A 121,896-nucleotide genomic window follows, 5' to 3' on the forward strand; every position below is an offset into this window, starting at 1 on the left:
TATGCCTATTTATTTAATATAATAAAGAAGTGTTTGCCCTAACAACTGCTGTTCTTGGAGTTCCCATTACACAAACTATGTCTAGCTTGGTCATGATAATAAAATAATGGAACTTACTTTATAATTTGAGCCCTTGCCTTGTAGTGAGTGGGGGCACTGGAATTGTTAGGTGAATATTTAAAAATCATTATTTATGAGCCTGGTTATTCCTACTGCCTATCTTATGTTTTGTGCTTCCTGCCTCATGTAGAGTAGCCTTGCGGCAGATGGAGGGGGGAAAGGTTTCATTTACATATGCTAATTTGCTTAAATGAATGCATATTTTCCAAAAGATAAAATGAAACCAAGCTTTAAAAAAAAAAAAAAAGTCTGAAAGAATGAAAATGCACCAGCAAGAAAATGGTCTGGAAAAATGAAAACTAGCAACAGACCACTCTGAAACCAGCATGTGGCACTCTTACATATAAATAGCTGCCTGTTTGCTTATGCTTGATTTGATCAGTGCACTGATTTAAACCTTGCTGTGCCACTGTGAGCATTCTCCCCATGTGCTCCTCTTGCTGAGTGAGGAGGAAATACACAGCATGGCTATCTCTTTTACCAAGTCCTGACTGTCTGTTTGTCCATCTGTTGCTCTGGATGCCTTGCAAGGTTTAGAGTAAACTTTGCCAGGAAGAAAACAAATACTTTCAGACAGGGCTTAATTTGAGCCCAGGATCATCAAGGCTAAGCCCCAGAACTGAGTTTAAGACTCAATCTCAGCCCCACTGGCATCTCACATTTTGCAAATATAATGCTTAGCACAAGGAATGAGTGGCAGTTTGGAAGGGGAAGTGCTTATTTCTTTATGTAAAGCCGCAAATACATGGCATTTCAAGGTTCCAGAGATGGCCCTTATTTGGAACTTCCATTATCTGAAAAGGATTTTCTCTTAGGAAGGAGAGCTGGTCTTTTGGTAGCATGCATGAATTGTCCACTTTGCTAAGCAGTGTCTGCCCTGGTTTGCATTTGAATGGAAAACTACATGTATGAGCACTGTAAGATATTCCCCTTAGCAGATGGGGCTGCTCTGGGAAGAGTGCCTGCGTGCTTGCAAGCAGAAGGTTCCAAGTCCCCGCACCCCACACAACTGGCAACTGCAAGACAGGGCAGAGAGAGAAACTCCTGCCTGCAACCTTGGAGAAGCCACTGCCAGACAGTACTGGGCTAGATGGACCAATGGTCTGACTTGGTATATGGCAGCTTCCTATGTGCCTCATTCCAGAACTTGTATAGCTTAATCAAATGTCTATTCTTGGGTGCCAAGAAATCCTGCTGTTTGCTGCTGGATCAGAAGTTTAACAGTACAGTCCTACACATGCCCACCTGGAAATCAGTCTGACTGACTTTAATGAGACTTAGTCCCAGGATTGCAGACTTAGGGCGTCTTTAGAAAATCAATCTCCAGCAACAACTAGTAACAAAAATGCCCTATTACAATGAAACCTATGAATAATCAGAGTTGCATCAGATCCTGTTGAAATCTGGGGGAAATATCTATATATTTAATTCTCCTGGGTGTGCCTTGGAATGTGAGTCCCAGTGCTCAGCTGTGCAGCGGAGGGGGCAGCGGAGGTGCCTGGGCAGCGGAGGTGCCTGATAGGCTGAGGCGCGCCCAGTAGGATTGGTTGGTGGTGGGCCCAGCCACTGAGGCAAGGCAGTGGCGGTGGGCCCGACCGCGGAGATGAGGCAGCAGCGGGCACGGCCGCGGAGGCAAGGTGGTGGCAGCGGGCACGGCCATGGAGGCGTGGCGGTGGCAGCGGCCACGGAGGTGAGGCGGCGGTGGCAGCAGTCCCGGCCGCGGAGGCGAGGCGGTGCTGGGCCCAGCCATGGAGGTGAGGCGGTGGCAGGCCCAGCAGCGGCACCAGGCCCGGCAGCGGAGGCGAGGCGGCGGGCCCAGCCACGGTGGCGAGGCAGCAGCACTCGGCCTGGCAGCCTGGGTCCGGCACAGGCCGGCCGGAGACCGGGGCAGAAGGTGGGGGGGAAGAGGTAACCACCGGCTCCAAAGAGCGCACAGATGCTGTGTGCGGGGTCAGCTAGTAGTTACTGAATATATAACTTTCATTTCACTGCCTTCCTTCCTTCTTCATTTTCAGGCAGTAAGAAAAAGGTGCGTATTGGTTAAACTTCAAAGTTTTGTCCAGAGCTTTACTGGTTATGCAGACAAGGAACAGATCAAAATACAAAAGAAAAGACTCTCCACTTACCCCATGAGAATTCACACACTGTTTGATTTCAAAAATTGTAAGGATTTTTACAGAAGGGAGATGTTTTCCTCTAGTTTCATTCAACAAATGGCTCCTGTTATACTTCCAATCTCTGCTTTCCAGCAGTGAGTAATAAAAATATAATTGTGAAAAGAATTATGTTGAAAATGTTTTGATTAATTGATTAAATGCCATCAAGTCATTGTTGACTCTTAGCGACCACATAGATAGATTCTCTCCAGGATGATCTGTCTTCAACTTGGCCTTTAAGGTCTCTCAGTGTGCATTCATTGCTGTCGTAACCGAGTCCATCCACCTTGCTGCTGGTCATCCTCTTCTTCTCTTTTCTTCAACATTTCCCAGCATTATGGACTTCTCAAGGGAGCTGGATCTTCACATAATGTGTCCAAAGTATGATAGTTTGAGCCTGGTCATTTGTGCCTCAAGTGAAAATTCTGGATTGATTTGTTCTATGATCCATTTGTTTGTTTTCCTGGCTATCCCTGGTATCCTCAAAAGTCTTCTCCGGCACCAGAGTTCAAAAGTGTCAATGCTTTTTCTATCTTGCTTCTTCAAAGTCCAGCTCTCACATTCATAGAGTGTCACGAGGGAAACCATTGCCCAAACAATTCTAATCTTGACACGTCACAGCATCTGAATATCCTTTCCAAGGCCTTCATTGCAACTCTACCAAGTGCTTGTCTGTGGCGTATTTCTTGACTGCTGGATCCTTTACCGTTGATGGTCTATCCTAAAGGCAGAAACTATCTATCACTTCAATGTCTTCATGGTCAGTTCTGAGGCTGGTTGCTGTACCCGTTGTCATTAGTTTATGTCATTCTCAGCTATCGGAGTGGTGTCATCAGCATAGTGCAGGTTATTGATGTTTCTTCCTCCAACTTTAAAACCACTCTCATCTTCTTCCAATCCAGCTTCTCTCAGTATATGTTCAGCATATAAATTGAATAAAGAAGGAGAAAGTATACAGCCTTGACTTATTCCTTTGCCAATCTGGAACCAGTCTGTTTCACCATGTTCTATCTGGCTGTGGCTTCCTGTACTATGTCCTATGTGTTTCTCATAATAAAAATGGGATGTTCTGGGATGCCCATTTTCCTAAGGATGTTCCACAACTTGACATGGTCGATACAATCGAAGGCTTTTCTGTAGTCAATAAAGTACATATTGACTTCTTTCTGGTATTCTTTGCCTTTCTCAATTATCCAGCATGCATCAGCAGTGATGTCTCTTGTTCCTCTGCCTTTTCTGAAACAAGCTTGAACATCCGGCATTTCCCTTTCCATGTAGGGCTCTAATCTGTGTTGGATGATCCTGAGCATTATTTTGCTAGCATGTGAAATTAAGGACATTGTATGTGTGATAGTTTGCACAATCTGTTCAGTCTCTTTTCTTTGATATGGGTATGTAGACTGACCTCTTCCAATCTGTTGGCCACTGTGTCGTTCTCCAAATTTGCTGGCATAGTTTGGTTAGAGCCTTGACTGATATCTTCTTCTGTTGCTTGCCATATTTCTGTAGCTATTCCATCAATTCCTGTAGCCTTTCGACTAGGTAATGATCGGATTGCTGATCTAACTTCATCTTCCTGTACTAGAGGTTCTTGCAAGTAGGGAATATCTTCTAGAGTATCTTGGATGTTGACATCCCTGCTGTACAGATTTTCGGTATACTCCTTCCATCTCTGTTTGATCTTCTCAGAATCATTTACTATCTGTTCTTTGGCATCCCTTAATATACCAATTCGAGGTTGGAACCTCCTTCTGAGTTCAGAGATCTTTTGGAAAACTTGCCTAGTTTTTCCATGTCTATTTCCATCCTCAAGGTCTTTACAGATGTCATTGTAATACTTCTCCTTGTCTCTTCTAACCCAAAATGTTTTAGTGGCTGTTAACTCCAGATTTCTTTCATTTTTTTCTTTTTTTAATCTGCAGATTTCTCCCTTTAGACTTTCATCCTGCTTTATCCTGAAGGCTCAGAGCACATTATGACTATATTGAATAACATAATATCAGGCTCAGAGCCAATGCAAGCACAAAAGGTTAGAGAGAACATACAAGGAAAACCCAAATACCCGCATTCTTCAAGCCCATCTACTCTGAGGTTCCATGCCTCATCTCACCCAGAGGAGAACCTATCCCTTTCCCAAGGAAGCAACATATTCACCCAGTTCAGAAAGCAACTTGTTTTTCAACCTACCTCAGCTCTCTTTAGGCATTCTTCTAATTGTGGATCCTGGAACTGAGTACAGCATGCACAAGAGTATGCCTGTAAGCCTCACTGTCTGTTCTTTAATGCTGCCCCTCACTCTTCATGGTTTTAGTATTTGTCTGAAGAGACAAACATTGCACTCCCTGACCAATGGAGCAATTCTTCTCATGATTAGAATACAGAGCTCAGTGTTCTAATCACAGGAAGAATCTTTCCATAAGTATAGTGTTTGTCTCCTCAGACAAATGCTGTAATTGTGAAGAGGGTAAGGATTAATGCATCTCACAGTGAGAAAAGGGCTTGCCAGTAGACTTTATTCATAAAATCCCTTATCTTCACCCTGATCCAAAATTTGGAAAACATATGAGAAAATGAAAACACATTGACAAAAAGCACTAGACCCCATCCGACTCTTGAAACCCCCCTAAACAGGTAATGTCCCCATGGCAACAGCATATCTTCAAGGCAGCCCGGGGATGGGCAGGATCTTGCCTAAATTAGGAGCAGGCCAGACACTGGCAGTACATGATGTAGGCTTTGTCCAGGTTGTTTCTCATTCCCTCAGCAAGGCAGAAGCAATAAGTCCTGGAGGATGGGCAGATTGTAACTGAATCACAGAAAATGTCAACCATATAGTCCTTGGTTTGTCCCCAACAGGAAGTATATGCATGGCATAGAGCCTGTTCCCATAAGCCCTGTTTCATCATTATGTTGTATGTGCGTAGAGTTGTGAATAGTTATACATGCATTTACTTAAAAAGCGAACTTGGGTACAGGTGCCCTCAAATGCAGGGTACAGATAGGGAGTATACTACTGCTTGTTCATTGAACATAAAATGCAAATGACTGAATGTGTGTGTACAGATCTGTATTTGCATACACTGTATACCAATTGTAAATGAGGTGACTATAATCTGGAATAGGGCTTCAGTGTGTTTCTACATGGCGGCCAGGGGTGTAGCAAGGTTGTAGTGGGCCCAGAGACAAAATTTTAAAGTGGGCCCCCCCTCACTGAAGCTCAGCTCATGAAGTAAAGAAATCTTAAATGAGGCTGAATAGTGGTAACAAAAAGCATAGTAAAATTTATTTATTTAGATAGATATAGATGCATAGATATATAACCTATGTGCCACAACAGAACATCCTAAATTATTTTTAAATTTTAAATTTTAAATTGTAGATGATGCAAGTCATTTAATGGTACTAGAGAAAGACATGCTGTTCTGGTAGCTCCAGGTCTTAACACTCACATCAATTTCGGAGGATGAATACAACTGAAGGAAGCCCGGGAGGGTGCTGGGGGAGTCAGTTGTGTGACTTGCTTCTGGGGGGGCCCCCAAGGCAGTGGACCCCCAGACAACTGTCTCCCCTTGCCCTATTATAGTTACGCCCCTGATGGCGGCGGCTTTGTTGTTGCATGTCAGGTACAATTCAATTCAGGGAGAAGACAGACTTGCTTTCTAAACTTTGTTGGAAGTGGTTTGAATATGCATTTGGTATATTCTGGCATATTTGTTTTCGTGACAGAAAAATGTGTATTCAAGCCACTTTCCCCACCACATTTAAAGACAGCAATACGTATAATCTCAAAAGCCACATTTGGATGGTGACAATCTCCATATGTATTCTTGCTGGAAACTGGGGAGTAGCAGGACAGGTGAAGGTGACCCCATCCAAAACAAGAATGGTATCACCAAAGTCAGTGACTCTCTTTTATGATACCTTTTCCATTGTCAGCTGAGCACTGCAAGTGTTATTAGCATAGTGAAGGATACCAATGTATAAGTAATACTGTGTGTATAAGTAATGCCAGAATCAATTGAGTCATTTAACACTTTAAAAACGAAAAGATCTATTGTGACAAGTGGGCTGCAGCCCACAAACATATGCCACAATAAATCTCTTTGTTTTTAAGGTGCAACACAACTGTGTGTTATATTTTCTGCAACAGACTAACTCACTGAAAGTAAATAACAGGGCAACAACTGATCACCACCAATGTATACTATGATTGTAGTTAAGAGTCTTGGTCTTCTTTGAATAGTAAATGCTGCTCTTTCATGTTGGTCATACAACTTTAATCACCAGACTGAGCTTCCAAGCTGTGACTGGCTGCTTATTTCTCTACAACAGCAGTCTTCAACCTGGCAAGGATCCAAATGGGTGCTTAGAAGATAATGCCAGCTGCTAATTGCTGTTCATTTGCAAGGAAAATGTAAGACTCATCACCGGACTGCAGAGAATCACATCGGATAGGATGGCTGCCAGGCTGGCTATGAGCAGGGAGTGGGGGTGTTAAGAGATCAATACAATGCTGCTTCAACGCAAACAGAAATAAGAGGGCCTGCAGAACCTCAATGTGAGACACACATTTTTGGCCAGGATCTGCAAGTTTGTCAAACTCCCCAACTAATTCCCCTCATTGATTTTCAAGCAGAATGACAGCAGTCTTAAGAAGCCTTCCCTGAACCCCCTAGTGATGGATAATGACAGGCCAATCTCCAATCTCCCTTGGTTGGGCAAGGTGATTGAGAGGGTGGTGGCCAACCAGCTCCAGGCAGTTTTGGAGGAAACTGATTATCTAGATCCATTTCAAACTGGCTTTAGGGCTGGATATGGGGTTGAGACAGCCTTGGTCAGCCTGATGGATGACCTCTACTGGGGAATCAACAGAGGGGGTGTGACTCTGCTGGTTCTTCTGGATCTTTTGGCGGCATTCGATACCATCAACCATGGTACCCTTCTGGGTTGTCTGGGGGAGTTGGGGATAGGGGGCACTGCTTTGCAGTGGTTCCGCTCCCATCTCTCGTGTAGATTCCAGATGGTGGAGCTTGGTGACAGTTGCTCCTCAAAACGGGAGCTGTTATATGGAGTCCCTCAGGGCTCCATTCTGTCACCAATACTTTTTAATATCTACATGAAACCGCTGGGTGAGGTCATCAGGAGATTTGGTGCTGGGTGTTATCAGTATGCTGATGAAACCCAAATCTACTTCTCCTTTTCACCTTCATCATCAGGAAATGGCACTCATTCTCTAAATGCCTGCCTACAGACAGTAACGGGCTGGATGAGAGATAACAGATTGAAACTGAATCCAAGCAAGATGGAAATGCTCATTGTAGGGGATCAGAATTTGAAGGATGAGTTAGATCTTCCTGTCCTAGGTGGGATTACACTCCCTCCCCTGGAAGGAGCAGCTGCACAGCTTGGGAGTACTCCTGGACCCAGACCTCACCCAGACCTCATCCTGGCTATGGCCAGGAGTGCTTTCTATCAGCTTTGGCTGATTCAACAGCTGAGTCCATACCTTGAATAGGACGACCTCAAAACAGTGGTGCATCAGCTGGTAGCCTCCAGGCTTGACTATTGCAAGGCACTCTACATGGGGCTGCCTTTGGACATAGTTCAGAAACTTCAATTAGTTCAAAATGCGACAGCCAGATTGGCCTCTGGGGCAACCCGGAGAGACCATATTATGCCTGTTTTGAAACAGTTGCACTGGATGCCCATATGTTTCTAGGCAAAATACAAAGTGCTGGTTATTACCTTTAAAGCCCTGAAATACATAGGTCCGAGTTATCTTAGAGAGCGCCTTCTTCTGCATGATCCCCACAGCATGTTAAGGTCATCTGAGGAGGTCCGTCTCCAGTTACCACCAGCAAGTCTGGTGGCAACTCAGAGGCGGACCTTCTGTGTAGCTGCTCCTTGGCTGTGGAATGCACTCCGGGCAGAAATCTGTAATTTGAATTCATTATTGGTTTTCAGGAGAGCCCTTAAAAACCTTTCTGTTTGGCCTGGCCTTCCAGGGTTTTTAAACTGTTGTAAAAGTTCGGCCTGGTCCTCCTGGGTTTTAAAACTGTATTGTTAATTGGTATTATGTTGTTTTTATAGTGTTTTTTTAACTGTCAATTGATTTTAATTGTTTTTATTTTAATGTAAAACGCCCTGAGCCATTTTTGGAAGAGAGAGATATAAATCAAATAAATAAATAAATAAATCCTGTTACGTTGCCATGCATACACCACGTGTGGCAGTCACACTAGGACATAACTGAAGGAGTCAGCCATTTTTCAGTTTACACCTGTATTTGTCCTGAGCAACACCACTAGAATGATTCAGAACCTGACCCAAAAACATGCTGAGCAAAAATCTTCCTCTTCTCTCTTTTGCAGAAACTCTGATTGAAGTGTACAAAAGGCCTATTTGGGAGTATCCCGCCACAAGCGGTCAGAGCACCATTGTGCCTTCTGTGGCATGCCCTCTAACATTTCACCAGTGAAAATACGGATGTGCCTATGAATCTGTAGGGGCTATGGCAAGCAACCTGGGAGGCATGGCAAACAATTCTGACTACAAGCATGCCAAAATTGCAAAGCAGGTCATAAAGTGCGAGCAGAGCACTTTATTCCAGATTGCCAAAGCAGATGAGCCTGCCAACCCATGTCCTCCAACATTTCACAGATGAAAATAGGGATACACTTGTAGCAGTCCTCATACCAAGGACTACTGCGCAAGCTATCCACCCACTTCTATACACTGCTGAAAACTAGATACCACCCACTATGTGCTGTGCACTGCAGAGTGTCTTAGTTTTGTGCATCCATTTGCATGCAGGTACAGCCACCTAGTGACACAGCAGGAAATGACTTGACTAGCAAGCCAGAGGTTGCCGGTTCGAATCCCCGCTGGTATGTTTCTCAGACTATGGGAAACACCTATATCAGGCAGCAGCGATATAGGAAGATTCTGAAAGGCAACATCTCATACTGTGCGGGAGGAGGCAATGGTAAACCCTTCCTGTATTCTACCAAAGACAACCACAGGGTTCTATGGTCGCCAGAAGTTGACACCGACCCAACGGCACACTTTACTTTACTCACATTAGAGATACAATGCATCCACCCACCCACCTGGAGATATAATATCTAAAGATTGTGAGGCGGGAGCTGAATCCTGACGAACAACAACTCTAGCAACCTGCATGAAAAAACTGAACAAGGCATCTCTAAGAGGCAAAAACAGGAACACTGATTTACAGGGACAGATTCCAGAAATTAGGTACTGTCCCTGTTAAAAAAGAACAGTTGGAGCCTCTGCTGTGGGCCTTGTTACCAAGTATCTGATTAAGAAGGAAATGATAAATGATTTGCCTTCAGTGTGACGCTGCTGCTGGCCCAGTGGGCCTCCAGAGCTCCTGCTCAATTATTCAGCAGCTGAACTGTAAGGCTGAGCAAGCCGGGTGGCGCCTAATGGCTCTCTTTCTGTGTATCTCCTGCCATTGAGCTAGTGAGGAAGCACTCCCATGCTTGGTGCAATTCCCAGACCTGCTATCTCCAGGCGATAAGGCAGCACCTTCCACTGCTGCTTTCCGCTTCCATTATCAACCCTCCACCCCCATACCAGGCCATTAACGAGCCACTTCTCTATGTGCACCGATTTACACACGCATGCAGTCTTGCACACTGCAGCCAGCATTTGGGCTTACAGATTCCCACCCCCCCCAACCCCACCCCCTCGGCTGCCTAGCTGCTGAGTCAGTGGAGCATGGGGAAATCTCTCTTTCCCTGCCACCTCTAGCCCTATATGTACACATTTTTCAAGTGGATGCAGCGTACCCAGCTGCAAGGAGAACAGGAGCCTGCCAGCTAGCCATTCCCTTGTTGCCATCACATACTGTAGCCATGGCCCCCGCTCTCCCTAATTCAGCATTTGTCTGCAGAGGCAAGTGCTGACCCAAGGGAGACTTTCACCCTGTCATTGGGAATGTCTGCCCAGGATCAGCACTTGCCTCTGCAGACAGGCACTCGACGACGTGGGGAGAACCAGGAATGTGGTTACAGAGTATGTCAGAACTGGGGGTCATGGCTAACTGGCAACTGAGCAAAGAGGCACCTTTTAAAAGTGGTGGTTCTCTTTATTTAGCAGGGGGAGAACAACAGGCCCTATCCATCCCCAGCACAGCCTCCCTCCCGTGGCTGTTGCTGGTGTCTGTCTTATGTTTCTTTTTTTTTAGATTGTGAGCCCTTTGGGGACAGGGAGCCAAATTATTTATTTATATTAATGTAAACCATTTTGAGAACTTCTGTTGAAAAGCGGTATATAAATATTCTTGGTATTCATATCCATGGTACATTCCCATTCTCTCCATGCCTGGATACAAAGTACCAACTTGAATAGCATCTGCTTAATAACATTGTCACACACACACCTCTCTCTCTCAAAAACACACCATCTCGCTCCTCTTCCTTGAGAAATGTATTATCACAAGTACAATACATTTTATTTATTTATTTAAATGGTAGTCTGCCTTTCTTTTGGAGAATTCAAGGCAGCTTACATAACAAAACTTGAAACAATATACAGAATATAATAAAAGAAATTCGACTGGGAAATAAAACAACAGAGAAAAGACAAAAGCAAGCATTAAGCAAACTGAGGAAATGTCAACTAGAAAAGTTGGGGGGTTTTCCAGCTGCCAAAACACCCCGAATAAGGGATTTCTCAGGGAAGGGAGTTTCACAGGGGTGGGATGGCCACCAGGAAGGCCCTCGCTCATATGGCTACCAACCACACCTCCAAAAGAAGTGTGTGAAAAAGGGCCTCTTTGTTCTCACAGGATGGGCAGATTCCTGTGGGAAGAGGTGGTCCTAGAAGTACCATAGTCCCAAGCTTGAAAGCTAACACCAGCACCTTGACTTGCTCCTGGAAATAAACTGGAACCAATTAATAGTCAATGATAGTGAAAGCTGCTGAAATGTCTAGCAGAACCAACAGAGTTGCACTCCCTCATCCAGTTCCTGGTGTGCAAGTCATTCACTAGAGCAACCAAGGTGGTTTCAGTTCCAAAACTAGGACTGAAGCTGCATTGAAAGGGATTGAAACAGTCATTTCCATCCAGGTACTCCTCCTCCTGGATCTGCCCTGCCCCCATCACTGGTGCTGCCCTAGGGCGGGAGCCAGAGGCAGCGTTGCCCAACCCCTCTCTGGCTCAGCCCCATCATCCATACCTCCTACATCCAGACACCACCCTCTTTTGTCTGGGCTTGTTGTCACAGCCACCACCAGCTGTTTGTCTAGCCTGCCCTGCCCAGTGGCTGGGCTTTCTAGCACTGACTGCTGCCTGCGCCTTTAAAAGCCAGGAGCTGCAGCAGCTCTCTCCGTCTCTGGCTTCCACTGGCTGCCTTTCCTCTCCTGATGCTTGGAGGGAAGGGGGCCAGCAGAAGTGGGAGCTGGAAAGATCTGGCCTTGCTGCTGGCTTAAAGTCACAGGCAGCAAGGGTGCCAGAGAATAGGCTGTGCAAACTGTTGGAAGTGAAGGACTATGCGCTGCCTCTTGTCTCAATGACATGGGAGGACAGACTAGTGAGTCAGAGGGCTAGAGGGTCAAGACATTGGTCATCCCTTCTCTACTGCTCTGACACTATCCCTTTGGAATGTAGATTGCTAATCTCAAAGACTGACTTCCTTCCTTCCTGCTTTGCACTTCCTCTTCCCTCCCCTTCGCTCTTCCTTCCTTCTGCCTTGCAACATGCAAGCTCTTCTCCCTGCACCATGTGTGCAGAGATGCAGAATCCATCTGCATCCAGCTAGATAGATAGATTAGAGATCCTAACTCCTCAGTTTCCTATCTAGAATGGAGTTCTCTAATAAATACCATTTATATTGATTTGAAAGTATGAACTGGCTCCAAGTTATTTTGCTCTCAGCATACACGCATGCCTAACTAAATTCTGCTGTGCTGTGCCTCTGTGCACTCTTCTATAATGAAAAAGGGTTTCTCCTACCAGAGAGAATTCCCAACACAAACAGCTCGTGATGGCTGCAGCGGGCCTAGTATGGAAGAGGGCAGCACCTGGCATGGGGCAAGGCCAGTGAGAGTTGGGCAGTATGGATTCTGCCCAGGGCTGGCACCAGAAGCCAGGCTGAAGACACACTGTGGTGGGCAGGGCAATGGGGTCACATTGTGCCATCCCCCCCAAAAGGCCCTGCCTGAGGCTATTGTCTCAGTTTGCCTCATGGGCGCTTTCCAGATTACGTGCTTTACACCGGTAAAAAGTGGTGTAAGCTGCGATGCTCGTCAAACCACAGTCAAAATTATTTTTGATGACATGGTAGGGCAGGGTGGGCCGTCATACATCGTCCTCCGTTGTGACTTTTTTCCCAAGAAGGTCTGTTCACATATCCCTGTCAAATCCTGTACTCCGCTCCCTCCTCCCGCCCTGTTTTGGCCAATGTCTTCCCAAACACAGTCAAATTTTAAGGCAGTCTAATTGAGAAGAGGTTCCACATCCCACACCCACAGAGAAAGACATTTGCCTTCAGCAGAAACTGTTTGCCATTCATTGCAATAATCACTTTTTGAATAACTAAAGCTAGCATGATTTTAAAGTCATAATTTTTTTAGGAACTGGAAGCTCTTTCAATGGGTATACCCCTTTCCAAATCACCAGCAATGCACGCTCACTCAGCAATAGGAATACAAATGCACCTTGGCTGAAATATTTTCTTCTTAAACATTAGTTTTTGACTAGCTAGCAATAATTCAGCACACAAATAGACCACTAACTTTGTTTGTTCTTTAGATATTGAAGAGATTTCTCCCCGAGAAGCTTGAGTCCACCCCCAAACTGTTGATGGCGTACTAGGAAAGAGGGCATTCTTAGCACTCTTTCGAAAGCAGATCTCTTGACAGAGAGAGGGGGGACCTATCCTTTAATCCTGCGGGGACCTATCCTGTCCTAAATGGAGGAACATTCCAGAACATTTTTATGCCCCAAGGGACCGAGCATAAGATGAATTCTCAGCTCGGAACTCTTCATAATCCCTCAATTTAAAAGGCGACTCCCCATGCAAAGCCGCAAACACGGCGATTGTTCCTGCTGTCGGAAGGGAAGGGAATGTATATTTCACTGAAATATAGTCTGTGAGATTAATATACAATCGGCAGAATGCAAAACCCAAACCACAAAGCAAATAAAAAGATTCTATGCGGATGGTTTTTAAAAAATTTTTCTAAAAGGAATGGGGAATCAGAAATCAATGAAGGATGATCCCTCCAAGAGCTAAAGAGGAAGCAATAAAAGAGGAGGAAGCAAAAACATTTGATAATGACAACATTCTTCCCAGAGCAGCTCCATCCCCTAAGGGGAATATCTTACAGTGCTCACACTTCTAGTCTCCCATTCATATGCAACCAGGGCAGACCCAGTTTAGCTAAGGGAACAGTCATGCTTGCTACCACAAGACTAGCTCTCCTCTCTTGCCTCTCTTCTCTCTCTCCTCTCTCTCTTTAGCACAGCAGTAAGAGGTGCTGGTTTTTTCTGTATGTGAATAGTGCTACATAGACCTGCTGTACCTGTTGTAGGGGGTTAGACACCTCTGTTTGGTATTGATATAGCTCCCTGGGTTCTGTCACCTCCAGTGGATAGACACTACCCAACTTTATGCCATTTGGATATACCTATGGGCCATGCCATTCTTGAGCAGCTGTGTTCTGGACAGAAGGGGTGTGTCAACAGAGTGAGTCATTTCCACAACCCTGTTATGGCAGATGGCTGATAACCCAATCATCCTAAGTGGGAGAGGCAGTTTCCAGAAAGTTAATGTGCTTGGCAAGTAAATACTTAGCTGTATTTCATCTGTTAAGTTCCTTGCTGTGAATGGGCCTAAGAAGACTCAGGCTATTTCCTGGGGTGAATGATCAGCTATCAGGGCTCAGGCTCTTATGTGACCTATCATACAAGCTTGTCATAGTAACATGTGTCTGGTCCACACCCATACACAAATGTGTACATGTTCACAACCATGTGCTTTGGTTCACGTGTTTTCTGACATGATGTAAGTGTAGAATTAGGTACCAAAAAGGCTAAAAGTGAGACCTAAATGGGTGAATATATATGCTCAGTCCTCCAAATCCTCTTCAACAGGAATACTTTCAAGCTTTTTGCTAGGGAGACAGCAATAAACTTCCATATTGACAAAACCAGGTGTACATATGAGACACCTAAGCCCTCTTCAGATGTTAAGAGCACCCCAGGTGCTCACAGTGACAGTGGGCAAAAGCAGGGAGGAAGTCCCGCCACCCCACTGTCGGTCTCCCTCTCATGCCAATAATCACAGTTATGGCACCATTGGTCTGAATGGGACGGCACCATACGCACAGCTCACATAATCACCATGATCACACTTACAGTGCCGCCCCCTATAGATGAATGGCACCGTAACCGTGATCATCAGCACGAGGGTTAATTGAGAGGGGGAAGCAGGAGGAGGCAATGGTAAACCCCTCCTGTAGTCTACCAAAAGAAAACCACAGGGCTCTGTGGACGCCAGGAGTCGAAATTGACTTGACGGCACACTTTACCTTAACCATGAGCACCCGAGGTGCTTCTAACATCTGAAGAGGGCTCTAGTCTTCTGCCATTGCTTAACAACAGAGGAGACATTTCTATGTGCTGCTATCTTGGCTCCAGCTCTCTCACGCCCCAGGATCAATCATAGTGGACTGTGGACCTCAGCAGGATACAATTTATCCCAGACATGGACAGCCATGTCCTGATCTTCACATTCTTAAATCTTCCTCCATTAAACCAACACTGCACATTATTATTATTTTTAAAAAACTTTCTTGATTCAGTTGCAATACAGTCCAGGTCTTGGAGACCATTGGCAATAGATTTATTTGCTCATGTAGTATTACAGACACAGTGTGAACATCTGCAGCAGGAAGCTGATCACTCACATTTGCTATTGGACCAGCTACCCAATGATTCAAACAGCTCAATGATTTAAAATGGTTGTCCAAGCTGTGTGCAGCTACATGTATGCTTGTTGTGTACATAGGTAAAGAAGCTATTTTCCTCCAGTAGAAAATGATTTTCCTAAATAAGCGAGGCCTGTGTTTGATCTATACTAATTTGCAAGTCAGAATGTGCAGCTCTGCAGCCTTTTTACTGTGGTCATATTACAATCTGTTGGCTCTATAGCTGTCAGGAGTCACTAGACTCCTCACAACAATACACAGTCACCCCCTTGTGGCAACAAAGACCAATAGCACTCATGTATTGCAAAGGGTAGATTGAGTCAGGCTGGGCAGCAATAGGGATAAGATCCAAGCATAAAGCAGATAGCAGAATGCACCCACCATGGGACTAAAGACCATGGTCTTGAGAAAGCTATGCCCAGAGCACCACAGCACCTGTAGCGTCAGACTATCAGATTAGAGACTTTGAACAGCACTCTGGAGACAAAACAGATAACGGTAATATGCCGGTGACTGACAGTCTATTGCAGGCTTCTCCAACCTGCGGCCCTCCAGATGTTGCTGAACTATAAGTCCCAGCATACCCAGCCACAATTTATGCTGGGAGTTGTAGTTCAGCAACATCTGGAGGGCCTCAGGTTGGGGAAGCCTGGTCTATTGTGTCCCATGGTGATTGGATGTATTCATCTGGGTGCAATTCTGTAATTGCCCAGGGTGATTTAACACTGGTGTCATGCCAATATGCATTCAACTCATGAGATTTACAGAGCAAGGTCATCCTGTGCAGCAGTGTTCCATGTTACAGAGATCAGTTTACTTTTCAGCCTTCCTTCCATCTTTGTCTCATGTTGGGCCTCTGGTAGCAGATGGCAAGAAGAACACAGTTTATGTTAGCAACATAAGCCCAGATGAGACCACCAGGCAGCCATTCATTGCTTTGAGGCAGAGTCTTATAGAGAATACAGCCTATACATAAAGAATCCTATACATAACAACACAGTATCTCTCTCCCGAGCAAACCAAACACACTCCCTTCCACAATGTGCCACAAGCCGCAGTCAGGAGTACACCAAGTGTGCCATGCCACAGCACTTGGACAGAGAGCAAAATAGCTCTTGGGAAAGGGCCATAAACCCAGGACTGTTCTGGTGTTTCACAAGCTGGATTCCAGAGCACTGGCCACCCTGTGGCTTTATTAGACAATCAACTTTTTAAAGGGGTACAGGAGTGCCCCTTGTCAAGGGGAGTAGCAAAAAGGCTCCACCATTATAAGCCTCAAAATGGTTTTGCTTATAAATATGACATCTGTTGAGCTAATGGCTTGAAACTTGGCGTGTATGATCTACCAGATATGGTCTACAAATTTACATAATTTCAAAGTACTCTGTTAAGAATTGCCACAGCTACAAGAAGTTTAAAAGTGCTGAAAATTGACATATTGACCTTTTTTGTCCAATTTAGAAAGGCATATCATATATTTTTTCAAATTTTGATAAAAAATGACTTATGTGATCTGTTCAGACTTGTCTAGGAAGGCAATCCTTTATTGGTTTGGTGAAGCTCTGTGCAGTGGTTCAAAGGTTATTAGGGTTTTCCTGCCTCATGAAAGCCTATGGCTATGAAATACTGGCAAAGTTATACAGAGCATGGCCAGTTTGACAATGAAGCCAGAATGCTAACACATTTGTCAGTACTCTGACCATTAAACAAGAGGAGACAAATGTCCCTGGGCTGCTGGGTCACCACGGTGTACCTCCCCCTTCCCCCCCAGATCACCCACTTTTCCTCCTCTCACACCCAGCCGGTGAATGGAGAGCTTGTCAGCGGGGAGCACAAGGCATGGCCCCTCTCCTACTCTTTCCCAACTTGGAAGTAACTCCAAGTGACGGAGAAAAAGAAAGAAAACACCCAGCTAGGGTTGCCAACTAGGGACTTTTGTAGCTGATATGTGGCTACTTTGGGGACCAAATGACTTTTTTGCATTAGGAAGAGTAGAAACTATTTTGGGGACCAATTGACCTTTTTTGCATGTGTCCAAAAGTTCTGGGGAGAAGCTGGAACAGTGGGGTTTTTTTGTTTTTTGTTTTGCTCAGAACACTTTGCTCTCATGAGCAGCTTCTCTTCCTCTAGCCAGATTTGGACATAAAACCAAACCATAGGTAAACATTCCAGAGGTTTGAGTTTGTGATCATCTGAGACCATGAAGTCGCAGTTTCATCACCCAACCATGGCTTCGTTTTCACTCCCAAACCTTAATTTGAAGCCTCGGTTTGAAGTGAGTTTCACTGCTGAAACTTGAGGTTAGAAGACACCATTGTGCTGTCCAATTCTGCCATCCACCATAACCTGGGTTTTGTGCATAAGCTCCTCCCACCACCATAGAGAGGCCAGCTCAGGGCAGCCCATAAATGTGTCAGTTCTAGGGCGGCTGCGTTTCTTACTGGTCACCTCTCAGAGCTGATGCCCCGCCCTCTGCCATCTCCTTGCTCCTCCTGTCCTGCTTGGCAACAGGGATGCCACATTTCTGCAGTTCCTGCATTCAAAGGGACCAAACAGCAATGGGGGAAAGCACGCTTTAAATAAAAGGAGAATAGACACACGTGCAAGGAGCCCTTTCATTGACCTAACACCCAATCTAGCACAATTCCTGCTACTCTCAGGTGCTATCAATGGAGTTTAGTTTCTTTAGCCTTAATGTACACAAAGGTGTGTGTGTGTAGTGGTGGTGGGGGACCAGACCAAGGAACATGCACTAGAATCCCGGGGGAAGACATTGGTTGCCAGGAGGCAACCAGGGCTGGGGGTTGCTTGTTCCGTACTCCAGGAACATATCTTATTGACTTCCTAGGAGGAGATATGTATATTAAGTCAAGCAAAGAATCCTGGGGATTGGTTCACTGTAACCAATGGTGCCACCAGGCAAAACAGTGAGATAGACCCAAAACACTCTCGTCCTCGTGCCTGCTTTCTGGCCAGGGGGTTAGGCTTCTCATGAGAAGACCAGTCCACTGGAGAAAACAGAAACACTCATATGTTTTAGCAATCCATTTGACTGCATTCCCATGAGGTAAACCTTTCCACTATAGGGGGCCCCCACTGTTGCGAGGCTCCAAGCACCACTGGTTAACAATAGAACTCTTACTCCATATCTTGCCCCTTCCACCCAACCCTCCCGGACTTAAAAGTGGTCTGGGCCTCTACGGGTGCTTGAGTAGTTCTGGGTTGGGTGGGCAGTCAAGGCAAGACTGGGGATGAATTCTACATCTCAGGCTAATCAGTGCTGGCTGGGCCCAGTGCTGCAGTGAATACAAACCAGCCACCGTGTGGCATTCTCAGACAGGACACCTCCATGGATTAGGACAGTCCCTGGCCAGCCAGGTGACCACGAGCAGCGAAACCAAGCATGGAAATGTGTTGCAGGGAGACCAGGCTCTTTTAAGGGGGACTTATATTCTCGATTCCGGGAAGTTGCCAGGACGAGGAGGGATGTTGCAAGGGACCCTTCCTGGGGCTTTGGTGGAACTCTCAGCTGGGCCAGGTGGTAAAAATCCTCCAGCCCACATACGTGTCTCTATGGCCGGGCACTCTCATGAGAGAGTAGCCGAATCAGAAGCAGGGATTCATCTTCATCGCACAAGAGTAATCTCTTATGTGATTTAATCCTGCTCTAGATGGACAGTTATTCTCATGAGGTTTGGTCAAGATCAAACATGCTTGCACCCATGGCACCTTCCCCTACCAATACACAAAAAATAGAGCAATCCTACCAAAACCCGAAGGGGCAAATCCTAAGTAATCTCACCCTCTTTCCTAGCAGTCTCATCCTATCCATCCTCTATAATAAAGAGCCAGGGTGTAATCCTGTGTCTCTCGGCCCGTGTCTTTCTTGGCCATTCTGGGCATGCGCGGAGCTTCGTCTTCCCAAGGTTTCACACTACATCAGCATGGGGCCTCTGTCTCCTTCCCCTTCCCCTTCCTGTGGACCATCCATCCAATTGGGAAACCAGAGTGGAGGTTCCGCTTCAGTGGCAGGCTGCAGAGCCACGTGATGAAGGAGCATGGAGAGGTGGGCTCACAGCTTGCTTACTTCATGTGGTGGTGGTACTTGTGGCAGTGAGATGTTAGCAGCTAGCTTACTAGCTTTACTCAGCAAACTAACTTCACTCAATTAGCAGTAATCCCTGCTAACTGAGTAAAAAGGCACCTTTTACAGTGGTGAGTCTTTTCTGTTCATCATGGGGAGAGCAACTGATGCTACCCAACTCCAGCACAACATTCCTTCAGTGGTTGATGCTGGTATTACTTTGCATTCATTCATTCATTCATTCATTCATTTATTTATTTATTTTAAAAAGGATTGTGAGCCCTTTGGGGAGAGGGGAGCATCTTATTATTTATTTTTCATTGAAACCACTGTGAAACCTTCTGTTTAAAAGTTGTATATAAATGTTTGTAGTCATAGAGAACAGCAAGCGAGTGGGAGACCGTGCATGCACCACTGTGCCAGTATGACAACAGCCTAGTTCAGCAGCTAGCTGGCTCTCCTGCCTCAAGCCAAGAGGTGAAGTTGGCTAGGGAGAGCAGGCTGGTGACCTTTGGGGGAGAAGGACAGAGGACTGTGTGGGTGGTAAACTTAACCAGGAGATGAATTTACAGTTCAGCAGCAAAATTAACTGTGTAGATTCTCTGGTAGCAAATGAGAGTGGATTCATAGTTTGTATTGAAAATCTCATTTGCTACCAGAGAATCTACACTCAGAACACCTCAGAAACAACAGAACCAGGGGCGGAGCCACCACTGGGCAAAAGGGTTCAAAGAACCCAAGCAGCCAATGGCGAAAAGCCACCAAGAGAGCCCCGCCCTGTGTGGCTCGGGCTCCATAGGAGCCCAGAGCGAACTCCCCCCTCCCACGGCCGGGCCGCCAAGAGCCCGGGCAAACTCTCTGCTAAGGATTTCAGGCAGCTCCAACTGCCCAATAGAACATTTTCCCCTTCCTCTTCCTCTCCCTCTCTGGAGGGAGAGAAAAGAAAAAACGTCCTATTAGGCAGCCGACCCTGCCTGAAATGACGTGCCAAGAACTCGTACGGGCTCTCAGCAGCCCAGGCCACGCCCCCTTGCACATGACGAAGTCACATGACAAGGGGGCGTGGCCTGAGCTGCCGAGAGCCCGAACGAGCTCTTGACATGTCATTTCAAGCAGGGCCACCTGCCTAATAGGACGTTTTCCCCTTTCTCTCTCTCCAGAGAGGGAGAGGAAGGGAAAAACGTTCTATTAGGCAGTCGGAGCTGCCTGAAATCATTAGCAGAGACTTTGCCCGGGCTCGGCGGCCCGGGCGTGGGAGGGGTGAGTTCGCTCTGGGCTCCTATGGAGCCCGAGCCACGCCCCGTGCACGTGACGTCACACACATAGGCATATCGGAAGGGGCCGCCGAGCGGGGCTGGACACAGGCTGCCGCTCGGCTGGCTCCGCGCCTGAACAGAACCCAGCACCCCATGGGTTAGAAACCCATGGGGGTGGTTGGCACCTATGTGCACTACACCACCACTAACTCTGGGCCACCCCAGCACCCCCCAAATGCAGTTATGGGGCTGCTGAAACCTCCATGATTCCCTATGGAGAAAAACCTTAAAGAGATGCGTAAACTTCAACAAATCACCAAAAATCAGTCCTCTGCCCAAATCCTTTGAAAAAATTCTGGTAGCTTCCTTGCCCGCCTTGGGCACTACCACCAACCCCACACCACTCTAGGCCACCTCTTTCCTCCTGCCGTGAAACAATACACCTCCATTATACCTTATGGGGGGAAACCTTAACGTCATGTAAACTTCAACAATTCACCCAAAATCATCCCTTTGCCCAGTCCCTCTGCAATTTGGGTGGTAGCCTCCACCCATTAGCCACTACCACCCCACCCCACTCTTTTGGCTTTTCTTTATCTGAATCGATTTGGATTCAGAGTCAGATTAATTCAGATCCTAATAGAATCTGGGGTGATTTGGATGAGTCAGATTCAGACCCAAAAACAAATTAGCGGTGTTTCAATTCAGATCCAAATTGAAACGCCAGAAATCTGAATTGCACAGCCCTATTTATTCTTACGTTATCCACTTTATTCTTACGTTATTCTATTTATTCTTACGTTATCCACTTTTTATCAAAACATGTATATATAATACCAATAAGCATGTGCAAATTTTATGCAATGTGGAGACTATTTTGCTGAAAAGTGTCCTCTATTTCCACTTTTTTCATGATGGATAGCAGCTTTTTTCACCATCTGGACCTGGCAACTCTACACCCAGCTGGTGCTTCATTTGTTGGCTGGAAAGGCATGGGAGAAGGACTTTGTGGCCCCTCTTCTGGGTGCTGGTCATGCCCCTATGTCGGCATGCTGATGTCAATGCAGGAGACATGTCTAATACCTGGAAGGGGGGCAGCGTGGCCCATCTCCTGCTCCTTCCCAGATGGCATTTCATTTGCTGGCTGGGTGCTTTCTTTCTTTCTCTCCTGTACTCCAAATGAAGTGCCAGCTGGGAAGAAGAGGATAAGGGGCCACATGATCCATCTAGGTGGTGGCCACGCTCCCTATGTCTGATGTCACCATTGGCAGGAGGAGCCAGCTACAGCTAGTGGGTTTTATGGTAAGTGCAATGCCAATTCCATTAGTTATGGGATGTGAACTCTTAGGGAACTGGTGGGGTGGGGGAAGGGAGGTGGGACATGGAGTGGGCATGGCCTGGAAGTGGAAGTCAAGATAAACAATCTTCAGTTGTATTCCGACAACGATATTCAACTGGAAATTAAAGTCCATAAGTCTAGTGATCCATTTGCCTATTCTTAGGGCCGCTTGACTTGATCCCTGAGTAGTAAATAAAGCAGACAGAAGTTTATGGTCTGACTGTAAAGTGAATTTTCTGCCCCACAAGTAAGTCCTGAAGGGTCTCGCCACTCAGAAACATGCTAGAGCTTCTTTTTCAATGACAGAAGACATCTTTTTCTGATGCAGTGGTGGAGGGAGGCTGGCAGCGGCCTGTGTTCAGCTGCCAGCACGCTCCTCGGCCACGCTCCTCGCATTTGACATCTGACGCAGAGGGCCGGCTAGCCATGTGGCCCTACTGGGGAGGGAGATTGGCCTGCGCTGCGTTAGGCCATGCAAGCCGGAGCGACTCTCCCTGCCTTTAAAACCAAATCATATTCAAAAGCATCAGCGGTCACAATAGTGTGCCTATGAGTGTCAAAACAAGTAAAAGAAGGGCTTTCAGCAACGGCCGATTTGATAATCTGAGCTTCCCCATTAGGACAAACTTCTAATTAACAAAACATAAAAGTTTGCTAGATAAAATACAAGTCCGTGAAGTGTTTTTTAATTGTCTGGATAGGTCCTTCCATCTCCATAATGTTCTGCCCTATCCATAAAACAGCTGTTCAAGACACCTGCTCAAACCAAGGGTTTAACCAAGGATTAAACTAGAAATACCAGGCAAGATGCTTTGAAAGCATGGCCTAATGAACTTCTCAGAAAGTAAGGGGAAGACATATGAGCAGTCTCTCTGGAACAAAATATGCCTTCAACTTTTATCTAGAAGAGAAAGGAAATTGGCTGCACTCAGGCCCAAGGCTGGTTTTACGCAGAGCAATTTACACACAAAAATTGTCCACAAGTTGTACTTCCTCAACAGCATCAGGGGTTTAGTATATATGCAAAGGAGTAAGCCATATAATTACAGTATTATGGTTGTTATGTAGCTCTGGGATAATTATGTAGTCTATGTGCTATAGAATTAATCAGAAGCATGTGATCATGTAAGCACATAATTTCTAGTAGAGTCTAGTAAGCAATCAGTGTATAGGGGATTGCTTAGAAGGTCTGTCTAAATCAGCCGGCTAGCCTATCCTATGCCGGCACTTCCTTTGTCTTTTGTATTCCCCTTCTCTCTATCCTGTACTGGGTTCAACTGTGAACCCAGCTGAACTCATAACTGTTTTACCCAGCAGCTTTAGGCCCAAATGTTCAACATTCTGAAAGAACTCGTCACTAATTTTGCAAGCCTTTTTACAAACTCAAGGAAATAGTGCCTTGGATGAGTAAGTCATTTGCATGTTTGAAGATAATAAAAATCAATGTAAAACTTTGTTGGATGTTTTAACTGAGTTAACACAGTCTGAAATTATTTGATGTTCAGAAACACAGGCTTTGCTATACACCACTGCTTGCTACAGCTGCCTAGCTATGTTATTCGTTTCATCACTGAAATTAAGAATGAACCATCCCTGGATCCTCTTCTTGAGTTGTAAGGTCATTTATGAGGACCACCTGCTCTCTTGAAAAGGCCACCAGGAAATCTCTAGGTGACCAGACAAACTCACTGGCCAGGTCTGCACTCACCACAGGTCAACAGCCCAGTTTTGCCTTCTGGGAATGCTGGTGGCTCTCCCACCAACAGGCAGAGAAAGGTAAAAGGGATCTTCCACCTATTCTTCATCTGTGCTACTCTCTCTCTCTCCTTAGAAAGTATCTGCACCTGTCTTTTCCCCACATTGGAGCTAATGGGCAAGCAGCAGAGGATGGGAATGTACATGATGGGCAGGGCACAGGTTAAACACCCTTTCCTGCAATGCTACTTCCCTGATCTTCAAAGCATCGATCTTGGGCTGCCAAGAAAGAAACCAACCAACCAATCACATCACAGCTAGGCCAACAGTGCTAAATATTCAGATCCATCAACTTACTTATTGGAACATAGCATATATTAGAAGTATGAAGACAATTTGTTCACAGCAAAATAATGAAATGGAAATTTGGGACATTTTAAGGGTCCTGAAATCTCCAGCACACCACTAGGCGAAGCCCAGGGCTGAGTAAGACACAAGGATTCTCTAAACTGATTCACATAATTGTGCTTTTCAATAACAAAAAAGCTCCCAATATGCTTTTGCAAAGCAAATAAAATGAAACAAGAAGAAAATATGGTTTCCTGGTCCCAAAGGGAGGAGGGGACTCTAAGCAATCTAAGGGAAAGGGAAAGTGCTGTCAAGTCGATTTCAACTCCTGGCAACCACAGAGCCCTGTGGTTTTCTTTTGGTAGAATACAGAAGGGGGTTACCATTGCCCCCTCCCACGCAGTATGAGATGATGCCTTTCAGCATCTTCCTATATTACTGCTATATTATAGTAGCAGTGGGGATTCAAACCGGCTACCTACTGCTTGTTAGTCAAGCATTTCCCCACTGTGCCACTTAATGTGGCTATAAGCAATCTAAAAGGAGACAGCCAAAAGCAGCCACTGGGAGGAATGTTGTGCTCAATTGAATAGGGACTATTGCTCTCCCACAGCAAAATATAAGAGAACCTTTGAAAAGTGCCTCGTTCCCCAGTGAGTAGAGAAATAGCAGATGCATACATATAACCTACTCTTTCATCACTTTCATTTGATTGTGTGAAAAGCTTCCATCAAAAAAATGTTTTTAAAAGTTGTCATGAAAACTTTGTCTGTGGTGTTTGATCTGTGGTCATTGTTGCACGCACAGAAGTCATTACTTGATGTTGCAGTGACTTTATGATGGACATGCATGTATGAACTCACCCTCAGTCCATTTTTGCTTCGTCCCACCACTGGATGTTGAGACTCTCGATCAGTATTGAGCAGTTCTCTAGGGAATTATATGCTGCATGCTCTCCTGCCTACATAAAGATGGTGCTTGTTGTCTGTGAATTGTAACAACATTATGTACATTATTAGCAGGGTTACCTGCCCAGATGGAAGCAAGGGAATATCTTAAAAAGATTAGTCTGGGATGGGAGGGGGGAGGAGAGGGAGATTATCTTGCAAAACCATCCATGGAATCTAACAGAAACCATCTGCATAGGACTATGGTAGCAATATATATTTTATTAGGCTTAAAAACAAGCTGTAACAACAGTATCAAAAGTAGGAAATAACAGGACAGATTGTACAAAAATAAAATAAAACCAAGTGTAAAATATACCTCTAGAGCTGATATTTTTACTCAGGAATTACAGTATTATATGATCCACCAGAACATCTAATAGAGATCAATAACAATATAGGAGGAACAGATTACCAGTAGCTGTTCCTAATGGCTGGAACAGGAGAACTAAACTGCATCCCGGCCAGAGTTATATCTCACCTTGGTGCTTTCCAGACTAGCTGCTGGAACAACAGCAAAATGCCTCCGTTCAGGCAAGTCACACTGAAAATGTAAACAGCAGGGGGAGCAGTCTTATAGCAACTAACAATCCAGAAAAAACAGCAACTTCTTTATGCGGGATATAGATGTCCTAGCTCTATATCACAGCGATTACATTCGAGACAAGGCATTGGAAATACGAATGGCACCCTGCTGTCCGCGTAGGGACTGCGGTGTCACAACACAGGAAGTGTGGAAGCACACTTCCGAGATACGTCCTGACCCTGTTGTAGGGTCTAGTCTGGAAAGCGCCCTGGGGATGGAGCCATAGCTAAGTGGTAGAACCTCTGCTTTGCATGCAGAAAGTGCCATGTTCAATCCCTGGTATCTCCAGGTAGGACTGGGAAAGACTCTTGCCTGAAACCTGAGAGAGCTTCTGCCAGTCAGTGTAAAGTCAGACAGTACTGAGCTAAATGGACCAATATTCAGACTCAGCATAAGGAAACTTCCTATGTGCCTATGTACCTGGACTACCCTGTTCAGTAAGCGCAGGAATCTGTCCCTACCCTGTAACAATGCAGCTATCTCTGATGTGGAGGATGAAAAGCCTTCTGTGCAGACCAACGGAATAGAAGAGCGGGACTTTGCCTGGATCGAAAGGGAACATCAGATTCCCTTGATGACAGAACTACCCAGGGTACCTTTAGCTTGTCTGAAAAAGTGATGGCTTATGTAATTACTGTGATACTGAAGTGTCCAGCTACATGTCCCTGTCCTCTTTACCAAGTCTGGCTGGGCTTACTGGGGCTGGCCTCAGAGCAGGGACATGACGGGGGTTGAGTGTCACCCTGTGCCTCCTCCATCCCAGGCTGCTTCCTCCTTGTGTCTGCCCCTCTCCAGGGGCCCCTGACACTCACCACCAGACAGCCTCTCATCCCTGGCTGACTCCTTATATGCCTCCTCACAGGCTATGCATCGCCTGCCCCCAATTATGGGGCCAACGCCCCTCTTTATTCCCTGTAATTGTCTCCCCTTTACAGCTGCTGACAATGCACCTCCCCCTCCTCCCTCTTCCTGCTCAGACCCCCTCCATTCGGGAGGCGTGCTGCTGATGTTATCCTCGCACCTTCCCATTCAGCTCTTTCAGGGCTCTGCCCCTCCTCCGCTGGAATGGAGTCCCTGCCCATTGGGGCTGTCTTTCCTCTGCTTCTCCCTGGCTGCTACTCCTCCCTGTCTCCTCAGGCCCCCTCACCACTCATCCTCGGTGGGGGTGGGGGGGAATGGCAGCTGGCCATGATGGACATGAAGTAAGAGGTGGGATTACACTCAGCAAACAGGAAGCATTTCTTTACATATTCTCACCTCCTCCCCAAAAGTTCATGTTGCCTCCAGAGGTGGCTAGAATATTGAGTTCAATATGGGAACACAGATTCAAGTTCATGATCAGCTGTGAAACTCATTGGCCAGCCTTATGAAATATTGCTGTGCAGTCTCTCAGCCTGCCCTACGTATAACTTCAGAGGAGTGTTGTGAAGCCATAATACTGCTCCTTGGGGGAAAGCTAGAATATGCATGCAAATAAATAAAAATATAAGTGATCATAAAAAGTTTAGACCCTTTCTGTAGGTGACCTCTCTTGCTTCTCCGAGCCATGCCTGAGGTGCTATCAACCCTGTAAAAGTAAGACTGACACAGATACAATTTTTTGCAATTCTCAGTTTCCTCCAAGGATCTCCCATCTGTCTGGACCGTGCAAATCTTTAGGTTTCCATATTGTGGAAGTGGCAAAGGACTGATCCTTGTTCATAAGGCAGCTTTATGTGGGAGATGAGAAGATCCTGCACATTAAGTCCATAGGCAAATCCATCCACCATGTTCATTCATTCCTTTTCACAACAGCCAGGGGACCACAGCCCCCAACAGAGCAACAGTGGAGACAAGTAAAATGGCCAGCATAATGGGCGACTGGAAGCAGCCCATTCCTAAAGAGCTCTGGGATCTTGTTGCTCCTAGAGCTTCCATGTTGCCTTCTTGAGCCACAATAACATAGTTCTCTCCCATCAAAGGCATGCCACACTGACTGATAATGAAGATCTGGGATCCCTGCTCAAAGCCACCAGGCTGCACCATCGGGTTCATTCGAGGGCAGCCGCACACACTCTGGGGGCTGTCATAGCCATGCAACGGGATCAGGACATGGCCAGGCACCACCAACGTGTTTGCTGGCTCCAGGGACATTCCACAGGGCAGTGAGGCGGGTGAAAGTGGTAACTCCTGAGCCTGAGGGGTTGGGGCTGGCTTGGAAGGCCAGCAGGCCCTCTTCCTGCAGAGCAAAGTCACAAAGCGACAGATGGGGCATATGAGGCTGTTCGGGAGCCGGCCATTTTCCTGTGATGCCATCAGACACTTGACCAGACAGTCATGGCAAAAGGTGTGCCCACAGCTCAGCATCCGGCGCGATACTTTTGGAGACCGAAATGTCTCATAGCATACAGGACACTCAGCTGAGGTGGCAGGAGGAGTTTCCTTGCTGATTTTGCTCTCAGACATCCCTGTCTTCTGGATCACACGCTGTACCCAACTGGCTGAAAAGTAAAGCACATGAGTGTTGATAACAAATCACTTCATAGTGAAGTGAGTGCAGATGGATAAAGAATAATGGCTGTGGACGCAGCTTGTGAACTTTGAAGAGAGAAAGTGGAGCTCCTTTTAATTTAGACTACATTTTAAAAGCTTGGAAAACTATGAACACAATTTTAGATTAGACCAGGGCTGCACAACCTCTGGACCTCCAGATGTTGTTATTTATTTTATTTTTTTATTATTAAAAAATTTTATATAACCCTTCCAAAAGGCTCAGGAGTTGGAGTACAAATCCTATCATCCCCGACTATTGACCACTGTGGAAGCAGATGATAGGAGTTGTAGTCTAACAACAGCTGGAGGGCCGAAGTTGTGCAGCCTTAGATTAGACTAATGGAGGCAGGACTAATAAACTGTGTTATAACACTATGGATCAAGCCCTAAATCAGGAGTAAGAAACATGTGTCTCCCCCGAACTACTACTCCCATCTGATCCGGGTGTATTAAATGGTGACTAGGAGTAATGGGAATTGTAGTTCAGTAACTTCTGAAGAGCCACATATTGCCTACCCTTGCCCTAAATCAGGGCTGATCAACTTCAGCCCTCTTGCAGATGTTGGCCTACAACTCCCATAATCCCTGGCTATTGGTCACAGTGGCTGGGGATTATGGGAGTTGTCCAAAAACACCTGGTGGGGGGGCCTAAGTTGAGCTGGCCTGCTCTAAATGATGTAAACATAATGGCTGACATTCAGTGTAGCATTATTAATGTTCATAACACTGTGCTGCAGGGATGCTGTTCCCTTCAAAGGCAATGTAGGGGTTTTGCAAAATGGGCAGTTGTGTAAGCAGTGCTACTGCAGATTTCTCCATTCAGGACAATGGGGAAATTGAAGTGCTGCTTGAGCAACTCCTGCTTTATGCAACCATGATGCAGCCTTTGAAGAGAGCAGCAGCCCGACAGCGCAGTGTTATGGACATGGTACACTGCACTGCATGCCAGCCACTAATAAGAGAAGTTTATAATTTTCCCTTTTGAACGTCAAGCCTTTAAAACAGTTACATTTTCAAGTACTTCCCCACAAGCAAGAGGACCAGAAAAATGAGCTTTAAAGAGAGAAAGTGGAGCTTCTTGTAATTTAGGCTACATAAACAAACTTGAAAAATTATGAACACAATTTCAAAGTATTTATTTATTTTAAAATTATAGCCCATCTTATTGTTGAGGGGTGTGAAGAGATACATTTAAAATCCTCACACAGCAGAGTATGCTCTGGTGGTAAAGAGGTTTAGACCAAGAGATTATCTGGAGAGACTAGGTTGAGTTAAAAAATAAAAACAAATAAAGATGTATTAAGAAACAGATCACATACTAAGAGGGAGAGAAAGAGCAACAATCACAAACAGGCACTAGCCTTCAACAACAACTGAACAATTCTAACTGACTCTAAGACCACCTTGGTACACAACGGCAAAACGTGTGTCCACCAGACCAGCAGTTTGCCTCCATTCCCCCGGCATGCTCCCAGACAATTGTGATCTGTGGTCTGGGAGACTACAAAGGGGGAGGAACTGGCTGCACTAGCTTCCTCCTTCACATGAAAGAAAGCCACAGCAGCCAATTCAGTAAGAGAGAGGGAGGAGCTTGCACAAACTGGAGGACATGGCAGCAGCATCTGGATGACACAATGTTGCCTTCAAACCTGAGGTTTTGGCAGCGAAACTCGAAACAAACCAAAAGTTCAGATTCAGGTCTGGGGTCAAAAACTGACCCGTGGGTCAGTGACAAAACCACAGGTTCAGGCATTCAGACAACCACAATCTTGAACCTCTGGCACATTTGCCTCCACTTTGCTGTTATGTCCGAAGGTGGCCAAAGACAGACCTAAACATCTTATCATGCCTTTAGTGGACAAAAGAGGTTATGAGCAATGCTTTAGAATTCTCAGTTCAACACTTATCCACATTCAAGGTGGCTGAAAATCCATAAACAGAACACTACAATTAGACATTAAACACAATAGCAAAGCCATTTACAGAGCAAAATCATGTATAGTCCTCAAACAACATGAGGAGCTGATTGCATTTAATCCATCAAGGCATTATATTACATCAATAGATGATGTGTTACACAGAGATGTATTGATCAACAGATTTGAAGATATGTCTCAGCCATGGAGATCATCTGAAACACACATTATTTTCTATGGGCTGGTCTAGGACCCGAACAAAGCAAAGGAAATAATATGATTTTCTCAGGTTCCAGAGTTTCCCCCCACCAAATGCCCTTCCACCGTCCTGCCACCTCCATCTTGCGTTCTCACTAAATAGCCCTCTTCTGCCACCTTACTCCTAAATGCCATACCTTCCCAAAGCCTGTGACCAGCCACCTCTCCATGCAGTCAGCGTTCCTGTGTCTGACCTTCCCCGGCACACAATGAATAAGTCCTACCTATATAACCAGGGGCGTCTGCTGGGTGGATCATACTATATCCATGCCTTTGCCTTGCGTCAGTCTTTAAGAAGAGCAGGCAAGCAGGTGGGTGGTTCCCAAGGAGTGAATGTGGAAGAACTTGTTTATGAGTTAAAGATTTCTCCTTCCAGATTTAGAACTTGGGGAGGAGTCACCAGAATCGTGTTTGAATCATCCAGTGCTTTGAAACCACATGAATCTCTTTCTGTGTCATGCTGTGCATAGAAATTGTGTGGTCTCCCTATCAGATGAGATACTGAAACTCAGGTGTAGGCCTACTTTGCCAAAATTTCACCATCTCACCCTTCCTGTGATTTGCTTGAGAGCTGGTCAGAAGAAGCTGCTACTCTGACAAGTAAAAGGAGAGCTGGCATACTGCTTCTAACCCCAAGGACATCTACAATAACATTCTCAACCGAGCCCCCACCAGCGGCCAGGTGAGTGGCAGAGGAGATTCCCCGCCGCAGGGGCTGCTGGGCGGCACGGAGCACCAGCTCCATTTACACTTAAAGAAGCCTCCCGCCACCCCGCTGGAGATGCGTTCACGGCCTGTGCCTGTCCTCAACAACAGAATAATATGGTCTACCTGACCATGAAAACAGTTTGGAAACTTCTCTTGGTCCAGAACGGAGCTGCTCAACTTTGGCCCTCCTGCAGATGTTGGCCTGATTGATTGATTGATTGATTGATTGATTAAGTGCCGTAAAGTAGGTGTCGACTCTTAGCGACCACATAGATGGATTCTCTCCAGGATGATCTGTCTTCAACTTGGCCTTTAAGGTCTCACAGTGGTGCGTTCATTGCTGTCGTAATCGAGTCCATCCACCTTGCTGCTGGTCGTCCTCTTCTTTTCTTTTCTTCAACTTTCCCCAGCACTATGGACGTCTCAAGTAGCTGGGTCTTTGCATAATCTGTCCAAAGTTTGATAGTTTGAGCCTGGTCATTTGTGCCTCGAGGGAAAATTCTGGATTGATTTGTGCTATGATCCATTTGTTTGTTTTCTTGGCTGTCCATGGTATCCTCAAAAGTCTTCTCTGGCACCAAAGTTCAAAAGCATCAATAGTTTTTCTGTCTTGGTTCTTCAAAGTCTACCTTTCACATCCATAGAGTGTCACTGGAAAAACCATTGTCCAGACTATGCAAATCTTTGGCCTACAATTCCCATAATCCCTATCCATTGGCCACTATAGCTGGGGATTATGGGAGTTGTAGTTCAAAAACAGCTGGGGGGCCTAAGCTGAGCAGGCCTGGTCTAGAATGTGCTTGCTCAACTGTTGCCTGGAATTAAACATCAAAGGCATGTAATATCACTATTGAAGGAGCACCACTGTGCTTACCAATGCATTTCAGTTCAAAGTGCTCGATTTTACATGGATAGCACAATCCTGTGCATGTTTACTCCAAAGTAATGCTCACTGCGTTAAATAGGATGCAACCTAAGGATTGCAGCCTTAAACCCCTAAATGGTCTAGGCCTGGGCTATCTCCAGCAGTTCTTCCTCCTATGTGAACCCCTCAACATGAGGCCTTGTACTGGATATCCCTTCCACCTGAGATTAGGGTGGTATCTACTAAGGACATGACCAACTCCATCTTTCTCTTGTTCAAGAAAAATGGAGGGGATACCATTTGGTCAGAACAGTGCTAAATGCACCTGTGCTAAGGACTGAACTTGCAAGTAGTGGGAATGGAGTGAAGGAAAAAATACACAACTCAATCCAAAAAATGAAATAGATGAAATCAAAGAAGGAGAAAACAGCAGCAACAGTACAGCAATAGTGGCTTCAACACTGCAGAGCTCCCTGCTCTTTCTTCATCAGAGCATGCATGCTTGTTCCATGAATGTGAAGAGTCCATCAATATTCTTTGCAAATATATAGAGCTTCCGAGGCTCTTAAGAACCACATTCACATTGTAAAACGCTTCCCCCATCATTCCCAGTGTGGGGAGCATCCTACAGCAATAGCATAATTCTTGAGCCATGGAGATTCAGCATGTTTGCAAAAAGCATCAACAGGCTCTCCACACTCACAAACCCAGCACATGCACCCCACTGATGGAAGAGAGGGGGCTGCACAGTATCTAAGCCACTAATAATACTAAACAACCTTGTTTTGCAATATTTATATCCTGCCACTATATAATTTATTTTCAAAGGGGCTTAACAAGGTGGTTAAAAAATACCCAGCGTAAAACATCAACATCAATAAAATATCACAATTAAAACAATCACAAAAATGTATATAAGAAGAGACTTGGGAACAACATAAATAAATCATTTAAAAGTACAAATGCAGCAACAAGCAATAATCAAAATCCTGCTGAACAAATGGGTCTTAAATGCCTGCCTATACACAAGTAGGGAAAGAGCCTGGTGGATTTCCTGAGGAAGGGTGTTCCACGATGTAGGTACCACCAGTGAAAAACCCCTGTCCCTTGCCACTGTGTTTCTGGCAGTGATGGGACACAGACCAGGGTTTCTGAAGACAGGCTTAAGGACTGGGTAGGTTCATATAAGAGAAAGTCTTTTCTATAGCATTGTAGAGTGTTCAGAGTCATTGGTCCAGTTCAGGCCATCTAACAAAATGAATTTTTGGATCAAGAATGAGGCTGTTCACATGAGCAGCCCAACCCGGATTTGCATAGCCCTACCACCTAATGGCACAGCAGGGAAGCAACCTGCCTAGATAGCAGGAGGCTGTTGGTTCAAATTCCCGCTGGTGTGTTTTCCAAAATATGGAAGACTCCTATATTGGGCAGCAGCGATATAGGAAGATGCTGAAAGGCATCATCTCATACTGCTCAGGAGATGGCAATGGTAAACCCCTCCTGTATTCTACCAAGAAAACCTCATGGCTCCGTGGATGCCAGGAATTGACACTCAATGGCACAACCAACCAACCCACCCCAAGTAGGGCTGCTTGTGCTGAGTGATAGGATTGGGACTGATCCTGGTGCTACCCTACTAGATAGCCTGAAGCTTTTCCTCAGGTTATTACCGAGGTAGAAGGGTCAAGCACACCCTTTCTGCCCTGGTACCTGGTCATGTGCCTACTTGGGCTGCAGCCCAAGCAGACACAGAGTTGGTCACCTAGAGCACCCGGCTTGCAGAGAAATCTCCCAGCGCACCATGCTCCTCGCACAGTGCATTGTGGGATTTATGGAGGCCAGGCTGCGTTTCCCTGGCCTCCAGATCGCCACATATCTCCCAGAAGTGCCACTCGTGTGTGCGGAGCTGCCAATAAGCCTACATACACCACCTAAAGATGTATATATCAGGTGGTATATAAATATGACAAATAAACAAACAAACAAACACACACACACACACACGGGTCATGGGGGGGCAGGGTGGAGGTGAGATCCTGCCTTCCTTAATGAGTGAGAAAAGAACTATAAGTCTGTGTGCCTGGCTAAATGGAATGGCTCTGGGCATGATAAATCAGTTTCCTGTGATATCCAAATTGGGAAACTATGGTTTAATCTGTCAAAGCCTAGCTGTGTTTGTTCCAGATTCAAGACTAGGTGTTCAAACCTTGAATATACATGACTCTTAGAAGAACATGCTAGCTGTTATGGTTTACCTATTTTATTGTGACAAGAAATATATACAAAGTGTTCCCAAATGTGCCTGTTACATTTATTCAGTACAGGTGAAACTTGGAAAATTAGAATATCGTGCAAAAGTCCATTAATTCAGTAATGCAAATTAAAAGGTGAAACTGATATATGAGACAGACGCATTACATGCAAAGCGAGATAAGTCAAGCCTTAATTTGTTATAATTGTGATGATCATGGCGTACAGCTCATGAAAACCCCAAATCCACAATCTCAGAAAATTAGAATATTACATGGAACCAAGAAGACAAGGATTGAAGAATAGAACAATATCGGACCTCTGGAAAGTATAAGCATGCATATGTATTCAGTACTTGGTTTGGGCCCCTTTTGCAGCAATTACTGCCTCAATGCGGCATGGCATGGATGCTATCAGCCTGTGGCACTGATGAGGTATTATGGAAGACCAGGATGCTTCATTAGCGGCCTTCAGCAATTCTGCATTGTTTGGTCTCGTGTCTCTCATCCTTCTCTTGGCAATGCCCCATAGATTCTCTATGGGGTCAGGTCAGGCAAGTTTGCTGGCCAATCAAGCACAGTACACTGTATACTTTTCAGAGGTCCGATATTGTTCTATTCTTCAATCCTTGACTTATTGGTTCCATGTAATATTCTAATTTTCTGAGATTGTGGATTTGGGGTTTTCATGAGCTGTACGCCATGATCATCACAATTATAACAAATTAAGGCTTGACTTATCTCGCTTTGCATGTAATGCGTCTGTCTCATATATCAGTTTCACCTTTTAATTTGCATTACTGAAATTAATGGACTTTTGCACGATATTCTAATTTTCCGAGTTTCACCTGTATATATTTATCTTTTATCTCATGAACATAGCTTCTAACAGATTCCTAACCAAAAGATGTAATAATCCATCCTCCATCCTCATCCCAAGTCTCAATCACCAAAATAACTCACCCCAAAATAACTCACCCCAAATCCCAATAGTGTTCCCCCCTCCAAAAAAAAATTCCACTCTCCAAGCATTCTCCTCCCCCCTCCCTCTTACTTCAACATTCCAAGGCTCTCCACATGAGTAGCGTAGAGAGCCTAAGAGGGCTCCGCAGAGAGAGCGGGCTTGACCTGCTCTCCTTTGGAGACAAGCAGGCAGCTCACCCTGGGCAGCAAGGGCGTAGCAAGGTTGGAGTGGGCCCAGAGACAATATTTTAAAATGCCCCCCCCCCACTGAAGCTCAGCTCATGAAGTAAAGAAATCTTAAATGAGGCAGAATAGTGGTAACAAAAAGCATATGCCACAATAGAACATCATCCTAAATTATTATTTTTCAAGGTTTTGTAAATTGTGGACAATGCAAGTCATTTAATGGTACTAAAGAAAGACATGCTGTTCTGGTAGCTCCAGGTCTTAACACTCACATCAGTTTTGGAGGGTGAATACAACTGAAGGAAGCCCAGGCGTGTACACGGCTGGGGGAGTCAGTCATGTGACTTGCCTCGGGGGGGCCCAAGGCAGTGGGCCCCCAGACAACTGTCTCCCCTTGCCCTATTATAGTTACACCCCTGCTGGGCAGCTAGATCAGCCACCCACACAGAGCCCGTTGGGGCAGTGGGGATCAGGGACCTCTTGGCCCCCAAGAGTCCCAGAATGCCCCGCACAAGAGTGCAGAGCATTCTGGGGAGGCCCCCCCCATGCAAGGAGGCTTGTTGTAGCCTCCCAGTCACGGGTATCCTCGTGAATTGCCACAGCACGGAGCCACACTACCGTGGCACACAATCGGGGTTAGCCCGCTCCGCTAACTTGGTTGTGGGGGAGGAATTAATCAGGCTTGCCACCAGGAGCGACATGGCTCCCGGCGGTTCACATGCGTACTGGAAACAGGGCTGGGCTCCTTTAGCCCAGTTTCTAGTGCGCGTAAGAATAGCCTCTCCCAGGGTTGGAGCCACCTTTGGGCCAACAGGTTCAAAGAACCCAGGCCGAGCCCAATCAGAGGCCGTGCCTCGCGGCCCCAACACACACACCCTGCCTGCGTCTGACCTCAGACGTGGGGGTGCTGGTTTAGCTCCCGAGCAAGGGCCGCACAGCCCCTTCAGGAGCTAAACTAAGGCTGGCTCTGCATTCACAGCACCAGCCAGGAGCGGCTCTTCCCTGCCAGGGAAGAGCCACTCTTGGCTATGCTGTGAACGCAGCACCAGCCTAAGTAGCTCCTGAAGGGGCCGCACAGCCCCTCCAGGAGTTAAAAAGTAGCCAGGCAGGGAAGAGCCACTCCTGGCTGCACTGCGAAAAGTTTAGCTCCCGAAGGGGCCACACAGCCCATTCTGGAGTTGAACTCCGACTCCCAAACGGAGCCTCAAGGGTATGTTCAGGATCCAGACCACCACCACCTTCGCGTCTGACGTCAGGCGTGGGGGGCGGGGTCAGCGGGGCCGCCGCCGCACATGGGCCACCGGCGGTCAGGCTCCGCGCCTAGCCTCTCCCTGTTCCAAACAATCCTCACCCACTCCCATCCAGACACGCTTCAGACCCAAGTTCACTACAGATCCTTCCCTTCCAACCAAGCGATCAAGCCACAGATTACTTCCGGCTTGTTATCCTGATTTGTACAGAGCACTTAATCCATAGTTTCCCAGTTTAGACATTATGAGGTATGTGCAAGAAGAGGGGGTGCATGGGCTCATCGCTTCTTCCTTACTCGTTCTCCATAGTATTGTGGAGTCTCTGAACTGGGCCATTCTCTTCTAGTAAACCTTACAAAACCCCATGAAGTAGGTCGGCATTATTATTCCCATATTGCATCCGGAAAGGTGAAAGGTTGCCGCACTCCCCGAGTCACTTAACTGAATTAATGGCAGCGAGAAGATTTGAATGGGAGGCTTCCTGGTTCATAGTGCAGGCTCTTAGCTATTCTGCTGCAGTGGCTGTATAGCTGGGCCATGCCACCTCTCCTAGATACACAGTAAGAACAAGCAACAGGGAAGCTGAGGCCTTGAATAAGGAAAAGGAATTGTTAAAAGGTGGGAGGAATCTACCCTCAAGCCCAGCCTTTTCTACATCCTGTACACAGCAGTGACCTTCTTGCCACTACTGCAACCGCTGAAAGGGCTTCCAGCTAAATGACTCAGAAATGAATGATGATTCCTTCATGTGCTTTCTAGAGACAGTTCCTGTTTCCTGGAATTTTCCCCCCGGTAAATGGAAGCACTGCCTCTATTTGGTCCCTGTTTTTGCCTTTTCAGGATCCCTTTCCCAAGAACACTGTAATGCACACATGCACTAAAGCTGCAGTTCCTGAGGTTTCAGACCCCTCTTCCAAGTCTCTAGAACCTAAATCTCTGAATAGACAAGATATGGTAGTTCCTTTTCATTTTTCCAGTTATAAGCAGCATGGGATGGGGACAAAGTGGGTCAGAAGGAAGGGTGTTAAAGGAGGAAGGGGTTAAAATCTTCTGAGTCATTTCCCCAAAATCTCACCCCCTTCCCCACAAGCAGCTTTTTTTCTGCAGGGGAAAATACAGGTAAACCGCCTCTCCCCCAGTGCTATAGTCCAACCCAATCTTCCACTTACAGCTCCTGTTAACTTCTAAAAATGCCAGGGGAGATCTGATCATGGACCTCTCTTTCTCTGTCTCATCTAGTTTGGCCCTGAGTGAAGTACTATGGCATCATTTCCCTCAGGACCAAACTACTACAACTACTATTTAATTAACACTTTTCAACAACAAAAAATTATCAAAGCAGTTTACACAGAAAGAGAATAGTAATAAAAGTAGTAGTAAGATGGTAGTTCTCTATCCCCAAAGGGCACAGAATCTGCCCCCTATGCGCGCGCGCACACACACACCTCTATATGTATACACTTGAGCGATAGGGAGGAACTGGCTCAGGGAGAAAGGGTTTTTAAAAAATCTCTCCCTGAGTCATGGTTCCAGTTCCGATTGGGAGGTCCACAGCTACTTATAGTATTGCAAGAATCTGAAAGGAATTGAGATGCATTCTTATTGTTCTTTTATTACATCTTGTTGGTTCTAAGTTCTCAATGAGGCTGTAAACCTGGGGCTGGCCTGTATTGAACTGGGGGTTCACTGGATGGAATGCTCCCAAAAGGCAGGGTGGTGGGCATTTCTACACTTAGGGCCAAACAACATGGAGCACAGGAGAATTGTGACTGGATTTCCCAATTTGTGTGTGTGTGTGTGTGTGTGTGTTAGTTACAGGAAAGAGCTCCAATTTTTTATTGGCTGGGGAAAGGGGAATTACCCTTTCCCCCTTGCACCATTTTATCTATCTTAGTTGCCCCCACAGCTGCTATTTGCCTTATTGGGGGAAAAACATATAGGTACCTTTACCTACTGCTGTTTTTTAAAATAGTAATATCAGGAGATCCAATTTTGCTCCTCCATGCAAAATAGGTCCAGTACACGCAGAGACAAGTTGTTTTAGTAAGAACTAATCTGCCTATTTTCCTTTCTCTATCACTACAACTAGACTAAATTTGGTCCAAATCGATTAGGCAGTTCACAAGTTACTTGTGCCTCAAGCATTCAGGTGCCCGCCATCTTGAATTGGTGCAGATGACATCATCACAAACTATAAGTCTGAGGTGTCCCTATGTGTCCATACAACTGTACCAATTTAGTCCAAATCAGTTCCCACTTGTACCTTAAACATTCATATGTCTGCCATCTTGAATCAGGGTGGATGACATCATTACAAACTATGCCCTTGAGGTGTCCCCATGTGTCCCTACACCTGTCACAAATCTGGTTCAAATAGGTTAGGCAATTCACAAGTTAGCCCAACTGCAGCTCAAACGTCCACGTGTCCACCATCTTGAACTGGGATGGATGACAGGATCACAAACCATGCCATTGAGGTGTCCCTGTGTGTCACTCGCTACAACCAAACCAAAATTGGTTCGAATCATTTAGGTGGTCCAAAAGTTAGCCCTCTTGTGCCTCAAACATTCACACATCCATCATCTTGAATTGGGGTGGATGACATCATCACAAACTATGCCACTGAGGCATCCCTATGTGTCTCTACAGCTCTCACAAATTTGGTTCAAATTGGTTACATGGTTCACAAGTTAGCCCACTTGCACCTCAAAAGTTTATGTGTCCACTCGTCTTGCATTAGGGTGGATGACATCATCACAGACTATGCCATTGAGGTGTCCCTATGTCGTGGACAAGTTGCTTGGAAAGCTGCAGCCTACCACCTGCCCTCTGGATCCTTGCCCAATATGAATTATACTATCTGGCAGGAAGGCTGTTGTAGAGGGCCTGGCAGAGATTATAAATGCTTCTCTGAGGGGGGGGCAGGATGCCTCCTTGTCTTAAGGAGGCAATCATTAGACCACTTCTGAAGAAGCCTGCCTTGGATACCTCAGAGTTAAGCTCCTACAGGCCTGACTTGAAACTTCCATGGCTGGGCAAGGGGATTGAGAAGGTGGTGGCCTCCCAACTCGAGGCAGTCTTGGAGGAAACTGATTATCTAGACCCATTTCAAACTGGCTTTGGGGTGGGCTATGGGGTGGACACTGCCTTGGTCAACATGATGGATGATCTCCAATTGGGAATTGACAGAAGGAATGTGACTCTGTTGGTCCTTTTGGATCTCTTAGCGGCTTTCAATACTATTGACCATAGTATTCTTCTGGAATGTCTAAGGGGATTGGGAGTGGGAAGCACTGCTTTGCTTAATCCCACTCCTTTGCTTGGTCCCACTCCTGCCTCACGGGCAGATTCCAGATGGTGTCTCTTGGAGACCGTTGTTCTTCAAAATCTGAACTTTTGTATGGTGTCCCTCAGGGCTCCATATTGTTTCCAATGTTGTTTAACATCTATATGAAACCACTGGGAGAGATCATCAGGGGATTGGGTTCAGGGTGTTATCAATATGCTGATGACACCCAAATCTATTTCTCCATGTCAACATCATCGGGAGAAGGCATAACCTTCCTAAATGCCTTCCTGGAGGTGGTGATGGGCTGAATGAGAGATAAGAAACTGAGGCTGAATCCAGATAAGACAGAGGTACTTATTGTGCAGAGTTGGAATTCAGGAGATGATTGTGTTCTTCTGGTTCTGGATGGGATCACGCTCCCCTGGAAGGAACAGGTACGCAGTCTGGGAGTGCTTTCTCCCTGGTGTCCCAGGCTGAGGCGGTGGCCAGAGGTGTTTTTTATCAGCTTCGGCTGATACGCCAGCTGCATCCATTTCTTGAGATGAAGAACTTCAGAACAGTGGTACAATATGCTGGTAACCTCCAGGCTGGACTACTGCAAAGCGCTCTATGTGGGGCCACCTTTGTACATAGTCCAGAAACTGCAGTTGGTTCAGAACATGGTACCAGGTTGGTCTCTTTGTCATCTAGGAGAGATCATATTACTCCTGTGTTGAAAGAGCTACACTGACTGTCAATAAGTTTCAGGGCTGGTTATTACCTATAAAGTTCTAAACAGCTTAGGTCCTGGCTATTTAATAGAACATCTTCTTCACTATGAGCCCCATCTCCCATTAAGATCATCTGGAGAAGTTTGTTTGCAGTTGCCACCAGCTCGTCTGGCGGCCACTCGGGGATGGGCCTTCTCTGCTGCTGCCGCTGGGCTTTGGAATGCGTTCCCTATTGAAATAAGAGCCTCCCCATCTGTGGCAACTTTTTAAAAGGCACTGAAGACATATTTATTAACCCAGGCTTTTAATTAGATTTGTAGCTTTAATACTTTTAATGTTGGATATTAACTGATTGTAATGTTAATGATTTTAATGTTTAAATGATTTCAGTTGTTTAATTGGCTTTAATGTTTAAATGATGTTAATTGTAAACTGTCCAGAGAGGTACATTTTGAGTGGTACAGAAATATGTTATATAATTAATTAATTGATTAATTCTGTATGGAGGCGCATTCAGTCATGTGAACTCTCACCTGAAGGCTGAAGTGGCATGGTCCAGATACAGTTTTACAGTCTTAGTGAGAACTAAGCCAAAATGAAACTATGAGCTCACACTCCTATTTATAAATAGACACTGGCTCAACCTGCTTTTCAAGCAACAATGGAAACAGTGATGCTTTGGCAGGTCAAATGTGCACCTCCTTGCTTTGGCTGGTTAGTGTGGGTGGTGTCCTCATTCTCCAGGAGCACAAATACATGCTATTTCTCTTCTAGCCAACCAATTTGGGAATCTGAGATACAACTATCAGACAAACAGGTTCAGATATTGACAAAACAGAAGGGTTCTATGAAATTGACACCAGACTTACACTAGCCTGAATAATAGAGAAAGCCTCCAAATTCAGTAGTGATTTATGTATTGGTTAGGTTTACATTACTACACATTGGCTAATGTCATTGCACCAAGAGGAAACTGTTGTATGGAAAATTCACCAATTATTGCATGCTCACATGAAAGGTCTGGAATGCTTCTTGTCAAAGTCTTAGTTGGCAGTGGGACAGTGGGGAAGTATAACATATGAAGATGTCTTCTGCTGAATCAGACCATTGGTCCATTAAGGTCAGTCTACACCAGGCCTGCTCAGCTTAGGCCCCCCAGCTGTTTTTGGACTACAACTCCCATAAACCCCAGCCATAGTGGCCAATAGCCAGGGATCATAGGAGCTGTAGGCCAACATCTGTAGGAGGGCAGAAGTTGAGCAGGCATGGTCTACACTGATTGGCAGTGGCTGTTCAGGATTTCAGATAGCGGCCTTGCTGAGTCCAAGTTGGAGATGCCAGGGACCTTCTACATACATGGGACCTTCTACATATAAAGAATGCACTCTACCACTGAGGTACAGTCTCTCCCGCTACTGAACATGGGTTGAGCTATTTGATATCACCTCTCCATTGGACATGAGCTTTTCTCATATATGTACATCACATACATTGTAACTAGCAAATTAGATTATATTGTTGCATAATTAATTCATAGCAATAGAATAAGAATAGCTCACCTTCCCCAGTGTCCTATCTCTGACAGTGGCTAAGTAACTTCTGAAGAATGCTTGGGAGGCTTCACAGGTCACTCAGAATTTGTTCCTACAGCAGTCCCTGGACTTTTGGGATGCCTTGAGACCTAGTCTTTGATCCAGTTAGGAGCCACCTGCTTCAAATGCTTAGTCTAAAGAGCAGTCACATATCTTGCATATCTTGGGCTGGCCCATATCTGTTCCATGCAGATATATGGGCTCAAGTTTCAATCTTCTCCACAGGTGAGGCAGGAGAATCTTAAATGCCAGATCCTTGAAACCCAGCTGTTCTGTCCAGGTGACTTTCTGCGTCTTATGAAATCTTTGCTTATCCTGCACCATCCCTCCCATATTGCCCTCAAAATCTTAGTAGTGTCAGGTAATTTTGGTACAGAAGGTAAGGTCTAACTAGGTTTGTTACAGAACTATACATTACATAACAGAGGCAGCATCGCTTTAAAGTATTCTATGCCTAGGCAGTTGTCCTTTTTTCTAGATTCTGCCCTATCAGACTGCATCTCCATATTAGTAGTGTTTCAAGTCCAAGTGATTACAGGCCATGCTGCATTTAAGGACATTGCAATCCCCTCCTCTCTCCCTCAGATCTCAGGACCGTGAGTGCTTCTTCAGATGCACCTGGCTTTTCTTTCTCACCATGACAAGTGAAACTGACTTCTGGAAGCAGGCTGAGCCAGTCCAGTCTGAGTCAGGCACTCCCAATCCTGGCTCCAAAGCAAAGTTGGCTTTCTCAGAGTTACCCATCCTCTCCCAAAATGGCATCGTTCTTCTTCGCCAATACCACACCCTCTTCAGAGTCTGAGCCACCAACCCTCAAATTGTCTTGGCACAGAATACTATCGTTGCACCCAACAGCAGGAATGAATGGCAACTTTCACAAGATAACCCTTCAAGAGTATTCTTTCTTTATTAAGGAGCAACTATACTCTCCAACCAACCATGGGAGATTTTGTCCAAAGCTACCAGAACAGAAAAAACGATGAACTGGAGGCAAAATTCACATGGTCTTCAGTAGACTCAGTGATGTATTAAGCCATACAGATATGAATATGACACATATTTATATACCACTTTTCAACAAAGCGGTTTAGATAGATAGATAGATAGATAGATAGATAGATAGATAGATAGATAGATAGATAGAAAATGGCTCCCTATCCCCAAAGGGATCACAATCTAAAAAAGAAACATAAGATAGACACCAGCAACAGCCACTGGAGGGATGCTGTGCTGGGGATGGATAGCCATGCCATAGTTACAGCAGAAGTCTTTGGGGCCTAGTCCCTTGAGAACTGTCTAACTTTGGGGGCCTGGTCCCTTGTAAACTGTCTAACTTGTGGACTGTCTTACCAATTTGTAAGCTCTGTAGTAGCTAAACACAAATTAATAAACCTGCAAATGCTGAGCTGAAATTGTGAATCAACAAAAATGACTTTTGTGAAGCAATGTTAGCAAGTCTGATTTCACAGTTTCAAACCTATAAACATTTCATATTCATTGAATGTATTCAATTTTTTGTACTCATTGCAATTTGATTGTTGGTAGGGAAGTGCAGAACCAGTTCATGATCGAACTGGACCATCGCGACCCAGGCAAGTTTTAGTGGTTTGGTCGTGAACCACTTCAAACCGGTTTTGGCTGGTTCATTGAACTGACTGGCGCAACCAATTGGTTTGACCGAACCGGTCTGCATACCCACGATTCGGTGTGAACTCGATTCAGATTCAGACTGCAGTGCGTCAACTGGTTCATGCACACTCCTAATTGCTGGTTCTACTCCTAGAATGTTAGAGGCTTGTTCTGTGGTTTGAACTTGATCTCTTGCATAGATTGGAGTCTCCCTCTAGCTCTGTCACCTCTATCCCACATAAACTTGCACCTTGTAACCTATCTCTCTGGGTGGTTTGGTAAGCAGCACCACAATGGCTTTAGGAACAGGGCCAGCTGAAAATGAATCTTCCTCCTTGGATTTCAGTCCATAAATCTGCATCCAGCCTGTATTATTGTTCACATACTCAGTGTTACTTTCACCATGAGTTTACTTAGGATGTTGTAGCAGGAACTTTTCCAGTGCCTGTACATGTCACTAACATTTCATTTTAAACATCTCCCAGGAAAGATACACCCACCTCTAAATCTTGCAGTTGGAACTTGGCCTGCACAATCCAAGTTCCAACACTGAGATTTATAAGCCTGTCGAGTTGAGATGTGCCCTGTTCTCTCCTCTACCAACGCTAGCTAGGACTGGCAATCAGAAGGAGGAGGCGAGTAGAAAAAAAATCCTAGAATACAGTTATTGAACGTGGGGGGGGGGGTACATATTTGTGACCAACTATAGGAGTACAAGATACCACTTGCAGAAATTGATTCATCTATTATCTTGTATAAGTCTTGAAATAGAAAAATAGATGGGTTTGGGGAGATAGACCTTACCTAGGCTATTACCAACTTTGGCTATTATGCCAACTGTGCCCATTCCTAGAGAGGTTGCCCTTGGCTTCAGTCATTCATCCCCAGGTTACATCCATATTAGAATACTATAATGTGCTATTTGTGGGGATATCTTTGAAGACAACTCAGAAATTCCAGATGGTTCAAAGTGCAGATCTCAGGTGGAGCAGAGGCTAGCCTGATTTTTGTTGACCGTAAGAACCGCTTAGCCCGCTCTTCTCGCTCACTGCCCCAAACCGGGTCTCACTGATCGTGAGACCCGATCCTGTGTTTAATTATAATAAACACCAAACTCTTGTTTCTCAGTTAAAGTAAGCTTCCCATGTAATCAGTTATACAAGAGAAGTAATTACTCTGCAACAGGCAGGTGAGTATCAGGGGCAGGACCTTTTCAGTTGTGGCACTAAATAATGGGGTACAGGTAAATTAATTGAGAGGAAACCTATTTACAGGGGATCCAAGTAGGATATTAACTAACTTGCCTTCTGTGAAATGGATGTTATATTGCAACAGCAAATAGGGGATCAAAAGAGTGGCTTGATGTTTTGAGGCTCAGACCTCACCTCTGTCTTTTTTTCTCAGTTTGCACTCTTGGGCGAGTTATGTGGCCCCATCTTGTCAGCATTGTGTTTGTAACAGCAGCCAGCAAAATGCCCCTAGGAAACCTGAAGTCTGTTGGTTTCCAGAATCTGATAGCCAGAGAGAGGGAGAGGGAAAGATGATGTATGGCTATCTTTGAGCATGAGAGAATGAAAGAGGGGGAGAGAGAAAGCTGTGTGTATTGCCATCTCTCAGACCTTGGTAACATGTTCCCCATCTCTAAAAATGGATACATGTTATCCTGATCTTCAGCTAGTGGGCTGGAGCCCACAAGAAGGCTGAGCAGATGGGTCACAACAGTGGGTCACAACAGTGGCATTAAGGTGGATATATAAGGTGGGTCACGATAGTGGCATCACTACCATTTTCTATAAGGTGGGTCACAACAGTGGCATCACTACCATTTTCTGTTTTGTTGTTGCGGCTGCTTCTCCCTCTCTCTTTTAAGAGAAAGGCAGTGAGAAAATGACCCAATGCAAAAGAAGACAGGCTTCCTGTCTCTTTAATACTCTTCAGCTTCCCAAGATCCTTTTCACTTCTTTAACTGATGGGACCTAGGGTCTCTTCTGCACTCAAAACATGTGCTTTGCCACTGTGCTAGAGGCACCTCCCTAGTTGGAAATGTAAGCTTTTACATAAATAGATGCAAGAAATCCATACATTACTTCAGCAGACAGAGGGGTGGACGAGGAGACTACTTCTGTGATGGCATTACGCAACCTAAGGTAAAGTGTGCCATCAAATCGATTTCAACTCCTGGCACTCACAGAGCCTTGTGGTTTTGTTTTTTTATATAGAATACAGAAAGGATTTACTGTTGCCTCCTCCCATGCAGTATGAGATGATGCCTTTCAGCATCTTCCTATATCGCTGTTGCCCAATATAGTACCAGCGGGGATTCGAACCGGCAACCTTCTGCTTGTTAGTCAAGCATTTCCCCACTAGCTGCTTCCAAATCCTTCTCCCCATGCCCCAGAATGTTACCACCTAGTGTAATCTAAGTGAGGTGCTAGCTACAGTTCCAGGGCAATAAAGCAGTTATTCTAGTTGGAACAACTGATGGATCTGTTTCAGTGGTAGTTACATATTCAGTTCACACCAACAAGTGTACATAATTAAAAGTGATACGTAGGTAGAATATCAGTTAAATATAGTTAGAGGACATGAGCAGAGGACATGGGCACCTCAATACAGTCTCTCCACCCTTTGTTCATTTCCCCTTACTCCCATTTCCGTGCTTCCTTCCCAATGGCAGAAATATCCTTCTTGCCTCTAACTCCACTTCCACCTTCACTCAAAACCCACTTCTTCAAGGTGTGTCCATAAGGAGGTGCTGCATTCCGACCCCCACCCTCCACCCAGTCTCCTTCTCTCTCTGCACAAAGCTGCCTAGGCAACTAGAGCAGTGAAAGAACCAATGAACAACCAACAGAGAACAGAGGATCAAGGGGTGCCGAGGGTGGGGACCTGTGATTGGGCCTTTCAGCTGCAGTGCCCAGGCTTTGGGATTTGTATTGCCCAGGGAGCCCCTTCTTTGAGGGCACTTTGCCAGCAAGTGCAACCTGGGTACTGCCTGAGCATTCTCTTTATGGGGTTGCTCACCGATGAGGCTGCAGCCTGCTGGTCAAGTTGCTCTGTGGTATTCCTGCTTGAGTTGCTTATTTGGTTGTTTCCTCGTTGTTGTTTTGTGTATGTTAGAGATTGGATCGTTGAGCCTCTCTTTGGGGCAGAAGATGTGAAGCAGAACAAGTGAATTTGTCAATCAACGAATCAGTTCCCAGAAAGGGTTTCTGGGTCACAGAGTTCAGGAGAACTACCTGCCTACCTGCAACACCACTAGGGCACAAATCTGCTCTTTGCCTTCTGCACTCCACCCACCCCAAATCTGCTGTTTGCAGCAAATGGCTGCTTTGTGTGAGAAAAATATTCCATGGGAAAGTGACACAGTGCAAGAGCATTAACTCTCCTCTCCCCACCCCCCGCCATTCCCCACAATCCCAATCTGCATGGGAGGGGAGGTGAAAATGTTTTTTTAGTTGGGGGGGGGCAGGGGAGAGAAATTTCTGGTTTTAAGCCTGTCTCTTAATGGTGGGCTTAACATAGTGGTTCATTTGGCTCTGAGTTGATAAACCTGTGTCTGGGGGGCTTACGGATGAGAACTGCAAAGGGGAGCTAATAGGACTGAATGCCCCTCCCATACACAAAAGCATCCTGCACATAGAAAATGAGTTGCAGGGATGTCTGGGGGAAGAATTCTAGTTCAGCCTCCCCCTTGGCATGCTAGGGTTCTGTGTGAAGATGATTTTTAAATGGAGGAGCATTCAGTCTTCCTCCCCTTATGGTCTGAAATGGTATAGCCCCCTGATACAGACTTGCTGCTTCAGTGAGAACTAGGTCTACTCTATTCTATTCTAAACATTCTTTCCCCACCAACAAGGCTCATAGCAGGCTTACACAAAATAAAGAAAAACAGTAGCACATAATTAAGATCACATATGAAAATGATATTAGCAAATATTAGCATATTAAAATGAGATTAACAAATCATTAAAATAGCATATAACAACATATTATAGAAGCCCAGCAGAGGAGAGGAAGAGCCCATCTGCTTCCCATTCAGTGCTGCCCGGGGTGAGAGACCGTGTGTGTGTGTTGTTGACTCCTTCTGCTGTCACCTGCCTGCTCCTTGCTTCCCCTGTTGGACTGCAGCCTGTGGAACATCTGTGGAGAGAGTGTGCAGAACTGGGGATGGGGTGAGTGACTCAGCAGTTCCTGGTACCATCTGCCCAGCTCTGGGCCTTTTATAGGAATGCTGCTATGCCTCAGTTTGCTAGAAGCCCAGCAAAGGAGAGGAAGAGCCCATCTGCTTCCCATTCAGTGCTGCCCGGGGTAAGAGACTCTGTGTGTGTGTGCTGTTGACTCCTTCTGCTGTCACCTGCCTGCTCCTTGCTTCCCCTGTTGGACTGCAGTCTGCTGCCTCTGTAGAACATCTGTGGGGAGTGTGTGCAGGACTGGGGCTGGGGTGAGTGTCTTAGCAGTTCCTGGTACCATCTGCCCAGCTCTGGGCCTTTTATAGGAATGCTGCTGTGCCTCAGTTTGCTAGAAGCACAGCAGAGGAGAGGAAGAGCCCATCTGCTTCCCATTCAGTGCTGCCCAGGGTGAGAGACCATGTGTGTGTGTGCTATTGACTCCTTCTGCTGTCACCTGCCTGCTCCTTGCTTCCCCTGTTGGACTGCAGTCTGTTGCCTCTGTAGAACATCTGTGGGGAGTGTGTGCAGGACTGGGGCTGGGGTGAGTGACTCAGCAGTTCCTGGTACCATCTGCCCAGCTCTGGGCCTTTTATAGGAACACTGCCTGTGGCAGCAGGCGGGATCAACACCAAAGAGGTTTCCCTTTAGGAGAGCCACTTAGGGAGATAACGAGAGCAAGGGCCAGGCCATCTGGCTCAGGATTCTTCATGATGGGTGGGTATTTTAATTTGTCTTCTGTTTTAAATCCTGTGTGAGTTTAGTTTTAATATGCCTGGGTCTGTCTGGAGATGGGGAGACAGGGGGTATCCACTGATTATGGGGCAGCTATTCCAATGGTGGTGGGGAATAGAAGAAGTAACACTGACAGGTCAGCAGGCCATTGCAGGGGAAGAGAAATCAGAAACTTAATTGCTGCTTCCCCTTCTGGCTGTCCTGCCAGTTCTTTGACCTTAGAAAGCAGTGCCAACCACCTACAGAGCCTCACCTTGCTCCTTTGTAATGCCAGGTTGGTCCAGAATAAACCTGAAATCATCCATGATCTGATTCTGGATGAAGGGGCTGACCTGGTATGTATCACAGAAACTTGGTTGGGGGAGGCTGGTGGCCAAGTCTGGTCCCAGCTTCTCCCTCCAGGGTACTCTGTTGAGGAGCACGTGAGGGGACGTGTTCTATAAGAATAACATCTCCCTTGCCAGGATCCCTGTCAAAGTGTCTGACCTTATTGAATATGCGTACTTAAGTTTGGGGACCAGGAATAGACTGGGACTTCTGTTGGTGTACCGATCACCTTGCTGCCCAGCTGAGTCCCTAACTAAGCTGATGGACTTGGTCTCAGCTTTGGCACTGGAGTTTCCCAGGCTTGTGGTGCTGGGGGACTTCAGTGTCCACTTTGGGACCAATCTGTCTGCAGTGGCTCAGGAGTTCATAGCAGCCATGACAACTATGGGCCTGTCATGGCTTAGACTCAGAAGAGTCAAAGGAGGAACGGAAAGGATTCGCCTGCTAGTGAGGGCTCAGAGGCACAGCAACAGGATTTGGCAGGGAAAACAGACTCTGGAGCTGAGGAATCGGAACAGAACAGCTGCCAGACATGAATCCTGATCAGGAGCAGGCTGATCAGAAGGAGGCAGGGATTTCACCTGTCTTGAGAAGACGTCTCAAGAGGAAAGCTCAGTGGGAGACATGCAGGCACAGGAGATCACAAGAGAGGAAGCAGAAGTGCTGACTCAGGGAAGCCTGATTGGCTGCTGGTTCTCTTGAGCCATATATCAAGCAGTCTGTGATTTCCACCGATTTTGTTAGCAACTTTCGCTGACCGCGGACCGTGTTCTATTTTGAATTCTCAACTTTTCCGAGTTCCAGTTTGCCCTTGTTCTGTTCCTACTCTGTGTTCTTGTTCCATTAATTCCTTGCTCTGGTATCCTTTGTTCTCTTTCATTCTTTGCTCTGTTGTTTTCTTTTCAGTTATTACTCAGTTATTGTTAGAGGGGGGTACCTAGTTCAGTTCAGGGGACTTGATTCATTTACTATTTTCTTTGTGAGCCTTTTGTTTTCCTTTGTGCAGCTTCACTGCTACTTTCTGTTAACTTACAGGGGGAGTGCTGAAAGGGGTTGTAAATCCTGTTGAGTTAGCTGAGCTAACAGATTTACGAAAGGGCCTATCCCAAGTGGTCTCGGGACCGACACATATTGCTGGTCACACACTTGATCTGGTCTTTCACTCTGAACAGGGTGGTGTTCCGTGGGTGGGGACTAATGTGATTTCCCCATTGTCATGGACAGACCACCATGTGGTTAAGGTTGGACTCACAGCCATGTTCCACCTCCGCAGGGGCAAGGGGCCCATTTCAGTGGTCTGACCGAGAGGTTTGTTGGATCCAATAGGCTTCCAATAAGCCTTGGGGGGATTTAGTGTTGGCTCTGCTGTTGACCCTGTCCACTCTGGTGGAGAATTGGAACAACCAAAGGACCAGGGCAGTGAACATGATTGCTCCTAAGCATCCTCTCTAACCTGCTTCAAAACTGCCCTGTTGGTATATGGAAGAACTACGGGGGCTGAAGTGGCAAGGTAGATGACTAGAGTGCAAGTGGAGAAAGACTCAACTCAAATCCAGCAGATTATTACATAGAGTGTATTTGAATATCTATGCTTAGGCGATACGTGCGGCAAAAAAGCAATTCTTTTCTGCCCATATCACATCCGCAAGTTCACGTCCAGCAGAGTTGTTCAGCGTTGTGAAGGAGCTACTGTGTGCCCCTTCCTCCTTGAATCAGTACTTGGAACCAACAATTACTCACTGTGATGTTTTTGATGAGTTTGTTGTGGACAAAATCTCTTGTATTCAGGCTGACTTAAATTCAAATAGTTACAGTGTATGATGCCGTGGTATCCAGCAGCTCTTCTTTTGTGATGACCCTGGATCAGTTTCAGTTCATGACTCCTGAGGATGTGGACAAGTTGCCTGGAATGGTGTGGCCTACCACCTGCCTTCTGGATCCTTGCCATGGCTTATACTATCTGGCAGGGAGGCAGCTGTAGAGGGCCTGACAGAGATTATAAATGCTTCTCTGAGGGAGGGCAGGATGCCTCCTTGTCTTAAGGAGGCAATCATTAGACCGCTTCTGAAGAAGCCTGCCTTGGATCCCCAGGAGTTAAGTAACTACAGGCCTGTCTGCAACTTTCCATGGCCGGGCAAGGGGATTGAGAAGCTCCAGGAGGTCTTGGAGGAAACTGATTATCTAGACCAGTGGTTCCCAAACTGGGAACCTCCAGATGTTGCTGAACTTCAACTCCTATTAGCCCCAGCTAAAAATTTATTGTGGCGAAAGGTGATGGGAGCTGTAGTTCATCAACATCTGGAGACTTCCAGTTTGGGAGCCACTGATGTAGACCCATTTCAAACTGGCCTTGGGGTGGGCTATGGAGAGGACACTGCCTTGGTCAGCCTGAAGGATGATCTCCAATTGGGAATTGACAGAAGGAGTGTGTTGGTCCTTTTGGATCTCTCGGAGGCTTTCAGTTCTATTGACCATAGTATCCTTCTGTAACATCTGAGGGGATTGGGGGTGGGAGGCACTGCTTTGCTGTGGTACCACTCCTATCTCACGGGCAGATTCCAGATGGTGTCTCTTGGAGACTGTTGTTTCTCCAAATCTGAAATTTCCTATGGTGTCCCTGAGGGCTCCATATTGTCTCTGATGTCATCTACATGAAACCGCTGGGAGAGATCATCAGGAGATTTGGTGCAGGGTGTTATCAATATGCTGATGACACCCAAATCTATTTCTCCATGTCAGCATCATCAGGAGAAGGCATAACCTCCCTAAATGCCTGCTTGGAGGCAGTAACAGGCTGGATCAGGGATAGCAAACTGGGGCTGAATCCAGATAAGGTGAAGGTACTGGTTGTGCGGGGTCAGAACTTGGGAGACAATTTTGATCTGCCAGTTCTGGATGGGGCCACACTCCCCCGGAAGGAACAGGTACACAGACTGGGTGTGCTTCTGGATCCAAACCTCTCCCTGGTGTCTCAGATTGAGGTGGTGACCAGAGGTGCTTTCTATCAGCTTTGGCTGATATGCCAGTTACATCCATTTCTTGAGATGAACTACTTCAGAATGGTCATACATATGCTGGTAATCTCCAGGCTGGACTACTGCAATGCACTCTATGTGGGGCTGCCTTTGTACGTAGTCCAGAAACTGCAGTTGGTATAGAATGTGGTGACCAGGTTGGACTCTTTGTCATCTAGGAGAGATCATATTACTCCTGTGTTGAAAGAGCTACACTGGCTGCCAATAGGTTTTCTGGCAAAATACAAGGTGCTGGTTATTACCTATAAAGTCCTAAACAGCGTAGGCCTGGGGTATTTAAGAGAACATCTTCACCATGAGCCCCATTGCCTATTAAGACCATCTGGAGAGGTTCATCTGCAGTTGCCACCAGCTCGTCTGGCAGCTACTCGAGGATTGGCCTTCTCCATTGCTGCCTTTGGGCTTTGGAATGCGCTACCTGTTGAAATAAAAGCCTCTCCATCTCTGGCAACTTTTAAAAAGGGATTGAAGACATATTTATTCACCCAGGCTTTTAATTAGATTTGTAGTTTTAAAACTTTTAATGTTGGATTTTAAATGATTTTAATGTTAATTGATTTTAATGTTTAAATGATTTTAATTGTAAACATAATAAATAAATAATAAATATTAGAGCTTTAAATGGCCTGTGTTAAGAGTTGGCAATGATGACATTTCACTTGGATGGTTTCAGTTTTATAGCCCCTGCTAGGGATGTGCACAGAACTGGTTCAAGGAACCGGCGATTCCGTCAGTTCGACGGCAGGGAGTGTTTAGCTTTGAGAGCTGGGGAATTTGCACTTACCCCTCCCGCCACTTTCCCTCCGCCAGCATCAGTTTTTTTTAAAAAGCCCATCGGGGTAGGAGTGCTGCCCCATTGTCCCCTGCCGCCCCGTTGTCCCCGTCTTCCAGATATGCACACCTGCATGCACTCAGCGGGGCTTTTTTAAAAACTGACGCCGGCGGAGTGAAAGCGGCGTGAGGGGTAAGTGAACCCTCCCCCCACTCTCAAAGCAGCACCCCTCGCTACCTTCAAGCCTCCCCGCCATGGTTCCGTGCACATCCCTAGCCCCTGATCCAGGGCTTTCTAAGTAGCCTGACACACAGAAATTGAGCAGGTAACGTTTTTTCTGGAATGGAGATAAGCAGTAGGAAAAGCTTTGTCTGTTACATTTTGGTATATCAGGTAGCTTTTGAAGTCATAATGTTGGGGGTCCCAGCTCCAGACATCACCCCTGCCTGTGCCACCAGATAAAGAAAGATACTGGAGATGGCCCGGAACACCTCCTCTGAACCCCCTGACATGACCCACAGGGCCAGCCCAGATGCACCTAAATGATGTTGGCAGGGTTGCTGAGACAACACCAGCATGGCTGCCAGATGAGCCTTTGGCCAAAGTCCCATGAAAGCTGGATCCTTGCTTTCAGAAGCTCTCTACTGAGCTCTTGCAATGCTGCGGGGAATGCAGGCAGGTGTTCCATAAAAGGGAAGAGATGGCCAAGGAGGAGACAGCAGCTGGAGAGCAGAGCCAAGACCCCAGGGCAGAGGCTAGCCCAGAGAAGCAGACCAGCTGTGGGGAGGAGGTTTGGTCATCTGGTGGTGACTGAGGCCTGCCACACTGAGGCCATGGGAGAGAAGCAGGACAGGCTCACATTCTAGTGTGGCCCACACAGCTGGGATTTCTCGCACACAGAAGCAGGGCCCCTTTCAATCAGTAGGAGCGAGGGCACAAATGAGCATCCCACAAATGGTCAGACTTCATTAATGTGTACTTTTGCACATTACTGAAACTGGCATTTGTGCAAATTTTGAATTCAGCACATTCTTCTGATGCGGATGAAAAATGCCTGTCCTTTGTCACTCTGCCTGCTTACTGCTTTGGGGTCAGGGCCAGCTCGGCCATGAAGCATGGCAAAATGGGCCACTTCAAGCAGCAGATTTGGGGCTATTTCCCAGGGATGACACAGCAGCCCACCCACACTCACCCTGCCCCCCAAGGATGGCTTACAGGGGAAGGGCGGTGAAATGGCACCATACTGCCTTTTCTCTTCTCATCCTAGCATAAAAGGAAAGGGAAAGGAGATATCTGAAAGAATGAAGGAACTGAGGCTTGATTTTAATAGGGGAAAAACAGAAATGAAAAGAAGGGAGGGGGCACCATGGTGCTCTCTGCTCCAGTCAGCAAAATGTCCCTGGCCTGTACTCTATTAGTTTGGAATCAGAAAATGTTTCCAGTCTTTTGGTGCTGTGAGCCCACAAGGTGGCGCTGTGGAATATAGTTTTTGGACTATTTGACTTATGCTGTTGTGTTCTGGCAGTCAGGACAATATCTGTGACCTAATAAGCATAGCATTACTTTTTCCTCACACCATGATGACATGGATTTCTTATGCTAGAAGGCTGCTAGTGGAACCTTGGATGTGCTGCAACAATAAAGCCCTGAACAGCTTGTGTCAGGTCATGGAGAATGCCTGTGGTGCCCACAACAATGGCCACTCAAATGTATGGTAGAAATAGGAAGTGTACTGCTATACTTGTGTTCAGCATAACATGTGAATAACTGTACCTGTGTACAGCTCTGTACCTGGGTACACTGTACACTCATCGTATGAGTGTTCAATATAACATGTGAATAGGCCCCCTAAACAGAGTGGAAAATGTCTGTCTGTCCGTGTCTTAGTGTTAGGTCAGTATCAGCTGAGATGACTAAGACATTTTCTTAGCCTAGATTGCCTGGCATTTATCATTGCAGATGGTTGTATTCTATTCAGTATCTTTTATGTTTTGTTGTTTAGAAGTTTGTCCTAGTGGGGATCCTGTGGGAGAGGGGGTGGAGTCGGAAAGAAAAAGGGAGGGAAAGGAGAAGGTGAAAATTGAGTTGTCTGTGAATAAACTCTTAGGTAAATCTATATAAGATTACTTTGTATTTGTGAGAGAAGTTCCTATAGAACATAGATTTAGTCTGTTCCAGTGGCAGCTCAAGATTTCTGGGCACCAAATGCCACACACCCCTTACACACCCTTCTCCCCTGCCCTCTCTCTCTCTCTCTCTCTCTCTCTCTCTCGTTAGGGTGGGGGCAGGGAGGTCATCTTGCTGCCTCACTGGTATCCCAATAGTCTGCTGCCTGATGCGACCTCCTCAGCTTACCTCATTAAAGCCACCTCCCCACCTCCCACATCTTTTCTAGGATTTGTAACTCCAGGGGTGTAGCTACAATTGAGCGGATGGGTTCAAAGAACCTGCCCCCCCCCAGATCCTGAGGGCCCCCCAGCTCCACCCCTCCCTAGTTCCTTCATTATCTCCCTCACTCCAAGGGGCCACCAGGGAGAGGGGTGAACACAGCCCCCTCTCCCCTAGCTACGCTCCTGTGTAACAGTAATAGAGTAAGGAAGGGTGAGTGAGTGAGCGAGCAAGGAAGTCTTTGCTATTCTTTGTCTTGACGCTAGAGGGCTTGGCTAGATGGCTTTCCTAGTTTTTTCTTGATGCCCGGATGTGGTGGAACGAGGGAGGTGCAGCACTTCAAAGGACATGGGAGCAGATAAAAAGAAAGGAGCAGGTAAAGGGGACCACTTCCATTCCATTATCCCAGATACCAGGACTATGGCGAACCAGGTGTTGCAAAGCCCCGTTCCCTCTATCTGGCTCAAGACGTCAAACTTTGTTGCTTGCTTGAGGCTAGAAGCAAGGCGCAGCTGCTGCACTGATGTGAGCAGGGAGTCAAAGCATTTCAGTGCTAGTTCAGACTCATTAGGGTTTGGTTTTGTTCTGTTCTAAGTCTTTCTGGCTTGGTTCCTGTTCACATACCAGCTGAACAAGAAATTGTTTGATAACCAGTTCAGTAGCCAGCTTTCAACTGGTTTTGGATAGTTTTGGGGACTGGAGCTCATGATTGCAAATTATATTTTTAAACATGTTCGTGCACATTTAAATGCCACTTCCTTCAAAACTCTTGTCATATTTGATAACTGGGTGGACAGACCAAACTTCAGTTCCCAAATGTACCTTTCAGGCATTTCTACTTGTTTGTCTCTCCAAGCCAAGAAGATCTGCAAGTATAAAGACCATTATATGTTTGTGGTGTGGACTCACATGTAGAATATCGTGCACAGTTCTGGAGATTGTTCCATCTCAGAGAGGATATTCTAGAGCCCAGAAAGGTACAGTGAGGCAGCTGGATCAAGTCAGTCTCCCCCCACCCTTTGTTCGATGGGAATTCAGTGTTCAAATTATGAGGGAAGAAGTAGAGCAGGGCTGTACAAGTTCAACTCTTCTGCTGGTTTTGGACTACAACTCCCATAATCCCCAGCCACAGTGGCCAATAACCAGGGATGATGGGAGTTGTAGGCCAACATCTGCAGGAGGGCTGAAGTTGTGCAGCCCTGAACTAGGGGGATGATGAAATCCCCGAGTCCCATCATACTCTGGCTAAATCATTAAGGCTCCCCTGTAGCTAAGAGGGCTATGACAAAAGGTATAGGAACTGTCCCGCTTCTATAATTTGTGCACACAGATATTACTTGTAAGGTAGCATGCAAAACGATAACTGCAACCTAAAAGGCTTGGCATCTCTTCCTACCATGAAGGTCTAAAGAGCCTGAGGCTTTTTTACTTTAGAAGAAAAGATAACTAAGTGGAAAGCATGATAGCAAGCAGTGCTCCCTCTAAGGCATGCACGTGTGCGCATGCTCACACATTTTTGATGTCTGCGCAGTTAATTTTTGTTCCCACTCAGGTTGAATCAGAAAGGCCTCACTCTGAATGCATGTGCACACACACTACCTTGATACTGCCACAAAGAACAAAACTCATTCTGCACACAGATGAAAAAAAATTAGAGAGAACACTGATAGCAAGGTATAAAATTATGTGTCTCTCTTTTTTTAAAGGTCCCAAAGCAGTTTACATAGCCAAAGGAATGAGAAGATGGTTCCCTATCCCAAAGGGGTTCAATCTTTTTATAGAAGGCACAAGAAGGACACCAGTAACACTGGGAGAGAACTTTATGCTGGAGTGAATAGGGACCGCTGTGAATAGCTCTTCTTCTGCTACACAGAAGAGAACCACCACTTGAAAAGGTACCTATCTAAAATTGTGCCTCTCCAGTTATTCATGTCCATGTAACATCCGGACTTGTCTATAGCTATTCTTTGCATGTCAGAATGCCTTTGAATATGGTAGCTAATTCACTAGTAGTGGCTGCCCAGAACACATTTTGCTAGTATTGAAAAATCACTGGTTTCCAGCTCATTTCTGGAGACAACTCAAGATTCTGTTTTTGACATCTAAAGCCCTATATGGCTTGAGACCAGGGTCCAGAGGCATATCTAGGGAAAATAGCGCCTAGGGCAAGCACTGAAATTGCGCCCCCTGTCCAAACATCTGACACCCATCTTTCAGATAACTTTACCATATCAGCTGAAAAATACAAGTCAAGCTCGTTAATCTTTTAATATTTCAAAAAATATTTAGCAGTGGACATAGCCAGACCTAAAAATGCTGGGAAACTACAAATTTCAGTATGCTGCGGCTCATGAAATACCCAAATACTATGTGGAGGTGTACTTGGAAAACTAAACAGAAGTGCCTGTCTGATTCTCTACTATGCATTGTAGCATCATGATTACATAAGTTTTAAAAATAAATGGAGAATTTGACTTTTCCCAGATACTCTGAAAATAATTAAAGATATCCAGAGTAAACAGTATTACTGCTTGGAATATATTCTAGTATTACAGAAAGACAGTTAAAATGAGAGAAAGAGAGCAAGAAACTCCCAGTGGGCCTTAATTCTAAGGATTTCACACTGATTCAAAGACAAACTCACTGTTAATAGCCATGTTATTAAGACATCACATTTAACTCACTTATCACAAGAAGCAAAGTAAGAGCAAATGAATACAATCCTAGCTCATTAGCTTCAGCTCAGTATTCACAAGCCCTGATTCTCTGTACATAGTGCCAAACTGAATATGTGTACAGTGACATATTTTTTAAAAAATATTTTTTCCTGTAGCCCCTTCAGGGGGCTTCCTAAAGGCTGTGGGGGGTATGCAAAGGTTCCCCCTCCCCCTGCTAGCCTCTAGGGTCTCGCAGGGACCATTTGAGCATGTGCGGTGGCCATTTTTAAAAATATTTTTTTAAAGAAATGGCTGCTGAAAACAAAATGGCCACCACGCATGCTCAAAAGGCTTCTGCGAGGCCTGGACTAGGGCCTCACAGAGGCCATTTGAGCATGCACAGTGGTCATTTTGTTTTTGGCGGCCTTTTAAAAAATTAATTTTAAAAAATGGCGCCCCCCTTCAAGTGGCGCCCGGGAAAGATGCCCTGCCTGCCCCACCCTAGATACTCCCCTGCCTGAAGGGCCAACAGTTCCCATAGGAACCTGCCCAATGCTATCAGTAGCCAATATTCTGCCTAAAGCTGCATGCCTGCAGCAAAAGGATGCCTGGTAGCATCCCCACTTCTGAAGTGTGGGTGCTCACATGCAGAGGAGATTTTTGCTGATCTTCCCTTCCCCTGGGAGCACTCTGAGCAACACACAATTATGTGGGTCATGCAGTCCTCTCTGTCTGAGACTCTGTCACCAAATGATGTTCTTGCTTTCAAAGAAATCTCTGCTTGGAGCTAGGAGCTGCTTGTTAATCAGGGCTCTGAAAATAGTGGGTTCTTAACAGATCCACATGGTTATAAAGAAAGATGGTTGCAATGTTGACTTTAGCAAGAGCAATGCTTTTAGATTCTATGCTGATTTGGCCTACTTGCACACATTCTGAGACCAGTTCTTGTGATATCTTCTTCTGACTGTAATTGCAAATTACTATAAAAGTTCAAGGCAGTAAGACTATAGCCATAAATCTGGAAGACACTAGTGAAGGTGACATTTGTTTTCACAGGAGCTGAGAAGTTCTGGAGCATCCAAGAGTTAAACTTGGCATTGTGTTTGCCTCCTCATGAGAGAAATATGTTCTGAAAAAGTGTGTAGGCAAGAATTTCCAAAGCAAGCTGAACACTGGCAATTCTTCTGTAAAACCAACATCAACTATCCCCAATCCTCACACCAAGTGTAGATGGATTTCAAGACATCTTAAAAACAAAAGATGTGAGACACCTGGTGAGCCTATCTCACTAAGGATCTCCCTTCTTCCCATCCACAGGGCTCTGCTGATGCCAGCTGGCATTTGGTGCTGGCAAGAAAAGGGAACCCCAGGCTATCTCCATGCTGGGGCAGTTCACAAAAGGCAATTCCTCCCTTACCCATGGGTTCTTTTTTTTTTTTTTTTTGCTGTGTTTCCTGTCCCTCATTTAGGAAAGAACAGCTGCAAGGCAAAGGGCATGCCAATGCACAGCCTGGATCCCTGCAATAACCAGTGTGGAGCTGGCATGGGCAGGTTCTTGATGAGCTCATACAAGTTATTCATTGCATTATATGTCCGCAGGGTACCTCACAGCAAGGATTACCAAGAAGGAGCTAATATCTTGTAGATGCCATTAGCTCCAAGCTGGCTTCATTGTATATAGGCCAAGCCTGCAGGGTTAGCAGCTCAGCTATCCACTTTCCAAAGGCTCAGGACAACTGCATGGGAATCCTTAGGAGGAGATGTGGTCATGACTGTACTTTCTGTTCTAGTCCTTCCAGTTGTTTCAACACTCTCCCTCCTCACCACAGCATGAGCAGTTTGGGTCCAGGGAAAATATTCCCAACTCATCCATTACAGTATCTATCTATATCTATCTATCTATCTAATTCTCCTAAATGTACCCGTTGCTAATCCCATATGTGGCAGCTCTCGCGAGAGTTGGCAAGCAGCTGCCTGGGAGATAGCGATGGGGATGGGGAGACAATGGCAGTGGCAGCTGGTTGGCAGGAGGAGGTGGCAGCGGGCCAGCCTGGCTGGTGGGAGGAGGCAGCTGCTACTGGGAGTGGGCAAGAGGAGGTGGCAGGCCAGCTTTCCGGCCAGCCCACCAGCCAGAAACCGTGGAGGGGGGTGAGAAGCAGGCGGTGGGGGGAGTGGCTGGTCGGCCAGAAAGCCAGGCATGCTGGGTGGGGGGGAAGAAATGGTAGTGGGTGGGTCGGCCAGAGGTGCAGATGTTCTGCACCCAGCCCAGCTAGTATTTTTTAAATATTTGTTTGTTTGCTTGCTTGCTTGCTTGCTTGTCCCTGGGTTTCAAGAGAAGATAAGAGTTCATCTACTGGCTCCAAAATGTGTGGAAAAGGTCTTCAGGACTTTTTCTGATTCAGCCAGAAGAATGGCCAGCTCTGTTGCTCTAAGAAGGAGGAATAGTGAAGTCTGTGTGTGAAAACTGAAGATGGGACAACAGGAGGTCTTTATATAGAGGTGTATGTGTGTGAGTGTGTATGTGATTATGGTCTGAAGGAAGGATGAACAAGACTAAGGAAGGATGAAGGCCTGGGAAAACAATTCCTTTTTGGGTGTGTACACTATATTCCACTGGCATTTTGAACATTCAAAAAGAGCATCCATTTATGCAGTGATTCATATTAAGGAGTAATTGTCTCTCTGTTGTGACTGCAGTTAATCTCTACTTCAATGAGGCATGAGTAATTTTCCCTGAACAAGATCTCAGCGCACTGGGGGTGTTCATTCAACTGTCTCTGGGTCGGAAGCTGGCAACCTGAATGCCCAGTAAAAACTGAAGTATGCTGCAAAACACAGAAGAGGCAATATGGGTGATTGGGGTGCCTGTGTGGAGGCTCTAACAGCTCTAACCATTCAGGCCTCAGGAGATTTGGTTTGGCCTCGGTGGGCTCCTGTCCACAGCAATGACCTTCCCCAGCAATGGTGCAAGCTCTAGTGGAGCTTCCTAATTCTATGTATGCATGACAGGTGTGTGTGAGAGAGAGAGCTCTCAGGACATTGCATATCTCAGGCAGCACTTTACTACAGAGAACAACAAGCAGAGGTGGGGCCACCTCACAGAAGACATGTCCCCTTGTTCATGTCCCCAGGGCTTTCTCCTTGCATTGTGACATACTCTACTCAGCTTTCCCATTGTGTATTATGAGAGAGTCTACTACTACTTCTGGAAGAAAGGACTAGATTGCTTGGAAGAAACATGTCCACCAATGGGCACATCCAGGGGGTGGGGTGAGGGTGGGGGTGAGAGTTTAGAATCCAAGCCTTAGAAAAGTGTGCAAAATCTGGAGCACTTTGTACTGCTTATGGCCTGCACTGAGTTGGAACACCTGTGCTGAGCAAAGCAAAGCTGATGATAAATCTACACTTAAACTTAATCTGGTCTAATGGTTAAATTCTCCCCCCCCACAGGAGTCTAGGAATCATTGCTGATGCCAAGGAGCCCCCCACCAAGTGTCTTGGTGAGCCCCCAAGCAGTGGCAGCACCAAAATAAAAAATAAAAATTGAGAGAGGGCACAGAAGGGGCAAAGTGCACTTATGGGTGCTCAAGGTGTGTCCTACATATTAAATTTTGAAACAGAAATGGGGGGTAGGTAGGGGGCAAGCTTCTTGTCTGAGTGCTTGCCTCCCACCTCTGGAGTCACCCTTGCCACCAAGACCTAGCAGGAGTTTACTTTAGTAGTAAACTAAAGGGTAGGCATCAACTTGATTTATTGGTTGATGCCAGTCCCTCTAGGGTCAAATGGGATGATTGGGTGAGTGAGACAGTTGCCAAATGGTACAATTCTGATTATGGAATTTTAAAAAATATATACAGCTATTTTAGAGAGATGTATAGATCCAACTTCTCTAGTCAAAAGTGTAATGGAATTATATGAAGTGCTCATTTGGAAGCTCCAGCTATTTGTTATAAAGACTAACATAAATCTGGTAAGGCATAGCCTTCCTTCTAAGAAATGGGTTGATCAAGATTGTGTGGCTGCTAAAAAGTGTTAATTGATTCCTACGTTTGCTATAAAATGGAACCTACATCCAGCTCTAGTCAAGCTATGATGGAAATGAAAAGGAAAATACAAAACTCTCTTGAAAAAGAAAATAAGGACCACTCGGTTTAGCTTGGCAGCATCTGAATGAATTGGTTAAAACCAATGACTTTTCCTTCTTTTGGCAAATTACTGCGGGGCGCCCTGATTCTGGGTTGTCCCGGTTGGCTTGCTGCCCCGGTAGGAGCATGGGAGTCTTATTTTCATTCATTTTATGGAGAATTTTGTACTAAGAGCTCTTCACTAGGAGGCTATTCCCACGATCAGGTGAAAATGGGTTAAGGGAGCCTAGCCTGATTTCGCCTGACCGTGAGAACCACCGGGCTGCCAGGTGAGCCCGGTGGCCTCCAAGCAGTTAACCCGCTTAAGTAACCCTCCCCTAAGCCCAGGTTAGCAGAGCGAGTGCTCCGCTAACCCGGGCTCTACGATCGTAAGCTGCTGCGGTGTGGCTCCACGCTGCGGAAACTCATGAGTAGACACACACCCCCAACCGGGAGGCTTAAAAGCAGCCTCCTGACTCAGGGGTCTCTCCAGCATGCCCTGCAAGCTTACGCAGAGTATGCTGGAGCTTCCGGGGGCCGTGCAGCCCCTGATCCCCCCAGCCCTGCTGGCTCTGTAACTGAGCTGGTAGTCATGTGGGCGGCTGGTTCAGCTGTCCAGAGCAGACCGACTGCTCGTCTGTGGAAAGAGCGGGCTTAGCCCGCTCTCCTTGCAAACCCCATCCAGGCTCTTCTCACTGATTGTGAGAAGAACCTCTAGATCTGTCTGTTGATCATATACAACACTGGCTGACAGTATCAGTTACTGAGACCAAGCAGTTAATAAAGCTAAAGTTGTGCTGTTGAGTCAGTATCAACTCCTGGCAGCTTCAGAGCCCTGTGGTTTTCTCTGGTAGAGTACAGGAGGAGTTTACCATTGCCATCTCCTGTGCAGTATGAGATGGTGCCTTTCAGAATCTTCCTGTATCACTGCTGCCCTATGTAGGTGTTTCCCATAGTCTGGGAAGCATAGTTTCCCATAGTCTAGGAAACATACCAGTGGGGATTCAAACCAGCAACCTCTTGCTCCCTAGGCAAGTTACTTCCCTGCTGTGCCATTAGCAGCTAAAACATGGCAAAGCCCCAGTAATGATTTTATATCCGTAGAGTTAATAAAGGCTAATTTAGAGTGGTGGGTTCCCATCCTAACATCATTGTTTACCTATACAGACAATTTTGTCCTTTAAAAAAAAAAAAAGGCTATTGAAATGATCCTGCCAATTACAGGCCTATAAGTCTTTTAAAGACTTATGTCAAATAATTAGCAAATTATATGCCAGATATTTGTGCTGGAAGCTTTGTGATTGGTTTGATCAGAAGAACATATTCAAGGATGAAGAGGTAGGTTTTAAAGATCTACTATAGATCATATAGGCTGGAAGATCTACTATAGATCATTGTTTGATTTTACAGCATTTAGCAGAAAAATATACGCATAGCTCAGATTCTTTACTGTTTGCTGCATTTGTGGATTTTAGGGTGGCTTTTGATTCAATCTCAAGACTTCTTTTATGGGATAAACTCAGTAGTCCAACAGTTGATAAATGGTTGCTGCAGATGATATATAAACCTTATGACAATTCTAGACTTAGAGTAAGGTGTAAACATGCTGGCCAGCTTTCTTACCCAATTACGACATTTAAGGGGGTCAAACAGGGTTGTATACTGGCCCCTTTTCTGTTTAATATTTACATAAATTTTCTAATTAAACATCTGCAGGGGTTAGATCTACATGCTCCAAAACTGGCAGATAAATGGTTGCCTATTCTGCTTTATGCAGATGATGCTGTTATTCTGTCACAGAGCCAGATTGGCCTGAGGAGGCTCACGCTCAACTCTGCAGGAAGGAGCAATTAATTATTAATCATAAAAAAACAAAAGTCATGTTTTTTCTAACAGCACTAAGATTCATAAATGCTGTATAGACAACCATGACATAGAATGTCAAGTTAATTGTTTCAAATATCTAGGCGTTCTTCCAGCCGTCTAGAGGGAAAACTGCTCAAGTCAATTATGTTTCCTCCTTGGCACAAAAAAGTGCTGCAGCCATCTTAAAATTTCACTGAATACAGGAAGGGAATTTCCTTCTGACTGCTATTAAATTATTCACAGCAAGTCGACACTGCAATTACTATATGGAGCACAGTTAGGCCCTCATTCCAACTTAAGGCCTCTTGAAAAAGTACAGTCTGGCTTTTAAAGACCTCTCTTTCTGACACCTAGATGTGTTCCTAATGTGGCCTTGAGATTAGAGGCCAGACTACTTAGAAACGAAGCCAAAGCTTGGCTAGCTATTTTAACAGCATGACAAAGGTTAAATATAGTTCCAATTGGGCTGATTTCCCTAATACTCGCTGACAATTATCTCTCAAACTGGTGGAAGAACATTACAAATAAATTGCTCTTGTATGGCCTTATGCCACAGCACCTCTTATTTTTAGGACTGGAAAAGGCAATAGATATTATTAAACAATAGGTTTGGGCCATGGGGTTCTAGCACAACCTAAGACAAACTTCAAATATATATCGACAGAGAATCTCTAAGATCTTCTCCATCAGCTTACTTATTTTCACTCACTTACTCTAAGTATTGATGGGCTTTATTTTATTTTTTATTTTTATTTTTATTCTTATTCTTATTTTTTCTCTAGGGCCCATGTCTCCTCTCAGTACTTTTAGAAGGTAAGTATCATAGCATCTCAGTCTCTCAGCGGTTGTGCCCCATGAGATTCAGGTGAGGTTGAGTCAATTGCTCAAGTTCTTTTATGATGATGTGTATTTGATTCTGATTCTTGGTTAAAGTTGATTCAGCCTTTATTTAAAAAATTTCCATACTACCCAGATGAAATTTATTAAATATCTGTTATCTGATAAAGACTCTAATGTCACATATCGAATTGCAAAATTTTGTTTCTTAGCTACAAAGAGGCTCACTGTATTCTTGTAGCTCCTCCAGGATTTTGACCAAATTGGTCATGGAAATGTAGAAGTACTATCTATGTATTTTACTACAGTTATCAATTTTTCTGATAATGTTGATATTTGGATGATTGTATCACTGCTGTTGTTCTGGCCTATGACCGTCATAAAGTACAAGTACTTGAGTGGAGGGAGTGCCAGTGGCCCAGAGAGCTCCTTGGTGGCTGCCATCTTTTTTGTAATCGGTAATGCAATGCTCCACCCCAGTCACTGTGTCATACAGGGACAGGGAGGAGCTGATTTTTTAAAATGACAGCCACTAGCATGGCTGCCAAGGAGCATGCCAAGCGGCTGTTGCCCTTGCCACCAAGATAGGCCTCCACCAGAGTTTGGGCCCGAGGAAGGCTTTCTTGGGCAGCTGTAGTGGCTCAGAGAGCTTCTAGGCAGCCATGTGGGCAGCTGCCAAATTTTTCACTGCAAGAAGTGAGACACTGGGCAGAATTGGGCTTTGAGCCCTCTGATAGCCCTGGGCTCCCAGCCAGTGCCCCACTGGTCCTGCTGGGATTGGTCATTCTATGGAAGAAAGGCACTAAGGATATCTAACGGAGAATTCTCAGTGACCTGAAATTATGGCCCCCAGGTTTCTTATTTGCTGAAGTGCAAATAAAATGCAGTTCTGCTAAAATCAGTGCAAAATTAAATCCATGCAAACTTGACTTAAGTTTGTAATATAGATGTGCCCTAGATTCCCAGTGGTAAAATGGGGGGATGGGGTGGGGAGAGGGAGTAGAGAGGCTTCAGCCAGGTAGCAAGCTCAAGTGCTCCATTCTGAGCTATTTATTTATTTTTGCACTAGTCCACATTGGCATAGTACTTGTGCACCATGAGAAAGAAAGAGGAACTTATTCTGGTCCACTGCTCTGCTCCCAGTATCCATCAGCATGGGCAAATCAGAGAAGAGAGTTCACGATAAAAGAGATATGACTGTCTGCTGTAACCTGCCACCAGCTGATGCTTTATCCCTCACAGCCTGTCTGAGATACGTGACAAGGGAGCACTAAGCTAGCGTCCGACTGATCTATCTGTGCTTAGGCTGTCTGGACAGAAATCTCACTCTAACCATCTGGTGGATACATCAGGCAATCTATGTGTATCGAGATTGTGAGGTGCAGGTCAGGCTTCTCTGTTAGGGCAGAAATCAGACTCATTTTGTATCGAGCTTCTAAAAATCAGGAGTTTTCAGCATACAGTATGCTGTCACTATCTTCAAGTACTTCCCTGTCATCCAAGCCAGGAGTTCTACAGACTACTACTCCATGCAGATCAGCAAGGCTGGATTATTCAGCATTGTGCCAAGGGCTACGCTACCCAGCCATTCTCCAGTCAATCTGGGGTCTCTGCTTTGGTCTAATTATCTGGAATATCTCAAAACAAAGGAATGTAACCATCTGTCTCATGGCTCTGAAGATCTTTAACATTCCTGCAGTTCATAATATAGTTCAGGGTTTCTTAACCCGCAGATGTTTTTGGACTACAACCCTCATCATCCTCAGCCACAAAGGCCATATCTGGGTATGATGGGAGTTGTAGTCCAACAACATCTGGGGGCCCAAGGTTAAGAAACACTGATATAGTTGATTCCCCACTCCCTGGTCAAAGGCAGCAGCAACATTTTCCAGATGCTGTCAATTAAAAATACTAGCTGACTTCCTAATGAAGAACTAGCGCTTCTGAAAGGTTTGACTGTTCCAGCTCCACGGCTAGCACAGAAGTGATGGCAAATTTCAGCAAACTCCCCTTCCACAGGAAGTGCTCTGTGCCATGTGAAAACGTGTCAAGCACAGCCCTCACTGACATCTTTTCAGATGATACAGAGGGCTTCTAGGGAAAGGGGAGGTTGTTGAAATTTCTCCCCCGCACACACACACTGTGGGTTGGGGGTAATTTCAACAACCTCCCCTTCCCACACACTGGTGCAAGTATTAGTCTGGAACTCTTCAGAAGCATTGGTGCTTCTCCCATTACACTGGTGCTTTGTTGGTCAAGATGTCTGTCATCAATAGTCAGATGATCAATGGAACAGAATGTTCTTTGTGCAGCAAAAGAGCTTAAGGATAGTAAGGGAGCATAAGGGGCTCCATGTTGTGTGTGAATGTCAATGCATTTGTCTATATCTCACTTTGGAGCGGATAAGTAATATGGTTCATGAATTGGTGGGGGGAGGCTTGAATATGAACCAACAACAACATAGCCTTTTAATCAAAGGTGCAGAAATTGGGAATGCTTCAGAAGCAGCTCCTCGCTTAATATTCTTTGGGGGGAAGACACCTTGAGGGGGGGATATGGTATGAGTTATTGACAAGGGGTAGTTCAGTAAAATGAGGAGGGAACTCCTCAGATGTTTGCGGGGATCTGCACCCCTGCCTTTAATCTCTATTCTGTTAGGAAATTTTTCACACCGGCTTTTAGTTCGCATCTCTTCCAGAATGGAAGTGTGCATTCATTTATTGGCCAAATATACCCTGAAGTCCCTGTGAGCTATTGGGGACCACTTTATACACAATTTGGGTTTTTCAGTGTGCATTAAGAGTGTAGCCTGATTTATATCTGGGGTTAAAAAAAATCCACTTTTTGCATGTTTTTTTTGGAGGGGGGGCAACTCGCAGTAAAGCCTTGCAGTAAAGCCAGCTGTCAGGGAAAGCGCCAGGCTTTGTTTTAAATATGCAAGGGATTCCCTGAGACCCTGTATTTTAGCAGGGGGTGGTGCTGTGGAAAGTCAGGAACAAGTCAACTCAGTTACTAAATTACTTAGCATTTGTTCAAGGCTCCCACTAGCATGTCACACTAGAATTCAGTACCCTCCACGATTACCTGATCTCATTCATGTCTACAGTTTGCCCCTGCCCTGAGCAACAAGTCTAGCTTTCATGCAGTCTTAGCTGAAATGGGCAGACAGCTTTTCCCTGGCTTTGTTCTATCTCTCTCTCAAGTGGGAATACTGCAAGGGAGGAGGAGAAGGCAGGCAAAGACAAGATCTGGAGACAGCTCATGGATGATGGCACATGGATGAGTGCTGGGTGGGGCACCCATATTTCCATTGGCCAGCATCCGAGCATGGATTTTCTTGGGTCGGAGAATGGGAAAGGGGACCAAAAAGAGCCTGAGGCTCTTTCTCTCAAGCCTGGAACTCTCAACAGCTGAAAACAGCAATGCTTGTCCACAATTCTGCCTGTGCTGGGAGAGCCTAAGTGATCTCAGTGTTATCTTCTGATTCAGTTTTACTGAGGTAAGGGTGTGGGGCCTGGGGAAAATCTGTCAGTGCAGGGTCCCCTTGCAGTTAATCTTAACGGTAGCAACAAGAGCAGGACCCAGGCAGTTGCCCTGCCCTACGGACAGCACTGAGTGCCAGGCAGAGGGCAGAGAAGTGGCCCTGTGTGGTGGGACCATGAGAGATGAGCGGGAAAGGCCGAGAAGGGCCCAGGACTGAGGCCCTTCCTTGGGCGCCCTGCTCTTTCTTCCCACCCACCCCTGCTCCCCTCATGACTAAGCCACATGTTAGGTCTTCCATCTGAAAGCCTTGGGGAGAGGCGGGGGGGGGATCCCCAAACCAGTGTTTTGTGAATTGTGACCAAGAGCAAAGACATAAGGCAGCTTCCTTCCTCCTCCTCCTCCTCTCCCTGTCCAGTAAAAGAACAGGAGCATTACCGGAGCACTGGCTTCTCTTCCTAGCCGCCAGCATGTGATTTCCATTGACAGGCAGAGCAGGTTAGGGGGGTTAATTTGCTTTCATAATCCACGGCCATCTCGGCTCATCAGCACCTCCAAAGATGCTGATGGTGTTAATAAGGAGGCAGGAAGAATTGGCAGCAGGGATATAAGTGTTATCCATCCCTCTCCCCGTCTCCTCCCCTCCCCCTCCCTGTGTCTTTCAGCATCTGTGCATATATGTAATTTTCTCCAGTATGTCCAATAAACCTAATTTCTTCCCCAAAGATTTAGGTGGCGTTATCCGTGATTATATATCCATGAGAGGTAATTCCTGCTTAACTTGGTATCCAATTGAACCCTGACGGGAACTCTCCCAGCCAGCAGCTCCAGCTCTTTAAGGCACAGGAGCAAATCGGATTACTTGTGCTGGCATGGAGGAGCCGTCTGAGCAAGACGCACCCCTTGGAGGGCTTGCATGCTTGCCTCAGCACTTTTTAGATTCAGCAGCAAGAGGCTGCTTCCACGCATTCTTTCGCTGTGATAGGTAGTGGCGATGTTATTTCATAATTGCTTAATAGTTGTGTTCAGCAGCCTTCCTACTATAATATTCTTGGCTATTCTCTCATATCCTTCTTAGCAAATAAATGCCTCAAGTCCCATACTAACCACACTCTCGTAGGGGCAGGAAGACGACTTGCAGCAGGCTTTCAACGTAGCCATAGGATGGATAGGAGGCTAGGAAACAGCACCTCTCTCCTTTTTGGTTTAAAGGGACATAGAAGAAGTCAGAGTGGGTGAGTCAATGTTCAATAGTAAGAGTATGTAGGCTTTTGAGATTCACAGAACTCTTCTTTAAGAAGAACTGAAATTGCACAGAAGCTCAAATGCCTTTAGCAGCATCTCCAATAATTTTGCTAGCAAGTCAGCAAGGTTATTTTTGCCTTTGTGAGAACAGGGCCCCAGCCAGGAGCTCTTACCCTGTGAAGATGTGCTCTAATGACAAAAGAAAAACAAGTTAAAAGCAGGAAGTTTTTCACACCCAGCTTTTAGTTCACGTCTCCTCCAGAATGGAGGTGTGTGTTCACATATGGGTCCAATTTACCCCGAAGTCCCTGCGCAGTAAAGCCTCGCAGAAAGCCCATGGTAAAGCTTGCTGTCTGGGAAAGTTCCAGGAGAAAGTGGGCAGATTCGCAATGGCCCAAGGGCAAGACTCTAGTTCAGGAGGCTGGCTAAATGGAGGTCTAGCATGCATTCCGCTTTGGTGGTACCTGATTGTTCAACATAGGAGCACAGGAAGCTGCTTTATACCAAGTCAGAGCATGGTCCATCTAGCTCAGTATCATCTACACTGATTTTCAGCAGCTCTCCAAGGTTTCAGGCAGGAGTCTCTCCCAGCCCTACCTGAAGATGCCAGGGGATTGAACCAGGGCACTTTCCAGCTTACACGCTGTTCAGCGGTAGCTTACTTCGGCTTGGCAGTATTATCTTGAAACTGTAAATAGTGTTGTGCAAAGCCACCAGCGGGGGGGGGGGCAGTCTTTTCTAGCTTGCATGAACCTCCTACAATAGGAAAATACCGCTTTCTCTCTTTTTTTTTTTTTACAACATTGTAGTACTGTAACACAAAGATAAAACCTGAAAGAAGGCATTGGAAATGTGAACAGTACCTTGCTGACAGCACAGGGACTGTGATGTTGGAACACAGGCAGTACAGAAGCACACTTAACAGACACATAGTGACACTGTTGTAGTGTGTGATCTGGAAAGTACCAAGGGGCCTTCTGCATGCAAAGCAGATGCTTTACTATGACCCCACCTCCATGTTATGAAAGCACATGATCATTTCCCTGTCCTCCGCCCAACATTTTCATCGTCCAGATGAAGGTGTATGTGCCTCCTTCTGTGTCCTCCACCTGATTTCCAGCGGTACTTTTACTGTGAGGACCAGCTCATTCTATAAGAGGGGATACCATATCCAAGGGGAAAGGAGCAGCTGCTGTCATGGGATGTGCTAGACACACCCTGTGGATGTAGGGACACAGAGAGGTCAACAGGGAACAATAGGGCATTTGAAAAGATGAAGACCTCTTGGTTGACTGGCTGAGAGTTCTGGCTTCCCAAGGCCTCACCCTAGTCATCTCTGCATGACCAAGTTGATGCCCCTCCTTGGTTCTCATTCTGAAGCTGCACCAGTGCTGTTGCAGTTTGTCATCATTTGGAAGCTTCCCTTTGGACAAGGTTTTAGCTGTGTCGCCTCTGCAGACCTAGAGTGACAGATCCTGCACTTTTAGGTCTGACAGTGGGTAGTGGCTTGGGCTTGATTGCTAGACCCCATTGCTGCAAAGAGCAATTGCTCTTTTTTAAAGAACATTGTTACCCAGCAACAGGGAGGCTCATCTCTCTGGCAAAATCCCACGATCATTCCTGTGGGGCAATTTGCATTTGAAAAGTGAGCTTCCTTCCATTGCTAGAATATCAATGGCTTTGAATCCATCACACAACCCCTTTGACAAATCAATGCCTGGGAAATGGCACAGTGTGGAGTTGGCCCACTCCCACTGGGCTTATGAGCCAGCAGCAGCACTCCGACCATATGGTGGCACAGGAACCAATTCATTCTTCATGGGCATTTCCTTTATGGCAGTGCTTCAGGGAGGTGTGCAGTCTCTTTCTCTCCCTCGTGCCCATACAGGCACCATATCCAACTGGCATTAAGCCACTGGCATTGAGAAGACTGCTGCTGTCTTTACTGGGAACCACAGTCTAGAAACACGGGATACAAACAGCTATTGCAGAAGCAGAACATGCTGTATTAAATGGGGCATAATCCAGAGCTAATTAAGTTGGCCTAATGGCTGTTTCTTATTATACGTTTGCTACTCATGTACACATACCCGAGTATAAAACACACACCATGTTTAGCATCATCATTCAATGGTACACTTGGAAAGTATCACTTTTTATTTTAAAATACATACCAGCAGTAAGTGGGTGCAGGAATCAAGACTCCACTTGTATTAACATTAGAAGAAAAAGCTAACAACTTATATATGCTGCATGATTTCCATAAATTCTTTTCGACACCACCAAATAAATTAGCACCTCATAAAAAACAGAGCTAGAATGAATGTGAGACAAATTTGAATTCAAACTTATGTTTCTGAATGCAAGGAGGACAGCAACAGAATAGAAGTCTGACATCCAAATTCTACCATTCAGATTGCTAGCACATGAGTTTTGCTTTTCGTGTGTGTGTGTGTGTGTGTGTGTGTGTGTGTGTGTTTTAATTGGGAGGGAAACTGGCCTTCACTCTGCTTTAGAACTAGCCATTTTAAAACCATCCACTAATTCTGAATTGGGGACACTTATTAAAGTATTATTTTGTTTTGGTTCTAGATGATTTCACTTGAAAACTAAATGTATAAATATTCACCTTTTTTTTAGCAAACAAAAGGAGGCTTATCTCACACACATAACTCACACTGCATCCAGCAGCCATTACTCGATGACATTCTGACTGCAGAAGGAGCCCTGAGTTGAAGTGCCAGTGCTGCTGTTTTCGTGAGTTCATGAAGTGCCAGTGCTGCTGTTCTGCAGCTCCAGTTCCTCTGTCTGTGTGTGTGTGTGTGTGTGTGTGTGTGTGTGTGTGTGTGTGTAAGCGTGTGCGCACACAATTTTTGCCATTCTCCCCTGACCTTGGAAGCAGGTCCCTGAGGCTCAGTGCAGCACTGCATTGGAAGTGTTGGTGCTTCCAATTAGGATGTCAGCCACTGTTGCTGCCTAAAAGCATCAAAGCTGAATTCAAGTTGAATCTTGCCCTTCTTTCTGCAAGCTGAGTATATTGCTTCTGAGAGTATTACTAAAATAGCATGCTTTTTTTTTTAAGCGGCTACAGTTGTCCACAAAGAAATCAGGGTTTCACAGTGTTAATGCTTTACCTGAATGAACTGTATGAATTTCTTGTAATATTAGCATTTTCATAAACATAACTGAATACACATTTGCAATGATATTATGTATCCCTTGCTATTGTGTAGCTCAGATGTATGAAATATAGATGTGCACCAAATGCACAAATATGGTGCTACATGTTCTGATGTGAGCATAAGCTTTCTGGAGGTAAGCCTCTTTCTGGTTCCAGTTCAAAGCTCAGAGCAGATCTGAATTGGGTGTGTGTGTCCCTGAATCAATGCTAGTCACCACTCTATCATCAGTGTTAGATGCATGTCATAAGACAAATTTCTAGTGCTGCTCATGCATGAATGCCTTAATGAGCAGGTAGAAGTATAGAAAGCAGAACCAAAAAAAAAAAGAAAAGAAAAAGAAAACATTATTTCTAGAGAAGGGTTGTGGTGGATCATTCCTGTGTGTAAAATGGCATCATGATTCCCCCAGATAGCTACCAGAGGACCAGCACATGCACAAGATTGCATGTGCTGGTCAAGATTACATGTACCAAATAAGAGTAAACCTGAGACTGGGGAGGAACTATGCATGCATGCCCCAAAATTCCATCAATAGTTCTCTTTGCATGTGACTTGCTTATTCTATTCAAAGGTAGCCCCTTCCCACATGCAAGCACATCACTCCCCATCATACATGCTCAAATACCTTATGGCACATAACAGGGGAAAACAAATTCACTTGTTTCATAATAAGTGAAAAAGAGATTCCTATGATAGTGAGAAAGATGTACAAGTTGCTTCTGGTGGCTTAAAGGTAAAGTATGCCGTCAAGTCGATTTCAACTCCTGGTGCCCACAGAGCCCTGTGGTTTTCTTTGGTAGAATACAGGAGGGGTTTGCCATTGCCTCCTCCCACACAGTAAGAGATTCTTCCTTTCAGCATCTTCCTGTATCGCTGCTGTCCGATATAGTACCAGCGAGGATTCGAACCGGCAACCTTCTGCTTCTTAGTCAAGCATTTCCCCGCTGCGCCACTTAAGGTGGCTTCTGGTGGCTTACTCCACCAGTTTTTCAAATAGCTGAAATATCAAAACAGTTGATACTTATGACCCAGAAGTCACATTTTTATTAACATAAATAAGCACTCAGTTACTGCCACAAAGCATTTCAATCACCAAAGGTCAATCCATTATTTAATAGTAAGATCAGGGGCGTAGCTATAATTGAGCGAAAGGGTTCCAAGAACATGGGCCCCCAGCTTCTGAGGGCCCTCCAGCTCCACCCCTCCCTATTTTCTTCATTGTGTCCCTCACTCTGGGGGGCCGCCAGAAAGAGGGATGAACACAGGTCCCCTTTCCCATAGCTACGCCCCTGAGTAAGATGCTACAAGATCTAGAGACTACAGTACACATTATATTATATTATAATTATTACTATTTATTACATTTATAAACCGCTCTATCCAGAGGCTCTGGGCGGTGTGTGATCTATAGGTGGAAAACAGAATGGAAAACAGGCACTATACTGGACCTGTACAGAAACCGCTGGAAAGACTGCACTCCCTGAAGTGTTAGACTGTGAGAGACATCTGGCCATCACTTCCCAAGCCCACTTCACCCTGTATAATGCCTGGCCCACATGTGCACTCCCATGAGAGAGAAACAGAGATCCTTGTGAGACTCCTGACCCCAAATTTCATGAGACATTCCTTCATCTCTGCTCTCAGGCCCCTCTGCGCTCCCATCACTCCACCCCACGAGACAGATCGCACTTCAATAGAATCCATTATGTCTCTTTTCTTTGGCTTGCTTTTCAATGGATGACAGTTTGGCCTGGGAAGCTCAGCCCCACCACAGCTAAAGGGGAGTGCTGCCTGCCTGGTGCAGGAAAGAATTAATGCTAAGTGACTGTGCCTTTGTGAGTCCAAGGACTCAGAGCTGATCGAGAATGCATGGGAACGACTGCAGATTACAACAGGGTGCAAGCAAAAGAAAATAAAACGCCTCAAAACAAACATCGACTTTAAATCAGTGTTAACCAGACAGGCAGCCCCTCTAAAGCAAGTTTGGAAACAGGGGCCCCAACACTGACTCTTTGTTAATTTTATGAAAGCCCTGTCAGTAATGGACAAAGACACATTTGCAAGGGATGTTGCCATGTGTCAGGTGCAGCAGCTAAGAAGGGGAATGCAAGGGAAGTGAAGAAAATGTAATCTCCATAGAGAAGCAACATTACATTAGCACACCCATTCCTTAGGTGCTTCCTGTTAAGATACCATTCTATGGTCACACTCCTCTAGTGTAAGACAATCCATTCCCATCCTTTTGTTAGCAGCCTTTGCAGATATTTAGACCTCAAGAATCCAGATGCCTTAAACCACATGGAAGCTGATAAACAAGCCAACTGAACTACCAAGAAGACCACATTCCTCTTCTACAGGAGGGGCAGGCAGCAGCCACTAGGGACAGAATGCATGAAAACAAGCTCCCTGGACTGGCTGCTTCTTCCCTTCTGCTCAGGAGATACGACACAAGAAAGGGCTACTCTGTGTCCCTTTGGGGGTACTGCAGTCTTCATCACAAAAGCTCCAATTACTTTTATTTGTTCTGTTTTTGAACTGGACATCACCTGCTGTTCAAGGCTTAATGAACAACAGCAACACTCCAAGAATGGCAGTTAATGGCTTGGGAATCAGTAAGTGATGCTCCTTAATAATCATTTAATATCTCTCAATCACCACTCAAAATGGAGCTTTTCACAAGGTGGCAAAGATGATAAAACAATAATTTTATTTTCAAACATTTTGAAAGTAATACAACATACAGAATTAACCCAACTTAAGATTTGTCCTGAGTCCATTGCTGTTAAATACTGGGCACAATCCATTCAAAGTTAAGCACTTTTAAGTCTCATCAGTTTCCGTGTGCTTTACTCTCACATTGAAATTCATGGGACTTAAAACACCTAACCATGACTGGATGGCTCCTATTTCTGTTCTAATGATTTTGATGGTGTTGCAGAGGGCAAGGAAGGATGGGAAATGGAGCAAGGGAAAGTCAGAGGGCAACACAGACCTACACAAGACAGATCTAGAATAATTCAGGAAAGGATTTCTTACAAAAATGGGCCCTGAGGAGGAAAAAAAGGAGAAGTAGCTTCAGAAATAAGGAGAGGTAGAGGAAACAGCACAGCTGTTGGGAGTGGAAGCAGAGAATAAAAGCTGTGAAGAAGGTATGGGTTGTGGGGGAATGAGAAGTGATGAAAAGAAAAATGAAGAAGCAGATATGTCAGGAGGTAAGAAGTAGAAAACTTTGAGTGCTAAGAACTAAGAAAATGAAGTTGATGTGTTTTTCCTTCTCTTTGAGTGGCTCTTACATATGGCTGCACAATGGCCAGGTAACTCCAAACATAAGCAATGAAATCTTTTCCCAGGAAGGTAGACCAATGAGGCAGCATCTTCTTGCTGGGGTTCTTAGCTTACACTCTCTTCTCTGCACCTCCCAGTAACCAAGAGTCCACCTCCAAGTCCTAAAAAGATTATGTGCTTTACAGTTTACAGCTTACACCCCGATCTATGCCCACAGAGAGAACTCTTCATCTGCTCCTGCCTCACAGCTACTGGAGGAATCTTGTGTTGATTTCCTGGTTGGTCTCCCAAAAACATTAAGTTCATTCTTCCCAATCTCTTCCCAAAGTCCAACACTGACCCTTATTTGCTATTCCTGTTTTTGACAATACACAAAAAAATTCCTGTTTTTGACATGCATCTCACCATGCCCTCAGTGCAGTAAAGAAGTTTGGAGAAAGGCAGATCTATGGAACAGCTATCACTCCATTTCCTGTCAACTTCCTGAGAACAAGACAAACTCCCCCATACAGCTTACCACAAACCACATCACTTTCCACTGCACTCACTGCTCAGTGATGATGTGTTCTCATACGATCCCTTCATTGATGAGAGAATTCTAAAATACATAGGGAGATATAGCCTTTTACCCCCAAGCTCCTATAGCTGTAGGAAAGAGATTTGCATGAGATGCCACCTGAGGGTACACAATATGAGGAGGGGCTGTTGCTCCAAACACCTGCTTTGTATGCAAAAGGTACCAGGTTCAGTTCCTTACATACATTTCCAGATAGGGGGCTGGGGAAGATATCTTTCTGGAGAGCTTCTGCCTGTCTGTGTAGACAATACTCATTTAGATCAGGCCTGCTCAAATTTGCCCCCCCCCCAGCTGTTTTTGAACTACTGCTCCCATAATCTTCAGCCACAGTGGCCAATAGCCAGGGATTATGGGCATTGTAGGCCAACATTTACAGGAGGGCTGAAATTGAGCAGCCTTGATTTAGATGGACCAATGGCCTGACTCAGTAGAAGGCAGTTTCAATTGTTCAACTCCTTAAAGTCAACATAGGGAGTTTGTCTATTTCACTTATCCCTCTGATGTAGGTAGGTGGATGTAGCCACACTCCGGCCTCAACCTTTATCATGCCTGTTTCCCAGCGTATTTGAGACACAGCGAGACACTTGGAGGGCTGCTCTTAGCTATTTGGACTGCACCAGCTCCAAGGGGGCAAAATTGGAGGGGCGCCCTGTTTGGGCACCATTGGAGTTGTGCCAATGTCTTGGCCTCAAATAATTTCAGTGCTGCAGGTACATACTCTAGCCCATAGGAATTTTAGAATGGCGGTGGAGCTCCTTTGAGCAAGGAGGGCAACATCTACCTGGGAATAAGACTCAGTGATTCCGACTGCTGACTCTTACTAATAGATATTAGTTAGTAGGAACCAGTAGAGCTGCCCCATCCCAGCAAGAATAGGCAACTCCTTTAAGGTAGGCCAGTTTTCATGCTGACATGGAGTTCACACCAGCAGAGTAATGTCATCAGACTGCAGCAGTGTGGCTGCCACGGATTGGGGACAAGCACAGCGTTTGGCTCCAACATATAGGTGTAACCCCTGCTCCTTAAGGATTAAAACATTAGGTGATATCGGCTTGTCCAGTAGGGGGCCTCAAGTTGAATAGGGACTACCACATATGGCAAAAAAGGTGCACTCCTCAGAGGCCTACAGAAGAAGGTCCCTACCTAGAGAGCTCCTGTGGGCTGGTTGTTTGCTAAGCCTATATGTATTTAATTCAGGGATAAAGATACCTGGTTGCTGTTTAAGTAAATGTATACATTTAATAATTATGTGTAATTAATATCTATAATAAATGTGTAATACTGTGGTGTATGGAAATATCCCAAGAGGATCCAGAGGCCTGAAGAAGAAGGCCCTTAACTAGAGAGCTCCTGTGAGCTGGTTGTTTGCTAAGTCTATATTGACTACTTTCAGACTTCAAGAAGAGGGGACAGCAACAACAGACTGTATCTCAACACCACAGCCAAGAAAGAGCTCTCAAACGAGTCAGGAACAACAACAAAAAGCCTTGGTTTGGGATACAAGAGTCTGTGCTAATCTCTGTAACTTATTTTGCAAATTCTATTGTTTGTGTTAAGAAGATAAACTTTAAACTGCAAATGTATCATATAATTGTTATAATTGTGTTTATATGAAAAGAAACCCCACAAGGCAGGATTACATTGCCAGTTGTAAAATAACCCATACATGGCAGCAGCTAGAGGACAGGTGGTGGCAGCAACAAGAGGCCCATCCTCAAATCTCATCCCAGGACCACCTGTGACTGGTTAAGGCAAATGGAATGAAGGATAGACCCCTGTCTTGAGGGACTTACAACCTAGATGTAGGAGCTATTCACATCACAGAACCAGACTAAGGAAGCCCAGCCTGGTTTTCAGTGCGTGTGTGTACCACCAGTGACAAGCCTGCTCAGGGAGCCCGCTGCTTAGCCTGGGGTTTGGGCGTGAGGGCTTCCACAAAGTGGGCTAAATGCTCCTGTGTTGGTGTCACACAGCACCTACACACAAGTAGCCTCCTGACCAGCACTCATGGTGCATTATGGAAGCTCTGGGGGCCTCCCGGCAGAAGGCAGCAATCAGTAGGCAGCATATCTGCAGGGCTGGCGCTACCAGCAATCAGTAGGCGGCATATCTGCAGGGCTGGTGCTACAATTAGGCCAACTAGGCAGCACCTAGGGTGCAGAATGTAGAGCAGGCCTGCACAACTCAAATGACCTGGCGGGCCGAAACCAACAGTGATTTGGTTCATGGGGGCCGAGGTCAATTCTTAGGGCGCTGATTATTAGAGTAACACTTAATATCAAACAATCAATCAAACAAACAAATTAAAGTGCAATGAATTAAAAATGAATTTAATCAATATTTAACTTTTGATGTTCTGGCAGGCCAAGATTGATTAAATTAATATGAAATAAGTTGAATTAAAATTCATTCTAATAATATAAATAGCAATAGCACTTACATTTATATACCGCTCTATAGCCGGAGCTCTCTAAGCGGTTTACAATGATGTAGCATATTGCCCCCAACATTCTGGGTACTCATTTTACCGACCTCGGAAGGATGGAAGGCCGAGTCAACCTTGAGCCCCTTGGTCAGGATCGAACTTGCAACCTTCTGGTTACAGGGCGGCAGTTTTACCACTGCGCCACCAGGGGCCCCTATTATTATACATTCTATACAAATTACTTACAAATCTATACAAATACAAAATATTATACAATCTATACAAAATACATAATAAAATGCATTGTTCTTCCTTTCCACCTCTGCCAAATCATCACACATAACATGAAACACTTTTAAGTGAAAAAAATATGAGAAGCTCTTCTCATAATTTTGGAAAAGCAGGGAGAAGGGGAAAGAAAGATGGAAAGGATGTAGCAGGAGGCTTGGCGAGAGAGAGAGAGAGAGAGACAGAGAGAGAGAATGAATGGAGCAGTCTTGGTGAGAGAGATTCTGTTTCCCGTTGTTCTGGAGGTCCCCATTCTCTTCCCACCACTAACAGCTTTCCCTCCCATCCCTCGGCAACGCTTTCTCTCCCCGCCGGGCTCCCTGCACCCCTGCCATTTTTGCCCGCCCCCGCCACTGGACTCCCTCGTGGGGCCACTGTCCATCGCTGCCTCCTACCTCATCGCCACCGCCACTCCCCCCAATTCCAGTCACCGCGCAGCTGAGGAGATGCCCCCAGGGCTATTTCCCCTTCCTCCCCCTGCTGCTTAACCCCCCGCTCCAAAATTCCAGCCACCGTGCAGCCGAGGAGATGGCTGCGGGTGTCCTTCTCTACCCTCCCCCACGGCGGCGACAGAGGCACACGGCGACAGAATTCAGAGTGGTGCTTGGGCCTGCTATTTGGCCCAGTGTCACTTTCCAACTGCGCACCTCGCAGTTTGGAAGCAAAGCCAGGCCAAATGGCAGGCCCGAGTGTTGCTCTGATTTCTGCTGCTGTGCGCCGCTGCTGCCGTGGAGGAGCGTAAGGAAGAACTCCCGCAGCCATCTCCTCGGCCGCTCAGCGGCTGGAATTTGTGTGTGGGGGGGGGGTTAAGCAGCAGGGGAAGGGGAAATAGCCCCGGGGGCCAGGAAAAAAGGCCTCGCGGGCTGCATGCGGCCCCCGGGCCATATGTTGTGCAGGCCTGGTGTAGAGTGTCAATGTGTTAAGAGTACCCTTCTAGTTCAAAATGGCAAGGAATGGGAAGGCTTGGAGGAGAGCAGTCTGGTGGGGGGTTTGTGTGTTTCACTTGTAAGTGGAAACGGGGGACGAAAGGCCTGCGGGTGGGGGGGGGGACTGCGGGAGACATTTCTGAGCTCTGGTTGAGGTCGGCAGGAAAGTAACTGAGTCATGTGAGAAAGGAGAGGCCCAAATGGGCGCAGTGTTTGCTAAGTCTGACTCTCCTCCTCCTCCTCCACCCCTCTCTGCAGCAACTTCCCACCTGAGCTGTTCCTCTGGTGCCTCCCTCCCCTATTTCCCGCCCATCACCATGAGTTACGGGCAGTCACCACCTGATGTGGAAGGGATGATGACTTCACTGAAGGTAGACAACCTGACTTACCGCACCTCCCCAGACACGCTGCGCCACGTCTTCGAGGAGTACAGCTGCATGGGGGCATCTACATTCCCCGGGGACCACTACACCAAGGAGAGCCACCGTTTTGGGGGTTGCAAGTACTTAGCCTTGCCAAGGGCACACAATAGTCTGGCACAGGCCCCTGTATATCTGGCCACCCAGAAACAAGGATGGGATGGGGCAGGCGGGGCAAGCTTTTCACTGCTTCTTTGCCTTGTCTGAGCCCATTCTCCAATCGTGATAATGGGCTCATTAACACAAATGGGTCAACAAAGGGGAGAATTTGAGGCAGGGTTAAACAGAGGATGAGTACGCGGTGGTTATTTTACAGGTTAGGGGTATGCATGGAACCTTGTCCTACCAGGGATGTGCATTACTACCCCTAGTTGCAGTAATAGGGGTAGAAAGTATGTACCCTAACTACTAAAAAATCATAATTTGCTATAATCTTCAGACCCCTTTAAGCATTTGGGGAGCTCCCCATTAATTTTGATGAACTCTCCCTCTCCATCAAACCGAATAACTCATATCTTCACGTCCCAAAATATATTACTTCCCCAAAGTTTCCTTCCTCTCCCCACAAAAATTTTTAAATGAAGAGTTACTCCTCAGCTTTCTCTCTGCACTCCTGTAATTCTTGTTTCAAACCAGCTGCCAATGCAATCACGGCTATTACATACTGTACAGTAGAAAACTGCAGATTGAGCCGAGAGACAAATCTACGACGCGGCACAACTCCCGACGTCTGCTTTATATGCATGGCCCCGCCCCCATTCTCCGGCCCTGTCGTTTCAACGCTCTAGCCCCGCCCCCCAAGAGTTGCGCTTGTCTCGTGGTGGGCCTCGCCCGCTCTGTGACGTAGGCCGCACGGAGGGTCCCCGGATGAGGCAGGGTTTGGAGTTGAGTCAGCGGCTGGCTGAGGCGATGCAACGGTATTGGTGGTGGCGGCGGCAGCAGCAGCAGCAGCAGCAGCTGCGGCCGTAACAGACACACAGCACTTGGACGGGTGACGCGGCGCGAGGAACAAGGCTGGGTTGAGAGGGTATGTGAGCACGTTGACTTTTCGGGGGATCCCAGGTGGGGCTGAGGTACCGTTGAAGCCGGGTGTGTCCTCCCCCCCCCGCCCTTCCTCCCCCCACCGCGCGAGCACTATCGCTTCACTCCTTCCCCCTAAGCTCGTGCCGATTGGTTGCAAACTGACAACGGGGCAGATTCCGCCCCTGCTCGCCTCCTATTCGCTGGCTGCAGCGCAATGGCCGGATGCGGCTGGCTGAGGGGTTGTCATTCAATGATCAGGGCGGGGCCGGGCTCCCTCTCCCCTAGGCGGTGAGGAGAGCTCGTTGCCCTTCTTTGCCTCTGACGGTTGGGTGGGGAAAACGGCCGGGATTTGTCCTTTCTCCGAGAACTGTGGCCTTCGCCCTGCTGCCGCCAGACTCTCTCTCTCCCCCCGTTTCTGCCCTTGTCCTGGGCCTGCGCTCCCCGCTTGGCAGCCAGTTGCAAAGGCTCCGGCTGCGCCTCTCTGGGATTTGCTTCATCACGGCCCACAGCGGCTTTCTCTTCACCTCTGGCCTGGCCCCCCCTTCACGGGAACAGGCGCTGCTTCTGTGCCAGCTCCGTGCCCAGGATGGGGCATCCTATTAGCTCCTCTTAAGTCTATGTTTAGCCTTTCTCTCTCCAGGCTCTACAACGGCCTCCCCTGCCAGTTCAGCGTTTGACCTGTGACTGCCAGCTACAGGCCAGTCCTCTAGTCCCTCTTGAGTTATGACTCCTCTCTGTCTTGGGTAGCCTTCCCCAGAGACCTTCTGCTCCTCGAGCTCTAGCAACACTCGCTTTCTAGGGAGGGCAGATTCCAGAATTAAAGCTTGCCTTGTTCATATGAGTAATTAGTTCCAGTGGTCCTCTTTTGGGTAACTTTCTCCATGGAATAAAACACATTCTTATAAACTAGGGTAGAATGCATCTGTGGCACAATTGCAAAAAGAATATGACTCTTCTGAGTCTTTGTGCTGGGGTAATGTGAAGTGAATCCCTCCCCCCCAACTTAAGCCTGTAGACTAATCCTTAGAGTCAAAGTAGATGTGATGAGGACAGCCATGTTTGTGTATGTGCTTTTCTTGCCATGTTTGTGTATAAAGTGGTGGCTGGGGTCTAATGTTTACATCCAGAGTTGTGTTGGGATGTAACTCTTCCTTCATTCCCCAATTTACCTCCCCACATTCTGCTGCTTCTCTCCCCAGTGTGGCTCACATTTGATTTTAGGGTCAGGCTAACAAAAAGAGTCTGCAGTGATGGAATGCAGGTAACAAAAGTGCGGAAGGGGAAGGTTTAGTTCCACTGGACCCCCGTCACCATTTGTTGTAAGTCGTGGACCACCCTCCTGTTTTATACATAAATGGGGTAGACACACAAACATGTGGTAGCCCCTATCATGTGCTGCTGCTCCTCCTCCTGCTAAATTTTGTAAACCCCTTGTGGCAGGAATCAGTTTGTTAGTTTGTAACGGAAGTGACTTGTCTAGGGAACAAGAGGTTGTTAGTTTGAATCCCCACTGGTGTTTCCCAAACTTTGGGAAACACCTTTGTTGGACAGCAGTGATATAGGAAGGTGCTGAAAGGCATCATCTCATACTGCACGGGAGGAGGTAGTGGTACCCCTCCTGTATTCTACCAAGAAAACCACATGGCGCTGTGGTCGCCAGGAGTCAACACTGACCTGACAGCATGATCTTCCCTTTTCTAAAGTACTAAACACACTGATAGTGTATACATCATATCTTCATGAGAAAAACTCCTTAGCCATGTGTATTTTTGCTATAAAAATCTTCTAACTGCCAGCCGGCTATATTTGTGTAAAGGGAAAAGCCTATGAGAAGTGTTGATGTCAGCTGGTTGCTAGGGTACACAAATATACTGATGATGTCAGAGCACTAAGTTCCCATGAGTCACTGAAAATATTTTGTTACTCAGAGTAGAGAAGAGGCAGATGTGGGAATAGATGCTACATGTTTTCCTGGCGGTATCAAGTTTCGGGAAAGTGGTTATGGTGCATCACAAATGTTTGTGTAGACATACTGTCATTTTTGCTCCAAATAATGTAGCCGTGTCTAGAAGCTTTGTAAAATGAATGCACTGAGAAATAAGACACATTTATTTCTAGATCAACCCTAAAGAGTTATCCCACTGTACCTTTGGATACAGCTATAACTTCCTTATCTGAGAAGTTTCAATAATGCTTTTAACTGAGAGAGTTAATTTGTTCATTTGAGAAAACTTCTGAGTGAAATCTATAGATGTTCCTGTCCTTGTGAGGGTTGTTTCCCTTGTTTAATGTTTAAATTATAGATTTGCTCTGCAATGGCTGCATACTGGACATCTCATATTCATAATGAAATGCTGATTCAAGTGCAGTAACAGTCTTAGAAATGAGTAATCCGATAAATACTGTATCTGGTAGATGGAGGCATCAGATCTATAAAATTAGTAAATCTTTGTTGGGAGTCAAGCTGAGCTTCCTTCTCTAGTTACTGTTTTACACACACACACACACACACACACACACACACACACACAGTATCATTTAATATTAGATGGGAGATAGATGGAAGACTTTGGTTATGTTTTGGAAAGGTGAATATAGTTTTGATGTGAATTTTTCAAGTGTCTGATTACCTTTCTGCCTAACAGTATATGGACTGAAGGCACCCTGTTTCCTTGGTTTCTTCAAAACTTTAAAATGGTGGCCAGAGGTTCGGCTGATACGCCAGCTGTGTCCATTTCTTGAGATAAATGACCTCAGAACAGTAGTACATTTGCTGCTGTTCACCTCCAGACTTGACTACTGCACTGCACGCTATGTGGGGCTGCCTTTGTACGTAGTCTGGAAACTGTGGCAGCCAGGTTGGTCTCTGAGTCATCTTGGAGAGACCATATCACTCCTATCTTAAAAGATCTACATTGGTTGCCAATACGTTTTTGGGCAAAATACAAGGTTTTGGTTAACCTATAAAGCCCTAAACAGCTTGGGCCCTGGGTATTTAAGAGAACGCCTTCGCTATGAACCACTCCGCCCATTGCAATCATCAGGAGATGTTAGTCTGCAGTTGCCGTTGGGTCGTCTGATGGCTACTCAGGACAGGCCTTCTCCATTGCTGCCCCGAGGCTTTGGAACGTGCCTCCCCATCTCTTACAACTTTTAAAAAGGCAGTCAAGATACATTTATTCACCCAGGCTTTTAATTAGTTATTCCTTCAATAGTTTGATGATTTTTAATAGTTTTATCATATTAAATTTTAAATTGTAATGTTTTAACCTTTTTACTTGCTTTTATTTTTTTGTTGTAAACCGCCCAGAGACTTGCATTTTGGGTGGTATACAAATATGCTAGTTAAATAAAATAAATAAAAGCCAAAGAAGGCCTGAGTCTCTAATTCAGCTTCAGCCACAATCTTGAATGGATAGAGCCAACATAGTTCAGCCCTCAGACCCCATAAACAGGTTTGACACATGCTGTAGGAAGGGAGGCTTTAAATATTTTGGGGGAAGAAAGCAGACAGGCAAAAATGGGCCCTGTTCCTTTTGTGCGTTTCCTGGGGGTTTGGAGACTGAAAGCGAACATTTTCTTTTCCTCTCTTTTTAAAAAGTGCAGGCTTGATAATAAATACTTGAGAATGCTAGAGCTCTGCCCAGTAGGCTAGCCACTTGAAAATAATTGGAGCAAAGGAGGAGGGAGAGGCTGACTCACCTCTGATGTTTGCTCAGAGGGACTGCCAGTCTGAGAACACGTGAACTCCGATTGCTTAAACCTGCATCATTTATGAAACACATGCTTTACTTTCTAAGCTTGGCCATATGTAAACTTTTATATGTGTTAACAACAAGCTAGCTTTTAAATGGAAAAATAATCTGAAGTGAACACTTCACTGGATTTAACCCTGTTTGGGGTCTTTAATTTTTTAAGGAAGGAAACAACAGCTGACTGTGCAACTTGGATATTAGGGTGGAGTTTGTGTATACAGATTGTTGTGTAAGTGTGGTGGTCTTTCCTTTGCATTTGGGGTTTTTTCTGTTCATGGATCACAACCGGAACTGGAAAGCTCTGTATTTATGGATTGATTTGTCATGCACTCCTGTATTTGTTTATACTGCATTTGGGAGTTTGATAACTTAGGGTCTGCTTCTAGAAAATGACTCCTGATTTAGGAGTAGTCTGTTTCCATCTCCTGAAAGAAGGCAACTTGTTTTTCACAACAGATAAGAGATATAGGCTGGGTAGACAATTTGGTAGACTGTTTAAGGATATATTTAGTAAGGCAGAAAATTAAACTGGAGTCACCTTAAGTGGCGGAGCGAGGAGATGCTTGACTAACAAGCAGAAGGTTTGGTTTGAATCCCTGCTGGTACTATATCGGGCAGCAGCAATATGGGAAGATGCTGACAGGCATCATCTCATACTGCACGGGAGTAAGCAATGGTAAACCCCTCCTGTATTCTACCAAAAGAAAATCACAGGGCTCTGTGGGCGCCAGGAGTCGAAATCGACTTGACGGCACACTTTAAGACCAAATTATGTACTATTAAGTATTCCTGAATGCAGGCTGCTAAGTCCAGGTTTATGGTTGTTTCAGCTCATCAATCATCAAATTTTCTTGGATCAGAGTTTAACTTCCTGAAATAAAAGTGCATTTGAGACAAATTGTAGTTGAGTTAGCTTCACTGAAGATTAGTGAACCTGCCAGATGAATGTTAAATAATTCCCTGTTGGGTAAAATGGCAGGACAGATTTTGGTGTCTCCAGGGAAGAACATGGTTAAGTCCCTTTATAACTAATCACATCAGTGAGTCTCCTTTCCTAGCACTTGTTTCTGTAATGCTTGCTGATGATGTGGTGTTTTTATTATAAAAGTAGCATTCTTACTGTGCAAATTTTCTTTACAAGTCTTATTCACCCTCATATCTTTCACCCTCATATCACCTCAAAGATACCTTATATCTTTGAGGTAAGCTGCTATTGTTTCTCTTTGAACAGAAGCAGACATTAAACCAAAAGAGTAAATTGCTCTAATTAGAATTGAAATATGTCCCTGGTCTGTCCATTCCTACTTCCAAAGCTGCTTCATTGGATATAACATCTTCCATTATTATTCTCTGTCCTCATGGGGAATAATGTTTTGTTTTCTTATTTTGTAACACCCAACTTTATTATTCCTTGTCATTTTATTGGCAGCAGATATAGCTGAAGGAGTGAACCGTGGTTCTGGTTGCTGTTGCAGATTTTTTCCTTGATAAAACTGATTGTCTTTAGAAACATTGAGACCAAGACTTTTCAGTATGTAAATCTGTGACCTTAATGGCCATTGCGGACTTCAGAGCAGCATCTGGGAACTGGAAGTTTTAGTAGTGAATCTCAGGAAATCCTAACATCCTCTTCCAGCTAGTTGCATGATCGTATGACTCTGATGTGAGCTAGAGCTTATGGTAATGATGAAATCCACTTCTGAGAAAGGTCACTTGTTGCCTGTTTGAATAGTTGTCATTTAAAGGTATATTGTAAAATGTGAGGCTTAAAACCCCCCACAACATTTCTTGTGCTTTCCCCTCCTCCCATTAATCAGTTTAGACTGTTTCCTGCATGAATTCTTAAAATGTTTAGGGAAGTAGGCAGAAAGTGACTACAAATCTGTTTCTGTAATGTGCATATGATCAGACACAAGCCTGAAGTACATTTGGTTGAATTCTCCAAAGTTTGTCTGCTATTCGTGCATCTCATACTTGGGAGCTTTCACATCACAAAGATGGGTGTCTGACACTGTCTCCATTTTCCTGCTGCTTCCCTGGATGCACTAGGGAATAGTACTATAGAATTACTAATTCCCCATAGTAATTCAATATAATACACATTCATGCTAAGTTTGAGAGAGGAAGAAAGTGGGGGATCTAGGGCTGCAGGAACAGGAGCGTTGGGCTGCAGGAACAATTGGGACAACTTTATTCTTTGTTGTCTTGTATTTAGGAATTGCGGTGGATTGGTTTAAGTTATAATCTTGTGCAGGATTTGGAAGGATGCTCAGTTGAGCGAAGTGGGACTTACTCCTGTTTATACTATACATACATAGCTTCAGCCAGGCTCTAAGACACTGCCTAGAGATGTACATATTAGGCGTTATAAAATGTGATAAATAATCAATGTCCAGAACTTTTCATGAACTGATATCTTTTGAGGAGGGTATCAGCAAATGTGCTTAATTAACTTTTGGTTGCTCTGAGTTATTGTTACCTTTTTTTGTAACAGGATTACACTTGATAATATTTTGCCCCTGGAGAAGGCTTTGGCTGACATGCGTTGGGCTAAAATAAACCTGTTTACAGCACTGTGGGACTTTTGTCTCTTCATTTTCATCTGTATTTGGTGTTTCTCGTTTTTCTTCATCCACTTTTGTAAACTAGGCCTAACTAAACCAGAGAATAAGTGGAAAGTTGCTAAACCAAGAAAACTAGTAGCCAAGCATAGGACAAGAAAGGAGTACTGAGTTTTTGCTTGTAAGCTGCATTCTGTACACGCTATTCTCTACATTGCATCTCTTTGGGGGCAATATTCAGACTTCATCCTTAGTCATAACATCATATGCTAAGAGAATACCCACCTAGGAAGAAGCTCTTGAAATGCACTCAGTCTGCTAGTGACTTGGCTGGAGTGCAGGAAACTTCTTTCTTGGGACAAGAATTTGGTTCCAAAGCTTGTGGAAGTATCCAGAGGCTCTGATTTGAACAGGCTGAACCTCTTATAATCTGATTAATAAACTCAAACTGTATACTAGCTTTAGTTCATGGCCACAAGAGGTATCCTAAATATTCTAGGGTGTAATCTCTGATGCAGGAAGGGTATTTTGGAGATGTGCCCATTGGTCACAAGCTGCTAGGCTTAAGAAGGTCTGATTACAATGTTATCCCATTCTGAGGTATAGTATTCAGTTTCCTTCTCCAATGATTTATCAAGGATTTAGAAGTGTTTAAAATAAAATGAACCTGAACACTCGTTTGTGCACCCATACTTCCCTACGAGGTGTTTATAAAAAACATTTATACAATTTTAAATACAAGTTTGCAAAGCAGTTTACTCAGTGACTGAAACTTCCCTTCACCAAATACATAAATAAATCTGTATCTTAGACTTGCTTGTTTGTGGGTGAGAATATTAGAGTGTTCAAAATGCCTCATATGTTTGGTATAAGGTAGGTCCATTTTACCTGCTTGCACAAGACAAATGAATTCATGGCAATTAAGTTATCTCCCAGAAAGTTCATGGCAAAGTCAACATTTGAATTGGGGGCTTCTGATTCATAGCTTGTGCTCTTAATCTCGCAAACTTCATTTCTGGAATTGTGTAGACTGCTTAAATATTATTTTGGCACAAGCATTGGAGTTTGCCATACTACTCAAGAGGCAGGATCTGCCAAATCCAAAGATGCCACTTATCAACTTGATCTGTTTGCTCTAATTGGTTCCTATGTGTGCGTGCAAGGTGGATGAAATGGGGCTATAGACCCCATTTCTGTCAGCATATGGAATCAGTTGTGTTACAATCCATCTTTGCATATTTCATTCATTCATTCATTTGATTTCTATACCGCCCTTCCAAAAATGGCTCAGGGAGGTTTACACAGATAAATAATAAATAAATAAGATGGATCCCTGTCCCCAAAGGGCTCATAATCTAAAAAGAAACACAAGATAGACACCAGCAACAATCACTGGAGGTACTGTGCTGGGGGTGGATAGGGCCAGTTACTCTCCCCCACTAAATAAAGAGAATCACCACATTAAAAGGTGCCTCTTTGCCAAGTTAGCAGGGATTATTTGGGAGCAGTAACAGGGAATGGCAGAATGCAAGAAATGGCAGGTTAGTGTTTATGTTACTCCATTGCTTTTCTACAGGATATCTTCCTTGGGCTGAGCTAAAATGACTCCTCTTTTTAGAGTTGCAGTTCTAGTTTTTCATGCTCTTCATCATTTTCAGTAAAAAGCCAAGTGCAGAGGAGCACTGTATTTTGTTATGTGTGTGTTCTGAATGCTCGGTTCAGAAATGTGGGTCACAGAACTAGGATGTGCCAATTTCTGTGCCTGGAGGTACAGAAATGGCTATTGATGCTTGTCAGAAACCATCTGTATTCTTTGACTGACAATGTTAGTGTTCATGCACATGTGAGTATATAACTCTTCTCGGGCAGTGATGAGTCCACTTTATTCCTGCCTTTGTCTGACAGTGGGCATATGTCACAATTAGGGAAATTAAAAGCTAATATTGTCCAGGAAGAGCCGTGATACTTCTTCAAATGCTAGCACTGATTGCTTTGGTCTTTATGGGGATTGGTGGTCCCCTGGAAGCAGGCATTTGACTAGGAAGAGGAAGAAATGTTGCTTGGAGCCATCCATTACGGAAGGCCATACTTGCTGTGATGCAGGATCTCCTGCTACTTAGTTTTTAATTTAAAAGCAGCACTGGGGGTAGGAATGATTTGAATCAGAGTTGCAGCACTGGCAGAAGTATTATTTAACCCTTTCCTCCATGCTGTTCTCGTGTTCTCTTTAAATTGCACTCTACCAGCTTTTCTTTGCTCTGTAGGGGGAATCCATAGTACCTGCGTATATTCCCCTATGGGATAAATAGCAGCTGGGGATAGGTGGTTTTTTTTGTTTTCAGTCGTGAGAACAATGTGTGTTGATGTGGGGGAGGTGAGAAGGGTTTAAAAGCACATCCCTTGCTCTAGTGCTGCAGTCCTGATTCAGATTGCAAACCCCACCTCCTGTAGCTGCTTTTGAATTTGATCCTAAGGCTTGAGAGAACCTAGTAACTATTCTGGTCTTCATTATCAAGCATGTTTATGTATCTCCTCAGTCATTGTACCTTGTACTACTTTATATTTCAAACCAACAATAAAGAGACCTGATATACAATACTAAGAATGCACATACCATCTATTTAATACAAAAACATACTGATATACAGCACATAGAATATGTATGTCTACATAAGTGTAAACATGTTCTACAATGGGCCACCGGTTATGTTCAGTTTTAGCACAAGAGTCTTTGTCAGTTAATTATGAGGAACTGGTTCAGTATATGGTCTTAATTCCACCAGAAGACAAAGCAAAAGTGCTTTGAGTTCAGTTCCTCCCTGCAGGTGTGTTCAACTACTGAGAATATCCATTGCCTTGCTTTTCACAATGGGTAGCTTTCTATAACGTCATTATATGGTGATCTGTAGTTTAAAACCACCACCTGTTGAAGTATTTCACAATTATTATTTTTAGGTATGGTATATTTTTAATATGCCATGCAGGATATATTCAGTGTTTCCTTCACCAAAACAAAAAGTGAATGAGTTGCCTTGATGATGAACTTCAGACTTGGAAAGCGTCTTCAGAATACTCTTGAGACCTTAACGCAGCTTGGGTCTAGAACCTTGACTTGCTAAGTGCTTTTTTATTACCAAAAGCAGTATGTCAGTACTCCACATCCACTTTTTTTAAAGACAAGAATAGAAGGTAGAGTACAGATCTTGTTTGTTTTATTACCTGCTTGTAACAATTGAAAGTTGTTAGTTATGGCTCTTGTCTGGCACCAGGAGGACATCTTGGGGGCACCTTCTTAAGCTGGGTGGGGCCTTACCTATTACTTTCATTTTGTAGGTTTCTCTGATCATGGACTTTGAAGAAATCCCAGACTTTTCAAATCTACAGGAGGAAACCGCATACTGGAAGGAGCTGTCTTTGAAGTACAAACAAAGGTATCTATCTAAACCATGGTGGCTTATTTTGAATTTCATTCTTGATGTTAATGCACTGAAATTGCTTTCTTCATGCTAGCCTTTATAATGCCAGTTTCTGCTTCAAGAGTCCTGCAGTTGAGAGCCGCACATCCCCAGCATCTCTATAAGCTCCATGCTCTATACAGGGTATAGAATTTCTTTGTCGGGACTGGCTTTGCACTGTTTGAAACCTGCCTTGCAAACAATGGCACCCTTTCTCATTTCAAGAATGTTACTGATTGCTTCCCATGCGGACTCAGTCTTATGCATCTCTGTTGGATTAATACTGTATCTCATTTAGTTTGGACTCTCACTTAAGTTTTGGTTTTACTGAAGTTGAGGTTAGATGCAGTGCTCCCTAGTTTTGGTAAATAAGATCATCCCTAGTTCTCAGGTTGTAGGAGTTTCTGGCTCCCCATAGCTTATAAGTAATTAGGTTGCCATCTCGGCCCCTGATGTTAAAACTCCTGCTCCGCCCCTTGTATATTGTGAGAGTGTAGCCCAGTAAAGGCCTGAGCTGAATGAATTCAGTTTGCTGCTTGAATGCAGACTATGCCTGATGTGGGGTGAAATACAAAGGCAGCTGTTATGGGTCACTAGAAAGAACACCCTCTTCGAGAACAGATAGTAGCTTCATTGTCCTTACTTGTAATGTGACTTTTGTATAGTCTGGACAAGTAGCAGCTCATGGAGCAATGCTGCTTTAAAAAAGATATTAGATTAATCAGCAAAGTATGTGTTTTGGCTGCTTCTAGCAGTTTAATACACTTTAGGACCCATGAATAAATATTTGCTGAACCTTATTGAAGTAGCTAATAAACTGTGAAGTGTGATTGGTCTCTTCAAAGCCCATCCACCCATTTCTCTAAAATACAGTGGCATTTAAAAACCAAATCTGCATTACATTCTTTTCATACTAGTTTGCTGAGAAACATCTCTAAAGACCTGGGCTGTGAAAAGTATTGTCCAGAATCCAGAGACCTATTTTAGGTATTCATGGGCTTGGCTGCCGAATCTCACAATGCTTTCAAAACTCCTCACATTCTCAAAAGGGGTTTGCCATAGAGCATTGGGGCAGGGTAGGGCGGGTTTGGGTTGCATATCCTATTAAAAAGCATAAATCTAAAGCTGCATTGGTTATGTGTAACTAGTTGTGCTGTTGTTTGGCTCATGGCTGTAGAAAAATCAGACTGGTAAGCTTGTAAGTCTCCTGTTGACTTTAGCACAATGAACTTGTACTGTATCTACAATGCATTCTTATTTGTGCGTGGTGGCTTTTGGATACATGGAAGTAAATTTCATTGATTGGTGTTGCATGATTATTTTTATTTCAAAATGCTAAAATGACCCCATGTTGCCCTTGGGGTAGTAAGCAACAATTAAATTAATACTAGCTGATTCGGCTCAGAGCATCTGTGCCCCTAGTTCGTCACCACCGCTGCTTTCTGCACCCACCCGTGCCACCACTTTTTTGCTTGCCCGCCCCTGCTGCATTCTTCTTCCCCGCCTGCTCCCTGCCCTCCTTCTTCTTCCTTCCCTGCCTGCCAGCAGTCTGTTTCCCCGCCCGCCCCCTGCCCACTGTCTTTGTTCTTGCCTGCCCGCCCCTTGCTGCCTGTTTCCCCACCTGCCGCCACCTTCGTCCTTTCCCGCCCACCTTCTTCTGCCTGTTTCTCCACCTGCCACCGCCGCCTGTTTCCCCCCCTGCCACCACCCCCTGCCGCTGTTTTCTTCACCTGGCTGGCTGCCACCACAGTTTTCTTCCCCCACTCATCCCGTGGCTATCTGGCAGCTCTCCGAATTCTCATGAGAGCTGCCACGCATGAGATTAGCCACAGGTATGCCATATTGTTGTATAAAATTTTTATAAAAACTACAATTTGGCAGCAGAGCGGAATATAAAACCCTGCCATCTGATTCCACAGCATACAAATGCGTGAGCTTTATATGACTACCCCTACACCAAAAAGACATATTGAAACAAAGATTTTACCAATCTTCTGAAAATAAAAACCAAGCTGGCCTAATGGGCCTCTTTGGTAGGGAGTTCCTTAATAATGTGCTACTAAGGAATAACTTCTGCTTTAACAAATAATGGTATTCTGAGCAGGGCCCCCTCAAATAACTGCAGTATACAGAAGAAGACTTCTACAAGATGAGGTGTTCTCTAAGTTAAACTAGTCCAAGGCAATTTGAAGTTTTTAAAGTGAAATCCAGCGTCTTGGATTGTGCTGGGCAACAAGTTGGGAGCCAACTCTTCTTACAAACACGAATATTTATATACCGCTTTTCAACCAAGGTTCCCAAAGCAATTTACATAGATAGAAATAAATGACTCCTCTTGGCACAGGAATTGCATGTATCCCCAAATCCTCCCGAGGAAGTGCATCCCCACCCAGAACTCCATGATCAATTAGCCCTGCCACCTTCCATGCCTCCATTGTGGATGACTTTAGTTTTACATGCATACATATTTGTGTGTGTGTATAGATTTAGATTAGATTAGATTTTTTAAAAAAAAGTTTAGGTGGTACATGGCAAGCCCTGCCTTTGCAGTGCTAAACCAATCGGCAGCTGGCAGAGAGCAACATCAGAGGCCCTATCGTGGCATGCGTGGGCAGGGCTACCAAGGCCAGCAGCAGTGGGAGGTGCCTGGAGAGGCTCAGCTGATGGGTGCACAGGCTGCGAAGCTGGGGCCTGGCGTAGTGCGGGTGTCCGAGCTTAGAGGTGTGCTGTGGGCTGGGCTGGGTGGCAAGGGCCTTTGGCAGCATCAGTGTCAGAGAAGGAAGCGGAGGAGGAGTCCTCCATGACCCCATTGCAGCTTCCACTGAGGAGCATGAACTGGGCTCAGGTGAGAGTAGGTGCGGGGACCGAAGGTGGGGGGGTTCTGGGGGAGAGCAGAGTAATAGCACACACATGCTCTGCATCGGTAAAGCTAGTTAATCCTTATTCCAATTCATTATTGACCTCGGGTACCTGCTTTATGCATCTACTACCTCAGCTGATGGCTATTGAAATGGAGCTGAAGGTCGTCTATATCCTGATAGCTCAAACTGGACAGCCTTCCTTATCAATTCTTTGTAGGTGTTAAAAAGTACAGGGGACAGGATAAGCATCTTTTGACACTCTGTAGAATAATTCCTATGCCATGGAGTAGTGATCCCCCAACACTAGCTTTTGAGGCTTCCAGGCAGAAGTAGAACTACCACAATGCAATTCTTTCAATTCCAGAATGTTCAAGGAGGCCAAGATGGATTCTGTAGTGAACCAACAAAGTCATGCTCCCCTGTCTGTCTCCCAATATAGCTTATCCAGCAGACAGCTAAGGTGGTTTTATTCCTCAGCTCTTTGTTTCAGTCTGGCCTAATTATGCAGGAGATCATGTCTGATTTTATTTCTGCCAGGGAACAAGGTAATTACTGTTAACTGTTAACTTTAAAATAAGTGTGTCTCAGAAAATATAGTGTTTTGAAGATACTTTCCAGCTAATATAACAAAGGATTTGCCTTTTGCAAAAAATCTAATCTTTTCCTCATTCAGGAGATGCATGCAGGTAATCTGCATCATTCCTGTTAATATCCTTTCACAATAAAAATTTCTTACCAGAATCCACATCATGGGGTGCAATATGCTTTCACCCCTCTTGAGGGTTAGTGCATGGGGGAGAGAGGTCATAGGCTTGGTATTAGTTGATGGACAAGATGAGAACGTGGCTGGTCTGGAGTAACATCCCTCTCTCCTCCCCACTCCCCTCAATTCCTCATAGCTTCCAGGAGGCACGTGAAGAGCTGGCTGAATTCCAGGAGGGCAGCAGAGAATTGGAAGCAGAGTTGGAGGCCCAACTGGTACAGGCTGAACAGAGGAACCGGGACTTGCAAGCTGACAACCAAAGATTAAAGCAGGAACTGGAAACGTTAAAGGTACAGCTGCACCAGTAATGATGTTGGTGAGGATAGATCTGGAGTGGAAAGTATCTTACTTGGTGACTTAGGTGTTGCTCAGAAGTGTGCACATAGATTACTGGGCTACTTAATAGTGAGCTATCCTTCCTCCTGTTTTTTGTTTTTGTTTTTGTTTGTTTACAGTCATAACCCAGTAGATTGTTAAAAGCCAATGAGAAGAGTGCCACCAAATGATCTCACTCTGATTATCCAGTGTATATCAAAAGGTTTTTGCCAGCGAACCTTCATTGATTTTCATGACTTTCCTTAAAATGAGACAGAAGAGTGCACTCTGGGTTGAGGGACTGTATTGGAAGAGTCCTATTTGAAAGGTATAAATATTGCTCTAGGCAGTCCTCTCAGTTTTAGGGCTGTAAGACATAGTGGACCATTAACCGCCATTGTGCCTTGGTAACTGGGTCTGCTTTTGCCTTTGGAGAATGACATTCCCTCCCCACCTAAAACTCAGAAGACCTGAGGTACCTCATACCTGGCTTTTCTGTAGCAGGAGTACCTTGTTGACAACTGATAACCATCCATTGTCATGAGGAACAAATACAGTTGGTGTCTACAGAGCCAGCGTGGTGTAGTGGTTAGAGTGCTGGACTAGGACCGAGAGACCAGATTTCAAATCCCCATTCAGCCATGATACTTGCTGGGTGACTCTGGGCCAATCACTTCTCTCTCAGCCTAACCTACTTCACAGGGTTGTTGTGAGGAGAAACCTAAGTATGTGGTACACCTTTCTGGGCTCCTTGGAGGAAAAGCGAGATATAAATTGTAAAAATAAAATAAGATGAGGGCTTCAGTGCACTGTATCTTCTGCACTCCTTAAAAACCTAGCCATGGAGGCATGTGACATTCTTACCCGAGAGGCTCTTGGAGCTACCTGTCTCCTATGGTAGATAAATGTGCTATCTAGCAATTCAGTAGACTTAAGGGAGAAAATCAGTAGGAAAGAAAAGATGATTGAGTCATGCTGGGTGATATCTTCTTCCCTTGCATCATGGTTTGGTTATTTACTACTGCACCTAATAGTGCAGCGGGGAAATGCTTGACTAACAAGCAGAAGGTTGCCGGTTCGAATCCTCACTGGTACTATATCGGTCAGCAGTGATATAGGAAGATGCTGAAAGGCATCATCTCATACCGCGTGGGAGGGGGCAATGGTAACCCCTCCTGTATTCTACCAAAGAAAACCACAGGGCTCTGTGGGCACCAGGAGTCGAAATTGACTTGACAGCACACTTTACCTTTAAGTCACCAAAAGCAACTTGTACATCTTTCTCACTATCATAGGAATCTCTTTTTCACTTATTATGAAACAAGTGAATTTGTTTTCCCATTTTGTGCCATAAGGTATTTGAGCATGTATGATGGGGAGTGATGTGCTTGCATGTGGGAAGGGGCTGCCTTTGAATAGAATAAGCAAGTCAAATGCAAAGAGAACTATTGATGGAATTTAGGGGCATGAATTCATAGTTCCTCCCCAGTCTCAGGTGTACTCTTATTTGGTACATGTCACATAAGCTTGTGTGTGTGCTGGTCCTCTGGTAGCTATCTGGGGGAATCATGCCATCACACTTGTGCAGGAGGAACCAATGGTAAACCACTCCTGTATTCTACTAAGAGAAAACCACAGGGCTCTGTGGGTGCCAGGAGTCGAAATCAACTTGACGGCACACTTTACTTTATTTACTAAATATATCTGCTAAATATATTTACTAAATTTATTGACTAAATATATCCATTCATGTATGGTTTTCTGGAACTCAAAAAATGCGATGCGTACTGAGATCTAGACACAAGGTAGATCCAAACCCAACAGATTCCAACTATACTTTAACAAATTTAATATATCACAATAGGCACAAATAATGCTGTACATATATAGTAACTTCCATAAATGAATATAACAAACGCATCTACTACTTACTCAGTCCACATTGCTATAAAGGTACACATCTACTATGAAGTCCACTACAGCGACACGGTGACCACCATATCAAGTAAAGGTCTTTATCAAGTGGAAAAAAATGTGGAATGTGATGAAGTGAATCTTTCTGAGAACTGAGGCTTATTGTTGTGATGAACCTATCCAGTACTTTTTACTATCCAGTACTAGTTTTCTGGAAACCAGTAGTAGGAGGCAGAAATGCCTTTAACCTTTTTGGTCTTCCTTCAAAGAAGCAGAATTTTCACTCTCACTTACACTTTCAGGAGAAACTTGAGTACCAGTATGCACAGAGCTACAAGCAAGTGTCATTATTGGAGGATGACCTGAGTCAGACCCGGGCAATTAAAGACCAGCTGCATAAATATGTAAGAGAGCTAGAACAAGCCAATGATGACCTTGAGCGTGCGAAGCGGTAAGAATCATCATTTTGGTGGTAGTCAGTGAATCTGTTCTCTGCCTGAGGCTAACACTTCCCTAGCTATTACTTTGACAGTCAGGCTTTTATTCTGGTAGTTTTTAAAAAGAACTCTGTGTTACAAACAGCCAAATCTCTTTTGCTTAGTAGCCTTGTAGATGAGCAAGAAACTGTTCCAGAATTTATGCATCAGTGTAAAAGACAAGCAAGAACTAAAGTTTCCCTTTTGACTCAGCCCAGCCTTCACAGGACAAAGGCTTTGCACTATAAACCTGGCCTCCATTTATGTATGTGCATGTAGTAATGTCTGGCTGATGTCAGACTGACTGACTGACTCTCTCTAGGCCAGGGATTCTCAAACTTGGGTCCTCAGGTGTTATTGGACTTCAAGTCCCATAATCCCTAGCCTCAGTGGCCTTTGGTTGGGGATTATGGGAGTTGAAGTCCAATAACACCTGAGGACCCAAGTTTGAGAATCACTGCTCTAGGCTTTTTAGTTTGGAAAAGAGGTGACTAGGAGACATGATAGAGGTGTATAAATTATGCATGGAGTAGAGAGAGTGGACAGAGAAATTCTTCTCCCTCTCTCAAAACACTAAAACCAGGGTCATCCCATGAAACTGAAGACCAGGAATTTTAGGACCAACAAAAGGAAGCACTTTTTCACACAGCGTGTGAGAGAATATGGCATTCTCTGCCACAGAATGTGGTGATGGCCACTAGCTTGGATGGCTTTAAAAGGGTCAGACAAATTCATGGAGGACAGATCTATCAATGGCTACTAGCCTGGTGGCTATAGTCTCCTGCAGCCTCTGAGGCAAAATGCCTCTGAATACCAGTTGCAGGGGAAGCAACCAAAAGAGAAAGGGCATGTCCTCACCACTTGCCTGTGGGCTTCTCAGGAGTATCTGGTGGGTCACTGTGTCAAACAAGCTGATGGACTGGAGAGGCCTTGGGCCTGATCCAGCAGGGCTGTTCTTATGATGACAGCTAGCATTCAGAATGTGCTGTGGAAAAAGTACTCAGTTTCTGCTCTTCTAAAGCCTGCAAAAGCAGAATAATACAGTAGATGTTAAGGCTTCTGTTAAGCAACATACTTCTCCTTGTTTTGCCTTCTGAATAGGAGTATCTCAATATCTTTTGTGAAGTCTTGCTCTCTGTGGCCTAGGGCACCCTTGCAGATGTGTTTAAAAATGTTGCCCTTCTCTATCTATGTATCTTTTGAGAAGTGGGTCTTGCAGGCTTCTCAGTTGTAATGAATTTTTGATGCTCATCATACATCTGGTTAAAGGCCCATGTGAATTCATTGTTTACCTAAACTGTGGAATAAAGGCCTGCCATCCTGCATAGTATTGATCCCTTGCTCCTTGAGTTGCTTACATGACCAGCCTTCCCCAGTTTGCTTGTGGGGTGACTTTCTAGGCATACTTTTTCTCATTGTTAAGTATTGGACTCTATGCACTTTCCCTCACTCTTAACATGTTCTAAAGAGCTGATCCTCTGGATCTGGATAGTGATTCCATCATCCATAAATAGTGGGTTCTGCGCCTGCGCAGATCAGCTTTGGGTAGAATTCGTTAGCTCCTCAAGACGCCGGCAACCACCTGTTGCACATGACTGTAGTAGCCCCTAGTGGCGGTTGGGCGTCTCTGCAATCAGTTTCTGACCACCATAGCAATCAGTACTCGGAGACAGTTTGCTCCTCGGAGAAAGTTTGTTTTTCGTATTTTTGGATCTTTTGACTACTGGAAACGGACTCTGACTATTCTTTGGTAATTCCTTCGGGTTTGGCATTGTTTGAGATTTATTCGGCTCAAGACTTCTGGATACGGACTTGACGACTCTTTTCCTACTCCTTCGGACTTGTTTCAGTCTCTGCCTTCCCCTTTGATGACGGAACGGACGACTACTCTTCTCTAAAATGAACAGCTCAGGCAAACCTGGTTAGGCAGATGGCTTGGGCAAGTCTGGAAAGGACAACACAACCTTTAAGCAGTGTACCAATTGTTGCGGGAAAATCCCCTCAACAGACAGCCATGCCCTTTGTTTGTTCTGCTTGGGAGAAAAGCATGAAACGAAAGCCTGCTCAGTCTGCATTACCTTTAACAAGCAGACTTTGAAAAATCATGCAGCACGCCTTAGGGTGTATTTGCTGGAGGAGTCTCTAGCACCTAAAATGGCTACCGAGGAGGCATCGCCAGGTCCTGCTCCGAAAGTGCAGTCTAAAGTCCCAGGAAAGTTGGACAAGCCTTCAGAGGCGAGTGCCTCGACATCGACCGCATCGGCTTTGAAAGCTGCAGTGTCGACCGCTTCGACATCGGGCACCTTAGCCCCATTTAAATGGCCGGAGGATCGGTGTTCTAGCCCGAAGAGGAAGCACAAGAGTAAGGCTTCGACGCAGGAGCCTCTGCCTAAAAAACATAAGCACAAACAGCTTGAGCCGAGTGCGGAGCACACTCCTTCGCCTTTAGGACTACAGGATTATGTGATCCCTCGGCGCCGGGCGGCTTCCTTATCCCCGGCTCCGACACCGCATCAGTCACCTCTGACTCCACGGCCTCGACATATCCAGCGTCGAGACTGCTTGGCGTCGAGGATGAATAGAGAAGTGCCAGCGGATTGCTTATAAGTGCCTTCGACGCTGACCGCTCGGCATCGACACTGCACGACATTGTTGTCGACGTCGGACAACTTTACAGCTCCGGAGTCGACTGTGGCAGTTATACTAGACGTGCAACTTGACATCGAGCCTAACATCGTGCCTGACATCGAGGGAGATTCTGTTATTGTGCATTTGCCTACAACTAGGACATCTCCTACATCTAGGGCATCTCCATTGACCCTGGCAGGGCTGAATGAGCTTCCTCCTGGTTGCTGTCTAACCCGCATGCTAAATTCAGAAGAAAGTACGCCTTCTACCCACACCTTTACGGGATTCCGGGAAGGTGACTATCAGCCTCTGGCTATTCCCAAAATGCCCTCTCTCTCAGCTAGGGAGACACCAGTCACTGGGCTCCTACCCAGTGGGGGTTGGGGAGATTCTATAACGGTATCCCGGGAGGAGTACTCCCTATTCACAAGATGATTAGAGGAACAGGAGCAAGATCCCCCTAAATGAATCCAGAGAATGGAGACGGCTGTGCAGACAACTGTGATTCCTGTACAGCGGGCAGAGATGGCCGTCCAAGTCACCGTACCTTTGCCTCCTCAGCGTTCAGTCTCACTTCAGACATACATACCACACCGGCCATCTCAACCACTGCCGCCACAACGTTCGGTTTCGCTTCAGACCAACATACCGCACAAGCCAACTCAGCCTATACCGTCCACTCGCAGCCAGGCGGCTACTCAGACGACCCGTACTCAGGAACCGATTAAGGTGACTTCTACAGCTGTAGGCAACTCACCCGTTTCATCCAATGGAGATGATAATGATGATATAGAGGGTGACTACACCTCAGACTCGACAGAGGCAGATCCAAAGGACCCAGAGGCACCTGCTCTTCCGGATTCGGATGTTGCTGCTGTTCCATCAATTTTGCCTAATGAGGAAATGAAAGGTTATCATCAGCAGGTGGCGGAAATGGCACGGGTCCTGGGTCTGCGCATGAAAGAGAAAACCACTGACTTAGAAGACCCAGTATATAATATGATGCGGTCGGCCTCCGGCCTGCAATCCATTTACTTGCCTATGCTACCTCATATCTCAAGAGCGGCTAAGTCAGCATGGGAGGTGCTGCAGACCTCTATACCTACTTCCAAGCGTCTGGAGGCTTTGTATCGGATACAGGAGGAAGAAAATGCTTACCTAATGCACCACCCTGCTCCTAATTCATTGGTGGTGGATTGTGCGACAACTTCTAAGGGCGGCAAAAGGCATACAACACCAGCAGACAAAGAAGGCTGCAAGCTGGACGTACTTGGGAGGCGAACTTACTCAACAGCGTGCTTGTCAATCAAAATAGCTAATTATGTAGCATGCCAGGCAAGGTACACACATTCCCTCTGAGAAGCATTGTATGATCAACGGATTATGCTAGAACCAGGGGAGTTTGTTAAAAGGTTTGAGACTGTATTTGCGAAGTCAACTGCAGCCACCCGCCAACAATTGGTGAATGCTAAGCATTTGGTTGAATCCGAGTCTTGGACATGGACGTCATCTATTATTTTGAGAAGGCATGCCTGGTTACGTGCTACAGGACTACAACAGGACATGAAAGATCGAATTGAGACTCTGCCCTTTGATGGTGCCGGTCTCTTCAGACAAAACTGATGTCAACATGGAACAGTGGAAGAAGTCCCAAATTACGGCACGATCTTTCACTAATCCAAAGTATTCTAACAGGTACAGACCATACAATCAATATCAGAACCGCCAGGGCACTTATCGCCGTTCCGATAGGAGAGATTTTAAATGACCTTACCGGCGCTACAATAGTAACAACAAGCAGCCCTTTTATCTTAAGAACAGGGCGAACCAATCTTCTCAAAATAAGAGAACGTTGCAATCAAAGCAGTAGCTTTGATCAGTCACAGAGCCCACAGACATTGAGCGAAATACCTCTTCTACACAACAACAAGCACTTAAGTACCAGGAACACCATCTCCTTGAACACAGCCAGAGTTACCATCAAACTGGCAAGCCATGCCCAAGCATGGCACCATATAACATCGGACCACTGGGTCTTGCGCATAGTATCAATGGGATATGCGCTGGAGTTCAAGGAGTACCCACCGTTCCTGGGTCTGAAATGCACTCCCGAGACCCCAATACTGAGAGAAGAGGTACAGAAGCTCTTATTGAAGGGAGCAATATCGCCGGTGCAGTGGGCTCTGAGCTGGACGGGATTTTATTCCTGGTATTTCCAGTTCCCCAAACGCAATGGGGGCATAAGACCGATAATGGATCTTCGAGGCCTAAATCAGTACATCGAAGTACAAAAATTCAGGATGACAACGTTGCAAGCCATCCTTCCACTCCTCCACGGGGAGAATTGGATGGCTACGCTCAACCTAAAGGATGCATACTTCCATATAGGCATTCAAGAAAATCATCGCAAATATCTCCACTTCATCATGGGGAACGAGATTTATCAGTACAATGTGCTACCTTTCAGCCTAGACACCGCTCTGAGGGTGTTCACAAAATGTGTAGCAGTAATAATCGCCTATCTCAGGATACAGGGTGTGTCCATATACTCTTATTTGGACGACTGTCTTCTGATGGCCAAGACGCGGGAACAATTGCTGGAACACATAGGCATGGTGACGAGCCTATTGGAGAATTTGGGAGTGCAGATCAGTTGGGAGAAGTCCTTTCTGCAACTGGCAAAACGCCTACAGTACATCGGTGCACAGTTAGATATGGCAGCACAGAAGGCATTCCTCCTGGTGGATTGGTTTGCCTGTCTACGTGCGCTAATCGTCCTGCTGGAGCAGCACGAATGGGAATTGAATCCAGAAGTACTGGAACAATTGTTCCTGGCTTGGGGCAGACCAAAGGTGGACCTATCTGCGACTTGAGAACAGCAAGTACGAAAAATATTGCTCCCGGATGGGAGTCAGTCCACGAAGCAAAGGTGATGCCTTTCAATATCTATGCCAGGAGTTGTTTTATGCCTGTCCACCCATGCCATTACTGCCCAGGGTGGTGGCCAAGTTCCTACACGACCAGACAAGGGCAATAGTGATTGCACCGTAGTGGCCAAGGCAGCCATGGTACACGCAACTACTCAGACTATCGAGAGGAAAATACAGAAGGCTCCCTCAGTGGACAAATCTAGTAACTCAAGATCAAGGCAGGGTGGTTCACCCCAACTTGTCCGTAATGAATCTCACCGCGTGGAAGATAGGCTTCTTCAGAAGATCCTCCTAAATACCCGTAAGCAGTCCATTAGGTGGAACTACCGGGCAAAATGGTGTAGGCTTGCTGCACATGCTGCCTCCAGGGGCTATGACCCGAAGGAGGCAAGTCTGAAAGCCGTCCTTCTCTACCTGACCACTTTGAAACAGAGTGGACTGGCGAATGTCTCTATTAAGGTTCATATGGTGGCAATATCTGCACACCATGATGGGTGGGATGGCAAGACAGTCTTCACCCATCCATGATGTAAGGACTTTTTGAGAGGCATCAATAACCTATATCCGCCTGTGTGGCAGCCAGCCGAAAAGTGGAGTCTCTCCTTAGTGCTTTCATCTCTAATGGAGGCGCCATTTGACTGGCAACGGCATCTCTGAAGCTCTTGACCCTAAAAACTATCTTTTTAGTGGCAATAACTTCCGCCAGGTGAGTAAGTGAACTATGTGCACTTCATATTGATGAACCTTATACAAAGATTTATCTAGAAAGTGTCGTCATGCACTTAGATCCCGAGTTCCGACCTAAGGTAGTTACTGAATTTCACCTGAATGCCAAAATTGTGCTACCTACCTTTTTCAGGGAACCAACGTCTACTCTCGAGCGTGCGATGCATTCGCTAGACATCCGACGAGCTCTTCTCTTCTATTTGAAGGCCACTAGCAGTATTCGTAAAACACCTCGGTTGTTTATAGACTTACAGGGGAAGTTCAAGGGGTGTTTGCCAACTCGCCAGAAACTCCCCTTCTGGTTGGTGGAATTGATTAAACTAGCGTATGACCAGCAAGGGGTCAGTCATTACACCCTCGCTACCATCCCCACATCTAAGTTGGCAAGCCACTGTAACATCTTACACAGGCTGCTATACCTCTGCAGCGTCATACTGCTATGTCGGCCATCAAGAAAATGATTGCAGAGATGCCCAACCGCCACTAGAGACTACTACAGTCACGTGCAACAGGTGGTTGCCGGTGTTGCGAGGAGCTAACGAATTCTACCCGAAGCTGATCTGCGCAGGCGCAGAACCCACTATTTATGAATGATGGAACCACTACCAGATCATCTATTACAGGTAAGCAACCTGTTTATTTTTTTTGTCTCTAGGGCTACAATTGTTTCCTTGGAAGACTTTGAACAAAGGCTGAATCAGGCCATTGAAAGAAATGCCTTTTTGGAAAGTGAGCTGGATGACAAGGAATCTTTGTTAGTTTCTGTACAAAGGCTGAAGGATGAAGCAAGAGGTACTGCTGCATTTATAGTTGCTGATTAGTTTATTAAAGAGTCTGCAGATGCAGCTTCCAGTGAGTGAATGAATAAGGTCCTGTAGGATGAAACTTGAAGTGCGAATGTATATCATGTCCAGGGTCTTTAATGTTGTCTCTTTCTGAGTGTTTCATACAACAGCAAGACCAGTTATGTAAATAATTATTGAGCCCAGATTAGGCAAACTTCTCTCTGGGATGCTTTAGGTGGTTGATATGCTTCAGAACATGGGCTAGACTTGATTATTGGGTCCCTTCTGTCTGTCCCAAACATGCCCAGTCAGGTAGGCAGCATTCTTGTGCACATGTGTGGTCTCCTGCATGCAAGTTGGTTCTCCTGCAACTATGGAGAAGCTGCTGCCAGTCTGTGTAGACAATGCTGGGCTAGATGGATCCATGGTCTGACTTGGCAGAAGGCAGCTCCCTCTGTCCCTAAGTTCTGAAGAGGAGAATAGACAGTACTTAATGTGAAATGAAATGCTGGGTAACTTCGAAATGCATCCATTTCTTCTTGAGAAATCCTTGGCTTATGGAACATTTCTCACGAATGGGCTGCAGCTGTGCTCAGCTTTCCAGGACTGTAGAAAGCAGCATTCCGAGATAGTGTGTATGAGATTCGATATTCACTCGTAGTGTAATTTGGCTAAGACACTGAGCTTAAGGCACTTGTATACTTGTGGGCAGCAAGAGACAGTCTGTGTCCCCCAAGATGGACTGGCTAAAATTCAGGGAGAAAACACTAAGTCCAGAGGAAGGACAGCCAAAAATGGTTGTTTCTTCCCAACTTCAGAGCCTCAGTCTACCTCTCAAACAAAGTGATGTGCTGTGCTGTGCTACACTATATGTTCCCAGCAAATAATTTCTGTCCTTGAGAGAATATCTGTCAAGATGCTAAGGAGCTCTTGCCTGCCCTTTCATCCTCTTATCTCTCTGTTTCCTGTCTGAGTATGCTGCCTAGATTTATAATTTAATAAACAGGATGTATGAATGTTATAGACTTGGGTTCTTTGCAAGGTGGATTGACTTAATTCAAGGCAATTTAAATCATTGTTTTAAATCATCAAGAGAAAAACCTGATTTAAACCATTGATTGAAAACAAGTTTCCAAGTTTTACTTTACTTAAAACAAATAAACCCAATGGTACAAATCTGATCACTAAAATTAGTGTTAATGTTAATTTACAACTCAGTAGAGCATTTGCAACATCTAGGATGTTGTAACCATACTCCATGTAAATTTTAAGATAACTTGATTTTTACTAATTTAGGAAATAGCATATAATACTGGGGTGTTTTTTTTAAACATAATGGATAACTTTATTTATTACCTGTATCAAGATACAGATGCAGCTGCAGTTCTTGGTGTTGTAGCCAAACTGTACCATTTGGCTAAGTAACTGAGCTTAAACTCTGTTCCGGGTACTAGTATACCTGTTCTGGGCAATGGGCAGTTTCTGCCTCCTGGGTTGGAGAACAGGAAGAAGTAAATCACACACAAACAAAATAGCACATATTGAGGCTCTTCACATGATTAGTGTGAAGAGCCGTAAGGGGGTTTGTGGGGAGAGTGGGCTTAGCCTGCTCTCCCTGCAGACAATCAAATGTCAAGCCCTGAGTGGCCAGATTGGCCGCCCACACGAATGCCGGCTCCGTCATGGAGCCAGTGGGGGTTGCGGGGATCAGGGGCCGCGCAGCCCCCGGAAGTTCCAAGATGCCCTGTGCGAGCGTACGGGGCATCCTGGAGTGACCCCCGAGCCCAGGAGGCTGCTTGCAGCTTCCTGGTCAGGGGTCTACTCATGTGTTGCCACGCGCCGCAGCGACACACTATCAAAAAGATGAGGTTAACAGAGTGCTCACTCACAACGACCACCCTACTATCCAGCCTGTGTCTTTGCACAGGTGACTATAATCTGCTTAGAAACAGCAACCAAAAGCCCAGAAATTCCCAGAAGTAAGAGCTGGTAGTTATTGGACAGTGCCAGGTAAACTAGAGCCATTTTCATGAATGAAGCTGAGATGAATGCCCTTGTTTGATTAGTAGTTAAGTTAATGTGTGAAAGAGAGCCACTGATTCATTTTTAAGAGACTGCAAGTTTACATGTAGCCCTGGGGACCTTATCTGAAGTGTAGAAATGTCCAGGGAATGGTGCAATAGATAGGTGTCTGTGTGTGCAGTGCTGAAGTGCACAGATTTTTGCAATATTTTCTTCTTAAAATCTACAGATTTAAGGCAAGAACTAGCAGTGCGAGAAAGACAACAAGAAGTAACCAGGAAGTCAGCTCCTAGTTCCCCAACTCTGGACTGTGAGAAGATAGATTCAGCTGTCCAGGCTTCACTATCTCTGCCAGCGACACCTGTTGGGAGAAGTTGTGAGAACAGCTTTCCCTCTCCAAAAGGTAGAACACATGCATGGACGTGTTGTGAACGTTGGGCACTATGAGGCAGTTTGAGTATGTTATATATGGAAGTAGAGTCAAGTCTGAACACTTTCATTCCAGGTATACTGCAAGCCAGTAGTAGCTCTTGCTTAGCTCCTCTTCTGTACCCTATAAATATGGGCTCCACTCAGCCAGAGTAGAAATTATAGGGCAGTTTTTGAGCAACAGAAGGAAGCAAATCCTTCTGTAACTTATTTCTCCTTTGTGTTTTAGTTATTTTGGTTACAAAAAAGTTATCCTATATAGGAGTTATGTAGAAACTGGGAATAATGTAGGATAAACATCTAGGGGATTAGCAGTGAGATGTTGTTCAGAAATGTGGTGATGAGCCTTTTTTGGGATGCATATATTGAAAGACCACTCAGCATAGCCTTATTATTGGCTTGCACAGGACTAACTGTTTTTTCCAGTTACAAAGACAGGTGGCATAATTTTTTTTAGCGAGGGGGTTATTGGACAACTGTGTATTTTGAGGAGTATTGGATCAGCTGGCATGAATGGAACATCACTCCTGGCCCCCAGCTACCCTAGAGGATAGCTACGCTAGACAGTTGATATGACAGCCATTAACTGGGAACCTGGAGTGTGGATTCTTTGCTTTTCCTCTGTTAAGAGAAAAGTTCATCCTGAATGCTAGAGCTTTGTCTGCATATCAAACTGTGACTACTCTTTTCTTTCTTTTTTGTTTTTGCAGCTATTCCCAATGGCTTTGGTACCAGCCCCCTCACTCCATCAGCTAGGATATCTGCACTCAACATTGTGGGTGATCTCCTAAGAAAAGTGGGGGTAAGAGTTTTAGCCTTCACCATGCAGGGCTTTTTCACCATGTTCCATAGTTCTAGGTTTGGGTATGATTAAATATAGTTTAAGACACTTTCTAGATACTGTTTCATATTGGAATTGAGCATCTTTGATATGAACTGAAAATAAGTAGTTCCACTAGGTATAACTGTAAATAGATGCTAAATTTAAGTCATGCAAGTGTAACTCTGATGCTGAGAAACAGTTTTCTACATCAGTAGAAAAGTATCCTAGTAAAAAGGAACATTGGTTACTCACTGTGAAGGCTTCTTCTTGCTGCTGGATTTGAGGACAACTCATGTGGGTTATCTTTCCCACATGCTCCAGAGGGCAGGACTTGTGTTAATTAAGCCTAAAGTTTTACAAGCTTGGGAAGGATAGCCCCTCCCCTGTTCTGCTCAGCCAAGTCCAAGGTACAGAGAGAGGAAGGTAGAAGGAAGAGGGGGAAACGCAGATCAGTAGAAGCAGACACTCAGCTGGGTGGGCTGAGAGATCCTCAAATCCAGTGGCAAGAAGAAGCCTTCACGGTGAGTAACTAATGCTCTGCTGCTAGATAAGGACATCTCACGTATGACATGCCACAGCTAGTTACTCCTGGTGGGGGGCGTTGGCCTCTACTGTGGCAGAAGAACATTCTGTAGGCCCCATCTGCTGAAGGCAGGGAGGATCGATGGCAACCATGTTTGTAGTGTTGTGTGATGGTGGAAGCATATGACGTTGTGGCTGCTCAAAAGATTTCATCCAGCGGAGAATTCGTAGAGAAAGCTGCTGATGTAACTGCTGATCTAGAAGAATGTGCCATGATCTTATGTGGTGGCTTTAGATGCTGTACATCTGGATCATGATCTGCTGCATTCATAAGGAATGGATTCTGTGTGATGCCCACTCTGCCCTGCTTGTGCTCCATGCTTTCATTGAAATCAGCAGTTGGGGGCACCATTTCTTCAGTTTCTGTCTGACCGCCAAAGTGTCAACACCTCTTTGCTGGCTCCTTGAGACAAACAGAAAAGAGATAGAAATACTGATACTTTAGACTTCACTGACTTTGGACTTTTTTGAGACCATTCTTTGCTTAATGGATTGGATTAAGTTTAACAGACTTTGTTTTTGCTGCTGCGGGGCGGAAGCCTCAGGACGTACCTTGTCAACATGGACATGAAGAAAACTTTAAGAGATGTGTGGACTGCTGTGCAAAGTTACCTTCTATGGCCTATCACGACTCATGTTTACTATGTTTGGGGAAACAGCACAACACTGCATCATGTAAAATTTGCTGTTCACTTCCCAAACAAATGATGAACAGAAGAGCGCTCGACCTTCATGCGGCGCTATACGATGAAGCATTGTGCCCTCCGACACTGAACTACCCTTTGACATCGGGGTCATGGTTATCTTGATGTCGGGCTCGATGCTGAGCGCTCAGGGGTCTGCGGATTCACAGTCTAAAACCACTACTGAGGGAATAGAGCTTGTTTTTAAAAGACCAAAAGAGGTCTTGAAGTCAGCTCACCATTTTAAAGGCAAAACATGGAAACCCTCCTCAGATGAGGAGCGGGAATCTCCCCATAAGAAGCACTGTAGCAAAACCAAAACAAAGTGCAGTACACCATCCCCAACTGCGGTGCAAACATATAGCCCACCGTCGGTGTTGACTCAGTTGACATCAATGCAACAGCACTCGACACTGAGGACGATGTCAAATGCTCTGCCATCAACATCCACTGCTACTGCAAACTCAGACCAGCTGATGGCATAGATGTTGACACAGCCTTCGGCATCGGTGACAACAACAGCTTCTCTATTAGCAGCACCACTCAGAAGACTGCTTCTGCTGTGTCCAGCTCAAATGCCAGTGCAATTCCCATCTATTCCCGGACATGAGAATATGGGGGATAAAGGGGATTTCTTGGATTTGGCTGCAGAGCATGGACAAGATGATGATGTCTCCTTAAACCAAGATAGTGTTACTTCATTACTGGCAATGTTGGATTCCTCTACAAGCACCTCTTCGGGGTCAACTTTTCATGGTTTCCTTAGCAGTGGCCTTGACATCAAACAAGATGTCGAGGAAGTGTCAGTGTCGCAATCAAAAACGCTATCAATGTTGCCACTACACATTACTACGACAGCATCTTCAGTGCCTTTCCGCCTGATGTCTTCCTTGTGCATACCAGGGCCTATGATGACGCATACTGTCCCATTGCTATCTAGACCTATGGTGACAGCTACAATCGCATCAGCCTTTGTGCCACTCCCATGGAAGTCCCCTATGCAGTATGTGAGTACTCAGGGGCTCCTGCAGCACAACATTCAAGGTCTGCAGAGTCAAAGAGAGCTAATTCATTAATGTGGTTCTCGGCATTCATCCTCTCCTAAACTACCAGATGCTTATGCTGAATACTAGGGATATGCACAAAACCGGGTTGGCCTATTTGGTTCAGATTTGAACCAGGGTAGGTAGGTTCGGTTTTGCTCAACCCCCCACCTTGGTTTGGTTCAAATTCGAACCCAAATCAAACCGTTTCTAAAAGGTTCTACATAGGGTATATGCAGGACTCAAACTGGCCCATTATTCCCTATGCATAGCACCTAGGGTCACAAAACCAGGGTGGGTGGTGGGCACCCAGGGTTTCCCACCAAACCCCAAAGTGATCAGACACTCCTGCGATTTTTAATGATTTTTTGGGGGGAAGATTTTTTTAAAAATTGCATTTCCCCCATAGGGAATAATGTGGATTTGAGGATGTCCCAACTGCCTCCTTGGGGGGTGCCTGGGCACCCAAGTGGGCTTGGGTGCAAGGCAGGTATGTCCACAACTCCCCCCAGGAGCCCCAAGCTGGTGGGGTTCATGGCTTATTTTTTATGATTTTAGAAAGATTTTAGCCTGTTTCAATGCAATGAATAGGAATCCTCTCCCCATTCAGAAAAAGAACACTGTGTGACCTTAATTGCTGTGAACTCTGAGGATTATCAGAAACCCCACATGTGCACAAAAGACATGGTGGTGGTAGTGCCATATTTACTAACAGAAGAGGTTGTGGTCTTCCTCTAATTAGACGACTATGTCCAGCAAGAGTGTGCAGGACCTAAGAGTTTGAACAACTATTTGAAGTGAAAAATGTCTAGTGTGTGATTGAAAGGGATCTTTGTGACTTTGCTAAGTCTTGTTAATATATACTGGAGTGAACTGTCCAGGATATGGATGTGCTGCTCTGATAATGACCTTGTAGACTTGCTATAGGGAGGCTCTGAACTCTAGGATCTTCCTTTTAAATATATAATCCTGATGGGTGGGTGTTCCTTCGTCCCATGCAGAACTCAGCATCGCATCTATTTGCGGAATGAGTCTTGTTCTGGGCAGCAGTATCAAGGCAGTGTGTGCACATGTGCATTCAGAATGAGGCCTTCCTGATTCAACCTGAGCAGAACCTAAAATTAACTGAGCGGACATCAAAAACCATGTGTGTCCATGTGCGCGCAGATGCCTTAGGAGGAACACTGCTCTGGGCATGGAAATATCATCCTACTTCACAAATTAACTAAAAGTGTGCCTTGGATAAACTTTAGCAAACCCTGCTATGTCTCCAGCTATATTCCAGGAGGTGGCATTTCTGTGGATATTCTCTCCAAAATTTCCAGCTCCCCTGTAACCGGTACCTCTAGGACTTATCTTTTGCTCCCTCAGTTTCCCAAGTTGTCATCTTGCAAAGAGCTATCCATGAGTGTTCTAGAGGTCTAGAGCAGGGATTCTCAATGTGTGGGTCCCCAGATGTTATTGGACTTCAACTCCCATAATCCCCAGTCCCAGTGGCCTTTGTTTGGGAATTATGGGAGTTGAAGTCCAATTACATCTGGGGACCCACATGTTGAGAATCCCTGGTCTAGAGGGACAGTGGGGAGTAAATAGGTTGCTGTTCTATGTTACAGTGTCTGCTCTATCCTTCTCGAAAATGAGGTTCTGTTCAAGGGTATATTCTTCGATTCAGGTTAGGAATGTAGTATAGGGGAAGGCTGATGTTTGACTGCAAATAGTCTAGCCTGACTCATTGCTCAAGCTTTTATTGTGTTGACTCTGCTTTTGTTGATTTTAGTTCCCGTATTCCCTCATTAAGACTAATTACTCTTAATAAAGAGCCTTGTCTTTCACTCCTTTCTTAGGCCTTGGAATCCAAACTAGCTGCTTGCCGAAATTTTGCAAAGGACCAGGCATCGCGAAAATCTTACGTTTCAGGGAATATAAACAGCAGCATGATCAACAGCAATGGCATGAAGTTCTGTCATTCAGGACACACAACATTCTACGACAAAGCGTAAGTTAAGTGAAGTCCATGAGGTTTCAGGGAGGTAGCTTGAAGGGCTGTATGTTAATAGGCTTTCCACTTTTGACTTATAGGCGTCTTGCCCTTTGAATGTAGGCTTTTGGGAGATGTTTCATCTGCAGACTTTAGCTGAGTCAAGCTGCAGGACACCTTGGTCCTCTGAGGGTGGAAACTTGAACTTTCACATGTTCCAGCCTGGTAGCTAAACAAGAATGCATGTTAGCTGGCAGGGAAACCTAAAATAAATTGTAGTGGGTCCCTTTGTAAGATTCTGCTAGAATGGGGAAAGTATTCATACCAAATAGAGCCATATTTCTCAGAGTAAGCAGGGTCTGTGCCATTTCATGCTTTGGAATCCCTCTCAAGAGAGAAGTGGGACTTTTCAGACTGAAGAATTCATGTCCTCCTTGAACCTCCCATAGACTATTCAGTTAGGATCTGTTCGGCTGGGAGATTGCAGGAGCTGTACATTCTTCTGTGTTGTAAGGTTCTGTAGGGGTAGATGGAGTAATATGCTGTCATCCCTCTTCCTACTCTTTCCTGCACTTTGATTCATATATCATGAAAGACAATGCACCAAAACAAATTTATTAACATATCTGTAACCTGCTTTTTGACTAAGTCTCCAACAAGGCTAAGAAACCATATTTAAAAAGCAGAACATTTTAAAAGCACCTTATAAATACTGATTAGCAGCAACATTGATCAGAGCAACAGAAACAGGAAAAGGCACTAATCAGGGGGACTCCAAAAGTTGTCTAGAAGACAACTGCCTTGGCCTTGTTTCTAAAAACCAATACAGAAGGGGAGAGGAGAATTTTGCTAGGGAGAGTTCTACAGCTTTGATGTAACTTCAGAAAGGGCCCTATGGCACACAAAGCTAGGGCTCTGAGGAAGATCTCAGCGCATGGTTAGATTCATATCTGAGCAGGCAGTCCAGCTTATGGTATTGTGAGCCCCCAGTAAGTTTAGGGCATTGAAGGTCAAAACCAGCACTTTAAATTGGGCTCAGAAATGAACTTTTAAGTCAGTGAAGTAGTTGCAGAATTGGTGACTATGTTTCATGTGACCTATACTAGTCAGAATCCTATTGGCTGCATTTTCAACCAATTGTGGTTTCTGGACACTTTTCAGAGGCAGCCCCATCTAGAATGCATTACAGTGGTCTAATCTAAATGTGACAAATTTATTAAAGAGTATAGGTCAGTCAGATGTGGTATGTCTTCCTTGTGCAACAGTAAATCCACAGAAGCTGTTGGAATTTGAAAGGGACAAGTGTGTGAAAAGTCTGCTGACTGCCTCTGTGCCTGGCTGAATGGTGTTTGCTGGGATATAGCTTGGTCGGCAGACTATATCAAAATGTATGCCTGGATAAGAAAGTGCTTGCCGATTCACTTAGTCTCCTTGTGGATCCCTACTTTTGGTGTGTGATTTGCAGTCCAGCACTGCAGCAGAGAAAGCCAGCACAACTGCTTCTTGTTCATGCTCTTGAATCCGGAGGCAAGCTTCTTACAACCCACGCTTGCTATCTTGAGCCGTGCTGTGAACGGTAAGCAGATTGCAAGGTGGGGAAGGGTCACTCCTGATTAGCCAGCTTCCCACTGCACCTGCTTGCTGGACTGGTTTGTGTCATGCAGGGTGCAGTTGACCCATAGGAAGCATGCAAAGCTTATGCACATCTTGTATGACCTGCACCAACCATAAGCTCTCATTTCCCATCTTGCCCTTTGTGTTTTCCATGCTACATAAGCTCACCTTATATTGGTCCCATTCACTGTTTTTTGCTCTCTCTTCTCTATACTTCCTACCATACCAAACGGTACCTTTGAGAAGTCTGCCTTCTCCTCCAGGCCCCTCTTCAGGTCTGTCTTCAGCAAACGTTTTCTTGAACCAGTCTCACATGGCCTGCATTTCCTCAACCACCACCCTTCTTTTTGATTTGGATGATGAGAATAACAGCTCATTATTGATTTGTCAAGTCTTTGACATGTCACTCCACCCTGTCATGTCCCATGGAATATAGATTATCTATTGTGTGGAGTAACTAGGGCGTGCATGGAGCAAAGTAAGTTAACAAGTGGTAGCTGCAGTCCTCACTTTTGACAGTGGTTGCGGGGGGAGGGGTCTCTGTAACACAAACTGCCAAACAGTTCTCTTGTCGGGTAGGACTGCAACTACTTGAACAAATAGTGAGCACCTTGAGGTATGCACGCCTAGGCAGCAAAGATTTGAGCTGCCAGCGTGACCAAGCAGCTTGCAGATAAGCATCAAATAATATTTCAGCTGCTTCTGCTTATGGCCCCAGTGTTGACATCCTGTGGCCTTCCATCGCATCCTTCTTATTTTTTCCCTTCTCCCCCCCCCCCCAAAGTATGCATTTTAACGATGAACTGTTTGCGTAGAGTTGAGAACTCACTGAGGAGTGAATTGGCTACCATCTCTGTATTCTGACCCCATTGCAGTGGTGGCGGCTAGGGCTGGGCTGTAGCTTGTTGTAGCATGGAAAGTTAGCTCAGGCATGCCCTTTCTTCTCCTCCTGTCCTCTCTCTTTCTCTCTCTCTAGCCCCTGTAGTCTTCTCCCTGCCCCCAATTGTCGCTGGATCCTGAAACAGCCACGTATGCTTGTGGACTCGGCCCAGTCTGCTGCTGCCGCTGCCGCCTTATGAACGGCCTGTGGTTGGGTGGTGGGACTGACTGAGGTAATTTGTTCATTGCTGTACTGCTGGCTTTGCTGCTGTTTTGCTAGTTGCATTGACTACACTGTTTGGCTCTTGAAGGTGCAGTGGAGTTGAGTGGCCACCAACTCAGCATGTTGGGAAGGACACTGTACTGCTGAATGAGTTCCTGTAAAGTCACTTATACAGAAGACTGCTTGAAGCCAGAATGGTGTCGTAGTTGTTGAGCCTTGGAACCAGGAAAGCTTAGGTGCAGTTGAAAACTTAGAGCCATGCTACAACATTACATTAAACATGTTATTTGGTCTTGCATATTTGTATGTTTCAGTCACATAGCAGCCATGGGGCAGAGGGCAGTGATCCAGACTGCAGCCTTTTAGAAATTTCCGAAGCTGCTATCAGCCTTGGATGGGACACTTCCATTAGTTCCAGTAGCTTCTAACGGAAGCTTTGGTGGCAGGGGAGTGACTTTCACTGGGACCACAGTGCAGCAAGAAAGTGTTTAGAATCGCCTTCCCATGGGTTGTGGTCCCAATCCTGACCGTCCTTGTGGCAGCTGTTTAACTGGGAAACATTCAGACTCTGTGTTTAATATAGCATAGTTTGGCCCTTAGGTCTGGATCTGAAAGCAAGCTTTCTTCAGTGAGCTGATCTCTTTCAAGGCATAGAACTGCACCTCTGAATGCATGGATGGTGGGTGGCAAGTCTCTGAAATGACACTGTGGGAAGTCTGTTCTGAGCTCTTCATGTAAGGCATCCTTCTGAAAAGAGTGCAGTTGTATGGGGCTCCTTGTTTTTTTTTATGATATATATGGTTCTGTTGCAGAACGACAGTGCTACTGGTTTAGCATGCTTTAGATGTCAGCCCAAGAATTGCATGTTTGCTTTGTACCTTGCATTAGCATGGCATTCATGTCTCCCCCTCTCAGATTCTGAACACCTTGTCGACTTTGTATGAAGCTACTGCTGAAAACCATCTACATTCAGTCCTCCCAGCACTATTAGCTTTTGTTCCTGAAATGTGTACAATAGACATGAATGCACAAGCATGCACAGTCCCTGTGCACGATTTATGAAGAAAGGTGTTTTGTTCCCTCCAAAAGCCAGACAAGTAGATTGTGATGAATGGAATTGAGTTTTAGCAACTCAAACATCACTGTTTAGGTGCTGTTCAGTGACATCTTGAAAGCAAACCCCACCCCTCATCCCTTGGGCTTAAATGCTGATTCTTCAGTTGACTCCCAGCATTCACTGACAGCTCTAGGTTTGATTTTATGGCTTCTGAAGATGCTGTTGGGCTTATCAATTGTTTCCATCTCTTCTCTCTGGCTAGGTCAGATTCCCTGCGTATTTCATGGGTAACTACATTTGTTTGGTATGATGAGCTTGTCTGATGCTTGGAGAGGGGTGGTGGTGCCCGGTGCCCATACTGGGCATAATACTAACCTGGTGGCTGTGCATCTGAGTTGATGTTTGTCATGTAACGACATGTATGGGTTTCATGTAGCTGGGTGCCTCCCTGCTGTTAGACTCGGTTCTCTTCATGCATGCCTTGAGTGGAACAAGGGATCTGCATTGTGACTGAGGTGTGTGCTGTGTAGGAGTGTGCTGTGCTGCATGTGTGGGCCCTCTTTTGGAAAGTGCTGCATTTTAGCACTTCCACTTTTTGACACGGAATAAATAGTTCTTCAAGCAGTAATGCCTCAGGACCTGGGAGAAATTTGTTTTTCCCTTGTTGATCAGCATTTGTCCAGGTCATCTTGCTGTGATATCAGGAAGGCAGAGGAAAATGTTAATGGGCTACGTGCCAGTGATGTGTGTGCTCCAGAAAATTTGAATTAGAAAATTTTCTCGCACATTTCCCCCCCTCATTTGTATCCCCCCCCCCATTTTACTATACAAATTTCCCCAACACATTAAATAGATTGTGATCCGACTTGGTATGTGTTATATATTTTTGGAGGGGATGGGATAGACCATATTTATAAATGCAAGCCATATTTATAAATTCAACAAGTTTTTAAATTTGTTGACCTGAAATATTTGAATGGGGACAGGGGGAAGGGAATCAATATCCACCTTTATTGTGGTTAAATGTATTCCAAACAAATTCAAAGTTTGTTTAAAAGCTGTTTATTGGAACACATTGTTTTAATTTGTGTTAATGTTTTAATTTGTTTTATTGTAAACTGCCCACAGACATGAGTTTGGGGCGGTATATAAATATGCTAAATAAATAAATAACTAGTCTGACTTCAAGTGTGCTCTTTTCCTGAGGGCACTCTTCTCTTTCATGACTGCTCTCTATATAAATGTTTACACTACTAGTTCCAGTTCATATTGTGGCACATCTAATTCAAAAGAACTGCTTGGGCCACATTCTCAGAGGTGCTCTTACCCCCTCCAGGGCCTCCCCCTGGGGGGCCCCACATCCTTTTTAGTTTGTCCCAGGGTGGTGTGGTTGCATTAAAAATGTGTTTAAAATAATGGGTGGGGTATGGTGGGGTGGGTGGGTGGGGGGCGGGGTCCAAAAGCCTTTAGGTCCAGGCTCCAATATTACCTAGGTGCACCTCTGCACATTCTTTAGCATTATATACGATATTATTCTGCCTGCAGTATTTGTGGCCGAGACTGCTTCTCTTAATGTAATGAGATTTTGAGAGATTTATTAGCTTGTTTTCCTTTCACATGTAAGTTTTGGAAACAAACATAATAAGAGCTTTGCTGGATCAGGCCAAGGCCTATCTAGACCAGCATCCTGTTTGCTAGAGTGGCCAACCAGGCAGTTCTGGGAAGCCCCCAGGCAGGAGATAGAGGAATTTTGCCTCTGCACGTTAAGGTACTGTGTAGCCATCAAGACTAGTAGCCATTGATAACTTGTCCTCTATGGATTTGTCTAATCCCTTTTGAGCCATCCAAGTTGGTGGCCATCACAATTCCACAACAAGTGTGAAAGTATTTCCTTTTGTCTGTCTTTCTGGCAGTCAGTTTCATGGCTGTTCCAATGTGGTCTGTGTGAGTGGGGGTGGGGGACTACTTTCTGTCCACTCTCTCCACACCATATATAATTTTATAATTATGTCTCATCTTAGTTGCCTTTTTTTCTAAGGCAAAAAAGTCCTAACGTTGGTGCCTTCCCTTGTAAGGAAAGTGCTCTATCCCCCTCCTCTTGCACCTTTTCCAGTTTTATATCCTTTTTGAGATATGATGGCCAAAACTGTACAAAGTACTCCAAATATGGCTGCACCATAGATTTCTATAATGGCATTATATTTTTAGCAGTTTCATTTCCGCCCCCCATAATGGATCCCTAGCATGGAATTTGTCTTTTTTTTTAGAGCTGCTGCACACTGAGTCAATACTTTAAATGAGCTGGCCACAGCTACCTCAGAATCTCTCTCCTGGTCGGTCACTGACAGCTCAGACTCCATTAGTGTATATATGAAGTTGGGGGTGTTTTTTTGCCCCACTGTGCATGACTTTGCACTTACTTACATTGAAATGCATCTGCCATTTTGTTGCCCACTCACCCAGTTTGAAGAGATCCTTCTGGAGCTCCTCACAATCTGTTTTGGATTTCACGACCCCACCTAGATTAGTGTCTGCTTCAGATTTGGCCAACTCACTGTTTATGCCAATTTCTAGATCATTTATGAATAAATTAAAAAGCACTGGCTCCAATACAGATCCCTGGGGGATATGGCTTCTTTCATCTTTCAGTTCTTGCTGAACTAGAAATCAGAACTATACAACTGGCCAAGACAGGCTAACTATATTGTTTCTTCTTTGTCAGTGTCTTTTGACAGTACACTTCCATAATCGCATGCATCCTCCAGCAGCAGTGTGGACAGGAATAGCTCATATCTAGCATGACACCAGCCTTGTGACTAGGAGAATGCTTGAACTGATACCTTGGGTTTCACTTAAGCAGCAAGCTTGTATTTTTAGTGTCTGGCCAAGGAGAGTAAGTACTTCAAAAAGAGTCTGAAGCAGAACACAAAGCAGAAACAACATCAGCTGAGCCAGAGGCTCCCATTTTGCAAGGCTGTGCATGAGCTTTGCAGACCACATTAGGGTGTCTGGGAATCTTAGCATGTTTCAGGCCCTGTAAGAGTTAGGCTACTCTACTGTGGGTAGTGTACATCACAAAACGTGGCTTGCCTTTAGGGTAGGAAGGGTGATCATGCTGGAATCCAGCTTCCAATTCAAAATCTGGCATCTCTCTTGACTCCTGAGAATATTTAAGAAGATGAGTCTGCATTGTTCAGATAGTAGTGAAGAACTTCAAGATAAAGGCAGTGTCTGTTGATCAGGCTTGTTCTGGGTTGGGCACATAATAGCTAGATAGTATGACACTCTCTGTCTCTCTCTCTCTCTCTCTCTCTCTCTCTCTCTCTCTCAATCTCTCAATCTCTCAGAACCATCCTCTCGCACCACAGTTTTTTGTCTACTGTTGTCATACAGATCCTTTTCTATTTCTGCCATATCTAATCATAAAAATAATCTAGGGAAATCCTAGCTAACCAGAAAAACGGAATAAGGTATTCTAATTTATTCTGTACCATTTCAGCTATTTAGCTTTTTAAAAGTACAACCTTAAATGCCGAATTAGATTCCCAGAAAGTTGTAATGCTGAAGACACATGCTATATTGTGCTACAGCCCACAGGACAGCAAATAAGGAAGCACTGTGTCTCTGTAATTCATCTAGTTCTGGTTCTCTGCCAATAACTTTGGCTTGTGTTCTAGGATACAGCAGGAGAGGGGTGGGTACCACACACGTTTCTTGCCTGGCTCTGACAGCATGCGTCCAGATCTTCTGTGCTTGTTTGCCAAATGGAGACTGGGTCTCGAAGGGCAAAATTTTGGAAATGGCTTTGTGTGTGCAAGTCTGTAGCTGGGGATTGGGACTGGGCATTCTTCAGCCTGGATAGTATTGCTTGATCAACCCAGAGGATTTTAAAAGGCTGGAAAAATAGGAAGTAACATGCTTGGTTGTGTGGTAAAACTAGTGTCTTACTAATGCTGGGGCATCATATTTATACCTGAGTAATATATTTGGGGAACCTTTTGACCAGCAGGCAATCCTATTTCCTGGTGACAGCCTTGGGGCAGAGGTCCCTAAGATGTCCTTGTTTGGAGTTTTCAAGGAGAAGTATCCACAGCTGAGTAGTCCTTTAGCCTTTGCTGCATGGATTCTGGAGACAAAGCTATTGTTCCACAGTTTCCAGAAATACGTTTTTTAGATTCTCCCAAATACTGATGAGCATGTTGTCTTTTGCCTATCAGTATAGCACTTCCCTCTCCCATAACCTTGGAAAAGGAAGCCCTTGTGAGATCAGCTTGGCACCTATTGTTAGAGGGGAGTTGTAAGTTTTCAGTTTTGCCTGTCAGTGCTTTGTTAATCTTTCCCCCTTATTGTTCCATAGGACAGTCAACGGCTTTGACCAAGGTCCACCACCAGGTCTAGGAGGTTCCAGACCATCATCTGCACCGGGCATGCTCCCTTTGAGTGTATGAATGGTTGTAGGGCCACATTGGGACTTGAAATTGGTTCTTGAAGGAACAAGAAGAGAGCTGTTTGTGATACTTTTGTTAGTGACCCCTGCTGGAGCTGAGTAGGTGCTGCAGCACCTAAGAAGCTGCCCGGAGAAGATCCCAGCACACACAGAGCACTCCTTATGTCAATACAGTCTATTTTCTTCTATTTCCATCGTGGACATTCTTTAACGTGGTCACCGCTGATGTTTGTCTCACAGGATGCTGGAGTTGCACTTGCCCAGATCACCTTCCTTCTACCCCCGCTCCCCCTTCACTGTTTTGTATCTTTGCTAATGAGGACCAGCTTTGATGCTGAGCGTCCCCTTAGCAACTCCCTCACTTCTTCACAGTGCTCCCCATTTCTCTAAGCCTTGCATTTAGGCACACAAGATCCCTCACCGCCCACCGCCCCCCACACACACATACACATGCTATGAGTCTGTCTGTGTTCAAGGGAGGTGAAGGAATGCCTAAAACTTCTCTGGCTGGCTGGCATACCTGGGAACCGAATGCCCCGGAGATGCAAGATGAATCTGCATCCAAGGCATGGAGCTTCCATATTCCCGGTGAACCTATGATACAATCAAATGCTTTTGGTACCTGACACAGCACCCTGCTAAAAAGTTGGGATGTGAGCCATGGAGAAATATCTAGGTGTGGCTGCAAATCCTTTGTGGAGCATAAAATATGTGTCCTGCAATTATGTCTCTGTTCACCAACGGTGATTTGTTTTTAAAATGGAGGAGCCTCCCCGCAGGTTAGCAATTCCTTTTCAATCAGTTTCATCCTGTGCAGCTGGCTTTGTCTCTTATTTCAAGAAATCAGTGGTTTGGGCTCTGGCTGCTGAGTGAGAAGTGCCCAAGAGCAAGGGAAGGAGGGGGGAAATCAAAGCCAGGGCAGGCTGGGGGCAAATTTGCCACTCAGTTTGGATTTTGTCAGCCCTGTGTGACAAAAGAGCCCTGTTTTCCTGTGCGTCCTTTGCTGCATTGACTGTTTACATTTGTTTTACTTGTACATAGGTTTGTAAACATAATATCTTTGCCTAAGATATTTGTACATAACTTGGGCTTTGTAGCTTTATTTATTCAGAATCTCTGAGGCATGTTTTCCCTAGGACAGTGTATCAGATTTCTGTGGTAACTGCCATCCTGTGGTTTAACAAGAGAGATGGTCCAAAAATAAAGATCTTTTAATGTGGACACATTGGCTTTTGCAGAAAAGATGCTTCTGCCTTTGCTTTGTCTTTGGGGTCTTATTCTAATTCCTAGTGTTTTATGTTTGCCCTGCATAAGAGCCCAATTTGCTTCCTGTTGTTCTGATGAGTAATGGCTGTGGGTGCAGGCTTCTTGCATTATGAAGAGAAGCTATTCTGATTCCCCATGTAGGTATACATGATCAGTTGCCTTATCCACATTCTTCTCCTTTTTTGGTGGTGAGGGGTGGAAGACTGAAGATTGTATGGGGGAAGACTCTCTATTCTTCCTGCCCTATGCCAATATGGTGAATGTTTTAGAAATTTGGATATGC

At 45.2% G+C, this 121,896-nt stretch overlaps 2 protein-coding genes and 2 long non-coding RNA genes across 13 annotated transcripts; 3 read left to right on the forward strand and 1 right to left on the reverse strand.

Moving 5' to 3' along the window:
• Positions 1 to 26,893: 26,893 nt before the first annotated feature.
• On the reverse strand, positions 26,894 to 30,499 carry RNF222 (ring finger protein 222). 2 transcript variants are annotated; one of them, XM_053302627.1, is made up of 2 exons: positions 30,422 to 30,499; positions 26,894 to 27,971 (listed from the first exon to the last, which is right to left on the reverse strand). In XM_053302627.1, the coding sequence occupies exons 1-2, from the start codon at positions 30,453 to 30,455 to the stop codon at positions 27,277 to 27,279; spliced, it is 729 nt and encodes a 242-aa protein (XP_053158602.1). In that variant the 5' UTR covers positions 30,456 to 30,499; the 3' UTR covers positions 26,894 to 27,276. The 2 variants fall into 2 exon arrangements, with proteins under 2 accessions (XP_053158602.1, XP_053158603.1); XM_053302628.1 differs by lacking the exon at positions 30,422 to 30,499 and adding an exon at positions 30,335 to 30,398.
• A 24,211-nt stretch (positions 30,500 to 54,710) lies between these two features.
• Positions 54,711 to 66,634, forward strand: LOC128341747 (uncharacterized). Of its 2 annotated transcripts, XR_008314535.1 has the most exons (4): positions 54,737 to 54,783; positions 55,331 to 55,440; positions 56,771 to 56,959; positions 64,494 to 66,634. It is a non-coding gene; the product is annotated as an uncharacterized LOC128341747 (long non-coding RNA). The 2 variants fall into 2 exon arrangements; XR_008314536.1 differs by lacking the exon at positions 55,331 to 55,440 and having other exon boundaries at positions 54,711 to 54,783.
• A 114-nt stretch (positions 66,635 to 66,748) lies between these two features.
• On the forward strand, positions 66,749 to 77,889 carry LOC128341746 (uncharacterized). Its single transcript, XR_008314534.1, has 3 exons — positions 66,749 to 69,263; positions 71,914 to 72,030; positions 73,840 to 77,889. It is a non-coding gene; the product is annotated as an uncharacterized LOC128341746 (long non-coding RNA).
• Positions 77,890 to 81,209: 3,320 nt separating this feature from the next.
• NDEL1 (nudE neurodevelopment protein 1 like 1) lies at positions 81,210 to 121,568 on the forward strand. Of its 8 annotated transcripts, XR_008316046.1 has the most exons (11): positions 81,210 to 81,402; positions 91,048 to 91,145; positions 94,930 to 95,083; positions 97,325 to 97,473; positions 104,438 to 104,574; positions 106,819 to 106,992; positions 107,729 to 107,820; positions 111,994 to 112,145; positions 114,718 to 114,853; positions 116,163 to 116,187; positions 120,258 to 120,356. XR_008316046.1 is itself a non-coding variant. In XM_053295665.1 (10 exons), the coding sequence occupies exons 2-9, from the start codon at positions 91,060 to 91,062 to the stop codon at positions 114,818 to 114,820; spliced, it is 1,047 nt and encodes a 348-aa protein (XP_053151640.1). In that variant the 5' UTR covers positions 81,210 to 81,402; positions 91,048 to 91,059; the 3' UTR covers positions 114,821 to 114,853; positions 120,258 to 121,568. The 8 variants fall into 8 exon arrangements, 6 of the variants coding, with proteins under 6 accessions (XP_053151640.1, XP_053151645.1, XP_053151644.1 ...); XR_008316048.1 differs by lacking the exons at positions 114,718 to 114,853; positions 116,163 to 116,187 and adding an exon at positions 114,932 to 115,079 and having other exon boundaries at positions 120,258 to 121,568; XM_053295665.1 differs by lacking the exon at positions 116,163 to 116,187 and having other exon boundaries at positions 120,258 to 121,568.
• Positions 121,569 to 121,896: the final 328 nt, after the last annotated feature.

This window comes from Hemicordylus capensis, chromosome 2 (assembly GCF_027244095.1).
Source record: "Hemicordylus capensis ecotype Gifberg chromosome 2, rHemCap1.1.pri, whole genome shotgun sequence".
In the NCBI taxonomy this organism is placed as follows: Eukaryota; Metazoa; Chordata; class Lepidosauria; order Squamata; family Cordylidae; genus Hemicordylus; species Hemicordylus capensis.

Excerpts from the sequence above, each read along its gene's own strand:
- RNF222 (XM_053302627.1), bottom strand. The coding sequence starts at position 30,455 with ATGATCCACCCAGCAGACGCCCCTGGTTATATAG. Across the intron at positions 27,972-30,421 it reads AGACGCCCCTGGTTATATAG|CCAGTTGGGTACAGCGTGTG; the intron begins GTAGGACTTATT and ends TTTACTTTTCAG.
- NDEL1 (XM_053295665.1), top strand. The coding sequence starts at position 91,060 with ATGGACTTTGAAGAAATCCCAGACTTTTCAAATCTACAGGAGGAAACC. Across the intron at positions 97,474-104,437 it reads GACCTTGAGCGTGCGAAGCG|GGCTACAATTGTTTCCTTGG; the intron begins GTAAGAATCATC and ends TTTTGTCTCTAG. Across the intron at positions 106,993-107,728 it reads CAGCTTTCCCTCTCCAAAAG|CTATTCCCAATGGCTTTGGT; the intron begins GTAGAACACATG and ends TTGTTTTTGCAG.